General features: G+C 36.9%; 2 protein-coding genes across 3 annotated transcripts; one reads left to right on the plus strand and one right to left on the minus strand.

Moving 5' to 3' along the window:
* Positions 1-59326: 59326 nt before the first annotated feature.
* myom2b (myomesin 2b) lies at positions 59327-111341 on the minus strand. The gene is made up of 36 exons (XM_022685207.2): positions 111267-111341; positions 108906-109007; positions 108270-108327; positions 106975-107129; positions 104556-104642; positions 100705-100793; positions 100001-100051; positions 98649-98813; positions 97438-97599; positions 96260-96401; positions 95112-95311; positions 94965-95018; positions 93810-93937; positions 91764-91947; positions 89794-89968; positions 87926-88047; positions 83811-83998; positions 83527-83653; positions 81195-81373; positions 80975-81089; positions 78782-78944; positions 77307-77413; positions 75347-75391; positions 74853-74989; positions 72891-73035; positions 72720-72782; positions 71043-71110; positions 70667-70780; positions 69060-69147; positions 68936-68974; positions 67431-67536; positions 65558-65721; positions 64553-64589; positions 63656-63678; positions 63491-63546; positions 59327-61533 (listed from the first exon to the last, which is right to left on the minus strand). Exons 2-36 carry the CDS (start codon positions 108989-108991, stop codon positions 61096-61098), a joined length of 4260 nt encoding a protein of 1419 aa, XP_022540928.2. The 5' UTR covers positions 108992-109007; positions 111267-111341; the 3' UTR covers positions 59327-61095.
* A 1754-nt stretch (positions 111342-113095) lies between these two features.
* Positions 113096-121426, plus strand: rnaset2 (ribonuclease T2). 2 transcript variants are annotated; one of them, XM_049481565.1, is made up of 11 exons: positions 113096-113297; positions 113424-113450; positions 113794-113902; positions 114033-114087; positions 114240-114289; positions 114379-114436; positions 115713-115777; positions 115924-116037; positions 116607-116652; positions 117317-117391; positions 118510-121426. In XM_049481565.1, exons 3-11 carry the CDS (start codon positions 113835-113837, stop codon positions 118732-118734), a joined length of 756 nt encoding a protein of 251 aa, XP_049337522.1. In that variant the 5' UTR covers positions 113096-113297; positions 113424-113450; positions 113794-113834; the 3' UTR covers positions 118735-121426. The 2 variants fall into 2 exon arrangements, with proteins under 2 accessions (XP_049337522.1, XP_049337521.1); XM_049481564.1 differs by lacking the exon at positions 113424-113450 and having other exon boundaries at positions 113792-113902.
* The last annotated feature ends 470 nt before the right edge of the window (positions 121427-121896 follow it).

Here is a 121896-nt window from a genome sequence, read left to right on the forward strand (position 1 = left end):
TGATGTTCAATGGTGGTGCTAACATTGACATTTTAACGTTGAATCAACATTTGATATACAATGGTTGTGCTAACGTTGACATTTTAACGTTGAATCAACATTTGATGTTCAATGGTTGGGCTAACGTTAATTTTAACATTGAATCAACATGATGTCCTTAACCTTCTGCCTTTAGAATCAGTACTTTACATTTTATCACCATATCATTTCTAAAAACGGTTGGATGGATTGGTTGTGATTTACTTCTATTTGCAGTAATTGATTTTTAATTTAACATCATGTTCATGTTCTAATAGTTTTACGGTTTTAGTGTTTTTGAGATCAGATCAGATCAGTTTACTGTTAACACTTTATTAACCATAGGATTTTCTAGTTTTAATGAACTATGGTTTATTAAAGGTTGAACGTATGACGTTGAAACAATGTTGCCATATCAACGCTGATTAAATTTTCAAAATCAACAGTTGATTCAACGTTGATTCAACCATAACATCTACGTTGATCAACGTTGATTCAACATTTGTTCAACGTTGAAATGCCAGCTGGGACTGTTCTAATCTGTGCAAAACATTTGGAAACATTTGAAAAAAGAAACTACATGATGTCCATTGTTATTAATGCAGGGTCTGAAAGGGTTTTTACCTCTTTTTTTTTAGAGGCTGATCCAAACGTTTCTTTCTTTTTTTTTTTTCTTTTTTTTTATCAATTTCCGAACAGTAAGCCTCAGTGCTGTTTTGCAGGGACATTTCATTGGATTTCTGTTGCCCTGGAAGCTGGTGCTTTACTTGCTAATAAGGAGTTAATAAGGACATGGATTGGAGGCAAAAAAGCCTTCTGTCCTCAGTGCTGGAATACATTTGGGTTCCTTCCTCTCTACTTCCCTGAATAAAATCAATGCTGGCATTTCAGCATAGCAGCTCCGAAATTGGCAGTTGTGTCAATGACGGTAGTACTTAAGGGACTGTGGCTTAAACTGCGTTTCACCATTTCTCTCATCAGAAAAGGCCTTTCCCAGAATGCTTTACATGGCTCTGTAACTGTAACTACAATTTAGAGAACTGAACAAGGCTGTGACTTGTATACTGAAGCATTTTGATGCATTTTGAAGCATTTTAAAGCAGCATTTCGCTCTGTGATTTATGTATTATTCATTTATTATTGATTTTATTTTTTGTCACTTGAACAGGGTAGACTGCATTAATGGTTATCTGATTAGAAGGAGTAGAAGTCAACATATGGACTAACAATTGTGATTTAAAAAGTGATTCTGTGACAACGTAAGTACAGATTAGATTTCTCCAACAGCTTTTGTGTGGTAATTAGGTTTAGGATTGTTTTTTTTGTTTTTTTTTTGTGATCAAATATTTTAATTTATTTTAAAGGAGGACTTTTATTATGCACAACATAAACAAATTCTCCAAGAACCTACCTATATTAATAATAAATTGAGTAGTAAAGTAATAAAACTAAATCAGATAATAATAATAATAATAATAATAATAATAATAATAATAATAATAATAATAATAAAAGTAACAGTAGTAATTGTATTGATATGTCTCTCCCATGTAATTAGTAATTAATTTAACAGTATTTTTAGCACCATGTATCCTGGTTGAAAGGTTATTATTGTTTTTGAATACTAAAATCATTATTCATATTCTGTTATGAGAAGATGAACAACATACTCTACTATGTCTAACTGACCTCTATACACACATGTGAAGACATAACCTGTACAACTGTAATTGATCTGTAATAAGGTGTACTTTACCAGTAATTAAACTGTTATTACATGGTTTGTTAATGAGTAATAACACAGTTATTATAGACAATGTAATATGTAATATTACTTTTACTTTTATACTTTAAGTAGTTTTAAACTTTTGCAACTTTCAGAATTAGCTTTTTTTTTTAAGTAAATTTAATTTCTAATAATTTTGAGTAACTTCAACTCGGTTTCTAGGCTTAAATGTTCCATAGAGTAAATAAGTGAACTGAACTTCAGTCAATCCTTTCTTTTAGTAAACTTTACTTCATTTCTGCATACAATATTATCTAATTACAATTACTTAATTTATACAACATTACTCAAATAATTCATGATACGTAATATGTTATAATTCCTGAAATTTTAATATTTTTAGTTAAAACACACATATTACACTGTCTCAACACATGGATGGCATGTAATACATTATTTATACTAGTGAACTAAAAATAATTTATTACATGCCGTCCATGTGTCGAGACAGTGAGACTTGGTCTGTTTACAAAATAAATCTTTTAGATTATGTCAGCAGAGCTTCAACCAGTATTTTCTTATGTGAACTGTGTGAGTGCTACGTCAACGAAAAACTGTGTTAAGTTCCATTTTTACACTCAGGGTTGCCGGGGAAAGAACACAAGAGCAAGCAAACAGTGTGCTGCGCTGCAGTCATGGCTCTTTTTCTCCCAAACAGGTAATCACTGAGCTTCGGCAAGGTTGCTGACCATAGCTGGTGATTTGCCACCACCTCTAGCATAGTAGAGACGAGCATTTTGGAGTGTATGGGAGGATGTAGTTTGGGAGGGGCACTGGGTGATGTATGGGTTTAGGGGTGGGACAGGAGAGAGAGCTGATCTTTTAGATTATGTAAATATTTAAATGTGTGTTTTAACTAAAATTATATATAATAATATTGTATAAATTAAGTAATTGTAATTAGGTAATATTGTATGCAGAAATGAAGTAAAGTTTACTAAAAGAAAGGATTGACTAAAGTTCAGTTCACATATTTACTCTGTGTAACATTTAAGTCTTTAAACTGAGTTGAAGTTACTTCAATTTACATTAAATTAAATTTACTACTAAAAAGCAAATGCAGAAAGTTGCGAAACTTTCTTAAAGTAAATTTTACGCATGATTTTTTCAGTGTAAGGGGTGATAGCGGGGCTAGTCGTAAGAACTGTCTGAGACTCCAGGACATTTTTTTTTGCATCGCATATCTGCAACAGACTGGACTCCATTCTGATTGCACTCAGTAACTTGGCACTTAGCTTAGGAGGGTTTGAGCGCAGGCTGGTGTGACTCTGTTCACTGTTTACTCAGCTGTCACAGCTGAAACTACTTTATTGCTCATCAGCATATTCACTGTGGGCTGCAAGCGTTTTTGTTATTCAACGCATTTCAGTCGGCTATTGCATCAGAAGATTTGCAGGCTGAAACCTTCAATTAATAATAAAGACCACCTTTCACAGTTTCTCAATATCTACTTTCTGACTAAACCTACTGTAAAAAAAGACATAATTACTGTATCTACAGGTTAGCAGAACATTCTTCTTGACATTTTCAGAAAAAAATAAGTCATTAAGCTCCTTTTAGGTTTTAGTTTATTTATGCAATGGCATCATGAGCCTGAAGAAGACAGTCATCACTGGTGTACTAAATAACAGATGTCAAACAGGTAGATCAAGAAAAAACACATTAGTTATTGCATTAAACATTTGGGTAAATTAGCTCTAATTCAATGTAGTTCAATTTAATTCAACAATTTTTTATATAAAGCTTTTTATATAAAGCCACAAATTGTATCACACAGAAACTTAACAGAGAAACAGGTTCAAGCCTTTTATGAGTAACACCACAATGATGCCAACAGTAGCAAGGAAAAAACTTGAAACTTAAAATTTGAAAGCAAAGGAAAAAAACAAAAAGTCCCCCAAAAATTGTTTTTAGCATGGTCTACATAATGGATACATGACTGTGGATACAATAGCCCTATTATGGCTCTTATTGCTGGCCCAAACTTAAATGCCCAAGCATAAATAAATACATTTTCATTTTGGTGATAATAAATTTCGATTCTCCCAAACGTGAGAGAAAATTGCGGCCATCTCTTGTCAGCAGAGCTTCAACCAGTATTTTCTTATGTGAACTGTGTGAGTGCTACGTCACCGAAAAACTGTGTTAAGTTCCATTTTCACACTCGGGGTTGCCGTGGAAAGAACACAAGAGCAAGCAAACAGTGTGCTGTGCTGCAGTCATGGCTCTTTTTCTCCTAAACAGGTAATCACTGAGCATCACTGAGCTTCGGCAAGGTTGCTGACCATAGCTGGTGATTTGCCACCACCTCTAGCATAGTAGAGACGAGCATTTTGGAGTGTATGGGAGGATGTAGTTTGGGAGGGGCACTGGGGGATGTATGGGTTTAGGGGTGGGACAGGAGAGAGAGCTGATTGGCTGAGTAGCAGCAGCAGCAGCAGTGTGACTTTGATATAAACACAAATGCTTGGATGTCAGCACGGTGGCAGTTTTATTGATTGACTGATTCGCATATATTGTGAGTGAAACATCATTCACCCCATAGCACGGTTCAACCAGAGAGGGCGCTGCAGAGGTGGAAAGCATTTTTTAAAGGTTAGGGAATATTTAAAAACATTTTAAGCAGGACTGGTATGTTTTATTACTTCGATTGAACACATTTTAGCTATTAAAAAAAAAGGTAAAAATGAGATTTAGGGTTTAGTGGGTTTTTAAGAAAGTAAAAAAGAAAAATGTATTTAGCAATATTCATCCATACCATTTAACATCAAGGAAATATTAATATTGTACTGTATTTGATACAAATGTGTTTATTCAGAGTGAAAGAACAATTTACACTGTTATACTGCAGCTGTTCACTGACTACTTTTTGTATGTACTGTACATTGTATCAAAGTGTTTTATCTTTAGTGTTGTTCCATGAAAAGATATGGTATAGTGAAATATTTATACAATGTGAGGGTTGTACTCACATTTTTGTGAGATACTGTATCTTGTAAGACCTCAAACATGTGTATGTGTATATAGGTATGTATGTATGTATATGTGTATATATATATATATATATATATATATATATATATATATATATATATATATATATATATGTATGTGTATGTATACTGTATATATATGTATATTAGTTAAATGAGGGCAGGCAAAATGAGATAAAGCTTCAGCCTATACCTTTTCATTTTTTTAGTGTTTGTTTAAATGCAAGATACAGGATGTGATCCCGAATAGGGATAAGGATCATCCAAACAAAAGTCTGATAGTAGTAATAATAATAATAATAATAATAATAATAATAATAATAATAATAATAATAATAATAATAATAATAATAATAATTTGACCAGTGTTCATTAACGTGTCCGTGCTCAAAGCAAAAGAGGTGGGCTCCAAAAGCCAGAGTGATTTTACTCTCGTCCAAAAAGGTGGAGATGGCTGTGATGGTACTCTGAAGCCATTATCTATTCCTGGGTATTAGGAAAGGAGCATGGGTCCAAATGTGCAGCTGGAATGACTAAGTGAAGAGCTGTGGGCCATATAGGTGTTCGGAAACATGATCATTTTAGCTCATTTGAAGTGAGAAAGCAGATCGGATGGAATAAGTGAATTTCTGGTGCTCGCTGTGGGAGCGAGCGTCGGGTCCATCGTCTGGTTTCCATAGGGACGGTAGGCTACGCCAGTCCGTCTGCGCTGTCTCCACTCTTTTGGGGGGATTGACTCTGCCATGTCGCACCTGAGAGAGAGATAGAGAGAAGGATAGAGAGAGAGAGAAGGCGATAGGGCTTGTTCTCGCCGTCTGAGCTTCCATACCAGCGTGAGTCCAGCCTAATGGAATCATTGGATGGAAATGGGTTCTGACTGAAGGATGGGTAGGGGGAAATATTGATAATCACTTTTGTTTTCTCGCTGAGGAGCATGACACCGAGCGAATCGCGTTTTCTATTACCGGTCTCCACCTGGCTCTATTATCACTGGGCAGCAGGTGATGGGATGTGCTTCCGAGGCCGGATAACTACCGCTCCCTCTCTCAGTCACTCAGTCATGGTGTCAGCTTAGACCCAAATGGGCTTTGGACATACCTTTCAGAGGTGGGAGAAGATGGTAAATAATATGGGCCACCTTATTGCCTGACCCTCGCAAAAAAGGCATTACCTGTCAGTGTAATATGTTGGGTCATTTAATTTCCCACTGCTTTTGGGTCCCTTTTTTTTTCTCCCCTCTTTTGTTGTGCTTGACAAATAAAAGATGACCTAACCATCCTTTTCCTCTCTCTCTTTTTTCTTTCTCTCTCTCTCTCTCTCTCTCTCTTTTTTAAAGGCTTCCTGTATCTTGTCCCTTATCGTGCTCTTCCTCTTCCTCTTCCTCTTGCTCTGTCTTCCATTTACATTTTAAGGTGAGCAAGTGCATAATTAACTAGAATAGACATTCAACACATACAGCAGTACAGGACAGGCCTGAGATTTGTATTGTACAAACTCATATACTTAAGCTCATGCACCGCATCTCAACAACACTCGGTTGTGTCTTCAAAAAAAGTGGCCCGTGATCATTAATTTCACTTAAAGCTTACTCAGCGACTGGAACAAACATAATAAAAATCAATGGCACTGCAACGCAAACATTACTATGAAGAGATTCACAGCGTTTTAGGCAGATCCACTTTCTCTTTATCCAGCCACAGTGGCTGAACCATGATTGTTGGTGTCAGGGCAGTGTTTGTTAACCAGAATAAAGCTCCCGTCCATATCCACAGCTGAGAAACCTGACTAGACTTGACTAGGCACAGTTAAAAAAAACATTCTTCTGGGAGATCTGGGATCTATTTTATCTCTTTTCAAAAGTTAAAAACCACTGCAACTCTCAATGTGAGTTAATTAAACCAAAAATATTATATCATTTAACACAAGCGAACACTAACAAGCAGTTAATGCTTAGTGTATACAGGGCATGGCCAGCTACAGCTCATTTGCATAAAAGTGTCAGAGCCCTTAAACGGCTCATTCTAAAAAAAGGGACTAAAACTGGTACAAAAAAAAACAAAGATGGTGAGATCTTTATCTTTATGTGAGAGAGATTGTTTTACAAACTTCATGAACATGTTTTGTATCGAACATAGATCTATTGTATTCTAACATTCTTGTGTAAAATGTTTTTTTTTTTTTTTTTTATTGTCTTACCGCCCTATGTAAAGTTTTTGCTTTTAAACATCAATTTGTTAAGAAAATGAAAAAAATAAAATGAAGATGAAGCTTAGAATGTTTGCTAAATTAAATGACTATGCATTTTTAAAAAGTTAAAAAAGTTAAAATCAAACATTTATTCTTCTATTTTAAGTCTTTTTAGTTTTAAGTTAAAACACTTATCCTGTCTATCCTTCATACAATTGAACTCTTAATGTGAGGTAATTCAACAATAATTGAAGTCCTTCACAGAGTAAACTAAAAATATTATATCTGATGAGATCTCTTTGTGTCAGAGTGATTTTTTATTTTTTTGGTAAAAACCTTCATAAAGATGTTTTGTACAGCTCATACTAACTACAAGCTATTCTAACTTGTATAAAAAAGAGCTATAATATATCCCTTTAAGTTTTAGCTTTAATTTTTTTTTTTTTTTAGCAAAAAACACAAAGATGAAGAATTTTTGCCAAATTAAATGTTTATTTAATCAAATGATTATTTTTCTAAAACTTCTTTTGCTTTTGCTCGCGATTATTCATTCACTATATTCATAATCTTCCTTTTCTTATATTTCTAAATCTTACATGCATTAAATTGATCAAGGAAGAGCCGTGCCGCAGTGTCCTAAAATCTGAGTCATGGATGATCTGAGCTTAAAATGTGCTTTTTTTTCTCTCTCTCTCAGCAGGGAGGTCAAATATTGATCTTATAAAAAGCTTTTTATTTGGTTTCACAGGGCGGAGGCCTACACAGGCAGGGCAGTGTAGAGAAAGGCTGACGAGTCCTTCCCCGCAGGTCTGTTCTGGGTGACCTGGGCGTGCTGTCAAGCAACTACAGATCTCGAGATGATCGTTTGATGATGATCGCTCTGACAGAGTGATCCAAAACAGCCGAAGACAAATATGTCCACTTCTAAAAACAGAGTATCTGCTGCAGACTGAAAAGGCTGCTAAAAGGAATCAGCAGCTTAATGTTTAATATAGCTTTACTGATTTAACACTGGTCAAATTGATTTCATTTATTTTGTCTGTATAAGTAGCTTAAATTGTAAAATGTAAAATTAAAGTCCATTTCATTTGCGATTAGAACTTCAATTGTAATTGTAATTAGAACATTGTTGGGTACCAGTTTATTTGGATGGTCCATTATAGAGTATCACATTGGAAGAATGAGAGGATGGATGTAATTGCAATGAATAAAATTTAATATTAATTAAATTAAATTAAAGAAGATCAACAAAAGCAAAACTGAAAACAAACACTGGAAAAGCAAAAAAAAAAAAAAAAAAAAAACAATATACAATACTGGGATAGCAAATTAACAAGGAAAAAAATTAAAGACTCATCAAAACCTAGAAAACTATATTACTAAAGTAAAAGCTTAGTAAATATTTTTTTAAAATTAAGCAGGACCCCTAGAACCCTATGGACAGATTTCTTAAGTCCAAAATCGCACCCTGTGTTCTCAGCTTGATTACTCAGGAATCTCTTTACACATAAATATAATCCATATATGGTTAGAAAGGGCAGAACTTACTCTTTCTAAAAATAGTGATCACATCACAGTGTGGTAAAGCTAAATCTACAAGAAACCCACTGAGAAAAACACCTAAAAAATAAGATCTCCTTCAAAGTTCCTTGTTTTATTCTTCCACTATGACTCTATTTATTTGCTCAAAACACATAATCAGCTCTATTTACGTTCACTCTCGGGTCTCCGAGTAAATCACATGACGTCATCATTGCCACGAATTCCTCATAATGTTGAAAAAAGGACAATATGTGCAATTTGCTTTTTCCCAACCAATATTATTTACCTTTAGTGCTTCAAACATATTTATATGATGTTTCAAACTAAATAATATCAGTAAATATCAGACTCAAAAGTGTCCACAGAAAAAGTGTGAAACTACCTGCTTTACTCAAATTAAAGCTACGTATGGTGTGCACACTACTTTATATAGTTTTTATTTTACTTGCACATTGTTGCACAAACTTTTTTTTTTAACAAAGTTTACATTTTTGTATATAGTTTTCATTGTTGTCCCAAATAAAAAGTGTTTTTCTCATCATTTTGTGCAATAACCCTTTATTATGATATGTGTTGTTATTATAAGCAGCTGAAAATAAATATCTTTAATATTTAAATTGAGTTTTGTTATTAGTTGGAATATTATTGGCCATATTGGTCCTGATCAAAAATACTGAAAGGTATAGGCTGCTCTGAGTGTCAGGTTTTTAAGTTTTTATCTACATGTATCCTAGAGGTGTGATTATTGATTTTCAAGATAAATAAATTCGTTTGATGCTGTTTCTCCATGTATTTTGTCAAAGTAATAATTAATAAGCTATGTAATGATGAATACAATGAATCAATATTATTACGCTTTCAACTCATAAACACTCTAGTCTTACCATTTTTGAAAATATATTTTAGGTGTGAATATATTTAAAGTCTATACATTCAAAATAAGTAAAAAAAAAAAAAAAAAAAAAAAGGCGCTTGGGAAAAGTTTGACCAAAACATAAAACATGATCCAGGAAAATATAACAATTCTGCTTGCTTTTACATTTTAAATGATGATATTTTTGAGCAGCCGTATGTCTTCTGGAGTAAAAGAGATCAGGACATGTGTCTGTCTGATATAATTACTGTGTTATAACACCTGAAAGAGGAATTGAAAACAAAAACGAAGAAAAAAGCATGGTTTAGGGTTTTGTGCCTCTTTAAAAGTGTTGTTATAGCTATAACCAGCTCTCACTGACTCCTAAACTTTTGAACAAGATTTCTTATATTAGAAAGTGTCATTATCCAAGCTGTCTATCACTGAACCGATCACGAGCGGAGCCCTGCTGGAGGAATGTGAGAGGATGGGATTGCAATTTTACAGTTTGGCACATCGGATCTCGCTGGAACAGGTTTGCACGTGTTCACAACCCCAGGGAACGAGCAGCTCCCTGCAGTAGCTCTCCAAAAGCTCCGAAAGCATGAGTCAGTGTCCTGTAAATAAACGCCAGGCCACCGACCGCTGCACCCTCTCTTTCCTGGAGCTGCAGCCGTCCGCATAGCTCGCCATTGTCTTCCACTTGGCCTGCTAAGAGCCAGCAAATATGCAATTAAGTGTGACTGCATACTCCTGTGAATTTCAGCCTCGCTCGCTCCGCCGCTCTCTCTCTCTCTCTCTCTCTCTCTCTCTCTTTCTCTCTCTCTCTCCTGCGCTATCAAGGCAGCTGCATTTCCACATGACTTATCGGCTTGATTAGGAGTCGATGAAAAGAGATGAACTCTGGGAATTTCGATCCCTGCTCTTCTTCACAAACAGACCTGGCGTTTTGCATCCTTGCATCATTTCCAGATTTTAGTAAACGCTTGCGGTACCTCGTCGCATTCGGTCCCGCGTTCAGCAGGATTTTCTGTATTAGCTTTTTGGCAGGAAAAGGTAATTCTTAGATCAACACTGGTATAAAAACAGGATGCGGGTTTAGTATCAGCTCAGTGGAAGAGAAAGGCCCTTCTTAGCTCAACAGAGGTATGAAAAGAGGAGACAGGTTTAGTATTAGCTCAATCCTTAGCAGGGTAAGCTCATTCCCAACTCAACTCTCCAAAGGTATGAAAGAAGGGAGCGGGTTTTAGCAGAAAAAAAATGTTTTTATTTTTTTTTGCTGATGGTTTCAGTTGGAGTTTATCTATCACTGTCCTGTGATCTTTGGCAGTCCCATGAGCAGTGTTGGGCACGTTACTTTAAAAAAGTAATGTGTAAAAAGTTATAGTTACTAGTTACTTTTTCAAAAAAATAACTGAGCTACTAACTGAGTTACTCCACTGTAAAAGTAACTAGTTACCAGTAAAAGTAACTATTGCGTTACTTTTGTGTTAATCGCCCCCGTAACCCCCACTCCCCGGCCCCCACCTTCTCAGAGCTTCATAAGAGTTTCATAAGAGATATAAATAGAGTACACAACAGCAAAGATAACAATCATTGCTTAGGCGGTTATCTCATCCTTCCCTCCCTTGTGACTCACAAACACAATGCACACACACACACACACACACTTGTGCCTTTATCTGTATGTGCGAAGTAAAAAAAAAAAAGTTCATTGAGCAACTAAAGTAGCGTGCAGTAACGGGGTGTCGGACATGGTAACGGTGTTATAGTGACAGTCAGAGTGATTAGTTAGATTACTCCTTACTGAAAAAAAGTAACGGCGTTAGTAACAGCGTTTATTTCAACTCCGTTATTCCCATCACTGCCCATGAATGTGATAAAGGTCATTACCTGTCACATAAGACAAGACAGACACTCCCAGATACCAAACACAGTATTTATTAAAGTGATTAGAAAAAAAGGGGTAGGAGTCGATAAAAAAAAAATGGCAGCACGTTCTCCGGTAACACTTTACTTTTTATAATCCATTTGATGACCTTGTTGATGCTCAACTGTCATTCAACTAACATTCAACTGAATGTCTATTAAATCCAACTAAACCCTATGTTAGAAAGGAAAATTCGATTCAAAATAGAATCTAACCCTACACTTAACCCTAACCTTAACCTAAACTTTAAATCTACCTCTAGACCCAATGCTTAAATTGAATGCTAAGATTGGAGTTTGGGTTAGATGTAGTTAGTTGAATGTAGGGTTACATTCAATACAGAATCAATTTACTTTCACCTTCCAGTTCAATTGCATTCAATAGACATGCAGTTGAATGTTAGTTGAATGTCAGTTGAACATCAGTGATGCCATCAAATGGACCATCCAATTAAAATGGAGTGAAAAAGATTGAAACTCCAATCTGAATGGAGTTTCCATGTTCTCCTCGTGTCTGCTTGGGTTTCTTCTGTGGACACTGGTTTCCTCCCACAGTTAAAAAATATGTAGATCAGGTAATTTGGATAATTCTAAATTGCCCAGAAAATTGCGTACCCTAAACATTTTCCTGGTGTGTGGATGTGTGTGTGTGACTATACATCTAGATACAGATTGGTAGTCTGTGCTGGGTCAGCTCCTCAGTGCCCGTCAATGCAGTCCTCCAGGTGGACGGTGGTTTCTGGTTGAGAGTACGCTGTGTGTGATTGGCTGCCTCTTCTCACAGGTGTGTTCTAAGTGTGCGTAGAATGTTATTGTAATTGTAAGCGTCCTTGATTGACTGAAAGGTGGCAGAAAGGTGCTAAATAAGTGTAATTGTAATTAAGGAAAGGCTAAAAGGAAATTCGGGAAACAAAATGCATCAGTAATGGTAGACAAAACGAGGAAACGAGTTGCATGAGAGCTAGAAAAAATTAAAAGAGAAAAAGGTTTGTGTCTTTACCTGCCTTGAGGCCGTTCTACAAGAACTCCAGGGTATTTTTTTATGTGTCATGGTTCATCTTCAGTATTGTCCATAAGGCTTTAGCTGTCAGTGTTCTGGTGTTAGTAGTAGCCTTTCCCACTGCTCTTCTTTCTTGATACTCTCCACCGTACACCACCCATCACGAGTGCACAAGGTATTCCTTCAAGGCTCGTCTTGCACGACATTATTTTTGCTTTTTTTGAAGGGGGATCACTGCTCGGCTCACTGCTGCATTGAGGAGTAGTAACAAGGCTCGGGGAAATCTGCACTCCCCAACCGGCTGCAACTTGCCAGGTTCTTGCTGTTACTCTCGCTGTGAAGCGGCATTGGGGCCAAGAGAGCGTGGCATTAGCTTGGGTTCTCTCCAAGCCCTGATTCGGTGGAAGATTTATCAGAGCGGCAGCTTTGGTAAAGGTGAATCACTTATATGCACTGATATCGTGGGGTTTTAATATGCATAACACAGCTCTACTGTCATCCTCAGGAACAGGTGCATGGTAATAGGCGGCAGAGCTGCTTGCTGTTTTTGCTAATCTGATTCAGTTTTACAACCTATATAATTTGTAAGGAACCTGGAGCCTGAAAAGTAGAATAATATTTCATAATGTAACACACACACACACATACACTTCCTCTACCCGAAGCCTCATGGTCATGGTTTATTTAAGCTGGAGAGGAACACAAAAGCAGAAATCTTTCATTGTGAGCTTGGAGTAGAGGAGTGGAGAAGTGGAGGAGACAAGAATAGGAAAGGAAGGATGGAGCTGACGAATATAAAACGAATGCAGAAGAGTTTTATATGTACAACCACAATTCTAATGAAGTTGGGTCATTTTGTGAAACATAAATGATGATTTTTGTTGAGGTAAAAAGCTGGATTTGTGCAAAAAAAGCACATCCGTGTGTTAGTATGGACATCTGACCGGTGACTGTTGTCAGGGTTTAAATCGGTCAGTAGCGCACCCGTGTCACCATAATAGAAACATGCCAGAAATTTTCCTGAGCACACCTCACCTGACTTCCAGACCACCACGTCCATCAGCGTAAATAGATAGATAGATAGATAGATAGATAGATAGATAGATAGATAGATAGATAGATAGATAGATAGATAGATAGATAGATTCAAGTTGATGAAGAAATAAAGAAATTGAGTTTTTCACAGTAAACGTTTTGTTATAATGTTATAATGCACCACCATATAATATAAACGAGAATCAATTACACTATCGATTACTCCACACCTCGCTACATTGCCTTTCTTTGCATTGACATGAGCTTACATTGCATTGACAGTCTGTGATGAAGAGAGTGAGCAGATGAAAGCTCTTTTTTTTCTCCCATCCATTTCACTGTATGAAATAAAAGAATGTATTCATTTTTAAATCATGAATCCTGCAATGGCCATCTTGTGATTTTTGACCAAAACATAAATCATGATCAGTTCCAGGAAAATATAACAATTCTGCTTCCTTTTACATTTTAAATGATGATATTTTTGAGCAGTCGTATGTCTTCTGGAGTAAAAGAGATCAGGGCATGTGTCTGTCTGATATAATTACTGTGGTATAACACCTGAAAGAGGAAATGACAAAAACAGAGAAAAGAAAAAACACACCAAAACAGCCTACGGTTTTAAGGGTTGATCAGAAACCAAACTCATATGTGTATTTTTAGGAGTAGTCCATCTTTTTTAGACCTGAAACTGTATCTGCAGATCCACGACTAACTGATGATTGAAGTCCTGAACACATGCTGGCATTTGGCGGAGGTGAATGGTTAAATATGAGCAATTGAAAAAATAATGATTTTTTTTTTTTTTTTTTTTTTTTTTTAGAATCATTATATGAAACTGACCAATTAAGCTCTGCTGCACGTTTCAATTTTTATTCTTCTCCGTATGATCTGCAGGGCAATTTCAAACAACCCAGTTATAGTCGTTTTATCACCTGCTTTGTCGCAGGTTCCCGACCCTCTTCGGGAGTGACCCCCGTCGTGCACATCTTCTCTATATTCTAACACACCTGCTTCAACTCGGTGACGGCAGGTAATGAGGTGATTAGTGGGAATAGATGTGAGCAGAGCAAATGAAGCGCTAAAAATGTGCAGGAAAGAGGTTCTCCACAATCAAGTTTGGTAACCACTGCTGTAGACAGTAACTGTAGATTTATGGACTCCAAACCTACACTCTAAGAAAAATAAGTACAGATTTGTACTTAAAAGAGTACAAAGCTTGTCGCTGGGGCTGTACCTTATACTGAAGTACAAAAAGGTACCTTTCAGTGAAAGTCCTTTTTTGTACCCATGTTTTTTTTTTTGTGCCAGTAAAGATTATACAGATTATAAATCTTATCATCAACTGAATATGGCTCAAAAACTTGATGATCCAAAATTGTCTGTCTTTCAAATAAAAAATAATGCAATTAAAATATATACTGTATAATGTTTATTAGTACAGTGATCCAGAATACTGAATATACCTTTTGGCTGCAGGTTAAATGGTACAAATTTGTACTTATTGCTGTTAGGAATGACTTTGTACTTCAGAGGGAACAAATCTGACCCTGTAAAAGCCAATATTGTACCTTTGAGGGTACAATTATGAAGAGTACCTTTGAGTACAAAAAAGTATTTATATCGTACCTCTGTTTTTTATCTGATTTTAATCACAAAGCTTTGGAAATGCACTCTTAAGCCATCATCTAAACCATCGGTGGCCGACAAAAATAATTGCAGGCTCAGCCATGGCAGGATGTGTCGTGTTTGTAGACTGTAAAAATTAAAACTCAAATTTTCAAGGCTACTTTAGCAGATTTCCATAAGTCACGCATTTCTGTAGAACAGCATGTATTTCCATAAAGTTTTCAACAGAGTTTTGAATATTCAAAACATAAATGTATGTGTCCATGGAAATCTCACAGAAGAATAAGACACAAGACAACAAAATAGAGCATGTTTTGCATTGTTTGAGTTAGTAAATTCTAAATAAAAAAAAATAAAAAAGTTTTTCAATCATGTCATTTAAGTCATCCATTACGAGTAGCTGCAAGATCTCCAATGAACAAAGTGAACTACCGTGTATTTCATGACTGAATGCTGCAGAAAGGATGCTGTCATAAAGAGTGAGAGCACTGGTCTCTTATGTCATTTTTTAAATCAACAATATTTGGTCCGGTTAAAACTGACTCTGGTTCCTTTTTAACCTTTAGCACGTTTCGATTGAGCAGGTGTGAAAACAGTAATCACACTCGGGTGCCAAAAAAAATAGTACTTGACTTTTTTTGGGTGCCAAAAAAAATAGTACTTGACTCTGATATTAAATATATTCCTTTTATTATCAGAGATAAACTGCTGATCTGCTGATAAGTAGCAGTTGAATCTGACACATCAGCCAGATAACACTAATTAATTACCACAGCTATGAACAAACTATGCTCTCTCTGCTGCTTCATGCTGTTTAAATGCGTGTTATGTGCAGTGTTCACTGCTCGCAGCCGGGTACATTTGCACTGAATGTCCTATTTCAAACACTATGTTTAAAAGCAGCACAGAATCTTCTCACTATATTTACTTTTTTGGCTCCTGCATCAGACAGCTCTGACCAGCTCTTTATCACTGAGTAGAAATTTTAAATATTTTTCACAGACTGGCCATATCCATACATAGACAATTTACAAAAAAGAACCAATCAGAGGAGACAATATGCTTGCATGGTTTATTGGTGAACATTTTGGTGCATTTAGGTTTATGCCTGTGTGCAACCAAACCAAACAGAGATGGATCATAGAAACTTTTACAACTACAGGAATGAAAAAGCCCTCAATCAGCGATAGCGTGTTATAAGGATTGATCACGTTCATAAATGGTACTTTGGTTCATAAGTTATACTTTGGGCCTGTGCGTTTTCACAGAGATCCACGTAAACACAACAGCGAGTGGAAATGGAGGAGCTACTGAACTAGATGTCATGTGACCAAGAAAACCAAAGGACTCACTGGTCCTCCTGTTTTATCACTGAGTGTTAAAACAAGTGTTAAATATTTTTCACAGATTGGCCATATCCATACATAGACAATTTACAAAAAAAGACATGATCATGTTCATAAATGGCTTCCAAGATTAGTTAGAGAACATACAGTAGACCATATAGAGCAGGTGTGTCCAAACTACGGCCCGCGGGCCATTTGCGGCCCGTTTCCTTTTTTGGAGCGGCCCGCGAGATATGTTAGAAATAGAATGAAAGTTGGCCCGCTGTTAAGCAGGTTTTTATAATGTGAGATTCAAAGTTTGAACGCTAGGTGTCAGAAACGGGCCAAAGAGTCTAAAAGCACAAGAGTGCGCATTTCTAGCGCCGAAAAATGGAGCAAAAGTGTCTAAAAGTGGAGATGGTGAGCATTTCTAGCTCAGAAAAACGGGGTAAAAGAGTCTAAAAGCGGAGAGAGTGCGCATTTCTAGCGCAGAAAAACGGGCCAAAGAGTCTAAAAGCGGAGAGAGTGAGCATTTCTATCGCAGAAAAAAATCGACCAAAGAGTCTAAAAGCGGAGAGAGTGCGCATTTCTATCGCAGAAATAAATCGACCAAAGAGTCTAAAAGCGGAGAGAGTGCGCACTTCTATCGCAGAAAAACAGGCCAAAGAGTCTAAAAGTGGAGAGTGCGCATTTCTAGCTCAGAAAAATGGGCCAAAGAGTCTAAAAGTGGAGAGGATGCGCATTTCTAGCACAGAAAATCGGGCCAAAGAGTCTAAAAGTTGCCGTAATTAAGGAGTTTAATATTAAGAGACATCATGAAATGAAACATCAATTTGAAAAATCTTAGTTTACACAACACTGTCAAAGAAGAAGATAGTAAGTCAAGTAAAATGGTGTGTAAATAATATAATCAGGAAAATGTATTATTTAAAGTGGTATATTTCATTATTTGTTTTATTATAGAGTCTGTGGCCCGTGACTTCAAATATATTTCTCCTTCTGGCCGCCAACAAAAAAAGTTTGGACACCCCTGATATAGAGAGTTCCCAACAGGCCAGATCTTCAGTGGTGGATGAACTAGGCTAGCCTGGTCTCGTTAAATAATATGGAAGTATTTCATCTCCAGTAGTTCATTAGGGTGACAGTGATATTTTTGCAGATGGAGGGGAAACGGAAGAGTCCCACGGGGTATGAAGACACCGTGCAGGATCTCACCGGTTCTAAAGTTCAGACAAGAATGAACTTAACCTCTGTAATTGCCATGATGAATTCTTACTATGTACCATTTCATGATGAAAGGACGAGAGGGGGGAAAGGCCATGTTATTCTCTCATGGTCTCTTTTTGCTCTCTCTCTCTTTCCCTCTCTCTCTTTCTCTCTCTCCTTCCCTCTGTTTCTTTCTTTCGTTTCTGCCACAGTCGCTTGTGTCAAAAGCAAAAAAAAAAGAAATCTTCTTTCCAGAATGTCGCACAGGGAACGGCGTACTCCGCGGCGCTTCGCCTAATGTCGCCTGACCTTTCATTACGACACCAGTCCTAATTGCATTTAGAATAATTGCACCACATAATCACTTTCATTGAGATCATGAAAGCCATAATTAGAATGTGTAATTGACATGGTGAACGGAACAATGGGCTTCTCTGAACCTGTCGCTGATAAGGATGCTTGCACTTATCAATGGCCTTGGGAGTCTAAATATCACTTCTGTTTTTCTTGGGTAACAAGAAGAAGCTACATGTGTGTTTGGCATAATGAGCATTGCTTGTTATAGGAATACTAAAGATGCCGTGTTCACACTACAGCTTTATCTGGACAGGATTAGTTTTTCAGGAGGTCCTGGGATAATTGTATCTTTTATTGGGGGGTCTGGGGTCCTCTTTGATTTTATTCTCGTCCAGAACAACCATGTGTGTGATTTTCTCAGACATCCTCTGAGTTAATGAAGAAACTCAATAGGGGGGACCCATCCTCCTCTGATTAAATCTGGTCATGAATGATTGATAAAAATCACTATACAGCCACAAAGATATAGAAGAGATAATAATATATTAAACAAATGTTAATAACAGCAATGTCATCAATCGGAAAACGTTCTACTTATAGTCAGTATTGGACACGTTACTTTGAAAAAGTAATTAGTTATAGTTACTAGTTACTTCTGCAAAAAAGTAACTGAGTTACTAACTGAGTTACTTCACTATAAAAGTAACTAGTTACCAGTAAAAGTAACTATTGCGTTACTTTTGTTATTAGTCCCGTAAAAAAAAAATATTTCAAAAGAAAATCAATTGTAATTACTATTATTATTAGAAAAATAACAAACGAAAATAAACCCAAAATGTTGACAAAATATAATCTAACGAATTAAAAAAAAAAAAAACTAAATTCTCCACACAACCAAAGAAAATTACTAAGACTTGTAATACTGAAAAAAAAAAAACGAAAAAAACGCACCTGGAGATGAAATTAAACAAACGTTAAAATGGTATTAATATAACAGTTTAACAGGCAATCACTGAATTGATTACAGGATGCAAATCGTCACAATTGTGCCTCTCTTCACCACGCCAAACCACGTAAACCTACAGGCCCAGTGGCCAGAAGCTCAAGTTTACCAGAAAGAGGAGGGGTTAATCAAGGCAACGACTCCCTAAACCCTCCAACTACCCCTTTTTATAGGGTTAGAGCGACCATCCCACCAACAATCCATCTTTTCGTCTTGTGAATCATACGCACACTTGCGCCTTTGTCTGTATGCGCGAAGTAAAAAAAAAGAAGATAATTCAGCTGCTAAAGTAATGCGCAGTAACGGGGTGTAATGGGGAAATGGTAACAGCTTTGTAGTTACAGTCAGAGTAATTAGTTAGATTACTCCTTATTTAAACGCCGTTACTCCCAACACTGCTTATAGTCCATGTAAACTTCAGTATAGCTATTCCAAGGCAGGTTGCAGAAGCTGGATGGTGGGGAGCTGATCTGTGGCAGGTGACAGAAGAGCCTTCCGGCCAAACTTCCATCAGAGTCAGGCCAGACAGGTGAACTGATCTGTGGTGGGAAACAGGAGAACCTGACAGTCAAACCTCCATCAGTGTCAGACCAGACAGGTAACACTTAAATTCATTATATTAAAAAAATGTTGTAGTGTGTACTCAACAAATACATTTTCATTGTATTTGCATAGTCCCATTTGTGAGAATTTAATATACTGGACTAAATAAAACATTGACTAAATACAATAAATTATTGTATTCTTCTTCTGTGATGCTTTTCCAGGCTGCAGTGGGTTTTGGGTCATTATCTTGCTGCATGATGAAGGATTTCCCAATCAGTTTGGGTGAATCTTTATTTAAATTGAGAGACAAAGTGTTTCTGTAGACTTCTGAGATCACTTAAGATCCTATCAATTAAGATTAATGAGTTAATCTCAGAAGAAGCCATGCAAGTCTACCTCCACTGTGTTTCACAGATGAGATGGTATGTTTGAAATCATGAGCAGGTTAGTCTTGTCTCATCAGTCCATAATCGGTCCATAGGCTTGTTTCTGTACGTATTGGCAAATTCTAGCTTTGCTTTTCTATTTGTCTTGTTAATATTGTTTTTTTAATAAGTCTTCTGCAGACTGGAGAATGTGTTTCCTTCACTCCTGCCCTGTGGAGGTTGTAGCTGAGGTTAATAGCAGTTGTTTTAGGGTCTTTCTTTACAGAACGCACAGTGTTTTTGTCATCAACTGCTGTGGATTTCCTTGGTCTACCTGTTCAACATCTGTTACTCAGTACACCAGTGATGACTTTCTTCTTCAGGGCATTACAACATTACAACAGTTGCTCTACCTATAAACAATATTTGTGCTCTAATGGTTCTGATTGATTTTTCATCTTTGCTCAGCTTTATAATTGCTAATTTTTCACTCATAAACTCTCAAAGCTCTCTGGTTTTAATGTTGGTTACTCCTCTAACTATAAATGCTCAGTCTGTAAAGATAAAACCCAAATCTGAAACTCTGAAATCTGAGCATTCTGACATTCATTTCGGTTATTGTTTGAATAATTTATGTATAAGGACACACCTGGGCAACGAAACAGTCACATGTTCCAATACTTTTACTCACAAGAAAAATGGATAAAAAATACCTGGAAACAAAATCTGAAATTTTGTTCTTTTCAGTCTTTTGTTGACAGCAAGTCTTTGTGATGCATCAAGAGCCACAGTATTCAAGGTAATGTCAGCATACCACCAAGAAGGACAAACCACATCCAACAGGATTAACTGTGGACGCTGTAAGAGGAAGCTGTCTGAAAGGGATGTTCGGGTGCTAACTCAGATTGTATCCAAAAAACATAAAACCACGGCTGATCAAATCACGACAGAATTCAATGTGCACCTCAACTCTCCTGTTTCCACCAGAACTGTAAATTATTGTGGTCTAAAACCAGGTCTTTTTTTTTTTGACAAATCAGTGATGAATCAGAATCAATGTAAATAAGATATGCCAGTGCAATATGCAGCAACAACATCGCAATATATGCTGCCTGTATCATGCAGAGATAATACAATGTGCGTCAGACAGATCAATGCGTCAGAACAGATGAGAACTTCTTCTCATTAAACATTAAGAAGAGAAATAAAGAATAAAGAGTAAAGAAAACGAGAAACAGGCAGCGCAGCTAGAGATCAGCTGTGGCAGCCGTCAGCCAGACTGGCAGCTGTGCGGTTCAGCAGTCAGTCTGTCAGTTTATGGCATGTTGATAGAGAGTTTTATGTAGGGTCAGTAGAGTCTCGATATGTCTAGCTGTCATAATTGGGCAGTGATGACTGGATTCAGGACACTTTTCCATTGGATTTGAGTGGAGTCAGTACTGTAGGTGGTGTTTCCTGCTGACTGCTGAGGAATTAGACTACTTTTAACATGAGGAAACCCACCAACATCCCAGAGTTAAAACTGTTCTGTACGGAGGAATGGGTTAAAGTTCCTTCAAGCAGTTACTTGAAATGTTGGGGAAGTCTTAATATGTATAGACATATATCATAAGAACCTTGTAAGAACCTCATCCCAACTTTAAAACATGGTAGTGGTATCAATAACCTGAATATTAGGAGAAGGTGGATCATGCAGCAGGACAATGACCCAACAGACAAGTCAAAGTTCTGATCCTAATCCAATGAAAATGTTGTGGGCAGAGCTGAAGGGAACAGTTAATGTGAGGAAACCTACCAACATCTCAGAGTTACAGCTGTTCTATTGCCGATGCACAGGACTGTAATATTGGATCATTTTCCTCAATAAAGAAAAGAACAAGTATAATATTTTTGTCTCCTCTGTTAAACTGGATTCTCTTTATCTACTTTTAGGACATGTGTTGAGTGTGGAAATCTGATGTTTTAGGTCATACTTATAGAGGTTTATGCAGAAATATAGAAAAATCTAAAGGCACCACCCTATAGAGCTCTGGCAAAAAAATAAATAAATAAATAAATGACCACTTTAAAAATGATGAGTTTCTTTGATTTTACCAAATTGAAAAGCTCTGGAATATAATCAAGAGGAAGATGGATGATCACAATCTGAACTGCTCCTTTTGCACCAGGAGTAAAGCAGCATAAAGTTATCCAAAAGCAGTGTGTAAGACTGGTGGAGGAGAACATGATGCCAATATGCATGAAAACTGTGATTAAAAACCAGGGTTATTGATTTGTGAACTCTTAAAACTTTATGAATATGAACTTGTTTTCTTTGCATTATTTGAGGTCTGAAAGCTCTGGATCTTTTTTTTTTTTTTTTTTTTTTTTTTTTTTGTTAGTTCAGCCATTTCTCATTTTCTGCAAATAAATGCTCTATGCTCTATAAATGACAATATTTTTATTTGGAATTTGGGAGAAATATTTATAGTGTCCACAGTTAATAGTATACATAGTTTATAGCGTACAGTACAGTATCTCTGAAGGGTTTGTGTTGTGACGTACAGTAAGGCTGCTTTCCCCTGTGGCTATCCTACTTAAGTTTTCGGCGCTCGGTTCTCACGCCCGGCCGCTTGTTAGAATAGTGACGTACGTGACCGCCATTTCGAAATTACACGCGTGACTAAAGGTTAAATGCAAATGCCAATTACCTTCACATAATCATGAAAGCAGTAATTATCTTGTTCAAAGCATTGCTTCAGTGGCGTGCAGAGACTGAGCGCGTCCGCGGCGCTGTTAGTGTACAGTCGATTATTTAATGATTTTTTTATTTTTCTTCTTCTCCAAAACCTATAAGTATAACGTCTACTGGGAGCACGGCTGGAAGCGATCGCGAACGATTAGCAGAGGGAATTCTGGGCGATGAGGATGAGCTGCGAGTCCTGGAAAGGCACACTACTCAACTCCACAACGTCAACATTTGCTTTGAGGCAGTGCCCTTTGTTTATTTCTGTGTGCATTCGGCTTGCGGTTTGCAGTTCATGATGGTGGCAGTAGGTTTCTATAGACAGAAGTGAGCCCCCAGGGCATGAGTGATTCCGGCTGTGTTCTCCACACCACCACCCCGACTACCCCTCCACTCAACCCACCACCTACACACACACACACACACATACAAACACACACACACAGCCAGCTAGCCAGCCTTGTCCTTGTCAGGGCCACGCTCATGCTTCAGCTAACCATAATACATAAACATTATCATAGCCTGCAGATGTTTATATGCAGAAAAATGAGGCATTAACGCAAAAACAAACATTACACACACACATGCATGCATGCATTTCTCCCACAAACTTTTCATAATGTATTCCTATCTGTGCTTGTGTATTTTTATAAGTGCTGTACATTATTTTCCTCCCTATTAAAAAAAATAAATAAAAAACAGGATTATGCAGCAGTTAAGGAGGACATTGGTGAATGTAATGTAAAACTATTCAGCTGAACCGTGATAATCATGAAAAAATGATCTGGATTGCAGAATGATATTGCAAAATATTTTATATAAAAAAATATATATTTTTTTAGTATCTCTATTAAAAAAAAAACTCAAATACTGAAACAAATGTGTTTACGACAAGCTTAAGGCCCAGTTTTTTCAAAGCCATCTTTACTATATAAAGCAAAATCTAAAAAAATAAAAGTACCAGTTATTATGGTCATTATGGCTTATTTAGGTTCTTCCTACGTAACATATAAAATTAAAAAGAAGCACGGGACATGCTCAGCAATTCAGATACAGTGCATACTTATTTAAAACTGTTTTATTTAGATCTGTTGAACATACTGTAAATATCCGTATTGAAAGCATGCAGTTCAACTGTGTAATATTTCAGAAATTCATATCCCAACATAACATATAAAATATATAAAATATATAAATACAGTACAGTAAATTAAACTCATATCTAAACCTGTGTTTACAGAAAGTTTTTATTTTTAAATCTGAATAAACTGAAACTCAAGTTCTAAAGCAGTTTAAAGTGTATTTATTATACTTTATATCTTCTTACAGGAGTTAAAATACTGTAGGTCTATGTTTGACATAAAACATGTTCACGAGGTTCTTTACACGCAATCACTCTCACATAAAGATAAAGATAAAGATCGCACCAGCTCTATTCTTTTTTTCAAGTTTCAGTCCCTTTCTAAACAAGCCATTTAAGGGCTCTGTCACTTTTATGCAAATACACTGTTGCTGTCCACGCCCCATCATTTTCCACATTTAACTTTGTTAGCTTAAAGTGCTAAATGGCTAAACCTGCTAAACCAGCTAGTTCATGCTTAGGTGCGATAGAAGCACAAAATTATTTAACCATTATTTGTAAGTACTTACTGTACAGCTTCCTCATCCGCCGCTGACTTAGAGTAGGTACAGATCCCTCCCTCAGATGAAGTCTGCTGGCTAATCTTGTTATGCACATGTCCAACTTGTTTCTATAGTCTATAAGTAGCAAGCTGTGTTTGCTACATAATTTAGGATAGTAAATCAAATGTAAATTTAATAAAAATGAATTTTGAAGATGTTTATTTAATTTTTATATTCTCAAATATAGTTTATTAAAATTGCTATTTAATGAATCGCGTGTATTGGGATACACAAAATATGCTATTGGGATATAAAAACTATATTTCTAGAAATATAACAAAATGAATACTAATGTTTTACTGAGTGCTACAGTGCACTTTCTCTTATCTCTTATCCAGCTGTGCCAGTTAAATGAACTCACCTGTTAAAAACACTTTTTTTTATAAAAATAAACTTGCTTTGCCTTGTTACAGGTAACAGTGCAGCTTTTCCACTGGTCCACTGGAGCATTTACCAAAAAACATGCCTCATTCATGAGACATGCCCTAGTCCTGCTCTGGGATTGTGAGCAGCAGTGGACTGAAGCAGGGAATGAAACCAAAAATATACTTTTATTTTTTTTAATTTATTTTAAATCAGCAAGAGAATAAGATGAAGGAATCCGTCAACCAATCAGAGCGAGGAAGAAATTGGCAGAACTCTGTTTCCTCTGTGCTTCATTAAGATCTAAATGCACTGTAAGTGTATTCTGAATACATCATTTATGTATTGCAACAGAATATGTTGCTGAATACATTTAGGACAATGTATTCAGTATTCAGCTCGCACTACTTTTTCTGCCCAACTCTGATTATCATTCACCTTCAGCTGCCCCAGTATTTCACCAATTTACACCAACTCTGGACAACTTTAGTTTCTGAACTATAACATGCTTACTTGTAACTAACTGGGCAACGAACCCATATATAGACTGTTTGGACTGAAAGAGCAGTGAAACATATTGAGTGGGCATGTGTTTAGGTAATCAATAGGAAATGTGTGAAGAATATGAAAGTCTAGATCTTCATACACTGATTTAAGAGATGTTTTATGGTTGTTATGGACTTTAAAGCAAAAATAAATGGATTGGGAAGCTGGTTATGTTTGGATTGTGTTAGTATGTTGGAGGAATATGATGAAATAGCAACACATTTGATTCATTTAGGCTAAAAACTGGATTGGAAGAAAATGAAAATACAATGTAAGGTGAAGAAAATCCAAAAGAGTTTGGATACGTCTTAACCCCTTCAGAACCTGTGTTCATTGCAGTGGACATAATGTATTCTTGAACCTATGTCTGCAATCTGAAGTAAAACATGGCAGCATCCCATATAATGAAGCATAGTAAACACATTTTTTTCTCCATTATATTATACGGTTTAATTTACTGCTTAGTTATATAGATCAAGGTTAAATAGAATAAAAATAACGTTAAACGAATTATTCCACTGCAATAAACATAGAAAAGACAAATAATACATATAAATTGTATTTATTTATTGAATGAATCTTTATTTTTGAGTGCATTATGTATATGTTTTCTTAATTGGAACATAATTCAGGTCTGAAAGGGTTAAATTCAATTCAATGAAACTGAAACACCTGTCTCATTTTAGTGTGGGATTTGGGGATTTGGGGATTTGGGATGGCTAAATTGGAGCAGCCTGGTGGCCAATCTTCATTAATTGCACATTGCACCAGTAAGAGCGTGAAGAGTGTGAAGGTTCAATTAGCAGGGTAAGAGCACAGTTTACTCTAAATATTGCAATGCACACTATAACATTATGGGAGACATACCAGAGTTCAAAAGAGGACAAATTGTTGGTGCACGTCTTGCTGGAGCATCTGTGACCAAGACAGCAAGTCTTTGTGATGCATCAAGAGCCACGGTATCCAGGGTAATCCAGAACTGTCCGTCACCACAATCAATTATTGTGGTCTTAAACCAGGTCTTTCAGTTTCATTGTCCAACCCCTGTATATACACACACATATACAGCATATTATTTATTTTACCATGTAGTGTATGCCACAACTACACAGTTGCAGACTCCCTGTGAGACTCCCAGTGTCTGTGGATCACCATCATGTATCATTTTATGCTTCAGGAGAGCTGAGTGTCAGTGACACAGCTGTTGGATGAACCACGGTAAAATGAGTTTACTATAAATAACAATCTCATTATGCTAGACAAGGATGCATCAGACAGATAACTAATCTGGTGTGTTGTTGTCTGTTATGACTGCACAGATACCGTATGAAGAGTACTGTTGGTACATAATTATGATCCATATTCCAGATTCACAAACAGTGGAAAAAAATAGATATTTATTTATAGTATACTTGTGTATTAGTAAACATGTCTCTATTATTTAAGCCAATACAAATACTGGCTGTTATAGCTTTCATAGCTATTCAAATGCGTTTACAGCATTAGAATACAGTAATGCTGTGTGTAATATGTGAATGAATCCGTCCCTGAAACGCTGCCTCACATGCTGCACATTGATACCTGTATAAACGTCTCCTTTTTCACCAAACAACAAAAAAACATCATATTTGAGAGACGATTTGTAGCTTTATAAAGGGAAAAGGGTGCGTTAAGGTTAGCAGCATATCTTTTTTGCTGGAGTGGAGAGTAAACAGCTGGTCTGAAGTTCATGCACAGGTTGAGGAGATGAAAAACAAAAGGCTGGGCGGTTTGCTTTTGCTGTTTTTTTACAGCTGCACCAAGAGATAAGAGGTAAGTGTGGGTACGAGAGAGAAGCACGTAGATCTAATGCTAATGCTAATGCTAATGCATAAAAATGAAAAAAAAAGATGCATGTATTCAGATTTGAGCATTCACATTAATCTAGCGTTCACAGATCTGATTTAAAAAAAAAATGATGGCACGGATTTAGCACGTTCACACAGCCATGAAAAAATCAGATCTGTTTTTTTTGAGGCTCCAAAAGAACTGAGTAGAACAAGGCTTTTGTTCTCTTAGGCTGTCCAGCTTTGCCTCAAATAAAAAAGAGGCTTGAAATGCTGCTGCACTGTCCAGAGCGACGAATGCTACCTCAGATTTTAAAAACAGACCAGTCAACCATAAAACAGGGGGTAATGAGTGTGGCGAGCGTGCCAGCCGAGGGGCCCGAGCGTTGTGTGAGTGGATAATGCAGTTATTAACCTGCCGACATCGGTGAATATTAACAACACTCGAGCCGGAAATTAGAAATACCGTTTCCATAACTCGATTCAGCTCCGCTCGCTGGAAAGAGTGACACCCCAATGTGTTTCTCTAAAGGAGAACAACAAAAGGCGTGTAACCCGGCAGGGGGGTGAAAATAACCCCCTCAGCGCCCCGAGAATTCGCAGCCCGAGCCCCATGCCCGAAGCCTGAGCCCGCAGACGCGCTTGGTGTCAAAACCATCTGGCGGATGGTCCCGAGAAGTGCCGAGAAGCCCCAGTGATCCAGAGGTTAATGCAGTTTCTAAGCTGCCAAAGTTTTTGTTTTCACCTCTCAGCCACGATGCAGCCGGGGACATATCAAACGCAGGGGGAAATAATGATGTTCAGTCATAACAGCGAAACAGAAATCACACAGCACAAATTACATGGCATGTTCCACACACACTGCCGATACGCTAAGCTCTTGCTCAGAGAGAGACTTCTCCTCTGTTGTCTCGAATTAAATACAGACTCGCGTCCGCCATGCAGGGAAAACACGATGCGTAATGAATGTGTTGGAGTTACAGAGCCTCGGCTACGTGAGTTATCCAGTCATAACATCAAAGCAAATAGATGAGTATGTAGGTTAAAGAGATCAGCGTTCAGTGAAAAATCAAATGACCATGATTGATCGCTTACCCCAGGTGCAGTCACACAGCCGAGATATGGTTGGTCGCTGATGCTAGGCTAACAGTGAACTACACTGGAAAAAAACTCAACATTAACATCAAGTGAAATGACCTTATTTCAAGGCAATAAATCTTATGATTTTTTTCTCTGATACAAGATTTTTTGTGTTACTAAGAATTGTAAATGTAAGATTGTTTTAGATATATTATCTTGTTCAATCTTACTTAGAATTTTCACCTTATTTGACTTATTTATTAATATGCAGAATATAGACTTTATTAAACTGAATTAAAACTAACCCTGTTGTGTGGCTGGTTGGGGTTATGATAATTTTGGTGATTCTATTTATGATTCTGCGTATAAATATTATTTAAAGTTAGTTTTTTACATTAATAAGCAGGGTAAAGACTGTATTAAACTGAATTAAAACTAACCCTGTTGTGTGGTTGTTTGGGGTTATGGTCATTTCGGTGAATATTTATGATATTTAGGCTATAATATCATAATGAAAACATTTGAAATCTATTTTTGATTTATATAATTTGACATATATAATGATATCTGTGTCTATATCTATGTTTCTTTTAATGATTCTGGGTATGAATGATATTTTAAATTTAGGTGATTTAAAACGGTGTGTTCTGGTGCTGGTATTGAGTGAAGGTTGCTCTTTTATTTGTTTTGTTGTGTTGTGGATTTGATGTAGTGGGATGTTGATTTGTTCTGAATTAGAGTGCTTATTTTCTTTGTCTTTTCTTTGCTTTCCTTCTTCTCTTTTTCTCCACTAGCCCGTAATTTAATGCTGTAGCCTGAACTACCCATCTACCCAATAATTCAGAAAATGATTCCCCTGAAGCTTATTGTGATCTGCAGACGCTAACCTGTGGTTTCTTTTTAATGCGGCTGTTACTTTGCAGGTAAGATTGACCCAATTCAAAGTGTAAAAACACACAGAAATACAAAAATTACATAGTTCTGCTGGACTTAATCAGTGTAGTGAGAATGTAAACGGAAAGAGTGTTTTGTTGTTTCACACACACACACACACACACACACACACACACACACACTGTTCAAGTCATAGAGAATGTTGAATATTGTCTAAGAAGCTAAAATAATTGAATTATCTTAAATGTATCTATTGTAAATACTGTTGTTTACTTAAAAAATCAACATTTTTTACACAGTATATTTTAATTAAATCAATGAATTCAGCTAAATACAATGTTAAGAAAGAAAAAACGTCATTTTGAAACTTTTGGAACATTGTTAGAAAGATTAAGGAAGATTTTCTTGTAATCGTTCCAAACTTCACTTAATTGTATTGTATGTATTGTACTATAAGTTAACAATAGACATATGGTTATTTGTAGCTAATATTAACATTAAAACCCAACGCTGTTGGATATAATGATTTTAATGTAAAACACAATAAAGTAATGCTATTGAAATGTATACTCCAAAATTCAATATAAAAGCTATAACACTACTTTTATTTTGAAGTTCATTACAATTTAAGAAAAAAATAAGGTCATTTTAGAGATATACTAAGCATTGTTTAAGCGAGGATTTTAAGTGACTATTTTAAGTAATTTGAACAAAATAATAAAACACAAAAAGTCAACAGGCAAGTTATTCTGATTCTTGTGTACAAATATACAAAGTCAGAAAATCTGGGATTTTTGCTTGATTTAAGTCTTACTTCACTCATTTGTAGACTTTGTGACTATAGCATTTTTTTTTTTTTTTTACAAATATTACTAAGAAAAATTATTATTTTTTTTTTATTTATTTAAGCAAGTCTCAATTTACTTACAGTATATTTTGTATATTTTTGCATTGTGATATTTTCACCCTATAAATACGTGGAAAATAATAGAATGCTATATCACAAAGTTAATGCTATTAAAATGCATACTCCAAATTACAATATATATATATGCCACAAATTATTTTAATTTTAAAATTCATGACAATATGGAGAAAACTGTGCTCATTATAAAGATGTATTGTTTTTTTTTTATCTGCCAGTGATAATTTGTCATTGCCTCCAATAAAACCGGACAAATTATTAAGACCCATTGATTTGGACATCCAATAAAATCACATGCAACAAAAACATTTATTTAAAACTTGTTGGTGCACCAGCTTGGTGGGCTTCATGTACCACCAGTGGCACATGTACCACAGTTTGAGAACCAGTGATTTAGCTCATTTTTAGCTTATTTTTATCAAACTTACATTAAAAACACAACACAAACACAATTCTTTTACTTTTTTACTCAGGTTTTAGGTTTCTGGGACTCACGCAACCCATAGGAGTTGCTCGAGCACTCTTAAGAAAGAGTGAGCTACGCACCAATTGTTGATCCGGTACCACTTTAAAATAAGACTACCTTTATAAAGGGTTTATAAATGGTTTACAGTTAGTTTACTAATGGTTACTACTTAGGTTGTAAATGCCTTAAAAATCATTAATAATCAGTTATAACACATACGTAGAAAGGGCAACAATATAGATGGCTGTGGGTTCACTATTTGGCAAACAACAGGTCTACGTACATTTCTACGTATGTGTTATAACTGATTATTAACGATTTTTAAGGCATTTACAACCTAATTAGTAACCATTAATAAACTAATTGTAAACCATTTATTAACACTTTATAAAGGTAGTCTTATTTTAAAGTGGTACCGTTGATCCTTAAAAAAAAGTGAGTTTTTTTTTTTTTTGCATGGGGTAGCAGGGTTCCTCTCTTGTCTAGGATATCTCAGATGAAGCATCTGAACTATGAAAAGGTTCAAGTTGTTGACCGAATGTTTTGCAGATGTTAAAAATAGCAGCATCATCTGGGCTATTGACTTGGCAGCCGAACAGCACTGGAGCACAGGGACCTCCTGAATGCCGCGGGATGTTTTTCACACTGGATGCTGCTGCGGTTTACAATATATTCAACATATCACTTTGTAGGCATGATTTTGCAGACCCCAGCACTTAACACACCACACATCACACTACTGAGAAGCCTCAAATACGGCTATAAAATGACTGTCCTTTTATTGCTGTCAACAAGAAGATGGTATTGAACGCATGCAGCTTTCTAGGAACTGCTACAGATAATATTGGATGCTTAATCTTGTGCATCTGTGCGTCTTTGTATGTGTTATATTTTATATGATACACCTTAAAGCTCTAAAGACAAACTGTTTTCTTCATTTATTTCACTTCACATTTCACATTGAAACCAGACAAATTCTTAAGACCCAGTGATTTGGACATCCAATAAAATCACATGCAATAAAAACATTTATTTGGTGTTGCTTCATGTCCCACCAGTGGAACTTGTACCACAGTTTGAGAACCAATGATTTAGCTTATTTATAGCTTTGTTTGGTAAAACTAAGCTATAAATAAACTATATATTTATATACAGGGGGCAGGTGTGTGCATTTTAAATATTCTTTATCAACCATTGCTCCCACAGCTGGCTGTATTCTCCAGAAAGCTAATCAAACTCAGTATACATTTTTCATGGCAATAAAATCCCATCATTTATTTTCGTCTTATTCTCTCTCATTAGAAATTGACCCTGCTTCTTTTCTTTAGAAAACTAATCCAATATATTTATTAATTACTCTTTTCTGTAACATTAATTAGCTGATACACATACAGACAGTACTAGTCTAGCACTCTAATCACCACAGTTAGTCTCTCTCGATATAGTTTAAACCATGAAACCATGTACAATGGTTGACTATCAGCATGTTGCTTCAGCTTACACACCACACATCACACTACTGAAAATCCTCAAATACAGCTATAAAATGACTGCCCTTTTATTGCTGTCAACAAGAAGCTGTTATTAAACGCATGCAGCTTTCTAGGAACTGCTACAGATAATATTGGATGCTAAATCTTGTGCACAATGTCTTGTCTTGTGTTAAGATGTGTTTTAGATGATGCACCTTAAAGCCCTGAGGAAACACCATTTCCTTACTTCATTTCCCTTCATATTTTACGTCAGAAGAAATAAAATAATTTAGATCAGTTAGACAGAGGTGTGTTACTTTAACCTTTTCAGACCTGACAAAAAATAAGACACTACTGGCCTAATATAAATATATGAAAATAAATCGAGTTGCTGATTTTCGTTTCCAATGCAGTGGGCGGGGCTAAGCTACTGTTTCATTGGCTGGTTTATGATCTATTCTGTTCGACTGCAGGTCTATTTAAAAAAATAAACTACATGATGACCATTGTAATTGATGAAAGGGTCTGAAAGGGTTGATTTTAAACAAAAAGTGTCAAACAAAACTGTTGGGCAAAATTTTACACATTTTTTATCAACCGTTCCTCCGACAGCTGTAGTCTTCAGGAAGCTCATCAAACTGAGTATAAAATCCCATCATTTATTTTCACCTTATTTTCTCACCTGAAATGAAACCTGCCCTTTTCTTTGGAAAAAAAATATCCAATATTGCTGATTCTCTAAACACATGCAAACCCACACACACAATAAAAGGTCTCATCATATCTTCTATAATTACTCTTTTCTGTAACATTAATTAGCTGATAAACATACAGACAGTACTAGTCTAGCACACTAATCACCACAGTTTTACTCTCTTAATATAGTTATATAAACAGTGGATAATGTCTTACTATAACGCACCACACATCGCACTACTGAGAAGCCTCAAATACTGAATACTCAAATAAAATCATTGCTCTTTTATTGCTGTCAACAATAAGCTGTAATTGAACGCATGCAGCTTTCTAGGAACTGCTACAGATAATATTAGATGCTTAATCTTGTGCACAGTGTCGTGTCTTGTGTTAAGGTTTTAGATGATGCACCTTAAAGCCCTGAAGACACACAGTTTCCTCCCTTCATTTCACCGAAAGCCGACATACGGCTCGAAATGACAAAGTCTAGAGTGCAAGACTTCAAAGCTCTGGACCGGATTCCACACAGAGACAGTGAAGTTGGCCTGGAGCCGCGAGCGCTCACACTGCGAGATGCTCCAACATCACTCTCCAGACAGCCTGTCTGAAGAGTGTGTGCGCTCACACAACACACACTCCACTCCACGGGCTGTACAATCAGGTACAGTTTATCTAGACCTCATTAATTGGCTTAAACTTGACCTTAATTATATACATAGATTGTTATTACATAATTATAATTATGCAAATAACCAGAGTGAGGGATGCAAGCCTGGAACCAGAGTTTAATTCTGTGCAGTTTAAGAGGCTATGCTAATTCGGCCTGTATTAGCTCTCCAAACCACTGCGCTAATGTCAAATAGGTCATATAATTAAATATATATCTCAGTCTCTAAAGAACTGTTGGGAGTGGATAGAATTAGCACGTCAGCATTTCTAACCGTGCTATATATTTAGTGTATAGTTATTATTTGTAGCGTTACCTGATCGCCTTTTCTTTGTTTAATTGCGTTTAAATGCATGGCCAAAATGCAAGGCCAGGTGTAAATAGTAGTGGTTTAAATAATGAAATAATAATAATAATTTATATTTATTGATTGTTATTTATATATTTATTTCACTCTGTTCTTTCACTCTTTTGTGAATTCCTTGTGTACTGTAATGATGCAGCTAAAATCTTAATTTCCCTGAGAAAACCCTTCAAAGTTGATTAATAGAGATCGATCCATCTATCTATTTTATCTATCTGAAATTCCATCAATGTTCTATAATTAATCATGATTAAACACACATGAAAATGTGTTTAAAATTGTTCTGCCTTGTATTGGGAATTAGAAAAGCAAAATAAATAAAGTATCCTTTTTTATTACTTTATTAAAATATCTCAATGTAATTTCCATTATCTTTTTTTTTTTAATCAATAATCTGCTAAGTAAAGGTTTAGGGGAGAGCATTAGCAGAATCAAACACAGTGAAGCTGGAACTGACACAGAGGTGGAAATGCTATAGAGGAAATTAGTGCTAACTGGAGTTTTAAGCCAGATATTAAAAAGATGTCAAAAAGCTGAAAAACTATATTAACTATAACACTTATATACATTTTTTAATTCCGTAAAGTGTCCAGGAAAGAAAAAAACCAACACCTCACATAATGTCAAAGTAAACTCTGTCTCTCCCACACTCACCTCTGCCTGCGATCTCCAGTCTCTGGACTACATTGCCCAGAATGCACCACACACTGACATCACACCCACTCCTGATCATGTGATACTGCACATGACACCTTCAGGAAGCAAATCACCTGAATACTAATCAGCTTCTTTAATTCTTATTTAATGGATTTGTCTGAGACTTAATTATGCTCAATTATGGCACATTCACTTAAACATTAAACACGTATCTAGACGTATCTAGACGTATCTAGACGTGAATAACTGTCAAGACAGAAAAGGATAAAATGATCATTTGTTTAAACAATAAAATGTCATTTTTTTTTAGGAATATTTTAAAAACAACATTAAACTAATATATATATCAATTAGCAAAGACAGCTTAATTGCATGCAGCTTCATATGGCATGAGCGACATTTCTGTCTGAACAGTGGAGCTCTGCAGTCAGACCCCACTCATTTCTGTGATAAATCAATGGTTGTTTTAATTGACATTATAATAGACGCTAGAGCTGCACAGCTTTAACCGCATCTTCTTTAAGTCTACATTCGTTCACTATTCTGCAGTCGTTCTTTGCGTTTGTTTGCAAGTTTTGTTTTGCGCTAATGCTTTCACCAGGCTTAAATTATTTGTTCGCCTCACTGCGTTCGAGTTTACGTTTGTTTATTTTCTCATTTTTTGCGAACTAAATGCATCAAGCCCTGTTCAGAAATCAAAAAAGAAATAATTAGTTGGGGGTGGGTTGTGGGGAGAGTACAGGGCAAACTGCTCCAAAATCATTGATGGGGAAAAGGAACGCAGCGCCACAATAGCCTGGGCATGACACAGAACATCTGTCTGCCTTCTGATAAAGCCATTGTCTGTTTGTCTTTTGGAACTGGGTCCAGTGCAGGCTTGCCTTAGGTGACCATTACACTCTCACAATGCGCTTATTGGAAAGGGAATCCTCCAGCCAGGCAGCAAACAGACCCTAATGCCGTCGCCGCTCGCTGGGAATTGAGAGGGAGCGACGTAGAAGCTAAAATCAACAAAAACCCTCGGCTCAGGCCAAAGGGGTTTAGTTAAACAGTCAATGGCGGTGGAGATCCTAGCCTTTGCGCAGTCAGGCTCTGCGAAGAACGCGGGGGAAAACGGGAATGAGGTTGGGTAGGAGTTTCCTGCAAAACAGCCTCTGCAACCACAAAAACAGCGACAGCGACAACAAGAACAATGTGTTTGGGAAATGCTTATGAAAATGCATAAGGGTTGAGACTATAGATGTTCAGTTCAGTTCGTTTCCTGCAGAAGAGGGGATAAGGGAGTTAGCGTAGCAGTTTTGTGCAGTTTCCTGATTGCTTCATCAGCAGGCTAATCCGGCAGCGGAATTAGATTACCACTGCCTTAAAAACAACCTCGCTATTCTTTCAGTTTCAGAGCACAATCGCCAATCAATGCCTCTCTTTCCCCACAGCCACAATCAACCGAACGTCGGGGCTTCACACGTTCGTTCATCCATCTTAGTCTTAATCTTGTTGGAAACGTTTAGCAGCGGGATCAGCAGAAGCAGCAGAAGCAGCAGCGCCTGATAGCCTAGCGTCCCTCAGAGTAAAATAAAATAAAATAAAACATGGCGTGCATCGTTTTTTTTTTTTTGTTTTTTGTTTTTTTTCGAAACACACAATGTTCACGCCTCAGAAATCACTCTGGCTCTGGAGTTCAGGTTTGCATTAGGGCCCATTCAGATAGGAACAACGCTGCACACAATGCTGCTGCGTGCTGCATGCTGCGTGTTGGGTAACGTGCCTGTGCTATCGTGGCGCTGTGCTTTTTTTTGTTTTGGGTTTCTAAGTAGGACAACCGGCTGAACGGCTGATTTACCCACAGGTTCCACTGCCTCTTCCTCTCCTTTCCCCCGTTCGCCAGGGCCCGCTGCCGCGCACACGGACGACCCACATTTCCCTTAATCCGCCGTATTGTTTCGCCTGTGTTGGGGAATTACAGCAGGCACGGCGTTTCAAAAACAATGGCATGCCAAAGTCCTCATATCCGAAGGCCCAAACACTCCGCTGTGTTTTTTTTTTCTCTTTTTTTTTCCTTTTTTATCTCCATGCTGTCGGAAATCGTGGCCCAGATGAGAAGCTCCACTCGCAGGAGAGCTCATTATTCCCTCTCTTTCTCTCCGGCTTCCACGGCTAAAGCGTTCCCTAATGTTCTGCTTCATTTCAGTTTACGGAGTTCAATAGGCTCGTGTTTGTCTCCAGTGTCCACATCCTATGATACAAAAAAGTGACGATCCTGATCATGTTGTGTTTAAAACGTCTGTAACATTAGGCGTTTTTAAGGGTTTAAGAGTAACTAAAGCACCTGATTAGTTTTTAGCTGACTTCACCCTCAGCTCAAATTTAAATAATGCTATAAAAATTGACTCTGGGTGATGTATGGGTTTAGGGCGGGGCAGGAGGGAGAGCTGATTGGGCTGAGCAGTGTGCCTCTTCCCAAAAAATCTTACAGAACTTCATAATTCCCTCTAATGACAACTTTTATGAAGATGCAGATTTCATTTTTCAGCAGGACTTGGCACACTGCCCACACTGTGCCAAAAGTACCGATTGGGCTTATATAATATTCTTTTATATTTTTCTGAGATACTGATTTGGAAACAAATGCTTAAAATAGATCACACTGTGTAATACTGTACTTCTATATAATATAAAGAGAGTTTCACATTTGGAACTAAAGTATTGAAAAAATGTAAATAAAACATTTTTTAATGATATTAAAATTTTTCGATATGCACTAGTATATCTTCATACAAAGACATACAATAAATTATTTAATATTTACATGTAGATTTCTATGCTATTGTTATTTGTAGCAGACAAATATAGACGTCTTTTTTTATCTTTTCATCAATTAAAAAAAAAAAAAGTATAGCACAAATAAACTCGGTTACAGAGTCTGACGAACTGTGTTGGAGCCCTCCCCTGTGTTGTGAGCTCTACCAGCCCCCACCCCCTAAACTCCACAGAAAACACAGAGCTTAATAAACAGCACAAAGCAATCTCGCACAGAGCCGCTGTTAATGCATTTACCATCTCAGGGAATAAACAGCATATTTACTTCCCGGCATCGATCCATTGAACTGAAGCCATTCAGTCACTTCAGCTGCACAAGCCTATAGTCTCCTGCTTTCAAACCCGCCATTAAAAGCATGTAAGCACGTAACGCAGACATGCACCATCTAAGCAGATGCTTCTCGGATTCAGCCCACACTCCAAATATCATGTATTTCTTTTTTTTTCTGCTAAACTCGAAAAGTTAATAATTAGAGAGAGGAGAATGAAACATAGCGGTGTAATTAAAATCACGCTGAATGAAAGCAGAATACTAATTGGTTTCAGTAGGATGACTTGTTTTGGTGCCATTCAGCATTAATTGGATATCAAATTTGAATTACAACAAAGATATTAATTTCCTCTCTGCGCTGGTACTCAGACTTGATTTTAGGACAGATTGTGTATCTGCTTTTTCTTAATGCTATTCTTTTGCCGGTGCTCAGTGGAGCTGCCTGCAGATGAGGTGCTCACTGGCTGATGAATTACTAACGGACCTGTATATAATTGAAAAGAGTTTTTTCTTTTCTTTTTTCTTTTTTTTTTTGGGGAGTTCTGAGCCTCAGTCACCCTGCATCTGCTTTTTTTCTGTATTGCACGGAAGGAGGGAATGCTGAAGGTATTTGCTTTCGCGTCGCTCGTCAAACGCCTGGCACGGCACGGCAGCAGGGGTTTGGGTTTAGATGTTGTGATGTTGTGCATTCAGGATGCAGAGATGAAGAAGGGTAGAATTAACAGGGTCTTTCTGGAACAGCATTAAAAAACCATGCTGTTTCTTTGCGGGCAGTTCAGATCAGTGAGTCTCCGAGACTCTGAGTCGATATCGCTCAGGTCCGTCTTCTGCTTGTATGCTCTGGAGCGAGCCTTTTAACCTCCGTTCGCTCCAGGGAGCAGCACCAGGATGGATCCTATGACCTCCGTCTCTAATGTGGACCTGAAAGGTCTTAACTTTCTCAAATTATAACGCAGCACAGCTACTGACCAACGCTTTCTGGCTACTGTTTACTAACCAGGCCTGGATTTCCCAAAGGAGAATTGTCCTTTATTACATCATTTTCTAGTCAAAACACAATTAAAGAATGTTAGAGTATTCACTACTTTACAGTACATCAATACAAAATCATGGTAAACTCTTAGTCTCTAACCACCTTAAAACAGCCTATTCAACTGATATAGTTTAATTTATTTAATTTACTTTTATGGTTTTATTTAATTTTTAAAAATTTGGTTTGTTTTACCTGGCTTTTATCTGGGCAGTATTCTTTTTTAGTAAAACTCTACTTATCGTATATTAAAATTAAAGCTTTTTCTGTTTAAAAAAAAACTGACTATACATATATATATATATAAACACTTCACAAGAAGGGTGCATCAATAAGCAGTACTTAAAACATTAAAACAGAATTAATTGAATTAATTTGATTTATTTTATTTAGATTTATGGTCGTATTTAATTTTTTACATTTTGGCTTGTTTTAGCTGTCTTTCTATCTTTCTGTTATAGTTTCTTTTATTTTTCTTCTTTTATTGTTTTTTTGTAGTTTTTGCATATTATATATTTCTGCTCCTTTGTGTTCTTAGTTTTATTTATTTATCTGTAGTTGCATTCTTATCATTTTTATTGCCTTTGATTTCCTTACGATTATTTTTTTTTATTAAATATTATTTTTTATCTTGTTTGTTTTTTCTTTTTTATCTTTTTTAAATATCTTATATATATATTATTGAAATACTGGGTCTTTTTATTTATTTATTATTTTTCTTTAACAATCCCTTCCCTATGTATTGGCTTGGCTATAATGTAAATGAGGGCCACCCAAAATGTATTTTGAGTTTTAAAAAAAGGTTGATTGATTGATTGATTGATTGATTGATTAAATGATTTATTGATTGATACTGTGTAGAGATAATTGACACACATAAAATAAAAACTTCAGCGCTCTTATCTGGGCAGTTATTGTTAATTTGCTAAGTAAAACTCTACTTACCTTATATAAAAAAATAAATGCAGAGTTCATTCGCATTTGATAAGAGCTATCCTTTAAACATACAGTACCTTTATCTGTTTTTCAAAAAAACGACTTTTCTAATACACACTACACAATAAGGGTTCATCAATAAACAGTACTTATGACAGAATTAGGCTAATTGATATTAGTTAAGACATTATTAATTATTACTTTTATTTTCTAATGTCTCATAATAACTAAACTGTGGTAAAACATCAGTATAAAAATGGGGAGTGGCCAGCAACAGCTTATTTGCATAAAAGTGTCAGAGCCCTTAAACGGCTCATTCTGAAAGAGAGTGAAACTGATGAAAATAGAGCTGGTAAAATCTTTATCTATATGCAAAAGTTTTTTTTTTTGTTTGTTTTTTTTTTTTTTTTTTTTTTTTTTTTGCAAGGAACTTGAATATGTGAATATGTTTTCTATAGCCCGTAGACCTACACAATTCTAACAAGTGTAAAAAGAGGTGTCATTTTCCTCCTTTAAAGTCAAAGTGAATATGAAATCATTACAAACAAGTTTCTAAGTTTTGTGATATTGATTTAAACTTTATAAAATGGAATTATAAAATACTGTAGCTGAAACTTTCCTCACTTTACCACCACTGTCCTTCTCCTCCCTAAAACTCAGTCCTACTTTCCCAAAGTTCTTTTAAACCAGTCAGCTCTGTTCATCAAAGGAGGTCCAGGCTTCCACCTCAAAACCATCCCGAACCATCCTGAACTCCAGCCCAAGTTCTCAAACTTTCACTTCCCATCTACACTTATACATTCATTCCACATACTGCAAGAGGACATGGTCTGAACCGCCAAAAAACACTGTGTTATTTCCAATATTTAAACGAGTACACCTACAATATTAGGATTTATATATCTATTTTACATATTGTAGGTAACAAAATTGTACAACTCTGGAAAAAAATAAGAGAGCACTTAAAATGATGAGTTTCTTTGATTTTACCAAATTAAAAACCTCTGGAATGTATAATCAAGAGGAAGATGGATGATCACAAACCATCAAACCACCAAACTGAACTGCTTGAATTTTTGCACCAGGAGTAAAGACATAAAGTTATCCACCACAAAGCAGTGTGTAAGACTGGTGGAGGAGAACATGATGCCAAGATGCTTACAAAAACTGTGATGATTAAAAAACAGCTTTATTCCACCAAATATTGATTTCTGAACTCTTAAAACTTTATGAATATGAAGTATAAATGCTCTAAATTACAATAATTCTCTTTGGGAGAAATTGTGTCTGTAGTTTATAGAATAAAACAACAGTGTTAGTTGTATTTAAATATATACCTATAAATAGCAAAATCAGAGAAGCTGATTCAGAAACTGGAGTGCTCTCTTCATTTTTACAAAACAAAATTATAAAAATAAATTACGCTTATCAGTATCTACTAAGAATTATTTTAGGATTATAAGTGTTATCAGTCAATTTATACTAAAATCATCTGAAGCTTTCTGGATTCATTCTGGACATCTTTATGAAAACCCCTTTTTGTACAATTTTACTGTAACTTTGTTTGAATTTATGTTCACATAACACTTTTTTCAAGGATTCAAGGAGATTTTATTGTCATTCGCATCACATGTGGTACATGAGGTGGAACGAAATTGTGATCTCACGATCCAGTTTACACCCAAGAGCTGTTATTAAAAAAGATATATAGATAAAATAAAAGAATACAATAGAAATAGAATATACAAAATAGATAAGATAAATACCCCCAAAAAAATACAAATAAATAGGAAGAGTAGACAGGTAGCAGCAAAATGGAGCATGATATGGAATTAGAGCAGTATTTTGTCCTTGTGTGTCAGTGCAGGGTGTTGTTAGGTGGAGTTTAAGAGTCTTACAGCTTCTGGAATGAAGCTGTTTCTCAGTCTGGTCGTTTTGCACTTGATGCTCCGCAGCCTCCGGCCTTTTATAAGATGTAAGAGAAATCGTTTCTGTATATCTACAGTTCAGCTTGAGAATGCAGATTGAGGGCTTTGTTTTCGGCACTGTCACACATACATAACAGCTGAAAGCATGTCCATCAAGAACTTCAGTGATCAATTTCTATATGATTTCTTTCACCAGCGGTTTAATCACACAGACCTGATGTCAAACAGTGTTGTCAAATTCACACAAGGCCCAAAAAAATGCTTTTCCAGCCAATCGAAACCTGTCTGACACAGCAGTCTGACTGACACCGCCGACTAAACGCGTCAAGAAATGTTCAGAGAGAGACATCTCAGATTTGTCAGTCTTTAACAGATTGGTGGAAATGCCACTCCTGCCTGCCTGGCTCCAGCCTCCTCACACGGACTGTCAAACTGAGCGCTGGGAGATCCATCAAAACCCAAACACGACAGACGACAACGGTCTGCGCTTTATTCCACATTTACATCCTGTGCTGCAGAACTAAAGAACTAAAGCCTGTATTGATCTGATCGTTACTGGTTTTGTACAGTGATTGTTTGCATTATAAAATAATGTAGACTATAAAATTATAAAATAATTGTAGGTAACACTTTAAAATAAGACTACCTTTATAAAGGCTTTATGAATGGTCATAATACGTTTATTAATGGTTATTAATTAGGTTGTAAATACTTTAAAACCAAATAATTAGCAGTTAAATCTATAGTAGTATTACAACATTATTATATATATATATAATATTATATATATATATATATATATATATATATATATATATATATATATATATAACAGTATTATAGCAACATATAAATAGAAATGGCAACAGTGAGCCAAAAAAAAATTAAATATGATTCCACACTAGTGGAATTCTAAATACATTCTAAATACTTAAATTAAATGACTAAGTTGATTTATATTATTAAGCAAAAAAATCAATCAGTGTTGCCTTTTCAATTGATGTGTTTTAGAATTGTTCAAAGCATTTACAATCTAATCAATAATAATGAATACACTCATTTATATAAACCATGTATAAACCCTTTTTAAGGGTAGTCTTATTTTAAAGTGGTACCTAATTTTACAGTCTAAATTCGTATAGTCTATAACGTGTAATATTTGCACTGTTGTGCTGAGCTATGACCGCGACACAGCAGTGCCAATATTACATGTTATAGCACAAACCTCAAATGCCAAATATGGCAAATTATGTCTCCTTTTTAAAATATTACACAACACTGCCCCTCCTCCTCCTCTTAGGATTTTTATCACACAAAGAACAAGTGTTCAGGATACTAGAGTTACCATTAGAGGAGACTGAAACATTCTCATTCGAAAAAGTACTTTTAGTCAGTCAGTGTTATCTGTAACAGCCTCTAAGGAATGGAATTTGTTGCCAGAGATTAATTCGTATCGCAATACGTATTAGAGCATGAACTGCCGCCTACTGAATACTGTTCTATATTGTAAGGGATGTTGTGTTGTTGTTGTTAATAGTTATTGTGTTGTATTGATTGCATTGCGCATGATGGATATTTGTTTTTTTTTATTATTTGTACGTAATGTATTGCTTTTATTTTAGGTTGCCATAGTAAGAGCTGGCCAGGGACTACAGATGAAAATTAGCCTTTACGGCTAACTCTGGCTTATTCACAGTTGTTTTCTGCTGATTAATGAGCATTGGCCCTGTCAACTAAATAAATAAAGAAAAAGAAAGAAATTATTGCTTACACATACAACACCAAAATAATGTTGATTTACTTTTCAAAATCAACAACAAATCCAACATTGATTTAACCATAACAGCAGCAATTTGACTCAACGTTGATTCAATGCTGAAATGCCAGCTGGGAAAGTATACTGTTTTCCACAATGCTGAAAAAAAAGTGTTGTGAAAAGTCTCTGCTTTCCACAGTTTGATCCCGTTGGCTCCATATCAAACACCCCAAGCTAACGATGGCCATTAGGTCCACTCCTGCTAACGCTACATCCTGGGTACCTGCTGTGGAGCCCCATTGTTCTTGAAGTGAGGGTGCCGTCAGTTCGGAGGGGTTCTAACCGCGGCCGATTGGCGGTAATGGGCACATGTCCAGACCAGACAGTGAGGACGGGCTGTCCAATGCCTGCTGGAGGACACGGTCAGCACTGGCTGGGGGGGATAGCCAGTCGCTTGGAGCCGCTTGGAGCCACTTGGAGCCGCTTGGAGCCGGAGACTGAGGACAGCAGTAGGAATAATTGGAGCTCCCCTGAAGGCATTGTTGTTTGTTTTATCCAGCAGGTGTGGTTGCTTCTGTTTATCCCAGAACCAGGATGCCTGAGCAGCACGGCTCCATCAGTAAATACGGATTAAAAGCCTATTTGACTGCAGAATGCTATAGAACCTGGAGTCCTTCTTCAGACTTTGCATTCTGAACTGCAAAATCTCTAGACATTCAGTGGAACTTCTTCTTTCATCAGGTTTTATTAAAGAAATTCTGTAAAACAAAATGCACTAAAATACCAGGAGCATGGGTCCAAGCTGTTTACTGATTTTTTTACAATTTACAAATGACCATTTTAATATATAAGATAAATAAGAATTGTATTTATTTATTTATTTAACCTTCATTTAACGAGGAGGTGCCTTAAGATTAAAAGCCCCACTTTTGCCATCACTTTTGCCTGAAGGTATAGCAGGTAGCCCATGGGGGCGTGACTACACATTGACGGTAAATGCCAGTATGCAAATAGACCAGGCCTGGAGCCAATGGGTAAGGTGCGGGTATTAGTCATTATTGTGTTTTGCACTGAACGTCTACAGAACGTCTTCTTTCATCAGGTTTTATTAAAGAAACGCTGTAAAAAAAAGCACTAAAATAACAGCAGCATGGGTTCTCGCTGTTTACTGTAATTTTTACAATTTACAAATTACCATGTTAATATATAAGATAAATAAGAATTGTATTTATTAATTTATTTAACCTTCATTTAACAAGGAAGTCCCTTCAAGATTAAAAGCCCCACTTTTGCCATCACTTTTGCCTGAAGGTATAGCAGGAAGCCCAGGGGGAGTGACTACACATTGACGGTAAGTGTCAGTGACAGTAGGACACACCCAGTATGCAAATAGAAGGTGCCAGGAGCCAATGCGTAAGGTGTGAGTTTTACTCTTCATCAGGTTTTATTAAAGAAACGCTGTAAAAAATGCACTAAAATACCAGGAGCATAGATCCTAGCTGTTTACTGTAATTTTTACAATTTACAAATTACCATTTTAATATATAAGTTAAATAAGGACTTATTTTATTTATTTATTTAGCCTTCATTTAACAAGGAGGTCCCTTGTGATTAAAATCTCTCTTTTTTGTGGGAGATCTGACCAATTATTCACATTAATCCATATTTTTAGAGTATTTTTTTACAGTGTAGTTCTAACAAGATATGGTTGAGATCATATGCAGATTTTATAGTGTAATATCAACAACATTAATGCAGCGTGTTATGGCCAATCACTGTGTTCAGCACACCCGTCAGCAGGTGTTCCTTTGATTTAAATAGCAAATACTACCCAGCGGTTTATTATTATTAGAGATAATTATAGCTAGAGAGCATATCCCAACCATATTGTTGGGGTTAATCCATATTTAACAACAGAGAGAGAAAAGAAAGAAAATAAGTTACAAAATCCACCTACTAGTGCATGCATTCTACCTGGTGACCATATGGCCAATTAACTACAAATGCAAATCAGATTTACAGGCTAGAAACCTGCCGCTTTTCACACTGCTCCCGAGTGTCCAATAGATCTCAGTGCTGCAGGGTTTATAAGGCTTCGTTCTCTATGTACAGTGTGCTATCCCTTAAGAACACAGTAATTACTACCTCACTTTCCCACGCCATATCATCATTATACAGAGAAACGAACAAATAAACACTCAAGATCACCATGTGCATGTGCTACGTGAGCTGGAACGATAACGCTGAAATAAAACCCCCCAGTGCCGCTTGTATAAATCTCTCATTATCAGAAATATATATGATTATTATTAATACTGTCCATGTCTTGCACCTGTGCCGTTTAAATAGCAATGGTGCTTGTAAATATATCTGAACACATGGGTGTGGTGGTCTGGAAATGAGGTGTGTTTAGGTTCATTTCTGAAGTATCGCTTAATTATATTGCTAACAGAAAACACAGGAGTTCCACTGATTAAATACAACCTAGACAGACGTCAACAGTCAGACGTTCATTGCTATCTTGGCAACGCACACCTCACTCGTTACAAACACACATAAACAGAACACAGAAGCACAAACCCAACTTTTACAGCGTGAACCAGCAGCGTGTTTCCTCTGCTGAGAAGCGATGAACACGTCCAGGTAGCTGCACCATTAAAATAGCAACCCGCCAAAGTTTAAGTTTAAGAGCACACCTGGCTTTTAAATGGAATTTTTGTGCGTATTTTACATTATGCCCAAAACCCACCCATGATTAATAGAATTAAGAGAAGTAGTACAAGCCTTTTGCGCATTTCAAGCCATGCGAAGTATACTTTTCCAGTCGTTACGATAGCAAAGACACACTGACACGTCCTAAACAAAACTGCACAGTGCACGGTCAAGGCTTCCCTACACTAGATAATTACAATAGGGCATAGAGTGCTGGATGGTTGCAAACATTCTTCATGAACGTAAGCTTCCTTAAAAAAGCTGTTAAATATACATAAAAATGCAGAAAATGGAATCTAATTAGTTTTTAAAAATATTTAAGATGTCCTCTCCTTATAATGACACCCTAAATGTATTCAGTAATATATTTAGAATGCATGCAGCTTAGTTCTTTACTGTTTCACTGCTCAGTACAGTGATTTATCAGTCTACTCATGCTTTAGTAAAGTTCAGTAACTCTGAGATACTAAATAACTGATCAGTACAGTGATTTATCAGTCTACTCATGCTTTAGTACAGCTTAGTAACTCTGAGATACTAAAATACTGCAGGAAATGGCATCGAATTAATTGTTTCTGACGCCACTGGTTTATGCCAAAGAATAGTGTAACTTCCTATACCTGCACTACTTTGAGCTAAAAAAAAATCATGGTTCTTTTATTTCCATGCATGAGAACCAGAGGTTGTATTTCCAGTGTTTAAACCACTCCGAACAATGAGAAAAAACAAGAGCTTTAGGAAAAACACTCTGCGATTGTGAGATCTATCTATCTATATATATATCTTGGTTCTCTAGGTTCCTTGGTTCTCTTTACACTGCACTTGCTAGAGAATAGATGAACATTGGAACTGAAACAATTACACCCGGTCTACAACCGGCAATTATAAGGGTGCGAGCGCTGATTGCGATTATGGATCCAGTAGCACGCTTTAAGATTGACTTTATTTATAACACAAGTCTCAAAAGGAAAATCTGGTCCCAGCATGAATTTGCATAGTTGTTGTTCTTAATAATGCTGCCAGATTCTCCTACATGCATTTGATTCTGAACTTGTCGACTTTAAAGCCTAAAGCATTAAGTGTAGGTGAAGTTTTTACGGTACTGTGCATTACCTGCTCATGTTTTATGTATAGCATCATAATTTCCCCGAATGCATTAAATTGTTTCTGTAATTTACGCCTTATTAACATCCACATATATCCGAAACAAAATAATGCTAATTGCACCTTCATTAAAAATGCATTCTACACCTGAAATATTAAAGCAAGGCAATCTTCAGACTTGTTTATTTATTTATTTAACACTACACGCTGCTCTTTAGTGACAGACAAAGCCTTTGCTTGCAATTTACCACCTTATTATAATTTATTTGGTGAATACATTGTGAATTGGGCAGCAACGCTCCCTGAAGGCAAGAAATTAAATAAATGGCTCATAAGTAAAAGACTGAAACCGTGCACTGCGCTGGAAATACGAAGGTCTTTGTTTACCAGGGCTCCAGGTGGACGCCTGTTCCCAGCATGAATTCTCCAGTTATGCTAATCAATGCTGAACGAACATGAACTTTCTTCTTTTATAAATAAAATAAAATAACTCATGAATTATATTCTGCCTTTTTGTTGATCTAACATTTCGCTTGTATGTTTTATCCTCTGTGACATTGTTTTTTTAGATTAGAGCAGAAGTCACTGTATGAAATTAACTGAACATGAAGCTTTAGGTACTGAACCCTTTGCAGTAGATTTACGGAGGCAGTGAAACGCTCTGAACCAGATTTTTACATAGATATTTAAAGATATGTATACACTTACTTATTAATAAACAAATCTTATCTTATTCCTGATTGTCTGTTTCAATGATATCATGATATGTGACATAACTTATAAATTATCTTATTTAGATCATCCCCAACATCATCCCCAAAAAGAACCTGTCTCTTTTTAAATTTAATTTGGGCTTATAACAACATCCTTAATGTATTGAGAAACATATTCAGAAAGCATGTAGTTTACCTCTTAAAATCTTCACTATTAATGATTAACAGGTTCTTGACCCTCGTTAATATATTAAAATGTTCACTGGAAATTTTACTTCTGATATAAATTACTGATCATTACAGTGATTTATCAGCCTACTCATGCTTTAGTAGAGCTCAATGACTGAGTAGATACTAAATGGCCGATCAGCTCAGTCCTAACTATAATGAATCTTGCTATATGTGCCTCCAAATCTAGCATGCATCTAGCAAATGAGCCTAATTTATGTTTTATGTATACATTTATATATTTTCTATGCATTTTGGTGGAAATGAGGGCTGGACAATGAAACTGAAACACCTGTCTTATTTTAGTGTGGGAGGTTTCATGGCTAAATTGGAGCAGCCTGGTGTTCAATCTTCATTAATTGCACATTGCACCAGTAAGAGCAGTAAGAGTGTGAAGGTTCAATAAGCAGGGTAAGAGCACAGTTCTGCTCTAAATATTGCAATGCACACTATAACATTATGGGTGACATACCAGAGTTCAAAAGAGGATTGAAATTGTTGGTGCACGTCTTGCTGGAGCATCTGTGACCAAGACAGCAAGTCTTTGTGATGTATCAAGAGCCACGGTATCCAGGGTAATGTCAGCTCAGCATACCACCAAGAAGAACCAACCACATCCAACAGGATTAACTGTGGACGCTGTAAGAGGAAGCTGTCTGAAAGGGATGTTCGGGTGCTAACCCGGATTGTATCCAAAAAACATAAAACCACGGCTGATCAAATCACGGCAGAATTCAATGTGCACCTCAACTCTCCTGTTTCCACCAGAACTGTCCGTCACCACAATCAATTACTGTGGTCTAAAACCAGGTGTTTCAGTTTTATTGTCCAACCCCTGTATACATATATAAATAAGAATATATAAGAAGACAAACTCAGTACAGTTACTGCATGATATTCTATTACAAGTGGATTTATCTTTCAGATGAAAAGGGGCAGAAGGGGGGAAAGGCCTGACCCATGCATGTTGGCACTGTGTCCTCCCTGCGTTATTACAGAATCCATTCTCTGAAACAGTGAGCCGGAGCTTCATTTTTGCTGCTGCTTTCCGCAGAGCCGGGGCTGTGTTACTGGCACTTGATTCCTGGCATATATCCAAAACCATCCATGGATCAAATCTGCTGGAACGCATCAGGAGGGTGCACCGTTGAACTACTGTTGATTCATTTAAATTGGTTTGAAATGCAGTTTGAAAGCGACTTGTGCTGGCGAAGCCAAAAATAAATTCCCAGGCCGGACCGAAGCCACTCGCGGAGAAGAGCCCGATATATAAACGCAAGATGTTCTCCCAGCGAGCATATTGGTGCCAGGGTACAGTCTTTAAGAGTCTTTAAGATTTTATAGCCTTCACTGTAATTGTCTATAAAATATATGGATGGGATTAATATATCCACGGGGCCGGTATACTCTCGGTGCCATTATCTATTAATGAAAGCATTTCCACATTATCATCCGCTGTTCAATATTCCGATCCTCGTCTCCTCCTTTCCGAATTTTGTTCAATGGCGAAATTTGCTTGGGGCAAGGTTGCCTCTTTTGAAAGTGGTCCTCTTTATGCAGTTCAGAGGAAAAAGCGTCTATAATTTGGGGACTGAACACAATTTCTGAACATTTAGCAATCTACCATGACAGTCAAGCTCGAGAATGTGACTCGTATTTTAATACAGGCCAATATTTCACTCTGTGACCATCACAATAAAATGACTTTTTTTTGCTGTTAAAGCCAGTGTGCTGCTCTACTCTGTTCTCTATCCTCACTTTCAGCTGATTCAGAGAATCTGCAGCACTCTGTGAAAGGATTCTAAATGAAACTGTCCTCACAGCCTTACTGGGACATTCGGTGTGACTGTGCTTTGGAAGCGCTGCACTATCAATAGTCTTTGGTCAACGATTGCGGCCTTGATGTCTCAAGTCGTGGGTTTTCATCTCACAGCTTCCTTTCAGTCTGTTAACTGATAGCTTTAGTGCAGATCTCTCCTGTATTGGTGGCAGAAATGTGTCTTTAGGTCCTTTTTATAACATTATATCATGAATTTTAACCCTTTTGGTTTAGAGCAGGAGCTCTAAACCTGGGGGTTTGCAACTCCTAGAGGGTCCTGACATAGTCCCTAAAGGGGTTAGGAAGATTGATACTAATTAAGGGCATCTCCATCTACTTGTCAGAAGGACTGGACAGGTCATTAACAGCAAATAGTAAAAGCAAAAAAGGGACATACAATAAACGTACTGAGCAAAGGGAAGCTGAACAATGGAAGGTATAGACAGTACCAGCTGTATATGTAAAGGCTTCCTGCATTGTAGATTAACACTAAAGTCATCGAAAACTATAAAGAATTACATATGCAATTATTTAGCATCCAAATAGAATATGTTTTATTCTCTCAATTCTTACATGACAGCTCTGCAAATCTCAGTTAACAGCTGTGCTAAACTCGTCAATTAAATACTTTAAATGACCATTAAAAACACTCAATAATGATGAAACTGGCACTCATCAGGATCGCGCCAAAAAAGGAAGACCGAGAATTTATGTGTTCCTTTATAGTCTGGATCACTTTACCATTCATTTACTATGTAGGAAATTAAAAACAAATATATTGAAAGATAATGTCTGTACAAATTTGGACTAGTACTCTACATGCAAAAAAAACAGCTGAAAACAATGAATAATCCGGTGACTGAGATCACGTGAGTCTCGAATCGACTTCAGCTCAATTTAAACTCGATTCAGGTTCCAACATTTGTGTCGTTGGTCTACATATTCAGGTTTGTTTGTTTAGAAATGCAGCTCTATTTTTAAGTAGAACTGGAATTGGGGATGCAAAGATTATGTGCGGAAATGACAGACTCTAGAAACGTTTGATCAAAAAGTTCTTGGTCAAAAGTACTTGGAGATCTTGAGTTGTGGAGTTGAGGAGCTTGTGAAATGACTTAGACTCCTAACAACAAGTTTTACAGAGAAAAATGTTAAAAAACAATGGTCTCGAGTGTTTTTAGGGTAACTTTATGGAAACCATAAAGTTTAAAGAGTATTTTTTTATACAGTACATATTATTACACCTTTCACTCCACCCTCATTTAATGGAGTCAGTAGTAATTGAAGGAATATTCATTATCTGCAGTAATTACCTTACTTCTGCTGTTTCAGTCACTTAAATAAGTAAAGCTGTTTGTGTCTCTTTGCTATTATGTACACAGTTCCATTTTTCCTGCAGATTTTTCTTCTTCTTCTTCTCTTTCTCCTCTTTTTTCCATCACTCAGCTACATGGAAAGGTACAGATCTATCTCCATCCCAACAGGTCCACAAGACTTTGTCCCAGAACTCCACAGACTTCTTTATCTGCTTCTCAGCAAACTGTAACCTGACATTTCTGTTTCTGAAGCTTCCCTGTGGTTTTGATCTCGTGATGAACCCTCTGAAGTCATGCTGGGTATTCTTCTCTTTATGCTCGTCTCTGACACATATGTGTCTCCAGCCTGGATACATCTTCTTAAGCAGGAGTCTTCAAGCAAAAAGTGCTCTACCACTACTGTAGAGTTTTATGGTCTGTCAAGGCAGTTCACTGTTCCTAAATTAGTCCAATTTTTCATCAAAACAGTGTCCAACAGGTTTTACACACTTGATTTTGATGCATTGTGTTTGGCTAGTTTGGACTCATCTTGTATTGGCTGTATCAGATTGATCGGTACCACTTTAAAATAAGACTACCTTTATAAATGGTTTATAAATGGTTTACAATTAGTTTATTAATGGTTACTAATTAGGTTGTAAATGCCTTGCAAATAATTAATAATCAGTTATACACATACATAAAAAGGCAACAATGATCAGGTGTTTGTCAAATAGTGAACCCACAGCCATCTATATTATTACCCTTTCTATATATGTGTTATAACTGATTATTAATGATTTTTAAGGCATTTACAACCTAATTAGTAACCATTAATTATCTTTTATCTGTACTGTGGGGAACTTTTCTGTAGGGCGTTCAGCATTCGCCTGAATCTGGAGTAGAAGAGGAGAATGTATAGCTCTATACACTTACACTCCTATCATATGGCCAGTAAACACCAGTGACCCAGTTCCACTGGCAACCATGCAAATATAGTGCCTAATCATGTTTAACAGATGATCTGGTTTGCTTTAGATTGCAAGCCCTTCCTTTCCTTCTCCATATTCTACTGTCATACTTCTGTTTCTTTCATTTTGGTATTTTTTGGATCATTTTGCTTTAGATTATGTCATTTTAAACAATTCACACCACAATTTTACTTATTTAATCAATTGGCAAATCTTAATATAGTATAATAGAAAACTGAAAAGAAAAATTCCTCTACTTGGCTTGAAAGAAAACCATCAATCACACTGGCCCAATGTGAACAAGTTTGACACCCCAGTTCTTTAATTATCATAAAACAATGAATGAACTGGCATCACTTTATCATGAAAGTGATTAACAGAAATCTGAACTCTTCACAATTACCTTTGAGGCTGTAAAAAATGTGTTAAATGTAAGAAAAAGGACTGAAAGGACTGAAAATTCCTCATGAATCCAATGATTAGCTTTGAATTAAAGCTAAAAGGCTACACCTCAGTAACATCATGATTGCCCCATTTCATAACCATTGTAGTGATGTACAGAGACAAAATTACACAAACAATACAAAGGGCTAAAAATTGTATGCAGATTGACTGATGTTGGAACAATGTATTTACCGAGTGGAAATAAAGGTTGGTTGGTTGGTTGGTTGGTTGGTTGGTTGGTTGGTTGGTTGGTTGGTTGGTTGGTTGGTTGGTTGGTTGGTTGGTTGGTTGGTTGGTTGATTGATTGATTGATTGATTGATTGATTGATTGATTGATTGATTGATTGATATACTCTGCAACCAGGGTATTGGCACATGCAGCTCTGGCCAATTGCAATACTGTACTCTGCAACTGTCTTGTTGGCACATGCGGCTTGGCCCAATTCTGATTCTAATAATATACTCTGGTCTTGACCATTGAAGAACATGGTGAAAGAAGGAGGATAATAATAATAAAGTATACAGAGAAACAGATACAGAACTACAGTCTGTAATTATACTGTAAGTAGAACGTGCTCCTATATGCACGCTCAGCGGTGCTGAAAAAATTCATAATGGGTGTAGAAATAAGAAGCTGTTGATGGTGTTATGTTTGATCGATGTAGTTTCATTCTGCAGAACATCTCAGATGAAGTAAATCATTTAGAGTTCACATTCTTCACACATTCCTGCATCAGTTTGGATGCGGTACGAGTCTAAGTACGGGGTATTGACTGAACTCGGTCCTGTAATTCACTCAACACCGCTCAGATCCGATTTGTCTCCATCGGCTGAACAGTTGCACAGATGTTGAGCAGGACTGGCTGCAGTTTCTGCAGGATATGGAGGCGGCCGGCGTTGATGGAGTGATTTGATTAAGTTTGTCATTTGAGAAGTGAGTTCCTCTGTTGAGACCACTGAAAGTGGATTGCATCCAGGCTCTGAAAGCGAGTGCCCGCGTTATGCTCCGATGCGTCACGCTGTGTTGTCTTAGCGCTATAACGTACCCCTCCGATCAGCAGAAAACACATCAAGCTAAGAGCCTGTTTAACTTAAATAGCCTGCCCCTTCCAACAGAAGCCTCCTACATTTCTAAATGTGCTCAGGAACGTCTGGAGGAACTCTGCCATCCCTCATCCGTTCCACAAGATATCAGCTTATGCAAGCTCGTTATTATCAAATAACACTGATGTATCGGCTGGCATGTGCCAAGTCTTCGGGCCGCAACCTCGGGCCATTTCTCATATCCATTTCCTATCACCGATATTAAAAAGGTTTCTGGACACCTATCACAGGCGACGTGAAAGTATTAACCCCTGTTTCCTGGCCCCGGTCCAGCTGCAGGACGTACTAACGTACTGACCACTCGTTCACCTCCCTCAAAGCTGTATCAATCAGAGTTATGTACTCGACGTCCTTTGGCTTAGCGTTTCACACCGACCGGGATTCGTCTCAACACCTCAGTGTGTCATTACTGCATTACATAGGCTTACATACAGTACATGAGAAGATCATAAGACAGTACTTTTTCAATACTGCAATTTGGCTTTTAGTAGATTGTTTTTGTACGTGTGTGTTCAATCCAAAAATCTGGTTTAATCCAGTTTGAGAAGAAAAATGTCCAAAGGTGATTAACCACTGACTTATCAAGTTTATCCAAGACTTAATCAGTGTCCAGAAATCCAACATTTGTGATGAATTTTTGGTTTTGCTTTTTCTAACTTATCTTGTATCTAACTTATCTATCTAATAAGTTTTAAGGTTTTATCCATTAATTCGGTCCCACTTCATAATAAGTGTCCCTAAGTACTATGTAGTTACACAGTAACAATCCATGTAACTACAGTGTAAATACTGATGAAGTACACATTGTTACAAATTAACTACAGAGGTACAGGTTAAGTATTACACATGTGTATTAAGGTTAATTTTAATTAAATTAATTAAATAATAATACATTTAATAATACATTTAATAATAATTAAAAATGTGTAATTAATTGTAATTAAAACTGTGTACCAGGGAGAGTATACTTACACACGTGCAATAGTGTGTGTAGTAGACAATAGCTGTTGGATAAGTTTATACTCAACTTATCACACACACACTATTACACATGTGTAAGTACACTTGCTCTATCACTTGAGTAAGTACACTTACCCTGGTACACGTGTGTCCTTACACAAGTCAAAATGAACCTTAATACATATGTGTAATTACATAACCTGTAACTCTGTAGTTAATCTGTATTAATGTGTACTTCATCAGTAGTTACACAGTAGTTACATGGATTGTTACCATGTAACTATATAGTACTTAGGGACACTTATTATAAAGTGGGACCATTTCTTGCTAATCAGTAACATGGTCAGTCAGGATCCTAAGGAACCTGGGAATCACTCATAGCGCTTTTAAACCAGCTCCGTTCGGGTTTATAAGAACTGTGGTGTTTTTAAGTGAACTAGCTCACGTTTCTACCAGTTTTAGTGGAACCGTCAAAAGGTCACAAGATTCGTCATCAACAGAGGGCGCTGCACAGCAGTGGTGAACAGAAGCGATCATGGTTTACGCTGAAGAACCTAGTATTCTTCAGTTCCCGCTTCGAACGAACGTTCCTGGTTTTGGAACTTACTTTGGTTGGTGGAAACGTGACGAACCGGTTCCGAATTAGGTTCGCGAACCAGAACAGTGCTGGTTTGATGTTGGTGGAAAAGCACTATATGTGTGTGGCACAAAGCATCAATGTGTCATCTACCATGTTTTAAATTCAGTGTTTTTTCATTCTTTTTAAATGTTCGGCAATATAGATTAATACTTGACTCATTCAAACCATGTAGAAAAACATATGAAATTATTTAGTAAAAAATGTGTTAAACAAACCAGAATATGTTTTATATTTTAGATTCATCGAAGTTGCACCTCTTGCTTAGATAATCAGTTTTACACATCTCTGCTGGAGTTTCTCAGTCAGCTTTATGAAGTAGAGTCACCTGGAATTCTGGCTTTCAGTTAACAGCTGTGCTGAACTTGTCAAGAGTTAATATCTATCACCAAACAAACTCTGGAACAGCCTTCCAGAAAATGCTTGGGACTCAGATCAGTCTTAATCTTTCTACCTTCAGATTGAATGTATTTTTATCTTGACACTGATGCAGGTTTTTATGATTCGTCTGATTCTCAGTTGTAAAAAGCTATATATATAATAAACTTGATTCTGCATTATTTGGTATCAAGATGTGTGATTAAGTATTTGTATTATTAGCATCGATAACAAAGTTCTGGTATCATTAAATCCTTGGTATGTATAGATCTAAGCCTGAAATGGAGCAGTGATGTGTAAATGAGTAATAGCCATCGATTTCAGATCTCAGTAGTGAAGTAATCCCACGCTGTTCAACAATGAAGACAACAGGTGATGCAGCTGCATAAGAAAGCTCTGCACAGCTCATTCAAAACCAACGCGGTGGCTTCAGCTGCTCAAATTGCGCAGCCGTGTGAATAGGCAGATGGGACGAAGGGTGGTCGTTAAATCGTTCTCGACTAGACACAAGCACTTTAATTCGTTTTGGTTTTTCAGACGCTGCTCTTCGGAACGACCGAATAAGCCCTTTCCATTTGATTTCATTATTCCGTAAGTTGCGGAGAAGAATGCGGCCTGGTAAATGGAGATGGGGAAAAAAGCTGACAGGCTTTGGGACACAATATTACCAAGCTGTTTTTTTTTTTTTTTTTTCCTCTGCCTGCTGTCTGCTGTTGTATTTATAAGAAACTCCAACTTTTCATTTTTTTCTGTTAGCATGGTTCTCTTGTTCTGTGTGGTGAAAGCTTGCATATCTTCAAAGCCCTTTCACCCACTCTGCGATAATCTGCAAGTGCAAATGCCTGGTGTAGCTACTCGCAATGATAACAATAGAAAACTTTGTACTTCAAAGTAATCTCAGACTCTATTTATTTGAGAACACACAAGAGCACGCTTCTCCCAGAAACGCCTCTCTGCAGGACTGTGGAGTGTGCATATATATGTATATATGTATACACATATATATATATATATATATATGTGTGTGTGTGTATCTTAATCAAAAAGCTTGATTGTATAGGGCTCCAAACAGTCCAGCGGTCTAAAGCACTGCCACTACGATGATTGGAAGATCGATGCTCAGATTGGTATCCCGCTGGTCATGTAGCTTGCCATCAGCTGCCGGAGCCCCGAGAGAGCACAATGTACCTTGCTTTCTCTGGGTGGGTACAGTACAGTAGATGGTGCTCTTCTTTTCCCTCATCACTCCTAGGGTGATGTAGATCACTCAGCACAAGGCTGCATCTGTGGGCTGATGTATCAGAACCGAGTTGCTGCGCTTTCGTCCTCCGAGCGTTAGCGCTGTGATGCTACTCGGCAATGCTACAACACTTCAGCAGCAGCAGTTCAAAAAAAAGGGTGGAGTCGGACTTCACATGTGTCGGAGGAGGCGTCTGCTAGTCTTTACAAGTGATGAGGGAATATACAGCTGAGCAGCTGCTGAATGGGTGGGACAATTAAACTAGCTGGCCTAGATATATTTATATATTTATTTAAAAAAAAAAGGTTTGATTGCATATGGCTTGCATGGGATTTGTGGTGTATGTACATTAGGACACGGTCAGCCATCGCTGTCATGTGAGAGGGTTCCTGAAAAATAGTGAATTGTGATCCAAGCCATCACAGCACTAATGGGGTTTCCACTGTATGCAAAACTATTAACTATTAACAATCACCTGGACACCTGCATGTTCTGGCATTTCTGAGCTTGTATATGTGTGGTTTCTGTGTATGTGTGTGTGGTTTCTCTATGTGTGTGTTTCTTTTCCCACAATGCCGTCACAGTCTCCATAAGGCTCGGACAGGGCCCTATTTTGAGAGATTTCGACTCATCCCCTGAATTAGTGTGTTTGGAGAGAGATATTTGGTCCACATGGCGTAGTCGTGTGATTCACCTTCCCACAGCGAATCAATATGTAAAATTGAGCCCCATAATTTGATGTCTGGGCTTTTTCTCTCATTGGTTCAGTGCGTTTCACACTCAACTGTGCTGAATAGAACTCCCCCGCTGAGACGCCACTGCCACCATGTGGCCGCCTCTGTCTGCCGGTGGTCTCCTCCTTCTCCTCCCGGCTTCCTGCGCCCTGTGAGTGTCTATCTGTCTAACTCTAACAGGTGTGACAACAGTGGTGGAAGCTTCACGTCACATTCTTCATGTTCTTCATGTTCTTCACGTTCTTCACGCTCATCGGCTACACCCAGCAACATGTTGCAGAGAGCAGGAATCCGGCCCAAAGTCGTGGGAACGAAATCTAATCGATACGGTTCTGTAGGGTAAAATGATACATCACGCAGCGACACCTCGTAAGCATGATGATGTCTGGAGGGAGGATTTATGGATCTGCGCGAGTTGCCATAGAAACCTATGACTTCTCAGCGAATCATTTCCAGTGATTAAATATGCATGATTTAATTAAAGTCACATTTGAAATCTAAACAAGTTCAATTTCCCTACATTTTAATTATTCTAATCAAATTCCCATTGAAGTGCAATGATTACTGGAGCCATTTCATCAGCAAAAAAAACGGGAGCGGTTCGAAAATAAACCATTTCCATTTTTCGAACTGCTTCCGAAAAAAAGTATTAAACATCCGCGATCGTTAATCAACTTGTAAAAGGCGGGGAGGGCGATTAATGAGCGGCAGAATGAGAGCGTGGCTAAAGTGAATGCATCTCCCTGAGACAGCGGCACTGAGGCCATTCTGCATGAAGTAAATCACTGCGAGGCTCACGCTGGGCATGGAATTAGGGTCTGTTTCCACTTTTCTCCACACGAGGCATTCTGTGTACATGAGCGGTGAGGAACAGCTTGCGAGTGGGCATGGTGGCGTGGCAGAAAAGAAAAAAAAAGGAAGAAGAAAAGTGCTGACGCAATTCTGATAGCCCGGCAGCTCCTCTAATAGCTTTCATCCTTTGTCATCGCCATGTATTCAAGCATTGTATGTATGTATGTATGTGTGTGTGTGTGTGTGTGTGTGTGTGTGTGTGTGTGTGTGAGAGAGAGAGAGTGGCTGCGTCCAGAAACTTTTGCGACTCCCCTCATTTCTAAAAGTATTATTTCTACAGATACACAATTCAAACAATATATTAGTAAATAAGTAATTTAATTATTAAATAGCGCATGCCACACTGATGTCGCTCTAAACTCTGTTAAAGACTTCCTGTGTAGGATACTCTGGTGTGTGTCCTCTGCTGGAAGAAGCTTTCAGGAGGATTTTATGAGGCTTTTTTCATCTCCTTCAGTATTCAAACAGGCGGCAAGATGGCATCACTAAACCAGTTTCCGAGTCACAAATGAGAAGAGGAGAATCAGCAGGTAAAAAGAAGCAACTTTTTTGGGTTTCTGGACACAGCCAGAGTCTATTTATCTAGAATTAATTATTTTATTTATATTAGTCAATCACCTACAAATGTATTGCATTAATCACAACGATATTCTGTGATTTCACTAGTAATTTATTTACATCTAAGGGTAGATTTACTGTATTATAATATAGAATATTTTAAAGCTCTGCGATACTGAGTTTACCTGAGAGCTTTAATAGAGTAAATAAATGCTGGTGTAGCTCCATATTCCACACCTTCAACAACCTGGAAACGTGCCATCAGCTGTGTGTGTGTGTTTTTTGTGTGTGAAGTGCAAAGCTAGATGGTGCAGGGTGGTTGGGTGAAAACAAAGCACTCTGATTGGCCGAAAGCACTTCGCTTACGGATCAGCCACAGAATGTACTTGATTTGACAGAAACTGGCGAAATGTGAGATTAAACGATATGCGTAGTTCACTTTACTTTTTTAATGAATTACAGGAGTAACAGAGCTAGTTATCACACAGCAGCAACAACTGTGCTGTGAAATATTCCTTTAGAGAACCTTCCCAAACCAACCAATCCCGAACTCTCGAAGCATTTATCATTAAAATGGGCCAATGAGGTTAAAATTTCGTGAATTTTGTGCAGCGTAGGGTAGGATGTGTGTTAATTCACCCATGTATGTGGTTGTCTGGTAAACAACATAAGCACAGCATGCCGGATGTGATCACTACCTATTTTTTAATAAGAGAAAAGAAAAAGAAGAGTGAAAAAGGAGAGAAAAGGGGAGGAGAAAAGGCTGGTTGATGTGAGGAGATTTATTTGGAGGCGGAGAAGAGGCCCGGCTGCAGCTGAAAATGAAGACCCGACAGCCATCCCGCGGACACTCCGCACCATCCATCCCCGCTTACAGCAAACAACTCAGGGTTCCTCTGCCTAACTGCAAGTGCAGCTTTTAAAAAACAGAGATTTAATAAACTAAACATCAAAAGCAGGACCATTTTTCACCACAGCAGCTCGGCGGAGAGGCAGCCGAATTCATTAGAGGCCACTCTGCTCAGGAACCCCACAGATGACAAACTGTTTCACAGTTTTTTCATGATGTAGTGGAGCAGGCACTAAACATATCCTGAGCACATCTCTTTCTCCAACTTTCTTTATTTTCTTACACACATTCATAAGGCCCTGGGTCATTTAGAATATTATCCTTCATAAAAGCAAGGCCTTCTACCTGTTTAAACAGAACTAAAACTTTATTCCACGTCATTCCATGAACAGATTAATCCCGTAAACTTTATTTCTAACCAAGCCCTTTACATTTCAGTTCTGTTGAGGCTGAACAGGCCTAAGTAGTTCTAGACTTAAAGTTCCGATATCACTGATTTTAAGCTGAATTTTGCTTCCCTTTGCTTTAAATAAATAGACTTCACAGGCCATGCAATCAAAATATACAATCAATATAGTGACGTATACTGAAGCCTTTCTAACCAATATTGCTGACATTTTTAGTTTTAGACTTAGTTGTTTTTTTTGACAAGACACAATACATAAAAAAACACCAAAAAACAAAAACAGAGTATCTATAACACCTGCACACACTGCACCTTTAACATTAATACTCTCCACAGTATAAGTATAAGAGGCTGACTCCGCCCCTCCCGCACACCTGTTGGACATCACCTCATTAACATTAACTATTTATACTGGGACTCTTGCATAGTGAAGTTTTGAGATATTGCCACGCCTGTGTCTTACCGAGCATTTCTTACTGTGTTTGTTATTTCTGTTTTTCTGTTTGTCTTTGGTTTTTTAGACTAGTAAACCTGCCTTGCAATTGCACACAAACTGCATTGGTTGGTTCTGACAGTATTCAATCAAAATACAGGGATTTACATATTAATATGGTCTCACAGGTTCAGTAACATAAACAGCCTGGCTACACTTGTGAAAAGGAAGTATGCTTTAGAGCCTTAAAAGTAATTTTAAATTAGATAAAGAATGCTAAAAGTATGATTTCAATTTAATATACTTTATAAATAAACACTTTTTAAATATACTTTCTCTGTATTTTGATAAAATGCAGGTTTAAGCAAAATACTTTAAATTATATGTTGTGGTGATAGAAAATATATGTTTTGGCATTAAATACTGCTTAAGTAAGTGCAACTTATTTGCAATGTATTTTTTTACATGTACAATATACTTAAAGTGTATTAAAAAACACACTTTAATCGACTTAAGTTTGTAAAAGTTATACGCAATATAAGTATACTTTTAAATAATTTAACTTTAAATAAATTCACTTTACAAGGGAAATTGAAAGTGTAAAAATAGTCAAATTGTTTTTTTTTTTCAAGTACAAACAAACAAACATGATCTAGAGAAATTTGAGTTTAAAGAATAAATAAATTCAGCAATAAATTCAGTGATACAGGCACTTTAAGGTTATTATGTATGTAAATATGTGGATGAATATGTTAATATGTTAATATCAGGCTTCAGGTTTAAGGGATAAATCTATTTTTCTAGGAGGTCTGGAACGAGACGACTCAGAGAGAAGGCTCAGCGTTTACTTCCTCCGGGACGGGGTTGGGGACCTCACGCTTCGGGACGGGGCGGGGGATTTGGGGGCCTGGGCCGGGGCCGGGGACTTGGCGGGGGCAGCCGCCGGGGCAGAGGCAGGTTTGGCGGCGGTGGGGATCACGATGGGCATGGTTGGAGGCATGATTCTCTTGGGGGTGGGGGAGGGTTTGATCTCTGGGATCCTGTCTCCGTGCTTGTAGACGCTGACCACGATGTCCACCGACTCCCCGCCGTACTTGTTCAGCACGGCCATGGTGAACTTGCCCGAGTCCTCCAGGGTCACGCCCTTGATGGTGAGGCTGGCGAACTTGCCCGAGTCCAGCGAGATCACGTACTGGTCACCGGGCTCCACCTCCTGGTCGTTCTTGGACCAGGTCACCTGTGGCTTGGGGTCGCCGCACACCGTGCAGGTCAGGCTCAGGGTCTGCAGGAAAGCCGGGCAGAGAGGAGGTGAGTGCAGGAGAGCAGACTACAGATGGGCATTGTTCCACAGCATGATGTCCTCAACAGATAGGGCAGTGTTTTCAAGCAGAATCACTCTTTTTTATCACGTCTGTGGCATGCTGTCATTCTTCCCCAGAAACTCATTTCAGATTTGGGTCTGTATTAAAGTAATTTATCGCAACACTGACTTTTCTCACTGCTCCTCGGAGAAGCAACCTCAGACGGAAAAAAAACAGAGCCTTAGAAAATGCCCAATTTGATTCAAACTGCAAAAGTCTTATTTCTTATGTGCTCATTTAGACTTATTCTTTTATATATGCCTTTGAGGATTTCAAATATCAGTATCCCTATGCTCCAATACCATATTGGAGCATATTACCAAATACAGTAGTTTTACCCTTTTAAAGTGACAGTCTGTACGTTTCTGAGGACTTTTTGAGGGGGATTTAAGGATTAAGATTTGGAGACCTCTGTGTTGAAAATTCATTATTGCGCATCCACAGTATATGGAATCATACTTTTACTGCAGGCTAATGTAAATAGAGTGATTGTTTTGTTCATTTTGTGCACTGTAAAAATCAGAGGTGGAAAGTAATGAATTACATTTACTCAAGTTACTGTTATTGAGTAGCTTTTATGAGTAATTTGTAATTTTTAAAGTAGTTTTTAAAATAGGTCATTTTACTTTTACTCAAGTACATTTTGACACACGTAATTTACTTTGCTACATTAGAAAACTCCCCATTACTGAGTAAAAAATAAAATGCTGGGAAAAAAACAATTGTCTGAATAAAAAAACGAGGCAATAAAGTCCTCATGCAATACACAATGTGCCCCGTCGGACAGAGCTGTCAGCTTTCAGAACTTCCACATCAAACCTGAGAAAGCATGTGGTGGTAAGTATTTTTATCATTAAAAAAAACTGCTTGAATGTAAAAAAAAAAACATGTAAATAGCAGTTTAAGCACAGCAATGGGAAGTTAAAATATAATAATGACCTGTAAAACTATAAAATTACAGTTTATAGTCACCCATATTACCATAACTTTTTAACAGTAAAGGAAAAAATGGATCATATAAATCTGTGCCACTTGTTCTTGAAAATGTTTTATGGGGTGGTCTTAACAAATACTGCCTGAAAGTTCCAAATTATTATGTGGAATAATAGTTCACTAAAAACAATTTAATTTATGATTAATAATGCATCTGCTGCAGAAAGACAGAAAGAGAGAGAGAGACACTTTAGAGAGACTCTATAAAAAGTACATCCACCCCACACTCTAGCCTTAAGGGAACTCTCATCGGAGTGTCGCTCAATGCATAAGCCCTGCCAAAGGTTGTGGACAGCCACCTCCTTGCCTTTTAATGGGAGCAGAGCGAGCCACGGACCTACCGCATTCACTGAATCTGAAAGGGAGAAAATACGCTGGGCATTTTCCACAGCTGGTCATTCAGGCGAATCACAGAGCCGCCAATATTCCTCCCAAAGCTGAATAGATGACATTCCCGTAGTCGACTCCCTGATGCTCCCCAACAGTGGATTATGAGGCTGGAGACAATGTGGGGTGGCTGTGGTGTGGGATAGAGGAGGAATACTGAGCCCTCCAGCACTCTCTCTCTCTCTCTTTCTCTCTTTTCATGCAGAAAGGGTGGAGATGATCCTCTGCCCTGTCCACAGACCTCCGCACGCCATTCAAAATCACTCCACAAAGAGGCCCTGTGGCATCTCGGATCACTAATGCAACAGCGTGAGTAGCGCAGGGCCAACTTAATGGGCTGCAAAACGCAAGCGGACGAAGCGATTCGCCCGCCTGTACCTAGTATTAGATAAGTATGAATGGCTTTGATTTCAAAGCTGTTTTCCTTACTCTGCTCTTTCCTTTTTTTCCCCTGCAGTGTTTACGCTACATGACAAGCATGCTGAGAGGAAGTCAAACCTTCTTTTCCATGATGGTCACAACATCCGGCAGGCCACCGACCACTTTGCCACGATCTGAAAAGCAAAACAGCGCACCTCAGTCACATCAGGCTGAAGGATTTAATTAAAATCAATAAAATAAGACCCCACCGAGCGCCCGGGACTTCTGAAGGAGCGTACTCACTCTTTTCAGCATATGCTTCCGCTCTGAAAGGCAAGAGAAGAATGGCGTTGTTAGTGGCCTCATTAACGCACGCTAATATTTTACCCACATGCTGACATGCAGAACACATGCTCTGCATTGCTATACGTTTGGTGGAAAGCGGAGAATCGAGCAGTAGAGCTGGGCGATACGGATAAAATTAATCTCGATATTTGTTTGTTAAATGGCGATGTACGATTTACAGTATATCTCAATATTCTTTCATACCATAAAGTGATAACAAAAAGACACATCTGAGACAAATTTAAACATTTTATATTTTACACAGACACAATTTTATGGCAATTCAATCTACACTAATTTACTAATACACTGACTAATTAACAACAGATTCTTTAAACTACATATTTTGTTCCACTTCATGTAGTCTACAAACAAGGAAGACAATACACAAAATACATTAAAACCCTATCAGGACGGGATTAGTTTTACTGGGGGAAGTTTCTCTCATATCGTAAGTTGTTAACACGAAATAAACCAATCAGCGTTTCAGTTGCAATTCCCTGTAAGAGGCAGGTGAGCTCTGACTTTGGCACGTTCGTATCTTAACAGCGTGGTGCTTTTGTCTATGCCGTGAAGATGCAATGTTATTTTATTCATTATTCTGTTTATTGTTGAGTTAAAAGCCAGCTTTGCACAGGTTAGTGCGGGTGCAAGGCATGAAAATGCACTGTTGATGGAGTGCAAGGAAGCAAAAAGCATTGTGATGTGCCTTGCGCAGTGTGTACAATAGGGTCCATAGTCTATATCAATATAAACAATATTGTTTCATCTTATATCTCTTATAACCTCTTATAATCTCGATATTTCACTCAGCCCTAGTGAGCAGCCTCGATTATCAAGCAATGATTATCTTACTTGAGTCTCTGGAACTCTGCATAGGCGTTATCGTAGACTAGAAGAAAAGAGAAAGAGGGGAAAGAAAGAAAGAAGATTAAACAAGGAAAAAAAAAAGTTAAGAGAAGACAAAGAAAAACGAGGCACAAGAATGTGAAACTATAAAACGATATGCTGGCTTCAACCACTGCTTTCTTCTTTCTCTTCCTGAAGGGACAGCATATGAAAAAAAAGGAAAATCTCTGATTATTTTAATAGCATTGTTTTCTGTGTGTTGCAGGGCACTGCTCTCTTTCCTCCTGCTAATTACTTACTTACTGTCTCTGCTCCACCGACCACATGACCCGTCAGACACCACACAGCACAGACTTTTGGTCGTGTTTGCTGTCAAACAGTTTGTTGACTAACTGCTGCCAAAGCCAGGATCTGCACCTTTTGATACTTTTGTTGCTGCCATTTCATCCCTGGATTTGCCTGATTATGCTGCGTGTGTGCGCAGCTGCGGCGCTGGCCTTTCCTTTCAACTGCAAATCCGAGCGAGGCCCGATGCAGGGACGACCATGGGAGTTTTTATTTTTTGTTGCGGAGGCGTAAAAAAACGCTCGTAGCCCAACAGATGTAGGAGGTTTAAAAAATGAGGGATTCCTGAGAGGAAAAGATCTGCTGTCACAAAGTGCCAGATTCAGCGTGAAACAGCTCTGAAAGTAAAAACATGCCGTTTCACGCGGAGCGTAGAGCTCGGGCCGGCCGAATTAGGTTAGCGTTGTGGTTGGAAGGGATTTGGAACGCTGTTCAGAGGGTAAGGGTGTTGTTCAAAAGCATTATCATTATTCAGAGGTCAAACAGTGTGTCCAATTAAAATCTTTCCTTCCAACTTGATTTAATTGGAGTTTTTTGTCCTTTGCCTAGAAGACTGCCAACTAAAAGGCAAAAAGGCACACAGCAAACAATCCTACCTTTATCTAAAATCATCTAAAATTGGGAAACAAATTAAGGGATTAACCAAAAATGAGTATGTGTTCTTACCTTGTCCAGAGAGTTCAAGGTGGCGAGTGTTTGTCTTTTCGCTGTCCTTGATTTCAAAGGTGTACACGCCCTTATCCTTTTCAGTGGGCTCCACTATCTCCAGAGTGGCCATGGCTGGAGTTCCACTCACCCGCATTCTCTCAGAAGCTGTGATTTTACTGTCCCTGTTACATATAAAAAAAAAAATGGTTAACACTTCTGTATAAAGAGATATATTATAGTTAGGAAGTAGAACCACTTCACTGCTGGACTTAAGCACTAAATTGTTGCATCTGTATCTAATGGAGTATTATTTTTTGACTTCACTTCTGTACTTAAAAACTAAATGTGGTGTGCTTCGGGTCATTGTCCTGCTACAAAACCCAAGTACATGCCTGAGCTTAAGGTCACAAACTAAAAAAATGGCTGATGGCTGGACATTCTCCTTCAGGATTTGCACACAGGGCCAAGTTGGTATGGATAGTTAGGTTGAATAATTAGGATTTTTCCCTTATTAAATGATTAGCTTAGATACTTTATATAAAAAGAAGACTTAGATCTTATCTTATATGAATTGATCATGGTTGTTAATGTGGTTGTGAAATAGCATTTGCACTGTATATACTGTGTTTATAAGACATGATAAAATTACTATGCATCATACAGTGCGAAGCATCCAGTGTTGTGTCTATTCGCGTCAGCAATTTCCAAACATCCGCTTTCCACATCACACGGAGCAGTTTGTCTGCTGCGGTCAGCGGGTGCACGACTAATTGTCACAAACGGCCTAAGAAATCCTCGCAGCATTAATGCTTTCTCTGTGCAAATTTCTCAGCATGTGTCGGCGGGGAGGAAAGACTCGGAACAGGCACTTCAAAATGTGTTAATACAGGGATTAGAGGACCCACGTGCATGGAACAAAAGTGGCCTGCATTAGCCTACACGCAAGGAGATGAGCTAACATACAGTAACTGCGGGGAGAAGCTTCGCCCTCCGAGTTAGTATTCTGCACGCTACCCGGCGTCCCCCAGGGCCGGCGCATTAGGTAACTGTAAATCTGATAGATTTGTTTTGTATTGACACTCGCACCGAAAGCGCAGCCATCTCTTGTCACTCCGGCCGGGTAATTTCCCGTAGTTTAGTAATCGTTTTCTGCCGCCATGCGCCAAAGCGACACAATTATAGACAAAAATCTCCAAATCGTGTTTACATGCAGAGCCCCTGTCCTGCTCGAGGGGCTGGAGAGAGAGCACGGCTATTCCATTTCCACGGGTTTTTCCAACACACCCTTTTCTTTCTAGGAATCTAGGAACTCTCCTCTCAAAATGCCAAAACACCAAAATGCCTATTTCCTGAAGGTATGAATGAGGATTTTACAATAGAAGAGTTTCTCTAGGTAATTTGGGGAAATGTGTTTCTGTATCGTCAGTTTGGTTGTTTTTACCTTTTTACCTCTGTATGTGTGTTCTTGAGCAAAAGTATTTTGTCCCTAAAATGCATGATTAACTGTGTTTATGAATTTCAGAAGGACTTTTAAGAAGTTTTGGGTGGAAGTGGTTCCTCTGTGGAATTGGGCTGCCAGCCTCTCATTGGCTGATCATGTGACCTTTAGTATTTGGAGTGTTCTCATTGGTTGTTTAGTAATCATGTGTGTTTTAAAAGCAGGAATGCTATTAACTTTTGTCTTTTAACCCTGATGAAGGCCTATTTTTGTATTGTCAATAAATCTGAAATTGTCCAGTTAACAAGTGCTGCTGGTTTTTGCCATTTTTTGATCAGTGATTTTATTGCCAAGAACCTTGTTGTACAGTGAAGTTGCACCAGATCCATCCGCTTCTAAAACACCAAAATGCTAAAATGTCAAAATACCAAAATGTAGAAGAAGTGTGCATACTTGTGCGCCCAGGTGATCTTCATCTCCTCCGTATAGTATTTCATATAGCACTGAAGCATGATACCCTCAGAGGTGCAGTGGATCACCAAATCAGCAGCGCTTGCCCCTGTTGGAGTAGACAAGAAAGAAAGAGAGAAAGATTCCTCAAACTTCCTCAAACAAAAAATGGGCTGCAAGTTACAGAATACGGCAAGCCCAGCTCGAGGTGCACTGGGGAGGTTTCCAGCAGAGTAACCGGTGATTGGTTTGGGAAAAAGGGGATTAGAACTGGGATTCGGAAGGAGGAGGCGGACACGTAATACTCCCACAAGTCAAAAATGCTGCTAATGAGTGTCTCACAGCGACCAACAGCACTGGAAGCAGAACCACACCGTGCTGTTATCCCTACAGTGTTATTCCTGACTCACTGGCTACTAGGCATGGGCTTGTGAGTGATTGGGACATTGATATTTATCAAGGGGGGCTGGAAAAGAAAGCTAGAAGCCAGTAGCGAGCTTCAAATCATGAATCATGCATTTATATGACAACAGCCAAGCAGGGGAGCTAGGAGACGGTGTGAAGGGAGGGAAGCTCTAAGCTGGTTCAGTACTGGTTCAGTATATAATGTGTTAATAATTAATTAAGGAGTCGTTTTCTTTTACAGTCTACGGAGTCTGACACGTAGACTTGACGCTGAGGTGGAGAAACTACCTCAGGAGCAGAAGTAGTTATCCATCATGACTCCATCGCTCTGCAGCAACACTCCACCAATAAAGCACTAAAGTTGATATATGGAAAATAATAAAAGGCCTAATAATCTCTAATCTCACTTCTGATTCTGCTTAACTCTTGTGTGGTGTTCATATTTTTGTTACTCGTTTACTTTGTTACTTGTATTTAATTCAGCAAAATTAAGCAATTTTACATTAAAATGCTTTACACATGCTCGCTTCACCTAAATTGCAAGCAGTATAAACAGCTTACATGGTTAATATTTGCCCTTTACCTTTCTTATGTTACATTTCTTTTAAAAAGTGCTACTCTTTTTTTTATTAGTTTTTTAATAAAATGTAAAAGAAAATGAATTAAACTCAAGATATGAGTAGAAAATTTGTTTAGTTTCAAATTTACCAATGAAGCAATGTTTATTAACCCTTGGCCAAACATACTGTATGTAATATAAATGTGTAGGAGGGGGGGGGGGTGTACAGTGTGTGTTTATCGAAAATGTGTTTTGATATATGTTTTTCACAAAAAATGAGCCAATGCCAATGAGTTTGAGTTAGAAAAAATATTTTTTAGTATCATTTGATGAAAAATGAAAACACCACACAAGGGTTAAGACAGACACCCTTCTCAGAAAAGTTTTTTTTTGTATTTACTGATGTGGAGGGAAATCGGAGATCGATCAGTCTTACAGATTGATCAGTGCTTACATGCAGAATTCTGACAAGTTTTAAAAAGCTTTTTTAAAGGGACAAGAGTAAAAAGCATGAAGAAAGAATGCAGAATCTTCCTATACGTACCGGCGACGCGCGTGAGGTCGTTAATGATGTTGTCGAACACTGTGGAGAAATCAAAAACGTGACTTTTACAGACGTATCCTCGAGAGATGCTCAAATCAGTACCTGACGGCGAGAACAACAGTACCTTTCCCAGAAATATCAACCTGAGACACATCTTGTCCTCTATCATCACTGATAGTTGCTTTGTACACGCCCACATCCTTCTTGGAGAACTGGAGAAGCAGAAGAATTCGAGGAAACAAATAAACACAGTGTTTTGCAGAAACATTCCAGCTGAGTAGGTTTTCTGTGGGCTGCTCATTCAATGCATATGGAGTATTATGTGCTCTGCGCTTTTCAGTAAAACGTCCAGATTTCAATGAAGTGTTCAGGCAGCAGCAGAGATGGAGGCTGAGGCCACCCACTGCCAGAATTTAGAGTGTTTTGGATTATTTTTTTTTTCTAAAGCGTAAACTTTAGCTTGTCTTCTGACGTGAGCAGATCAGGCATTCGCAGAGGAAGTAATCTACGAGTTTAAAATATACCAAAACAGGACTAGAATATACAGTGCTGTGAAAAGGCATTTGCCCCTGTAGATTTCTTTTGTTTTACCTGAGTAAATATAAAAAGCAGCTTATAAAAGCTAATTTTTGCAGACAGTTTGTCTGGACAGTTTTATTAAACGAACAAGAAATGTATTTACATTCATTACTGCGAACAGTGATGATGTGTATAGGAGGTAAATCTTAGCAAAAATAGAACTAAAATGAAAACTCATAAATGAAAAATGCTCATACCAGTTTGTGCTTTCTTTTTCCAAACGTGTGAAAATATTATGTCAAAGTTAAAAAACAAAATGAAATCACTTGATTTGCAATTAAATTTTTCACTTGAGCATATGTGACAAAATCAAAATCTAAATTAAAAAGGCTTTTTGACATTTCTTAGTCAAATAAAAAATGAAAAAGCAAAGTGGGAAATAAAAAGTAAGTCAGCAGCAGATCTTCACTAATCTTCCTTTGTGTTTGCCTTTTTATTTTGACACTTAAAATGTTTGTGGCTATTCATTTTTCTAGTTTGTGTTTTCATTTTAATTCTGTAAGACATGCAGTCTTTTGCAAAGAAAAAATAATACAAACTTTAATAATAACATTGCATTTTTATATTAGTTTTGAAATTTGTTATGAATTTTTTTAAGAAAAGGCAAGGTCAAAGTAAGGCATTTATTTTTTCTTTTACAATTAGCTTTTTCATTTTAGATTTGACCGTGAAATACCTGTATGGTACTGAAAATGAAATGGCAAAAATGGCCTTCTTAGTTTGAATTATTAATTATTTATTTTTGTCACATATGACCCATGCTCTAGTGAAAAATTTAATTGCAAATGAATTGATTTTATTTAATTTCGCAATGTTTGCAAAACAGTATTCACATTTAGATTTTTGTTTTTTCATTTTAGTTTTTTTTTTTACCTCCCATTAATATGAACCTACAGATCCTAAAAAAACCTACAGAGTCCAGGAGCATCCAGCAGCACCACTGACTTGTACACTCACTCCGTATCTGTGTACATTATGCAGCTCTGCTGCATTGACATGTGATGCTCCTGAGTGCTGCTGCAACTACCGCAACTCCCATCCACAGCCACCTGCCTATACTATCCTTCCCTCTGTGTTACCGGCTCAGCCCAGTAACAACAAAGCTGTTTTATTTCTGAGCGCGCTCAGTAGGGAGCGAAGGCGTGATCTCACCTGAGACAGCAGGAGTTTGCAGACTCCGGAGCCGAGGTCGGCGGGCACCTCGGGAATCACTTCCACATCGTTCTTAAACCAGTGGAACGCCGACTCCTTCTTCAAATTAGCCACCTGAGGGGAGGGGAGGACACACATCAGGCGGCGAGCACGCCATGATGGAGCAAGCAGGAAATACGGCCACGCCGCCAACGCCATCTGTCAGCCTCGCTCCTCCCGCGCCTCTGAACGCCGAGCGGCCGCGCTGATCTCTTTATGACAGAGATGAATGAAGCCCGGCGCCGGACTCGTTCGGATTGGCGACGGCGTTAACGCGGCCATTTGTTTGAGTTTGGCCGATCTAATTGCACAAAGGGACGAACGCTACTTTACTTGCCTTGCAGATGATGCTGACACTGGCATCGTCCCCGACATGGACCGACAGGAACTGGCTGAAATGAGGTCCTGTGGAGAAGGAGATTAAAGAGATTATCACTTTAAAATCCTCCGACTTCCAGTAGTGAAGTGAAACAGTGAGTCACAATAGAGAGACAAGATGATCCAAAAAGAACCAAATGCAGGTTTATTTAAAAATACAAAAAAAAACAGGGAAACACAAAAATCAAGGTCTAAAAAAAAAAACAGTATAAACAGAGAAAATACCAAAAACACTTTAAAACGTCGTAAAAATACAAACAAGACGTTGCAAATAGACGACCAGAGTACAGGTGTGACTTCCTTAAATACTGCTGAGAACTAGGCAATAGGAAACACACAGGTGAGCACAAAAATTGTGGAGAACTGTGGAGGGGGATAGCGCCCTCCTGTGTTGTGGAGGTGCATCACCAAAGTTCACAACCACTTTAAAATAAGGTTCACAAATAACAGTACTTATGACAGTAATCTATACAATAACAGTTAAATTGTTAAAAGAGTTAAGTTTATGCCTCAACTCATTATTAATTAACACTACTTAAGACGTTATTAAACATTACTAAAATTAAATGCTTGATCATGTAAAATGTTAAAATAAAATGTTGTATATATACTTCAGTTTACATAAAATGTGTTAACTAGTGTCAATTAATAGTTAGTTGAGACATTCTCTCATAAGTTCTGTTAATTGATGTATCCTTTATTGTAACGTGTTATAAATGTATAGTGTATTATCAACAGTGTTAGCATTAAAAGGAAATATTTTAGGTGAATATTTTTTTTTGTGCTTTCAATCGATTAAAATCATTGATCAAAATAATTGCAATAGAATTCTGTAATTAATCAGGATTAATCACACTTTTTCCTCCTTAAGACTAAACTTTAAAAAATGAGTATTTAAATGTGAATTAAAAAACAGTGTTAGAAACTCCCATTCCAATTCTTTGATTTATTTGTGTATTAATTATGGATAAAATCATGATTACATTTTTTTAAATGCTGGTACTTAGTTTTGATGCTGTTTGAACTAGAATATTGGAATATTGTAATGTTCTGAGAATTACTGAGTTTACCTGAGAGCTTTAATAGAGGAAATAAACTCTAGTGTAGCTCCATATTCCACACTCAACAGCTTGAAAAGAGGAAATAAGCATCAGCTGTGTGTAAGTTTGTGTGTGCATGAACACGAGAGAGAGTAAGAGAGAGAGAGAGAGAGAGAGAGAGAGAGCATGAACTCCAGCATAAATAAAAGTTAATCTACTTTCTGATCTCAACAGTAAGCGTTTCTGTGTTATAACTGCTAATGCATCACTAGGCTCTGTCAATTTCATCACGACTAATTGATTAGTTTGCCTTAAAAAAAAAAAGCCTTAAGATTTCCAAATTAACTGCATGTGTTTACGTGTTAATGTTGACATCCCTATTTTGATTTTTAATTACAATTTTATAACTTAAAAAAGACTTCCAACCTCTCTACCTCTTTCGACATGTTTGAAACGTTTGGGAAATAATTGTGATTTTATTGTGCTTAATTTGATCTATTAATTGAATGTAACCACTAATAAAATTGCTTCAATAAACTGATTGATGTTTATAATATTGCAGAGTTCTAATAGCATGGCTGTGTAGAGTTCAGTACCTTCTTTTACACGGATGTACTCCCTCCTCTGATACTCCGCCTCGGCCAGGGCTGCCTTGAACGCTGAAACAAAACAAGAAAAATAGTTTAAAAAGGATGCAGGGTTAAAGGTCACTGCGCTAGAGAAGAGTAGCTGGTTGGAATAAGCCCCAGCAGTGCCGAGCAGCTCACCATCTCCAATCAGAACCAGCGAGGACTGGGCCTTCCCTCTGCCGTCCTGAATCTGAACGGCATACGTCCCCTCGCTGTCCTCTGTGAAGTGATCCAGCACCATCTCGATAGTGCCTGTGGCTACATCATGACTCATCTTCGTTTGCTGGAGAAAGAGAAAGAGGGAGAGAAAAAGATAGAAAAACAAGCAGAGAGGTAAATAGTTCTCTCTGGTGCTTTCACCAGAGGCAGCTGCAATGGGTGGTCTTATTTATTTATGTGAATGACTATTTATTTGCAACCAGGTACATGTAGTTAGCTTTTGCAACACAGGGAGGCTAAATCTAATGACTGGGAATATTGTAATTGCTGGTAAAGTATAGCTAAATAGAGCCTTATAGGGATTTATACATTAGTTTAGTAGCTAAATCCTCTTTTATTCTGTGAACTTAAAAAAAAGAATGGGCTCCAAATGGTCCAGTGCCACTATGAGGCAGTACAAGGCTGTGCATCTGTGAGCTGATGTATCAGAACCGAGTCGCTGCGCTTTCCTCCGAGCGTTAGCGCTGTGATGCTACTCGGTAATGCTACAGCATCAGCAGCAGCATTTTAAAAAGAGGCGGAGTCTGACTTTGCATGTATCAGAGGAGACATGTGTTAGTAGTCTTCACCCTCCTTGTGTTGTGGCATCACTATTGATAGAGGATATACATCTGACTAGCAGATAAACTGGGGAGAAATTTTGAAAAAAGAAGAAGAAGATTTTATGAACTAAATGATCATTGTATTCAGACAAATCTAATTTCCAGGTTTAAGTAAGTAAAAGAGCGATTCTAGTTGCAATTATAGTTTAAAAAAATTAAATTGCCAATATTGTCACCCTCAAGCAAAACACAGAGTATCTCAGTTTTTCTTATCTTTCATTTTTACATCATTTGAATCTGGCAGTTGTTCTTGAAATTGTGTCAAAATGTCATGATGAATGGAGCAAAAGACATTACAAAACTTGACTTCTATTAATGGAACACACTGTTACTTAGACCTGGGAGCAAATTTGGGCAGCACAGTGGGTTAGTGGGTTAGCATGTTCGCCTCCCAGCACTGGGGTCTTGGGTTCAAGTCCATATCTGGATACTCTAAAATTATTCATAAAAATTGAATACTCTAAATTGGTAAGTCTGGTGTTTATGGGTATATAACAGGTATGTATGGCACTCTGTCCTGGGTAAAATGCTGTATAGTGCCCGATGCAGTGCTTCAGGTGGACGGTGGTTTCCGGTTGAGAGTATTCAGTGCGCTATTGGCTGCCGCTTCTTAAAACATGATTGGGTAAGACTTTACTTGGATGGTCCATTTGACTGACATTCAACTAACATCCAACTACATGTCTATTAAATGCAAATGAACTAAAAGGTGAAAGTAAATGATTCTCTATTGAATTTAACCCTACATTCAACTCTAATCCAAACGCAGATCTTAATATTTCAGGATTGGGTTTAGGGTTAGATTTTATGGTTGATTAAGGGTTAAGGTTAGGGTTAGGTGTAGGGTTTGATTTTAGGGTAGATTTAGGGTTAAGGTTAGGGTTAGGGTTAGGGTTAGGTTCTATTTTGAGCCATTTACATTTAACATAGGGTTAAGTTCAATTTAATGGACATTCAGTTCAGTGTTAGTTGAATGTCAGTTGAGCATCAACAAGGCCATAAAATGGACCATCCAAGTAAAGTGTTACTGATTTATTTATTCAAATAGCTTGTGCCTTTATTTATTTATTTTTATTTGATGGAATTGAATCTGTTTGGTTAGATCTGTTAGTACATTTCGCTGTCTGTCTGTCAATCTTAGGCGTTTTTGGATAGCGCTCTACCAGTGGTCTCAGAGTAGTCTCAGAGATCTCGCCCAGCGCTCGTTGTCGGTTTACGTTGGTTTCGCCAGTATGGCTGCAGCTGTCACTATCACTCCGCCTCACGCTCGTTGCCTTACCTCACAGTTGACAAGTTCCTTGTTATTGGCGAAGAATTTGTAGGTCACGGCGGAGGAGATGGCTTCAGCTTGCAGCCAGAAGCGAACGCGACCTCTCTCCAGAATCTTGTACGCCAGCTCGGTCTTCAGAGGGATAACTGAGGCGGAAAGAGAGAGGTGGTCACATACACACACACACACACACAACCTCAGAAACTGTACAGAAACTGTACAAAACACACGCTTGACCTGCTCCCAAATTCTCACCTGTCTCTGTGCTGACAAATAATAAATGATAAATTAATGAATAAATAAATAAATAAATAACTGAGGAAACTGAGGTCAAAGCTTGTGCAATTATTCCTGCACTTAACTCTTAACTCTAACATCTCTACTGTTGGATAACTTAGTGATGTGCTCAGGGCTGAAATTATCCAGCCTAAAAATGGAACAAACAAAATTATTAAAGTAATTTCTTTGTCTCTTTGGTGTTTCTGCGATGCTCTGCTACTTACTCGGGTTGCGGATGTCGTAGCTAAGTGTCAGCATCTTCGCAAGCTCTGAAAAAAAGCAGAAGAGAGGAGCGTTTTTAAACATTTTTATAGTTATAAATCAAAATTCTCAAATTTTAAAGTAATGTTCCACCCGTGATCAAACCAAAATGTTTGACCCTTTCAGACCCTGCATCCTTTACAATGGACATCATGTATTTTATTTATTTTTAAACGTTTTGTTGCACATAAAACACTATTTGAGAGCTGTTGTCCATCAGAGTAGACTATAAACCATGAACCAGCCAATGATCAAGTTTATAAACCAATGAAACAAACAGTAACATGGCCACATCCACTGCAAAAACACTGAAAAAAGTAGTACTATTAGAGCCATTGAGTAAAAGCAAAGTAACAGCAACTTTTTAGTCATTTTGAATCATGCTTTTTACTGTTTAGAGATGATAAACATATAAATATTTCACACAGGCTTCCAATACAATGAAAATACTTAAAAAAAGATTTAGAACAAAATTCATTTATTTTCTTTATTTTCTGTGCATTACAGACAAAAAAACAGCATTTTTTTTCCATCACTAGAGATAATTCAGGGTTGAAAGCGTTTAAACAGCACCTACTGGGGCTGTACTCTGTGGGCCTTAGACACTCTGCACCTTACCTACTTTGCAATCTGCCAATTATTGATTTTTGATCATTGATTATTGCAAATGCATTATACCTACTGAGATATGTCAGAAGTGGAAGAATAGGGAATATTGAAATCCTTGTCTAATTATTTTGCTATAATTACTAATAGAGAAACTACAGTATTATGAACTAAGTGGAGTTCCACAGGGTTCAATTGTAGGACCTATGCAACTGTAAAGAACTGAACTGTATGTTTTTATACTTTTTAGCTTCAACCAGGTTAGAGGTGAAAATGACAGGTTTTTAAAACGTTTTAGATTTTAATCATTAATATTTTTGTGCATGCAACGAGATAAACGAGATAAAATGTACATATAGGCCTTAATGAAACACGAGTGCTTACATAAAATTAGTTTATAACGTCAAATTTGTCCAAAGTTTCTCTGATCCAAGGACCTTCTGTAAGCTGGCAGTAAGGCTCTGAATAGAATGAACTATTTTTAAATTAAGTGCCCAGTTCCTTTACAAACTGAGATGTACAATTAAAGCACATATGAGTGCTTACAAATTCCTTCACAAAAGGATAATTGATGCCAAACGAACAGCGGTCCCTCTAGAGCTGGAGAGGTACAAAAATGTTTCGTTGAAAAATATGCTTTTGCTAGCTACGTTACAGTACAGTGGCTTGTAAAAAAAAGTATTCATACCCCTTTGAAGTTTTTCACAATTTGTCACCTTACAACCACAAATGTAAATGTAGTTATTGGGATATTTGTGGGATATGTTTTGAACAGCAGTTTTCATATCTCTCTACAGAAGATCACAATGGTATTTAGATGTTTTAGGACTTTGACTGAGTCATCCTAACACATGAATATTCTCTAAACTATTATACTATTCCACTGTAGCTCTGGCTGTATGTTTAGGGTCATCGTCTTGCTGGAAGGTCTCAGCACGTCTCCTTCCCAGCGTTAAGTCTTTTGCAGCCTCCAACAGTAGTTTGCAGTTTTTGGCTGATGGATTCAACAGTGCTAACCCATGGAATGATCAAAGCTTGGGATATGTTTTTATAACCTAACCCTGCTTAAAACTTCTTCTTCACAACGGGTTGGCAGCCACTGAGCTGTAATAACATTTGACATTGACTACATCCTTGGTCAGATCAACATCTGTGTAAGTGATGTGTTGAGTGTAACTCTCAGTAACTCAGTCTGGACCACATTAATAAGTAAACTGATGATCATAAGATATTAAAATGCACAATCCAGGATTTCAGAGTAACAAACTTCATAATACATTAAACTTCCGCTATAATTATTTCATAACCAGGCCTCACCTTCTGCTGTGATCTTGTAACTGGCTGAAACTCCATCAGTGTGTGTGACGGCGACGGAGAACGTGCCTACATCTTCTTTATCAGGGTTCTTGAACAACAGAGTGGAGCTAGACAAGCACATATGAGTAAACAAAAGAATTAAGAGAAATTTAAGAGAATGAAACCCCAAAAAAGCAGATTTGTATACCTACAAGGTATTGTAAGGTGGTGTTAATGGAAATAATATTTATCTAAATGTTAAACAGTGCACCTGTATATAAAACTGTGTGACCTTTCAGATTTTCTTAGTCATTTAAATGTAAATAAAAAGATCACATTATGGTGTTAACATTATATATCAGGATACTTATATACTGTATATATATTTATATATATATTTAACTGGGCTGAGCCCCTGACCATTACATACCCAGGCAACGCCCCTAAGCGAGAGAGAGAGAGAGCAAGAGACAAAGTGAAAGAGAGAGCAAGAGCGAGAAAGAGGGAGGGAGCGAAAGAGAGAGCAAGAGAGAAAGCAAGAGACAGAACAAAAAAGAGAAAGGGAAAGAGACAGAAAGCAAAAGAGAGAGCAAGAGACAGGGCAAGAAAGAGAGTGAAGGAGAGATTGAGCAAAAGAGAGAGCAAGAGACAGAGTTCTAGCAGTAAACAGAGTAAGAGCAAATGTGAGAGTAAGTGAGAGAGAGAGAGCAGGAGAGAGAAAAAGAGAGAGCGAGAGACAGAATGAGAGCAAAAGTGAGAGTGAGCGAGAGAAAGAGTGAGCAAGAGACAGAGCGAGCAAGAGAGCGAGAGACAGAGTAAGACAGAGATATCAGGAGTCAGAGTAAAAGCAAACATGAGAGTAAGCGCGAGAGACTGAGAGAGAAAGCAAGAGAGAGGAAAAAAGAGACAGCAAGAGACAGAATGAGAGCAAAAGTAAAAGTGAGCGAGAGAAAGAGTGAGTGAGAGATAGAATGAGAGCAAAAGTGAGAGAGAGCGAGAGAGAGATCAAAAGAGAGAAAGCAAAAGAGTGAATAAGAGAGAGAAAGAGAGAGAGAGAGAGAGAGAGAGAGAGAGAGGGTGAAAGTCTTCAGCACAGTGATTCTGTTTCAACACTAGCAGATGACTCAATTGCGATAGGTAGTTTGCTGGATTAGTGTTCGTGCTAAATAGTGCGACAGCACCAATGGGCACGAACACATTCACAAACTTGTGACAACATGACGGAAATGAGAGTATAAATCGATTTTCGGCATCTGTGAATCGATTCAGAATCGTCCCCATCTGAATCGAGATGCATCTAAGAACCAAAATTTTACTAACCCCTAGTTTACATACAGTAACAACACTATCATACTGCCATTGGTCCACAATTGCCATATTGGTGGATGCATGAATTTAGATCTTACATACATCCTAGAATTCACTGCAGTGGTCTGACTGTGAAGAGTATTTTATTATTATTATTATTATTATTATTCACTTGTTGTTCTCCTTACTTGCTGCCTGATGTTTTAATGGCGAGTCCTTTGGAGAAGTCGGTGATCTCCTGGTAGGACTTCTTCCACACAAACTTGGAGATCTCAGCCATCTGGCAGCTCTCGAAAGAAAGATAAATGTCGCCGGTCTGCTCATCCACCCCGCATTTGATTTCCTGGCTGCCTGCATGGCAGAAGAGGCCGGGCAAAAGAAAAAGAACAGGGCTTAGACTCAATCCAGCTGAAATCCCACACTATGTAAAGGTATGTAGAGGTATGGAATGGCTTTATAGGATTTATGGTATGGATATGACGGGATTATTATGGGTCAGCATGCTTCCCACATCTGCCTCCAACGCATCAGTTCGTCTATACCCTGTTCTGCCGTGTGAACTGTGAAGATGCTCCCAGACAGACAACCCCACAGTGCACTCTGCTGGCGGCAGGCGGAAGAACCTCCCTTGCCTGCACTATGAATGTTTCAGGCCGGCTCAAGATGAATCATCATCTCGTCTTGTCCGGCAGCTGGTTTTTTCTTATCGGCAGCCGGGCAGACAGCTGCTCCCTGTGCCACTTCAGAGCACCTCCCATAATGGGTCCTACACTGCAGAGCGTGGCTCTCGCGCTCGCTCTCGCACTCGCTCTTTCTCTCCGACTCTCTGTGCCCCAACCATGAGCATCTCTCAATTCTGCAATCTCTTTCGCCATGTGCCTGAATTTCTTCAGTTCGCATTTCACGTCAGCCCATATCAACACTAGTTGAAATGGATGATGGTTGTGTTGGTGAGTGAGTGTGTTTGTGCATATGTGTGTGTGTGTGTGTGTGTATATATGTGTGGACGAGTACGTGAATTAATAATCTGTGACAAAGAGTTGCCTCTACGTATATCCTTTATAAGTTGTGAGGTGCTATCTTGTCAGTGAGGCTGACGAACACTGGCCAGCACACAGCTTTAGGATTTAGGATGTTTGTTCTACGGCATATTTATTATTAAAACATGCTGATGGAAATTTTTGTGGTGAGCACAAAATTTTATCCACAGGTGACTTAGTTAGTTCTACTGAATGGACTGAGGAGGATGGTTTTAAAAAAAAAAAAAAAAAAAAATTAGGCTCTATTTATTTGATCTGGGTTAGCACGCGGTGATATGGCTTTCAGTTCAATTCAACAGCTGTGCTGAACTTCTCAAGAGTTATTTACCATATTTTACGGATATATGGCACACTTTTAATGAATTTCTATTGTCTGGTCTATTTTCATACACCGGATTATAAGGCGCATTTTAAGTGACACTAGTAAGAAACAGGGGTGTTTCCCTTCTAATTCAGCAGGTATGGCCACTAGAGGTGCATAAATAAATAAAACTGTAATTCTTAAAAAAAAAAAAAAACATTTTCAAACATTTTTCAAAGTGCTGGATGTTAATCTACACAGATTTCTCTACTGAAAACTTTTTCAGTTTATTTGGGTGAGTAAAGTGCTTCTGTTTACATACAGTAAGCTTAGAATTCCAGTATTTTAACACGGTTAGCAGCAGTGTTAGCTGTGGTTAGCAGTGCTTAGTAAACGCTGCCCAATAGTGCTACACTGATGAAACCTAAGTAGCTTGTTTTAACACAGTAATCACGCAGAATACAGTCTTATATACTCACCTCTGAACAGCATCTGAAAAGCTAATACCTCTCCAGCCTTGGTGCTGGAGAAACTTCACTGAAAACTCTTAATAACGCTGTACAATACTTAAGCGGAGTGGCTTTACTGCTCCCTAATACCTGACTGGTAGAATTTATACATAAAACGCACCAGATTATAAGGTGCATTGTCGTAATGTTGTAATTTTTGGGAAAATTAAAGGATCTTAAGTGCGCCTCACAGTGCGAAAAATAAGGTACTTTAATTTCTTGCCTCTTAATGTGTTTGAGAGCATCAGTTGTGTTGTGATGAGGTAGTGATTGAAACATGCCTGTGGACAGCACTTGCACAATGTTATTTACAGGTTAGTTTAGTTCTACTGATTGGATTGATTTAGAAATTGCATGCAGTCAGAGCTAGACACCGGCGTGCAGCCAATCATGGAGCACAACTCGTCAATTGCAAAACCTCCCACACCCCCTAAGGAGTTGAAATGGATAACGGTTGTGTTAGCGTTAGTGTTGGTCTTAATGAGTGAGTAAGTGTGTGTGTGTGTATATGTGTGTGTGTGTTTGTAGTACCTGGTAGAGTCTTAGCACAGACTCGGTCAGAAGGAACAGAAGGCTTGCCAGTGCCCTGGGCATTCTCTGCACGGACGCGGAACACATAGAAAGAGCCTGTCTGCAAGCCCTTCACCTGAGGAGGAGCCATCGTTAATGTTAATAACATGTGTCTCTGTGGTGCTGATGCTGTAGACTCTACTGGAGGCTTGGTGGGTGCTGTTTTTCACAGATGTTTTACCTTGAGGTAACAGTGGTCGACAGCAGCCGCGTTGGCAGTCGTCCACGTTTCTGTGCCCTTCTTGCACATGTCCACGTAGTAACCTGTGACAGCGCTGGCACCTGTGTAGACAGGAGGCTTCCACTCCACCACCAGAGAGTCGTCTCTGATCTCAATGAAGCTCAGGTCGTATGGGGGACCTAGGAAAAACAGTGGTGCTGAAACTGTGGTATATGTACCAATGGTGGTACTGTAAAGCTCATCAAGCTGGTACACCATAAAATAAATGTTTTTCATGCATTTTAAGAATTAGCCTGGTTTCACTGGAGACAATGGCATATTGTCACTGCTAGGTAAAAACACAACTGAACTCAAAATGTAAGTCATGTTGTAGCATTTCTAATAGAATTTGATTTATACAATTAAATAGCATTAATTTATTGTGGTTCACACTGATGTCAGGATATCCAACATTACAGTTATTAAACATTACATACCTTATCCATACATCCATATCTTTCACCCCCTAGTTTTCTTGCACACAATATGTTCCTGTAGATGACTTTTAAATTGTACTTTGACTTTTTCGTTTAAATGTGGTCCGTACATGGTCTACAATGTTTGAGAACCAATGGTGTTAACCTTTCAGCTTTCAGCTTCATTAGCAGTTAATTGGATTCATATGCAAATTGGCCTATGATAGCAGTATGTAAATAGTGTAAATGTGTGATAAAGTGTTGATTCTATAACCTTTAAAAGTTGTTGATGTTACACCTCAGCCCATGTCTGTCCTGTGTTTTTCCCTCTTTTGGTTTTCTGTGCTCCTGCCCTGTTTTCCTGTCTTGTGTTTCCAGCCATGTGCTTTTTTGAGCACATGGCATTGTTTTGTTATTGTCCTGTCTCCGCCCTAGCCCCGCCCTAGCCCTGCCCAAGCCATTAGTGTTGTCACCTTCTGTCTCATTTGTAACTCCGCCCCCTCATTACCTCCACAGGTGTCCCTAGTGTGTGCCTGTGTATATATACCTCATGTTATCCTTTGTTCTCGGTCGCGCTTTTTGTAACATGGAGGAGGAGGCCGGATGCAAATGCAAGTCATATTTATTTTTAGACATAACAAAAAAGCAAACCAAAAACTGAGACAAAGAAAACACTTAAAGTAAACACTTAAAGACTATAAAACAAAAGATAAACTAGGTCTTGAGAAGCAAGGAACAAAACACTATAAAGATAACAAACCAGAACTGTAGACCAAAATAACAAACACACGGGACAAGGTCAAACAAAAAGCGCGACCGAGAACAAAGGATAACATGAGGTATATATACACAGGCACACACTAGGGACACCTGTGGAGGTAATGAGGGGGCGGAGTTACAAATGAGACACAAGGTGACAACACTAATGGCTTGGGCAGGGCTAGGGTGGGGCTAGGGCGGAGACAGGACAATAACAAAACAATGCCATGTGCTCAAAAAAGCACATGGCTGGAAACACAAGACAGGAAAACAGGGCAGGAGCACAGAAAACCAAAAGAGGGAAAAACACAGGACAGACATGGGCTGAGTTGTAACAGTTATAAGATGTTATATTATCAGTGCGGCTGACCAACACTGGCCAGCAAACAGCATTAGGATTTTTTACAGTACCAGTAAAACGTAGATGTGTTTTTTCATTATTTAAAAAAATCTGCATTGTAGATTAATACCAAAAAACATCCAAAACATATTTTTTTAGTAAACCAAAAAGTCACCGCAAAGACCATTATAAACATAATAATGATGAAACTGGCACTCATCAGGGATGCACATAAATGCTTCACAGAGTAAGTTGGTTTGTTTAACAATTTTAAGTTACTACCTGATTGCTTATGTGCATTCATTTACAATGCTGAAAGAAAGATCAAAATAAAAACATTGAATAAGAAATTGTGTCCAAACGTTTGACTAGTATTGTTTATAGTTTTCTGACCCCAGTATATTAGTGACATACTCTAATGTTCAAACATATTTTGAGGCATGTAAACGTCACTATAAAGTTGGGAAAGGCAAAAAAAACACTATTGGTCTAGATAGGCTCTATAAATCAAAATAAAGCAAATACAATGAGAAATGTACTATTATTATTATTATTATTATTGAGCTTTGTTCATATGTCTGCTGTGATGTTAAAATATTTAGTGTTCAATAAATATTATTTACCTTGTTTTAAATTGTGGTTTGTAATTGTAATGTAATTTTTTTGACTACACAGCAGCACTCAAAACTGATCACGTTACACAGTAATGAATCAAACCTACAATAAAAACTACTGCAGTTTTTTTTTTTGGTTAAGGCTTGTGTGTGGTGTTTCTTACCAGGCTCAGGCATGGTCCAGGCCTCACATTTGAATGGTGGACTACTGGTGGAGGCATTACCCAGCCCCACCACGTTGGCACCATAAACCCTGAACTGATACACTGAACCAGGAGTCAGATTTGGAACCTGCAGACATAAAGAACAGAGCCCTTATCCAAAGCCTAATAAAACAATCATAACAACATGCCCTCTGTAATGTCTCAATAACATCCGGAGGCCATGTCAGCTGGAACACAAACACAAAGCCATGACATGAGAGATGATTTTGCGGCGACAATGATACCTTGTACAGCCTCTCCTTAATGGGTGGCACATTGACCTCCTTCCATGCTTTCTTGGCCACGTTGCACCTGTCAATGTAATAGTCGGTGACCTCTGCGCCTCCGGAATGGGCGGGACGCTTCCAGTTGAGCACCATGGATTCCCCATCGCAGTAGAGAAGAGCGATGTCATAGGGAGCGGAGGGGAGCTCTGCGGAGAAGATAGATGACTAGCGCCGCATCCCCCCATTACTCAATGTCTGCGGCAGCAGGGAACGCTGCGAGTGCAGCGGCTAGCTCTGTCTTTTAATAAAGCCAATTCGCAACCATTTATTGTCTGCCGCGGCTTATAATGCGAGAATGAATAATGGCGGATTTCATGCATTACGTCTGCTGTTTGTTGCCAATTATGAATATGAATCTGAGCTATAAGCAGAACTTTAAATCAACGTTGGAAAAGTTGGTTAGCGAAATAGACTAAGCAAATGTGTTGAACTCTTAGTCAATTAAACATATACGTACATGCTGATTTATAAAGCATTTGGTGTTATAGACGTTATAGATAGCTGTGCGCATGGCTGTGGAACAATTTACATGAGCAAATTTAACTTCTTTTCAAAAACCACTGAGTGTGCTGTGACATTTTAGATGTGTATAAAAGTAGGCCATAACATCTGGCATATTTTAACATACAGTGACTAAACAGAAAATAGATAAAGTAGTAAACAGACATCTCTACTACACTACTGCTGGTGCTGGTCAATTACCAAGCTATGCTAAGCAACCTAACTGAAGCTCAGCGATTACCTGTTCAGGAGAAAAATTGCCATTTCACCCGTTTCTGTGGCTGCAGCCCACTGTTTGCATGCTGTTGTGTTCTATACCGGGCAACCCTGAGTGTGGAAATGGGACTGGGCAGATTTAAAGACTACATCCCACACAGATTACCATGATGTAGCATTCACACAGTTCAAATAAGAATATACTGAAGCTGAAGCTCTGCTGACACCTAGCAAACCAGTCGATCCTTTAATTCAGCATGTTTTCTTAATACTGTATCTGATAATGATACATAATTCTGATCACGTTAAGAGTTTTATATATATATATATATATATATACAGAAAATATATATTCTTTAAAGGTACTTTAAATACAAATCATGGCTCTGTGAAATTGACAAAATGCACCGTTTTAAGACCTTTGTTTAAATTACATATATAAGACTCAATAGGCTGGGCTGCTGATGCATAAATCTACACTGACCTACATCTCAGGGGTAAAAGGGGAAATTGCACAAATTATATTTTTCTCTAAACTCCCGCTTTAAGCAGAATTCAAGCACTGCATACTCTCTAAAAATAAAAAAGTCCCGGAGAGTGCTGCAACCAGTACAATTATTGGTATTGTTTGGGCATTCTGAGTCTCGCGCCGCCCAAAAAGTGCTCTATAAAGAGCATCCTGTGAGGATTCAGCAGACAGCGAGCGAGCACTCGCCCAAAGACATTCTACAGCCTGTAAAAAGCTTTGTGATCCACAACACTCTATGAAAGACGTGCCATCACATCTCTCTTACCCAGTAGTTTGTTGAAGAAAAGCATTCGTAAGGTTTAATGGAGTGCTTTATGTAAAGCGCACAGTTGTAGAGAAATGGCCTCTCTGCTCCATTACTCTGGCAGTGCTGCGTTTTCTCCTGTTCTCAGGGCATTTCTACACAGCACTAGAAAAAAAAAAAAAAAAAAAAAAAAAAAACGCAGCCGCCAGGATTTTTTTTTTTTTTTATCATTTTAAAACTTATAACAAATAACACCTGAACAGGTTTGGAGATCATTTTCCACAGTGCTGTTTATGTGCGGCACAAGATTAAACGCCCAATTTTAACACTCATGGACCTTTGCTGAGTCCAAATGGATGTCTGCTGTCAGGTGCAGCGTTTTACACCAACCTGCTCTGGGAATTGTGGGCCGAGAAAGTGCCTGGGAACGCAAGCAGAAATACAAATGTGTTCTGCTGAAACTTTTACTCCCGCCTCCTAACACTGCTTAGCTAAACTCACTCACATTCTATTCTAAAACTATTCCTAATAAACACAGACGCTATGCTGTCTTCAAGCACTTCATCCTCTCTGCAAAAAATTAAATGGCAAAAACTAGGTAGAATATATATAAAAAGAGGCATTATTTTGAGTCTAAATTACTTTACAAAGAAGAAAATTCTAATTAAGACTGAATAAGATCATATTCCTAAAACAAGTAAAACAATCTTAAGTAAGACAACAATTCTTATCAGAGAAAAAAAAAAGGATTTATTGGCTTGAAATTAGATTATTTCTCTTGATAAGATTTAGGTTTCAGTCACTTCTGTTCATTGTTAAAAAAAAAAACATATATTTATTAGTTTACAGTGTTTTTGCTAATTGTGTTTACATACAGAGCTGGTTTTAGGTCATTTTATGACAAATCCTTATTTCTTTTTATTTTATTTTCATGTGTAAAATGATAACTCGTTATTGTACAAATGCAAGTGTGCCTGTATAATTAGTATATAGTCTGTAAATAGCTAACTGAGAGGAGGAGGCTGATAACATGAGTGTATATGAGACAGAGAGGGGTGTACTGATGCATATATTCAAAAAACTAAAATGTAATTGTAACATGCAAGTTGCTGATTTTGTATTAAAAAATGAATGCGAAAAGAAACGAAGATGTATCTGTGAATGAAAAGCCTAAAGCTGTGAAATTTCTCCATCTTTGTACTTGTAGATGTTTGCTGTGCCTCCCTTAAATCACAGTGAATAACTGGCACCTCCTGCTGTAGCTAAAAGCACACTTTTTCAGAAGAGCTGTTATGAAACACGCAGGGTTTGTTTTTGTAAAATGACTGCAATAAAAAAAGCTGATGCTTTGAATGTATTTCATTCAAACGGGTGTATCATTTCCACATGAGTTAAAGCAAAAAAAAATACACTTTTTAGACTTTTTAGACTGTTCAGGGCATTTTTGGAGCACTGCTGTGAGAATTTTATTGTATTAAACAAATAAAGTAAAGTGGTAGAGAGGTCAGGATGTTTAGTCCTCCTATCCCCAGCTCTTTGGTACTGAATGGAGCACCATAAAAAAATATATTGAGCAAAAAGCCTTTAAAAAAATCTGAGCAAAATAAGTTTTTAAATAAGTTGATTCAGCAAGAAAACTTGGTGGATTTGGTGAAACGTTAAAAAATAAAAGATTAAAAATTTAAAACTGTGTGTTCATTATTACTGTAGAAATACTAATACTTATTTTCTCTAAAATGTAAAAAAGGACTTTTTTCACATTTTTCAAGGTAACCCTGTGATGACACATAGTATCTCACAAAACCTATTGTTAAGATAATACATCAAAACCTAACATGATTATGTCAGAATCAGATTAGCACTACACTGCAAAAAATCCACTGGCAAAAAACTAGACAAATTATATGCAAATTAAGAAAAATATTTTGTATATAAAGCAAAAAAATCTGCCAATGGGGTAAGCTATTTTTTTTTTTGTAAGATTTCTTACAAAAAGCAATGGCAAAGTCTCAAAATGAGTGAAGAAACACCTAAATCAAGCAAAAAATTCACTGTTTTTTTTTTGGACACAAAAATCCACAAGAATAAGTTAATTGCTGCTTGATTGTGCTGAGTTTGAGTTCAAATTACTTAAAATAAGGTGTGTATTCTAAGAAAGAATGATTAAGATAATTATAATAATCACTTACACAATGCTTAGTAAGACAAAAAGTCTTATCAGAGAAGAAAATAAGATTTATTGCCTTAAATTTAGAACATTTCACTTGCTAATATTTTGTTTTTTGCAGTGTAGTAGGTATGTAAGTTTTACTATTAGCAAACAGATGATTGGATTACCTTTTTAAAATCAAAATTTGTTCAGTATTTGTTGATGTATTTAAGAGTATGTCTTTTGTTAATTTTGCTTAATTTGTACCTTTTGGCCCTAATTTCAACTTTATATGACTGTGTATGTATCAGCATTGCAGTTTACATATAAGTACATGAATATGCTGTAGATATACTATACTGTACAAGTACATTTTCTGTGTGTAAAACTGAAGCGCTATGTTTTTTTTTTACGAGTTACCAGGTGATACATACTGAGAGCAGCTCTGACAGAAAGTGGTGCGGACTCCTGCGACTCCTCACTGAGGCCCAGCTCATTGATGGCCTGCACGCGGAACACATACGTCTCACCGGTCTTCAGGCCGTGGACAACAAACCTGCAGCAACACAAGCAGCTTGAATCCACAGCGGCTCAGAACCGCATACAAAGTACACAACAAAGGCCAGGCTTTCAAACGCCTGCTACTGCTCTACATGCACAACATGGGAGCATTTGGAATTCAGTCTCAGGTCCAGTGAAAGAGTGGACCTCAGATGGTTCACAGCTGGATTTACTCTGAGCTTCTATTCCAATACACACCGACACATGACTGATGCATGTGAGCTTTATTGAACTTTTTCTTATGAAACTCTTATAAAATATAGCTTTATAACAGATGAATTAATGCCTGGCACTTCTCTAATAGTGATCTGCTATTGCAGTACAACACTGAGAACACAAAAAAGGTTGCCAATTATGCAAGAAATAGGGACAGGTAGAAGAATATATGGCTTGCTAAAGGTTTGCACTTCAGGGTTAAAAAGCAGTGGTGTGCAGTGAGGCCCTTCTAACCCTTCAGAGAAGGGGTGACAATAAATGCATGTAAATAATTACATATTTTTTAATCAGGAAATATATATTATAGCTATTGTAAGTGTAAGAATTAATTTTATAAATTAACTAAAATAAAAAAAAACAGCTACTAATTCACAGCATTAGTCTGTATTTTTCAGTTGCTACAGGACTTTTATCTGACTGACTGCGGTTTTAACCAATCAAAGCTTTTTAAAATGGCTTCTGCCCCCATGTGTCTGCGTGCCCCTTCTCCTGAATTTGGGAAGGGTGTAGTAATGAGTCTATTAGCAAAGTCGAAGGACAGTCTAACCAACCAGATTCATGATTTTCACTCCGGGGGCGGGGCCATGGCTGTGTAACCCCTTCTCAGCGCACTGCACCTTTAAAATCAGCCTCTCCGGAATACTAATAAGCTGACTCCGCCCTCCCACACACCTGTGGAACATCAGCTGATTAACTGGACTAGGACTGAACTGAACTGGGTCTCTTGCTTAGTCTAGTTGCGAGATTTTAAAACTCCTGTGTCTTATCCAGCATTATTTACTAAATTTTTTTTTATCCTTTTTTTTTGACCATTTTTCCTTTTGTTTTCTTTTCTTTTCTTTTTTAATCTTTGCCTGTTTTTGACATTTGATTTTACCTGATGTTTTGGGATAATAACCCTGCCTGCCTTGCATTTGCATCCAAACTATCCAAACTTACAAGGACAAAAATGTGGTCCTACTAAAAGAGGTGTTCACGATCTGGATCAACTAAAACATGGTTTAATTCGTTTGCATTTTAAAAGCAATCATTTCGGATGGTTTGGATTTTAGGACCAATTTAAGAAAGTCAAGACAGGCCATGTTCATGTATTTAACAACAGAAAAAGAAAAAAGCTGGCATTTATACTAAAATCAAAAATCAATTTTATGAGCATGCACGTCACACAGCAGTGTATTACTGCATATCCTGATTATATCGCTAAAATAAGGCCCCAAGAGGAGATGTTTTATAATTATCTTATTTTGTATATATGTGGAACCGATAAAACCCTTTTTTGTGTTTTGTGATACTGACAGTATTAACATCAGCATAATCTGTAGCAAGTAAAATGTGCAGACATTAACATGTGGATACATGAGTAAAGCGTATGCCGAGGTTTCTTATGATAAATTTAAAAGTAAAAACTCTCTATGTCTACAGACAGGCACTGGCCTTTCAGTTCAGTGTCTTCTCCAGCTCAATCCAGACCTCTCTGAGAGTGTGTGAACTGGAAAATGACCAAAGCACTTCCTCTGGTACGTACTTTGTCTTCTTGTTGGGCTTGTGATTAGCAGAGTCCCAGTCCTTTGATCCTTTAACACATGAGTCGATATAATATCCAATGAGGTTGTTGGGTTCTTTTGGAGGAGCCCACTGGATCAGAACAGAGGTGTCTGTTTCTCTGGTGGCCACCACCTGCCCGGGAGCCGAGGGCACGCCTGGAGCAACAGAGCAAAGGGAATCTCATTTTAGTGCTGATCCATCACCCATCCCTGATTAAAGGTCGCAATGACCCACACCACAACTACATCTTCGTCTCAGAAAAGAATCTGCAGATTAATTATTGATAACAACATCAAAGTTTTTCAAAGTCTTGAGAAAAGCTTCAACTATGAGATACATATTTGATCATATGAGATTAAAGCTTATCTACTCAAGTATACAGTGAACTACTGGTTTCAACGAGAAAAGAGCTTAAAACTAGGGCTGCAACAGTCAATTGATTAATTCGATTAGCTTAATTATTAATAGTTCGCAACTAATTGAATAATCGATTAGTTGGGTGAACTATAAATAATTATAGAAAACAAGCTAGCTTTTCACATTTTCCCATTGATTTTTTACTTCCACCTTAAATTTCACCTTAAATGTGACAGCTCAACTAGCAGTTCCAGAGTTTTAGTCAAGCTAACGTTTATATCTCACTCACGTTTAGTGAACAAGTTTGCCTTAGCATTTCCTCGCCTCAAGTTTAAATTCCACCTTAAATGTTTCAGCTTAACCTGCAGTTCCAAAATACCCGTAGTTTTAGTCAAGCTAACGTTGACCAGTGACACATTCTGTTGTTTTTTTTTATCTCTGTCAATGTTACTAGAGGCTGCTAGAGTAGTTAAACAAGTTGTCTTGTTTTTAGTAAATTTATATCTCATTTGCATTTAGCGACTTTTCCATTGCACCTTAAATTTGTGGAAGTTACAGTCTTTTTAAAGGTCTTTTCTTTCTCTGAGGGTCACAGCCAAGTGTATACTTACATTACATAATACACTATTGTTGTGTTATTAAATAATAATAATATTAATAAAGTTAACTCTTAATAAAACTGTTGGGTTAATTCTTCTTTAAAAAAAAGTAGGTTGTGCTTTCTTTATTCAATTACAACATTATTACGAAGATATATAAATGGAACCCAAACAAATGAACAAAATAGTAAACATATAAATACACTACACAGCCTCAAAGGGTATTATGAAATATGCATATCTCTAGTATGTAAGCTGAATAATACAGGTGCAGTGGGATGACTGTAACTGCTCCAAATGCACAAGGATATTATTAAGCAAGGGATTAATGAGGGGATTACACATATCATAAAGCCAACATGTACCAAATATTACACAACACAATGCAGAACACAACTAAATATAAAAATATCATACAACCATTTTAGCAATAATCATTTGATCAGAAAATACAGAGAATGCTCCAATTAATGAACTATTATTATTGATGAACTATTAACTATTATTCCTTTAACAGAAAGAAAGAAAGTCATCATTAAATACAACTAAACTTCTGTTCAGTATGATGTAAAACAAAATTTTAAAAATGTTATTATAAATAAGTGTTATCAGGTTATAGACAGCACGAATATTTGAATGTCCTTACTGAGCAGCATTACCAAAATGATGTTGAAAAAACAATAAACAAATAAAAAATAATGCAATTAATGCCAAACATTTGCTGCTAATGTTACCATATGTTTGCATATTTTAGTTTGTCAGATTTTTTTTTTTTTTAATAAAAATATGATTCAAGGGACGACCGTTGCAGAGAATTACCCTACAGTCATACCCAGCCTCCCCCATGCTTAGCTACACAATATGTTGAGTAATCTAATTGTACATCAAACAGACTTAAATGAATAATAATAATATTAAGCTTTTGACTAAAACAAATGTTAGATTTTAGATGCTTTTGCACGTTGACAGTATAACTAAAGTGTAAGTTTCTCACCTCGCAGCTCCTGGGTTTTGATGGGTTTGGTGGGCTCTGAGGGCTCGCTGGTGCCGTACATGTTGGCTGAGAGAACGCGGAACAGGTACTCCTTCCCCTCGTTCAGGTCGAAGACGCCGTAGCGCGGAGAACGGACCGGCACTTTGGTGTTCACTCTCTGCCAGGATCCACTGCCAACCTGACACTGAGAGGAGGCATTAAAACCAGCTCCATTACTTCACACAGTCATAGGAGCTGACATTAAATGATTGCACTGATTTTGACCTTTTAATTCACCGATTTAAACAAATGGGTAATTGCAGCTGTCCTGAAAGCATTAACATCTGCAATGAAAGTGATGTGATGACAGTTTGGTGAGCTTTGTGGAAGGAGATAAGTAGAGGGAGTAGGTACAGTATAATTAATACTATAAAGTCTAAGGACTTGTTGGCAAGGCCAAATTTCTCTTCCTCACTCTGTAATTACATTATTTTGTGGTGTGTGGACCACACTTTAGAACTTCTCAGAGCCCTATTTTTGGCAATCTTTAGTGCACCGGTCAACTGCTCGATCACGCAGCTTGATTTAGGGCGTGTTTATGTGTCTTTGGAATTGCAAGGGTGTAAAAAGGCTTGTACTAATTCTCTTAACCCTTGTGTGGTGTTCATATTTTTGTTACTCGTTTACTTTGTTACTTGTATTTAATTCAGCAAAATTAAGCAATTTTACATTAAAATGCTTGACACATGTTTGCTTCACCTAAATTGCAAGCAATATAAAAAACAGCTTACTTGGTTAATATTTGCCCTTTACCTTTCTTATGTTACATTTCTTTCAAAAAGTGCTACTCTTTTTTTATTAGTTTTTTAATAAAATGTAAAAGAAAATGAATTAAACTCAAGATATGAGTAGAAAATTTGTTTAGTTTCAAATTTACCAATGAAGCAATGTTTATTAGCCCTTGGCCAAACATACTGTATGTAATATAAATGTGTGTGTGTGTGGGGGGGGGGGGGGGGTGTACAGTGTATGTTTATCGAAAATGTGCTTTGATATATGTTTTTCACAAAAAATGAGCCAATGCCAATGAGTTTGAGTTAGAAAAAAACATTTTTTTGTATCATTTGATGAAAAATGAAAACGGGTCCCACAGACCCGAACACCACATAAGAGTTAATTATTCATGGGTGTTTTTTTTAAATAAACCAATCAGTGAGCCAGATGCCATTCCCTTTAAGAGCCAGGTGCGCCCTGACTTTGTCCATTTTAAATATTAAACAGCCTTCTGAATTCTACCAATGAGTTGTGGGGCTACTTTGAGTTTGTTGTTAATGGTGTAAAAATAGTGATTTCTTTGCATGGGTAACTCTATGCCACTACTTCTATCATTGTGGACTGTATTTGGGAATGCCGGGGAAGAACGGAGGTGTGCTACTAGATATTATCATGTTTTACTACAGCCCAAGTGCATTTCACGCCAGATTTCTTCTTTAATCATGTTAATCTATACAGATTTCTCTTCTGAAAACTGTTTATTTGGGTGAGTAAAACACTTCAGTTTATTTACAGAAAGCTTAGATTTCCAATATTTTTTAACAGCTTGGTTAGCAGCAGGGCTAGCCTCAGCTAGCAGTGCTTAGCGCTAGTAAATGCTGCCTGACAGCGCTACACTGAGGTCCCCTGAGTGTTACAGTAACCCAGGGCATTTTAGCATGGTAAACGCACAGGCTACAGGCCGAAATACTTACCTCTGGACGGCGAAAGAGCTAGCGCTTTAATTAGCAGCTAGTGCTAACACTGCAGGAGAACTAAACTGAAACTTCTGTATAATGCTCCTCAATACCTGACTGGTAGAATTCATATATAAGGTGCACCGAATTATAAGGCGCGCCAATGATTTTTGGGAAAATTAAAAAGGATTTTAAGTGTGATTTATAGCAATGCGAAACATACGTTACCTAACTGAGCACTGTGCAAGTTCTTATACGAGTTTTATGAGGTCAAACAAAAACTGTGGTACTTTATTTATTTGGCTAAGCTTGGCGTAAAAGATGAATTGAGACCAACCTTTTCAATGTAATACCACATGGGGGCTTTGCCATGGTAGGCTGGGGCGCTCCAACTGAGCACAACATATGTTCGGTCGGTCTCTGAGGCGTAGACATTGGAGGGAGCTTCCGGAGCTTTTCCCTCAGCTGCAGCCAGAGCACATCAAACAGAATTACTGTCCTCGCCAAACAGCGTGTTTACATTCATTCTCTTGCTCACACACACACACACACACACACACACACAAACGCACAAACACAAATACACAGACAAACACATACCCAAACCCTCTAGGGAATGTCCTCCCAATGTCATCAGTTCTACCTTCAAATATACTAAAATGGTATTAGACTGACATTGTACACACACATTCACACACACACGTACAAACACACACACACACATACACACACACACACACACATACACAATTCTGACAGTGGCTGATGTGTTCATTTCAATCTTTAAAAGCACCACAGATGGTTGGACGTTCCTTTCCTGATGGAATTCTCATCAAAAACTAATCAGCACCTCACAGATGAGGGCCAATTACAGGCCGTATAATTACTGCTATTTTCAAAAGAGAAAAGCGTGAAAGGAACAGTGAAAATCAACGTGAAAGTGACAACTACTGACGTTTAATTGCACATACAAGCAATAATTAGATATTTATAGCTGAAGCCAACAACCACTAGATTTAAAGCATGTACCCTAAATACAGTGGGGAAAATAAATACAGTAGGTGATGCTTATTTGATACTCTACAGATTTTGCAAGTTCTCCCACCTATAAAGAACCAAGATGTTTTTAATTTTATAGCAGGTACAGAATCTAAAAAGATTAAATTGCATGGTTTCAAAATAATTAACATTTATTACATGAAATAAATATATGAGTCTTTCTTTTTCCTCCTCTTCTGCACTCATAACCTGTATTAACTGCATCTATTTGAACTAGTTACCTGTATAAAAAACACTTTTTAACATTTTAACATCCTGGAGTGGCCGAGCAAATCTCCAGACCTGAACCCAACAGAAAATATTTAAAGGGAGATTAAACTATACATATAAATTACAGACCTCTCTATTCTTAGTAAGTGGAATAACTTGCAAAATCGGCAGAGTTTCAAATACGTATTTTTCACATACAGGAAAAAATCTAAGCAAACAGTACCTTCAAGGTCATCATGGTAGGTCACAACATCAAGTTTTCCACCAAGCCTCATTGCTGTAAAACAGAAAAGCAAGAACGTACAGTAAGTCGTGTGTAATGAGGTTGAGATTTTTTGAGTATTTGAGTATTTATTTGTCTGATTTGTACCATGAAGTCGCTCGAACTCGGTGGGGTCCAGTGCGGCGATGGGCTCAGAGACTCTGGAGGGCCTGCTGATGCCATGTGAGTTGACAGCTCTCACGCGGAAGTAATAGGAGTGTCCCTCAAACAGTCCAGGCACGGGGTACTTACAGATTTTGATGGGAGAATCATTACACTGTGTCCAGTTCTCAGTTCCAACCTCGCACCTGTCAGAACGCGGACAAGCAACAAAAAAAGCATTCAGATAACCAGTAGCCAGTCTCCCATCATTACTCATCTGTAGGTTCTAAAAGACAGTGGAAATTACAGCCTACTTTTAACATCAGGCTGATATATGAGCTCCGAACATTTACTCATAATTGCAGATCTAAGCTTTTCTTCTCCCACCCTGATTAGGAGATTACATTTCTGTGGGAGATGTGCAGAAGAAAATAATCAGGGCTTGTATTAATATGTGTGCACAGGATTCAAGGAACAAAGCAATATAGTGGCGTAAGCAAAATTTAAAGTTTGTAAAGTTGCACAGATTCTTGGAAACGAACAATTAAAACTGCTGGAAGATACCACAGGTTAGCAATGACATTTCAGCAAATACAGCTCTGAAAAAACTCTGAAAAAAATGATGAGTTTCTTTGATTTTCCCAAATAAACATAAAGATCAAACCAAGCTGAACTGCTTGAATTTTTGCACCAGGAGTAAAGCAGCATAACGTTATCCAAAAGCAGTGTGTAAGACTGGTGGAGGAGAACATGATGCCAAGATGCATGAAAACTGTGCTTAAAAACTAGGGTTGAATTCATTATTTGAGGTCTATCATTTCAGCCATTTCTCACTTTCTGCAAATAAATGCTCTAAATGACAATATATTTATTTGGAATTTGGGAGAAATGTTGTTTGTAGTTTATAGAATAAAACAACAATGTTAATTTTCCTTAAACATATACCTATAAATAGCAAAATCAGAGAAACTGGTCTCTTATTGTTTTTCCAGAGCTGTATGTTCCCCTTCAGACTGATGATATTGACTGATTTTGATGAGCTCCCTCCAATGCGTGCACACACACTCTAGTTCTGAAGGCCACATAAAGCCAGCCAGTCGCAATTAGTTTAGATTCACATGATGATATTCAGACTTCTTAGCCGAATCAATCACCGATCAACAAAGTATCCGATGATGGGACCCTCAGTGGTGGTGTTGGGGGGCTTCCAGGATACGATAACGTAATCTCTATTAGCATCATGGATCTTAATGTCCATGGGGGCTCCAGGGGCCAAAGGAACTGGTGGAGGACCATCTGTAAAGGAAGTTTAAAAAAAACAGTTTTAGGATTTATGGGAGGTAAGGTTCTACAATGCAATACAATAAGCAGTTTATTTTACATAGATTTTTTAATGGTGGGAATACAGAATACTAAAGTTCAATTTTGGAGAAAATCCAATATACACAACTTTTTAGGGGTGCACGATATGGCCCTAAAATAATATCACAATATTTAATTGTATTTTCGCAATAACAATATTGTTGGGGATATGACAAAACACTGAATAATATACATATACATATATTTATTTCAAGAATACACTACTGCAACAAAATGAAAATTAAATGTTATTACTTCATACGATATTGCATAGCCCCTAACTGAGATGTAAAAAAAAATTGTAAAAGAAATCAATGATCCAGAATGTTATGATACTAATGATAATGCACTCCAAATATCTCCATACATCCAGGATTAAAGTAAAATAAATGATACTGGACAGATATAATCTGTCTCTAGTAAATATATAATGATAAATGAGAACAGTGTGAATTTTTCACAATATTTCTGGGTATAATATCATTTACGATATTCAGAAATGTTGGTAACATTGCATATGATACGATATAGCACACCGCTACAGCAGTTTCTGTTTTCCTTGTTATTATCTGTGAATAAACATTTTTTTTGTTTTAGTTGAAGTAGTATGTACAGTAGCTTGTAAAAGTATTCATACCTGTTACACTTTTTCACATTTTGACACCTTAAAGTAAGAAATGGTATTGTAATAAATTCTATTGAGATTTAAGGCAGATAGCAATGAGCATCGTGGCGCACCTTGCGCAGGGTGTAAAATAGTAAAATTGTGCCCAATCATTTGGGATATTGGATAAAATATATAAACTAAAGTGCAAATGAAGGAAGAAACTGAACAGGACTGATGAACTACTACAGAATGTTAGCTGATTGAGTACATTTACAGCAATGGGTGTAAATTAGATTTTTAGCTGAACTGTCCCTTTAATAATTTGTACATTTGAATTCACACAAGAAAGCATAAGTTCTGTACCTTCCACAAAGACGTAAGCACTGTGGACTGCGTCGCCTCCCTTGGTCACCATGCGGAGGGTATAAAGACCCTCATCATCTTTAGCGAGATGAGTCAGTGTGAGCTTAGCAACACCTCCGCCAGACTCCATTTTCGCCCACTTCGATTCTTTCAAAAGGTGCTCTGGAAGTTGGAAAAAAGAAGCATGCACACAGGCGTGCACACACACATACCCAGACACACACACCATACCTTTTGTGAGTGTAAATGAAAAAAACAACCCTTCCTTTAGAATATGCTCGTGATGTGGGACACAGATGTAATTTAAAAATATATATTTTTAGAGAACAACAGGCTTCACAACCCAGAATATGCAGGAATGCATCTATGCAGCACATTTGCATTCAGCTGCTAATCTTAGAGGTTCACATATTTTTGCACCTCAAAAATGTGTAATATTGGATTATTTTCCTTGATAAATAAATGAGCAAGTATAATATCTGTGTCTCATTTGTTTAATTGGATTCTCTTTTATTATCTACTTTTACACTGCAAAAAAATCCATTGGCAAAAACTAGACCAAATAAATGCAAATTGAAATGTAAATGCCCAAATTAAGCAAAGAAATCTGCCAATACGGTCAGCAAATATTTCCTAGCAAGATTTTTTTTAAATAAGCAATTACAAAGTCCCAAAATGAGTGAAGTAAAACTCAAATCAAGCAAAAAATTATTATTTTGTGGCTTAAATTTGAGTGCAAGAATCAGAATAACTTAACTGGTGGCTTTTAGTGCTTATTTTGAGTTCAAATTATTTACAATAAGGTGGAAATTCTAAGTAAGACTATGATCTAAGAATAAGATCATTATTCCTAAAATAAGTAAAACATTCTTACTCTTACAAATCTTAGTAAGACAAAAATTCTTGTCAGAGAAAAGAATAAGATTTATTGCCTTAAAATGAGATAATTTCACTTGCTAAGATTTATTTTTTGCAGAGTAGGATTCGTGAAACGTGTAAAACTCTGATGATGTTTTAGGCCACATTTTTATGTGGAAATATAGACAATTCTAAAGGGTTCATAAACATTTAAGCAACACTTCACATCTAAAAGGTCGACCAACTAGGTACTAGGATTTTTAGTGAGTTTCAGGAGTGGACAGTGAGTTTAAAAACAGAATACTATGACTGGACTGTGTGTATCTATAGTATTTTGGAGTCTTGTGTCCTACCATCTCTGTACCACAGTGCATCCGGCTGCAGATTGGCCAGGTTGGGGCTTATGGTCATCTTACAGGCCAGAGTGACGCAATCTTCCTCTTTCCCGAATGTCACGTTGAAAGTCTCCAGAAAGGTGATGTTGATCTTGGTGTATTTAATCTCAGGTAAAATTGCATCTGAAAAACGCAATAAGAAAAGCGTCAGAAAGTGGCAGGGCTGCACAATTAACAGCTGATATGAGGTCTCTAGTGAACACATCATTAAAGGCTGCGATGACAGAACAGATTAAATTATACTGCACATGCACAATGCATGAGTGATGTAATTAGATTGTGTGGAATGTGAAAGCATTAGGAGCTATAGGGGTTTAAAATTAGAATAACGGTGTGGTCCTGGGGGCCGGTTTTTAATCTTTGCATGTAGAGCAATTGACCTCATGATTCTGCTATGAAGCCAATTACAATGCATATGAGTTTATTTCAATATAATTGTTTTTAAATTCAACTATTTTAGAGGTGAGCAATATGATGAATATGATAAATATGATTTAATTATTATTACAATACGACATATTTCATCATCTTAAACTATATGCTTTTCTGAGCATATCATGGATTTCATCAGTAAAGGGTTTAAAAAAGACAACCCTGTGTGTACTTTCCTAAACTTAATTTTAACATAAGGTAGACACACGCAGATACTTTACATAATGTTTATTATCCAAGTGGTTAATCGTACTAAGCTATGAGGGATGGGCATGGTTAACATAAAGAAGGCAGCAAGATTAAACAACAAACCAGAGTGTAGAAGACAAAAATGGGGTCATACATGGGTAATCCAAAGGGTAAAAGGGTTAGGCAAAAAGAGTAGTATAAACAGTAAACAAAAGATACAGGGGCAAGGCATTAGAGTAGTCAAAAAACACAAAACAGGTCGGTAACAAAGGAAATAAAAAAAAAGAAACATGTAGTAAAAGAGTTAGCAAACTAGATTCAATAGTTGGCAATGAGCAAAGGAAACAGAGGGGTATTTATACTAAACAAACCAGGTGAGAGCAATCAGAAGCTCAGAGAGTGTGAACGCCGTAGCGTCACATGATCAGCAGTCCGGACAGTTGTGCTCTTTAAGTGCGTTAATATAATAAACATGCGTCACACACTACTTCTGCATGTGTAGCTCAAAAAACATCACCCATATCATCAGTCTATATTTTTAACCATTTATTGCTGAGGTAACCTTTTTTTTTTTTTTGCGAACCATTGCAGTCTGACACTTCCTTTATGGGGGCAACTATATTTTTTGATGATAATGATTGCATGTTCTCGTCATCCTTAACATGAAGCAGATAACAATAAAAACTTACATTGGTAAGATGTCCAGGAATAAGGAGAAGACTTATCTTCCTCTTTGAGCCCTGCAAAACACACACAAATAAACACATTTTCAAATACAGACCTATACAGTACAAGTTAAGATTCTTTAACTCTTTAACCCTTTCAGAACTGAAATATGTTCCAGTAATGGAAAAATATAAGAACGCTGTTTCTTGTCTGTAATGCCCACAAAAGAAGACTACACTATTATTTATTTACTAAGTATTTAATTGTGTTTTTAATGTCTGTTACACAGTAAGCCTATGTTTAACATTTGTATTTTATATTTGATATTAACCTTTGTCCTCCCTTAACCCTTTGATGTGCAACATGGGTTACATTTTATTTTTTCCTTTCTCACTTTTGGAATAAAACCTTTTTTTGGATCACTAATGTATCTAATGCGCAACATGGGCCAAAAATGACCTGCATTTTTTTCTACATGACTTCATGTATGGCTGAGATTTTCCATTATATATTTAGACAATAAATTAATGTGAAACATGGGTCAAAACTGAGCTCTTCCTTTGCCTTGTTGGCTTTAGTACTGTTCATGGTCTATTCTGTTGGTCAACAGGTTTCGATTACTGTTATATGCAACAAAACATAAAAAAAATAATGATACATGGGTCTGAAAGGGTTAATTAGAGAAATTATTTAAATTAACCAACTCGTGAATTTAGTTTGGACTCACTCTTGACAATTATAGAGGCCTGGGAGGAGGCCTGGCCATGGGAGTTGGAGGCTACAGCCGTGTACATGGCAGTATCATCTATACCACACCTGCATGAGGACAGACACACACACACACACAGAGAAAGAGAGAGAAAGAGACACACTCTCAAAGTTGTATACTGTTCCTTCACTCCCAGACACCACCCCAGGCACGGTGCAATATATAGCTAAATCAATAACAGTTTCTATCTCATTCCACTCGTTAATCAATTGATAAATCTGCTAGCGGTGCGTGATGTCTGCTCTGATTGGATGTATGCATTGTAATTTCCTAATTGACATTTGGACAGCGCGTGAAATTCCCCGCTCCAGCCTGTAATGGATAAGCTGTCTGTGATCTAGTGCTGGGAGGTATTGAGGACATTGGCTGTGCGCTGCTTCAGAACGGGCAGGACACAGGCAGCACTGAGGCGTGAATGGCAAACATGTGCGGCTGCCAGGAGAGAGAGAGGAGAGCGATGGTAATGTGACCTTCACCCCGAAGCGTCTATTTTAAAGCAGCAGCAGGGCCCTCTCTCAGCGGTACATCTCTCTCTGCATAGCCTGAACAAGGCCCTCGCTTTTGTGACGGGAATGTGAAAAGGTTCCTCCGCTGATCAGAGGAACAATGCAGAACGCTACAGCTGTCTTTGAAGAAGCACCACTGGCTGGTCTGCAGTGGCAGAAACAAAAACACAGGGCGTGGAAGTCAATACCCCTTTCTTACATTCTGTCACCTTACAACCACAAACCTAAATGTGTTTAATTGATGAAGTGATACACCAACACAGAGAAGCACATAAGTAAAAGTGGAAGAAAAGAGTCCAAATTTTAAATTTTCAGTTTCTAGGCACCATCAGAAAGCCTGTGATTGTTTTAAAATAGTTATTTTTTATTTTATTATTTTTTTATTATTTTAATTGTTAAATAGTTGTATTTACTTTAATTTATTTATCTGTTCAGTTTTTTTGTTATTCTTATGTTTTTATTTTGATCATATGATTTTTTATTTTTATCTTTTCTTATAATTCTTTATACTTTATAAATTCTTTATTCTTATTTTTACTTTATTGGTATCTTTTTCTTTACTGTATATTTTATAAATTCTTCACTTTTATGTGTCAATTTTTATGGTCTTTTTAGAATTTCTGTTTACATATATATTTTTTATTTATCTATATTAAACGTCGATTTAAATTTTGTATTTCTTTAATTTATTATTTTTTACTATTTTGTTCCTTGCTCATTTCTTTTTAAATATTTTCAATCCCTTTTAAACTGTAAATGCTCAGCGGTATTGTAAATGAGGGTCACCCTCAATATATTTCCAAGTGAAAATATAGGTTGATTGATTGAAATTCTAGATTTTAATCAAATAAAATATGAGAAAAAAAAAAGTGTGATGTGCAAAAGTACATCTTTCACTGTAATTACAACTACAGATCTTTGGATGGAGATTCTCTTTGAACAGCAGTTTTCATGTGTCTCCACAGAAGCTCAATGGGATTTAGGTCAGGACTTTGACTGGGCCATTCTAACACATAAATATTCTCTAATCTATACCAATCAAATACATTTGATTGGTTTAGTTTGTGGTTTTAGGGTGACAAATTGTGAAAAAGTTTAAGGGGTATGAATACTTCTGCAAGCCTCTATACAGATGGAGGAAAGCGATCTGACGCTCTTTAAAGGAGCTGCCAGGCTTGGGTGACACTGAGCTCAGCACTTGGGAATGAACAGCTGACATGATCCCGAGACGTGGGAGGAGTCCCGGGCCAGGGCTTGGACAAAATTGGAAAAATGCTCACGCGTAAACACATTCTCACGGCTTCCTTTTGCGGAGAGCCAAGCAGAGAGCAAACACAATGGGCCAAGTTCATTTTCATCACAGATAATATTATTATAAGCATAACAATTTGAAATAAATGCTTTTCCTGTTGTTTATGTTCAGGTTTAAGTCACAAAAATATTATACAGTGTCTATGTTCCTAAAGGTCTATGTTACCTCCCAGCCGCTGTTCTCCTCCAGTGAACGTCGCCCAGCTTTACTAAACATTCACGCAAAGCAAAGCACAATCCAGACTGTTTCTATACAGAGTTCCCCAATGCTGGAACAAACTACCTTCCTCTACCAGATCAGGAGTGTCAGGAATGTCCCTCACTATCTTTAATAAACTCCTGAAGACTGAGCTCTTCAAAGAGCACTTACTCTCCTAACACCTCTAACTACCTACCTTCCACTACCAGATCAGGAGAATCTCTCACTATCTTTAATAAACTCCTGAAGACAGAGCTCTTCAAAGAGCACTTACTCTCCTAACACCTCTAACTACCTACCTTCCACTACCAGATCAGGAGAATCTCTCACTATCTTTAATAAACTCCTGAAGACAGAGCTCTTCAAAGAGCTCCTACTCTCCTAACACCTCTAACTAACTACCTTCCACTACCAGATCAGGAGTGTCAGGAATGTCCCTCACTATCTTTAATAAACTCCTGAAGACTGAGCTCTTCAAAGAGCACTTACTCTCCTAACACCTCTAACTAACTACCTTCCACTACCAGATCAGGAGAATCTCTCACTATCTTTAATAAACTCCTGAAGACACTTTAGAGCTCTTGAAAGAGCACTTACTCTCCTAACACCTCTAACTAACTACCTTCTACTACCAGATCAGGAGAATCTCTCACTATCTTTAATAAACTCCTGAAGACAGAGCTCTTCAAAGAGCTCCTACTCTCCTAACACCTCTAACTAACTACCTTCTACTACCAGATCAGGAGAATCTCTCACTATCTTTAATAAACTCCTGAAGACAGAGCTCTTCAAAGAGCTCCTACTCTCCTAACACCTCTAACTACTAAACTACTTCTAACCTCATTCCTGCTCCCCTCTTTTTTCTCCTCTATCCCACTAATACATTTTGTCCATGTTTTTGTCTAGAACTTCTATGTCCTCTATTGATAATGTAATGTAAAATATGTATAGTAAAAAACAGAAGTGAGTTAAGTTAGTGATTTTAAGTTAATTTTGTTTTTAACAAAATATTTAAACAAGTGACATATTGTTATCTACTCTATTATTAGATTAATCTCACACCACATAGTACAATGAGGCAAATAAATATTATTAAAATTAATAACTAATAAGTATTTAAATACCAGAGATAACTGGGATTGCATTTCCTACCTATCACATATCAATCAAATTAATCATCACACACAATTAGTCTTTCATGCATTTGTCCATAAACATGAAAAACTAAAAGCATTTTTTAAAATGTCCTTGAAGTGCTACATCATTTAATTAATTTTAATAATAATCAAATTAATGTTTTTCAGTCAAATTAAATATATTGTTTCATGAAAAGATTTAAAGCATAAAATAAAAATTATTATGAACATTTATGTTAACTAAGGACCATAATAGTGGGAAAATGCAATGCCACCCACTACACCATGATACAAAGAACCAGCACATTAAGTGAGTTTTTTTAAAGGAGTTAGTGAGTACTTATAATTTCTGAACGGGTTTAGGTACTGTGTTAGTCAGTACTATGTTAGTTAGTTTAAGAATCTTTTTAAGTGCAAGATTTTAAAGTATTTAGCATTACGAACGATTTGGAAAAACCACCCCTACAGGACTTAGCAGCCTCCGGCCGTGTTCTCCATATAGATGTGAGCCTACAGTGAATTATAGACATTCTATTCATTTCCAAGTCATTATTCATAAGTCATGCAGTAGACCCTGATTTGCAGGCATTTGGCCCTGATGGTTATTATCCGCTGTGTGAAAAAAAAAACACACAGTAATGTTGTAATGTGAATTACTTCATGATGGTGAGGCTGTGGATTCCAACGCTGCTTTCCACAAAGTACTTTCCAGAAGAAAGATCCAGAAGCAAGTCATCCTTGAACCTGTCAGAAATAAAAAAGAACAGGATTACAAGAGAAAGTAATGGCACTTGGCAGATCCTACCATCTGCCTGCACGTAACTCCACATCACTGTAGAGACTGCTTATACTGCGACTGTACGTTTAACATATTATTACTGCGACCGTCTCCGGCCGTGCATCACGCAGGCCTTCAGCTTCAGAGTTTTATCTTTTGCTTGTTTTAGAGGGTTGGGTTGATAATTCTCTGTGTGCAGCAGGAAGAGTCTGATTCACGACGTCAGAACTGTTTTATTTCTTGCATATTGGTAACGATAATGGCGCGCTGACAGGGCCTAGTCAGAAACGCACTCCGCTCTGGACCCCCGTCAATCACATCGGCCCTCGTATGATGGACCGTCGCCGGCTCAGCTTAAGTCCACCTGACAGAGCGCGACTGCAGGAGAGGATTCGGTAAGCTTCATTTGCAATTCAGCTGTGTGATGTCTGAGTCACCTAAGAAGCATCAGTCTGCATTAGCTTCAGGGAGGAATGCAGACGCTCCTGTGCTATCATCCAAAAGTAGGCAATCAATTCGTATTGGCATTTAAAGAAATTACGATAACATTTTCTACGAGTGTCATCTCTAGTAGACTCTAAAAACCCATTCATAACACAATATTATAATGCATTCACGAGGCATTATAAACATGGCTGTAAATATTTATTTTAAAAAATGCAAAAAACATTACAGCCATGACTTGTGATCATAATACATTATAAGCTGTGCTTATAATATGTATGATGAAATAGTATATACAGCTGAAACGATGAAATTATGAGTTTCTTTGATTTTACCAAATTGAAAACCTCTGGAATAAAATCAAGAGAAAGAAGGATGATCACAAGCCATCAAACCAAGCCAAATTGCCTATTTTTTTGCACCAAAAGCAGTGTGTAAGACTGGTGGAGGAGAACATGCCAAGATGCATTAAGAACTGTGATTAAAAAACAGGGTTATTCCACCAAATTTTGATTTCTGAACTCCTAAAACTTTATTAATATGAACTTGTTTTCTTTGCATTATTTGAGGTCTGAAAGCTCTGTATCTTTTTTGTTATTTCAGCCATTTCTCATTTTCTGCAAATAAATTCTCTAAATGAGAATAGTTTTATTTGAAATTTGGGAAAAATATTGTCCGTAGTTTATAGAATAACATATACCTATAAAAAAGCATTATGAATGCATTATAATGTGTTTTTTAGTGTGTTTATAGAGTCTAATAGTGATGACATTCATAGAAAGTGTAAGCAAACTTATTTATTCGGCTATATGCTAATACTGCTAATTAATGAAACAAGGTTACGGAGATTCGTTGAACCTTTTTTACTAGAACAAAAAATGTAATTCTGTTATTGTTATTTACCTACAAAGAAAAGTAATGGGTAACACTTCCTATGAATTCTATGTTATTAATGAATTATGAATGCATTCATAAGTAATTACATAGCATACAGAATACCTCATAATGGTAATGCTACAGCATATACTGCATAATGTATGCATTAATTATACATCACAGGATTTATAGGAAGTGTTACCAAATAATTTTATACATTTAGCAATTATTACATTAAATTGCTTAATTCTGTTACAGATATTTTTGGTATTTCTTTATATACAATAACATTTTCACTTCACAAATGCGTCCTAAATGTTTTAAATCCTACCTAAATAAAAGCTATAAAGAAAAATACTCGGTTACATTTCCTATGAATTCAGTATATATAATGCATTATAAAAGAATTCATACGTAAACACATTGAATACATATCTTGTAATGATGAAGGTACAGTATGTACTGCATGAATTATGCATCCATTATGCATTTTCTACACAGGATTCATAGGAAGTGTTTCCGAATAATTTTTTTACATTTAGCAAAACACTGATTAATGCATTATTAACACAGGATAGTAAGTGTTATCGGTTTTATTAATGTAGTATGAAGAAAAATAATTGGTAACACTTCCTATTATATATATATATATATATATATATATATATATATTGCAATAATAATGGATTATTAATGCTTCTAAAAGTTATTACTAGCATAATACCTTATAATGATGATAGTATATGCTGCTTGATTTATGCACTTTGTTTTTTTATTTTTTTTATTACATTTTTTACCATTTTCTCCCAATTTAGCTAGGCCGATTGTCAAACCTATTCAGCTGCGACTCAGCTGTATATCCCCTATAGGAAGTGTTAAAAAATAATTTTACACATTTAGCAATTAGTAAATTGAAAACACTGATTTGACCATAACCTTTGAGTAGTTCCACATGTACGCCAAGTTCTACAGACTCACCACTTGACGTGTGGAGTGGGATAACCCTCAACAGTGCAGAACAGCTTTATGGGAGTATTCTCGAACACGGTGTGCGACTTCAACCTGACCAAGAACTTGGGGCCCCTGATCATGGATGACTCCCGGATGTACTTTTCCGGGATCTTCTTTTGCACCTGTTACAAGGGAGAAGGGACATGTCGTTTTGTGACCTTGTGGGTCTGCTCCATAAAACTATGCACTTCGAATGTTCCAAATACACTTTGAGCTTCGCGTGAGATCAAAAGTTAACCTTTAACCTTTACAGACCTCTCGACTTCCCTTCCTCATTCCCAGAAGTGGAAAGTAATGAATTACATTTACTCAAGTTATTGTAATTGAGTAGATTTTATGAGTGATTTGTAATTTTTAAAGTAGTTTTTAAAATAGGTCATTTTACTTTTACTCAAGTACATTTTGACACAAGTAATTTCCTTTGCTACATTGGAAAACATCCTCATGCAATACAAAATGTACCTGCCCAGCTTTCAAAACTTCCACATCAAACCATGTTACCACCATGTGGTGGTAAGTAAATAAAAAAAAAACCATGTAAATAGCAGCTAAAGCATTGCAATGGCAAGTTAAAATATAACAATGACCTGTAAAAAATAAAAATATGATTTATAGTCACTTATATGACCATAACTTTTTAACAGTAAAGAAAAAAAAAAGGATCATAGAAACCTTTAACACTTGTTCTTAAAAATGTTTTATGGGGTGATCTGAACAAATACTGCCTGAAAGGTCCAAATTATTATGTGGAATAATAGTTAATTAAAAACAATTTAATTTATGATTTGTTTTTTTACATCAAATAATTAAAAGTAACTATGTAACTTTTACTCAAAGTACATTTTAAATTGAGTACTTTTTTACTTTTGCTCGAGTAGATTTTTAGATAGGTACTTTTACTTTTACTTGAGTAGAATTTTAACAAAAGGTACTTTTACTTAATTATAATTTTTCTGTACTTTTTCCACCTCTGCTCATTCCTACTTCTACATTTATTTTGCGTTGGTTTAAGGGGTTAAAGTCTTAGAGAGTGGCAGGAGAAAGTACATGACACACTGAGGAACCCATTTTCTAAAGCCAAACAACAACTCTGTTTATGATAGTCTCTGGGGCAGAAGACACAGCTGACATAATAGCTGTTATATAGGCTGGATCACTGTAATTAGGTGTGCGAGCCTAGCAGATACTCTGTGCTCAAAAAACATGTCCAAACCATTTCTTGGCGTAATGTGTGGGTGCAGACATTTACAAAAGGACCTTACCACTTTCTGGATATTTTTCTCTGTTCGGTATTCATATCTCACGTCTTGGACTTCGGAGCTAAAGGCAAAGAGATTCATATCCATTACAATGGCCAAGGTGTGCATGCGAAATGCTACTAAGTCAACAGACTCTGCAGGCATAGCCTTTATTTTCAAAGTGTAGACCATATTATCGAAAAAATGTCATTCTTATGACGTATTAGCTTGAAAGGTGTATCAAATTCAATGAAATTACATTTTACATTCACTAACATTGCTTGTCTTGCATGTAGGGTACTTGAATTATTATGTATAACAGCAAAATAGGTCAGAGGGTCAATATAAAGTATTTCCAAGTCCTTCTTAGATTAAATAAGTATACTGGATGAAAAGACTGTTTCTCATTAAACTGTAAATTTTAAACTATGCATTATGCAACGAACCTTCCCATATATAAGCCTAATGTACATACTGTGACTGTAATAAAATACCTCCAATAGGGAGCAAAATGGAGCACAATTACATTAATGCATTATAATATTGATCATTGTAGGTCTAGCCACACTAGTATGATATTTTAATGCCTTCATCAGATGTTCTTGCAAATAGTTATGTCTTTCTGACTGTATTTTGTCCTCCATAAATAGCATCCCTTACCTGGAGTAATCCCGGACTACGTATTTGGATTCTTTGCTACGATAGTCCTCAGTAAAATGCTTATGTCTGGCGACAACTGCAGCCATGTTTACCAACCAAGACCTAAAAAAAAAGACATTAATAAACACCACTGTACTTAAGCCTGTCACCATAGTAACATTATCAACTTATCGTAGAATTAATGGCCATTACTTCAATAATATGTGTTTATTTGTATGTTTGTTCACATCTATAAGAGTGAACAATATTTTATTGTCATGCTAAATGATCAATCTGTGCTTCAGCAACTGTGACTCCATACACAGAGTTTGTGTGTGTGCAGTGTGAGTGCAGTGACTGCAGAAGATAAAGAATAAACTATATATTTCCTAAACTATGACTAATTAAAATAATTGCTTTGTCATGCTTCTACATCATGATTATGTCAGTGTAATTTAATGATCTTAAAATGACAATACATTATTTATCCCTATAGTTTCTTGGATGATATGTCATCCACAAAAAAATGATATTGTCACAGGTGTGACTATACTGAATGTGGCTTTAGGTAGAACTGATACACAGAACAGAGGTAAACGTCAAAACAAAAAACAGCATCATAGTGGTTTAAAAATAGCAATAAGTAATTGAGGGACTAATTATTGATACAGCATTATGCCCACCTGTGCACAATTATCACCACAACTGCTTTAAATGAAATAGTTCATCAAAAAATCTAATGGACACTAACATTCCCAATACATTTTTGCCAATAATTGGTGTAAAACTGCCTACTCCCTCAGTTTATCAGATCATCACATACTGGACAATACCGTCACAAATATAAATAATATACAGCGAGCTGTAATGTGAAATCATCATCTACGTGGGCAACATTATCTAATTTTGTTACCAAATATACCATAAGCCTAATTTGACTTTTTACTTACTAACCTGTTTTAAATAATAAATTATTAAATCAGCACACTCCACACTTAGCAAGTAAGCTAACGTTAGCTAAGTTAACATAGCATTAGCTAAGAACTTACCTAGCTCCTAGCTAAGTTAGTTAGCTAGTTAGCTAACAGCTAGCTAGGTTAGATAGCTAACTAACAAATGTACTTACGAATTCCCAAACTAAAAATAAAAGTTCAAAAACACACAAAATATTTATTTAAGCCTAATTTGACTCTTTATTTACTGACCTGTTTTAATATCAAATTATTAAATCACCACAACCCACACTTTACAAGTTAGCTAGCTAGCTATGTTAACATAGCATTAGCTAAGAACTAACCTAGCTAAATTATTTAGTTAACCTAGCTAACAGCTAGTAAGCTAGCTTAATTAGCTTACATTTAGCTAACTAGTTTACCTAGCAAGCTAACTCACCAATGTATTTTTAAATAATTTTTAATACATTTATTTAAGCTTAATTTAACTCTATACTTGCTGACCTGTTTTAAATATTAAATCTCCACACTCCACACTTAGCTAAGTGAATAACATAGCATAAGCTATGAATGTATTAAGGTATGCTGATATACTGTTGTATTGTGATATTTTTAAAAACCATTACCAAACGAAAAAAAAAAATTCCAGTAACCAATAAAACATTCATTTAAACCTAATTCAACTACTTGCTGATCTGTTTTAATATTAAATTTCCACACTAGGCATTCAGTTAACATAGCATTAGCTAGCCAGCTACTTAATTGGCAGGCATTCAAATTAATGAGAACATTAGGTTACAAATATTTAAGAACATTATAATTGTTATAAACATATATTTAATTAGAGCAAATATATGTAAACAAAAAAAAGATGTAAATAATATATGTGAATATGACAGATATTTATGACAGAGTTTATTATCTGTTATTATTTATTATTACTCTGTTCTATCTGTTAGAGCTGAACTTTGCAGGCTGTTGATGTAACTGTTATTTAACTGCTCTTACACCAGGTGCAGCAACAGCATCAGCGAATTCAACTCACAGAGCTGCCATCTCACTATTTAATAAATAATCATTATTAATGTTATGTGATAAAATGGGTTACCCACTCAATCAATTATTATCAGCAGCTACATGAATAGGCCGGTTTGATTAGTGTTGCGACTCTGCCTGATCAGTCAGCAGCAGAGCTAAAAATAAGGAGTAATATATCCAATTAGGAGCTCATATTCCACCATTATTATCATTATCATCACAGTAATTACTGCCCTCATTAGCATTAAGGCAGGAGAGGACAAAGCAGGGTGTGAAGACATGCTCTGCTCCCTCCTCCAGGATTGTGTCTGGAGATTTCTTCCACTAGGAGCTATATAAGGACAGTTTTAAAGGATTTTAAGCAACAAGTGCATTAAAACGGCAAACTTACCCCTTCAGGAGCGGGAAGCACAGATAGCCTGCAGCTCAGCCTGATCCTCAACTCGCCCTGCAGCTCACCAGCTGAACAAAACCAAAATATTACCCCTGAGGAATGCATCCCATGTATGGACAGCCACACGACTATATATAGCATTTACACAAACTTCCTACATTATTTAGCACCAGGACGGAGCACAGGGGTTTTATATTTTCATTTTCATCCACAGTGTGATGATGGTTTGATATTGAGTGCATATCGAGAGCTACAGGTGTAACATCTGCAGTTAGCATTGTATTCATTATTGCATTTAGTATTTCAGTCTTTCCCTGTCCATACACCTTATGTGAATTATAGTTCCTGTATTTTGCTCCCATTGGTTACAGGCTTACTTTTAATTGCCTATATACCTGTATGCACTCTTAACAATGGCATAATATATTTAAAAATCTAATCTAATCTATTCTGGGGCTAGGGCTGCTTTAAACATAACCCTAGCCTGGGAGATAAAGATGTGTGAATTTGCTTTGCTGAATAATTGTTTAATAAACAGACAAAGACTAGAATATATGTTTAAATTATGATTCATATTGAAGACATTTAGATCAAACTAAACTAGGTAGCATCAAAAACCTATGCAACTTTTAAACTGATTTGGTAAAAGCAAACGCTCTCCTGTAGGTGGTCTTTTATTAGTTTCTTGAGACGCCCTCCCTGAAGACAGTGATACAGCCGAGTCCTATTTATAACAGCGGATTAAGTTCACAGGGACAGTAAGGGCGACGCAGGGCCAAAGCCAAGTCTGTGCTGTGTTGACCTGTAAGCCAGGCCTGCTGTAGAGTCATTCCTACATCAGATCACTGCTGCTGCTCGAGCTGTCTGACATGAGAACTTCAGTACTCTTACAAACATCATTAGTGAGCTGGAGAAGTGACCCACTCAAGCTAACACAAAGCAGCAGTTATATTTTCAGCACGCATTTAAAAGGCTTTTAACTTGCCGTCACGGTTAACCAGATATGTAATCTGTGAGAAAACATCAAAATCTGTCTGTGAAATTGTCAATTTGATCGCTTCATGGCTCTGGTTAAAGCGGTGAGACTGACATTCAGCAGTGTTTTCCCCACTTTGTTAACTCCACAATTACGTTCTATTATATATTCTATATTATATCCTAAATAATAGCATGTATTAATTATTTATCTAATTTGTATTCTTAATTAATTTCAAAGCCCACTGATTGGGTGATTTGGGATAAGCTGAAGTTTCACAGCATGAAGGAAAAGTAGCAACTATTGTTTAGCACCTCCAGGTACTCCTTCAAGACGCTGAGAAAACTATGCCAGGAGACTATACTATACTATGTATATGTATATATTCATGCTTTTTCTAAAATCAAATAAAAGCCTTATTTTCTAAAAAAAAAAAAAAAAACATGTATAAAAAATTGTATAATAATTATAATAATATTAATAACTGTTGTATTATTATTATTGTTATTATTGTTATACAGTAAAAAGTGTATTTTTTTGCTCTTTTGGGATTTATCTGTTTTTAGACTTGAGAGAAGGTTAGGAAAGGAAATTCCTCTTAAATATTACCATATATTGTAGAATGTTGATGACCCTTTATTTGACCACAATGAGAGATTTATATTTGTTTAAATTTGTTTAAATCTGATTGCTGCTTGTATGTGCTGTAAATTTGGTATAATATTTTGTCTATTTCGTTTTGTTGGATTGTATTATATATGTAAATTAATTTTAAAAAAAAACGCAATCACTGTCACGTGATTCTCTATCGAGAGAAGCGGTTTCCTGTACGATCACGTGATCAGTCGCGCAGACTCAGAGCGTGTGAAGTTGGTGTAAACAGTTCTCGTCAGAGTGGAGTTCAGTAAAGGGAACTCAGTGTTTTATTTCTGCTTTATAGAGACTGAGAGGCGCTGAGTGAAGAGTTTATATAAAGAACAGCTAAAAAAGCCTTTCTCAGTGTGAGAGATTTACTCCGAGAGAACTTCAGTACTGTAGAGAAAGAGAGAGAGAGAGAGAGAGAGAGAGAGAGAGAGGTGAGTTACACCATTACTAACCTAACACTGCTCCCTGCTGCTGTTCAGATTAACGTTATTTAAATCTATTATTTCTGTTTGTGTCTCTGTTTTATTGCTTTTAGCGTATTTCTCCGTGATTAGTGCTAAGTAAGTAAATGTCTCCATAGCTCAGATACTTTACACCAAAGATTCTCAAACTTTTAAACCAAACTAAAATTTCACCTACCGTCCATTTCAAAGGAACACATATAGAGTAGCTACCACACACATAACCTACTTATTTATACACAGTAATCTAGACGTGTAATTCGCACATATAGATATATTATATATTATAGTATAAATGTATATATATATGTGTATATATATAATGTGTGTTTTAAGTATTTATAAAGTCTTTTTCACTTAAACTGAAAACATAGCATTGATACATAATAATAAAGTTTTTAAATTATAATTAAATCATTAATCTTATTTTATATCAAAACAGTTGTGTTTTTTCCTGCTCCTTGGATTCATTTGTGAAGAAGAATGAAGACCCTAACAATCTTTATGTGTCTTGGATTTGCGCTTGCGTCATCAGTGCATATGTATAATAGGTAAGGTCAATTGATTTGTTTGAAATAACATAAATAAACTAAAATACACCATGAATTTCAATCAGCTCAGTGTTGTAAATGGGTCACTTTCATGCTTTTGTGGGGGTTTTTTTTGTTGTTGTTTTTTTAGACGTGACTGGACGAAACTCATCTTGACTCATCACTGGCCAAAGACATTTTGCATGGTAAGAAAGTGACTCATATTGCTCATATTGCAGATTTAATCAATAGACACTGTTAATGTAATCCTAGGTCAGTCAATTGCTTTAGCTGAATTGTTATTTCTGTCATTGTGTGTTCTTATTAACATTAGTGACGCATGTCTGTGTTTTTGTAGATCGATCAGTGCACTACGAACTTCAGTTATTGGACCCTGCATGGATTTTGGTAGGCTCAGAATCTTAGATTTTTGCTTTTCAGATTAATTGACTCCAAGCTGTTTATTTATTTAGCTAAAAAATATTGTTTTGACACAGGCCCAATGTGGGTAATGCGTGCAATTCTTCATGGCACTTCAACGCAAGTTTGATCGAGGTAAGTGTGTTGGGCTGCTGGGCGGGATATTTGTGGGTTTTTTTTTAGCGTTAATATTATATAGCCATCATGAGAGTGTAGTATAATAATAAAACTATTAACGCTAATTCTAAGAACAGTGGTATGGTCGGGTTTTTGGCCACATTTATGTACTTCCTTCACATCTACATCCTCTGAAAGAGGATCTGACACCTGTTGCTGGTTACCTGAGCAGTCGCAGTGCTGTTAATGCTGCTGATATAAGCAGAACAGCATGAGCTTTAGCAAACATAGATATCAGACAAACGGTAAACTCATTCAATATTTGCTCATTTCTGTGCTGTGGTTAAACCGTAGAACGAAAGGGAACTTGAGAAAAGAGACATTGCTGAAACCATGCAAAACATTGACTTGGCCTGGTGGTGTACTCTGTTACTCAGTATGCTTAAAAAAAACACTAACGATGAAAAGTGATGATTTGTTCTTGCTTATCAGGTTTCATGTATTTCATGTACCTGTGTTATTGTCTAGTATAGAAAACATAACTTCTGTTATTTTCATTTTACCCATTTTTAGTATACATTACAGTTGATGGAAATAATTGTTTTTATATTGCTACAGTATTTTATTATATAAACAAACAAAGCAATATACTCAGAAACCTGTAATACGATTTTATGTGGCAATTTATTTACATTATTAACCTGCATTAAAAGTTAAAAATACTTCTAACTAACTTCAAATAAAAATGTACTATTGTGATGCACATATTTTTCTGAAAAGACAGGTAAGATGAATCTGTATTTATTTAAGGATGCTGGCAGCTATATTTCAAATTCGCCTACAGTCTCTGAAGTCATTTTCTTTACTCACTATTCTTTGACTGGCTCCACTGACTGAAATTATTATTGCAAACAGCCATTTCATCCACGCTAAAAGGAGACTGCACCACAATGCACGTTGTAAAAGTACTCTTCCACATGTTTCTACTCTGCAGTGTGTGCGTACGTGTGTGGGTGTGCCTATAAGAAAACAGACCTAGTTTCCTTTATACAATTTTGTATTATTCGTTTAGTTTAACTGATTTTTTGGTTTGTTTGTTTGTTTGTTTTTTTATTCCAAGCAGGACTATAATTTCATGTTAACTTATCTTGTTAACTTGCATTTTCTCAAGAAATGTTTTGTCAAGGATATTTCTACCTTCACTCATTATGTTATACAGGACAATAGTTTTCACCCACCACTTGATATGGTTTTTTTTTTAAGTGTTATCTTATGACTTATGTCTGCTTTTCAGGACTTACTTCCAGAAATGAAAACTTATTGGCCAGATCTTCTGAAACCTGCATCTACTCAATTTTGGTATGACCACTTAGCTGAATGATTAATAATACCACATATTTCACTTCTGCAATTTTTGTATAATGTTTTTGTATGTGGATATCACCACTGCTCTATCCTCACAATGCAAGCATTATTGTTCTTTTTTTTTTTTTGCTGATCTTCAGGAAGCATGAATGGGAGAAGCATGGAACGTGTGCTGCCAAGGACGAAGATTTGGACAGTCAACACAAATACTTTAGCAAAGCCCTTGAGCTCTACCACAAGCTGGATCTTGACGGGTGGGTGAACATTTCAGTTGCTGAAGGACCAAAGGTTTTTTAGATACTTTTAGTACTATAGCAGCCTTAAATTTGTTTACCAGTTACCAAAAAAATAAAAAAAACATTTAGAATAAAAGCAAAAAACAACATGAAAGTACAAAACAGACAGAGAAAGGCGTTTCTCTAATATTTTATGAGATGCACCTATAGATAATATTTCTATTTTGCAGGAATCTGCTGCGTTTAATACTGAAGATTTCACTGTACAACATCACTCTTCTCACACTGATCATGTATTCTCAGCATTATCTGAGGAAGTAGACACTGTACACATAAGGAATGCTCTGTGAATAATAATAACCATTTTTACTCCGAGCTACTCAGAGCTGCGAAAGGTCAGGAACTCATGATGGGAGAGTTCTGCACTGCTTGTTGCAGTACCTCATGGTTCTAATTAAGTCAATTTTGCATGTGAAGCTCTGAGAACATAAACCAGGTTGTTATGCTGTGCTCTGGGGCTTTCACAAGTCAGCACAATTATATAAATATATATTTTCATATATATTTTCCTCACCTTCTCACTTTAGAGTCCTAAAGAAGAGCCAAATTGTTCCATCTGAAAAGTACTACAAGGTGAGTTGGAGAAGCTCCTTTCCTTCTGACTGCTGTAATTATAATGTGGATGGTATTGTTTCCTCATGCAGATGAATACAAAGTAGGACTTATAAATATTTGAGCCTGAACTTTGACCAGAAATGCAGTGTGGGCTGTCCATGATTGATATTCATGTTTTAAATAATGCAAAAGGTAGGCATTGACTCCATTCTTAGCACAATGGTGTTGAACCGCATGAGCTGAACTTTGTACATTTTAAGAAAGCAGCAGCGTCCCAGTTTCCCAAAACTGTTTTTTTGGGAGGGTTTTCTTCGTTTTAAAAGATAGTTTTCACTGTTGAAGCTCAGAGTTTCAAAGTGGGTTTCTTTCTGCAATCATTCTGTGATCTTTTCACCATCTGACTGTGTTATGTTTTGAGGGGGAAACACAAGAATCTCCTTCCCTTTAACCACAGTTCAGACTGTGTGTGCTAAGATAGACTGCATGGCTGTTTTTAAGCTTATATGAAGAACATACGTTGCAAAAACAGATCAGCTGAGTACGTAAAGAAACTGACTCGTTGTTTCCTGTTAGTCAGGAGACTACAGTGCCACCGGTTGTTCAACTTCAGTCTTGTGATTGTGAAATATATGATGTGTGACTGCAGTCTTCATGTGATGTGTGGTTGTTCTTTTTTTTTTAGTTGGCAGATTTGGAGGAAAGCATCGTCAGTGCTTTTGGGGTAACACCCAAAATACAGTGTGTTCTTGAGGCAAAGGTAGGAAATGGATTTCGCTTAGTCTGAAACCATACTGAGGAAGTAATGTTCAACACATCACAGGGAATTTATGGGTGTTTTCCACTCTTGCACGTGCACGCTTACGGGAACACGCACATCAGCCATAACATTAAAACCACTTTTAATTAAAATGATTTAAACTATGAACATTTGTAAAATTGTTACAGTAGCAAATGACCAAGCGGTGGGATGCATTATGCACTTATTAGGTAGCAAGTGAGCAGGCAGATTTGGAGTTGTCTTAAAAGCTGTTGCACACAATGAGAACACTTTTCTATGCTTCAATATATTTTAATGTTCCATTGGTTTCCATTGGTACTTGGAGGCTGGTACACCATCTCCGACACGGCACTTGACTTAAATAACATGACATGAAATTACATTAAATTACATTAAATACAAGAATATCACTTGTTTAAAATCAGCTTTTTTTTTAATTCTGTACAAATAATTGATTATACTTTTTGATTTTATACTAGAGACCACCTTAAACCAGCCCACAGAGCATTCATTCATTCATACTAAAGACTAGGGGTGGGCAATATTATATCGGTTACAATATATCGTGACACAGAAATATCATGATATTAAAAATCCATATTGTGATAATAGGGATGTTTTGTCTTAAAGCTTCACAGTAAATAATGGACTACTTTTTAAGTGTATTTTTTGTATAATTGTTTGTTTGCAGTTTATATGCATGAAAATATTCTGCAATATTTTTTGCTGCATTATATTATTTTATGCTATATTATTTATTTTGCCACATAATGATTATACTGTTATACTATTATACCATATTCATAAAATTAATGAATTATTTTTCTGTTATCCTATATCGCCAAGTATATCGTTATCGCAAAAATACCCTGAAATATTGTGATATTATTTTAGAGCCATATCGCCCACCCCTACTAAAGACTACCTTAAACTAGCTCACAGATTATTTATTAATACTAGAGTCCACCTTAAACCAGCTAAATTATAAAAGATAACAATAAGATTGTTATTGTCGTTGTTTCTGTTTCTGTTTTTTTTTTTTTTCCTCTGGTACTTGCTGCTGCTGTACTTTATTTATTTTTTAATGTGTTTTTCAGCGAGCTGAGGTGCAGACCGTGGGTCAGATAGAGATCTGTGTTGATAAGCAGTTTCAGCTGACTGACTGTGAGAAGACCACGGATGAGCTGCAGATCACTGTTAATGAAATTCTCCCGTATCTCCTCCACAACCACCCAGGCTACACTGTGTGTCACCCCTCTATTCCAGTCTATTATCCTCCAGTAACTTCAGCACCAGGAGGCCAGCGTCCCTTTCAGTTCTAAAGGTTTGCAGCACGTCCTGGGTGACGGATCTGTGGTGTAACGGCTGTCTGTTAGAGTGTTTAGAGAAGTTGGGTGAGACGTTGGGTGTCTGGACCTCTCTCGAGCATCACCACGTTGAGTACACTGGGTTTTTCTGGCCTCTTCTTCTTGTTTTTAATAAAGTAATCAGTTAATGTAAGACATTGTTTCCCAATCCTGGTTCTGGAGGCCCTCTGCAAACAAAAACGGCAGCATTAATTTCACTGCTTAAACTATAAATCTTTTTTTCATAGGCATACTGCTAAATGCAGTTTAGGTTTTACGTTTTTTTTTTTTTAAGAAATATTAGCAGTAGATTGGCGAAATTAAATCATATTTTTATTAGTGGTGTCAAAAACTTAAAAATGAATGTTAGAAATGAAGTGTGGGTGAATGTTTAGAAGTAAAACCAGACTTTAGAGCACTCCAAAATCCAAAATTAGAAATAAGCACAGAAACTTTAATCAGGTTTGATGGGACAAGGACCAGGATTAAGCTCAAATATACTGCGATTTACATCTGTGTGATAAAATTTGCACCAAATAATAATAACTACTTAAATGCTGGATAATGAGTCTTTTAAACTTAATGGGATCTATTTTGTTAATCTTTCATTATTACTGTTAGTTTGATGTCCTTTTTTTTCTGGCACGTCTAATCATAGACTATTTCATAAGGAGAAGCTTCACAATCAATAATAACATTGTATGTGTTCTTTAAAATCCTTTATCAGTATATATTTTTGTTTTGTTTTCTCTGGATGTAAGTAGGGCTGGACAATATGGCCAAACTGTATATCAGAATATAAAATGATTTCCTAATTTCATTCAATACTAAATTATAGGATTCCGATATATATTCCGATATATTGATATGAACAATAAAAAGCCACAGAAAAATTGGCAAAACACACACAGTAGAAATCCAGTTAATGTAATGCATCTTGTAAAGAACAGAGTCATCAGTAAGAAATATATGTGTAGTTATAAATAATGTATATCCAAATATCAGATATTGACCATTTTAAATATTAAATATTGCCATTATTAAAATTATTATTTTATATTGTGATATATTTACTGATATATTGAATTATTGTCCAGCCCTAGGTGTTGTAAAACATAATAGTAATAGTGTTCAGTTCATAATCATTGAACACCTGATTGGATAATCTATTTGATCACTTTTTTTCTGGGATCTTTTTTCAGACTAGGGTTTTTTTTATCATTTACATATTTTTTTATTTTATTTAATTGTTTACCTTATACTTGATTTTCACTACTGTGTCTTATTTTGTTTTATATGAGGTGCTTGTTGCTGTGCATCCTGACTGCTATGTGTCTTTAAGTGCAGAAGATTTGTGCATACGTGTTTTGAACACTAGAGGTCAGCACTTGCACTTTTAAACGAAACCCTGATTGGTTAGATCTGTAAGCCATATATTACTAAAATATTAATATTATTATTCAATTTTTTTAAATGGCAAAACATTAAAATACCTCTCATAGTAGGCCATTAATGTTCCAGTGCGTTCTACTTATTGAGATATTTAGTATTTCGCTTGATTAATTGACTTGCTAGTTTTTACTAATGTAATCAGTAATCAGACCACACTTTTTATTATATTATTTTAATATTTTAATATTTGTAAACAATATCATGGCTTACATGCTGTAACAGTTAGGGTTTATATATTTTTTTCAGTAATCAGGTTATGTGTTTTTAAAGACACCATAGGCTGTCAAAAAGGCATTAAAATCTAAAGCTAAAAGCTAAAATCTGTACAAATCTGTACATGTACAGTCAAATATGAATATTAAGGCATAAAATTAAAATACCTCTCATAGTAGGCCACTAATGTTCCAGTGCATTCTGCTTATAGAGATATTTAATATTTTGCTTGGTTAGTTGACTTGCTGGTTTTTTACTAAATTAATCAGATTTGAATGATATTTGACTTGCAGACAATTTTATGTTTTATTTTTATGCTGGAACAGTTAGTGTTTAAATATTTACAGTACGGGTAATTAAGTTATTTAAGGCATTAAATCTAAAGGAGTCAAAATCTGTCATAAACAACCAAGTTTAAGTACATTTCCTCTGAATTTCCTCTTTAATTTCTGTTTAAATCGGTCCATGCTCATTTTAAATGGTTGTTGGTGTTATCTGGGTGTATTAGTTTCTTTTTATATAATTCAGATCATTGTTTAAAAAGAGTCTCAAGTAGCCGTTTCTGCTTTTTGCACTTTCGTATTGCTTTGAGAGGCTGTTTAGCCATACTGAGACGTTTTGCTTTATCAGCTATTTGAGAGAAAACTATCCCGTCCTTTATGTTCTTAAGTTTTAAAGGGCATTTCCACTAACAATGATCCATAAACATGCTGTTCTGTGTCTGTCTCAGAGTGCAGGGCTGCTACAGAGTTTATATCAGCTGTATAGGCAGCTGTTCCAGTTAAAGTCCAATACACAAATATTAAGAACAGCTGAGATATGAATCATCTTCTGTACTGGTCATGATTATGTTTTACCTCCTGATCCATTATTTTACCTGTATTGTTTTATTGTTTCTAAAAAAATACAGATTTGTTTTCCATTTTATTTTCATTTAATTAGAAAGTTTAAATTATTGTGATTCAGTGGGTCAATTCAATAAAAAGAACTCAATTAATAGCCATTGTTCTGTTGTTTTATCATCATTTTCAGTCTTTTTATTAATCAGATTCTTCTTGTTTAGAATCTACATAATTACATAATTAAAAACTGTGTTTCTGAGTAAAATCTTTGTTTTAGTCAATTTTTTAAATATTCTATAAATAAGAAAAGTTAGATTGTTGTAATGCAGTCACAGTGCAGAGCCAATTCAATACAAAAAAGAGCACAATTGAAATCAGTCATTTGTTTATTTTATCATCATCATCATTATTCAATACACAGAAACATGGGAATACAGTCAGTGTAATGTTTATCAGTTCAGTTTTTATAAAAAAGGAAATTGAGTGTAAAACTTTATTATTTATTTTTGCTCATTTGGTATCCTGAGGAAGAAATTGGTTTAATAATTTTTCAGATTTTCTTTTTTTTTTTTTTTTTAATAGTTTGTATAATCAGGATCTGAATTCCAGGGGGAAAATACATTTTAAAAGA

Source organism: Astyanax mexicanus, chromosome 7 (assembly GCF_023375975.1).
Source record: "Astyanax mexicanus isolate ESR-SI-001 chromosome 7, AstMex3_surface, whole genome shotgun sequence".
Taxonomy (NCBI): domain Eukaryota; kingdom Metazoa; phylum Chordata; class Actinopteri; order Characiformes; family Acestrorhamphidae; genus Astyanax; species Astyanax mexicanus.

Excerpts from the sequence above, each read along its gene's own strand:
- myom2b (XM_022685207.2), bottom strand. The coding sequence starts at position 108,991 with ATGGCTGCAGTTGTCGCCAGACATAAGCATTTTACTGAGGACTATCGT. Across the intron at positions 83,654-83,810 it reads TTAAGGAGAGGCTGTACAAG|GTTCCAAATCTGACTCCTGG; the intron begins GTATCATTGTCG and ends TTATGTCTGCAG. Across the intron at positions 73,036-74,852 it reads AGGAACTTGTCAACTGTGAG|CAAACGAAGATGAGTCATGA; the intron begins GTAAGGCAACGA and ends CTCTTTCTCCAG.
- rnaset2 (XM_049481565.1), top strand. The coding sequence starts at position 113,835 with ATGAAGACCCTAACAATCTTTATGTGTCTTGGATTTGCGCTTGCGTCA. Across the intron at positions 116,038-116,606 it reads CACAAGCTGGATCTTGACGG|AGTCCTAAAGAAGAGCCAAA; the intron begins GTGGGTGAACAT and ends TTCTCACTTTAG. Across the intron at positions 116,653-117,316 it reads CATCTGAAAAGTACTACAAG|TTGGCAGATTTGGAGGAAAG; the intron begins GTGAGTTGGAGA and ends TTTTTTTTTTAG.